Raw genomic sequence first — 136,961 nt, forward strand, 5'->3', positions numbered from 1 at the left:
AGCTGGAGCATGATCCCGGTTTTATGCAGGGCTGGTTTCGTGATGTCTTCATTTATAATTACAGTTTCTGCCCAGCGTCCCTTTGGTATTTTTGGTCCAACCTCAGACTGAAGGGAAAGTGCCACATTCCCTAACCCAGGAGACATGAGTAAGCGTGTTGACATGGATTCGGTGCAAGATTAGCGCTGCTTTGGCTTCGGATTATCTAGATCAGATGCTATCCTGTAATGCGATACTCATTCATCCAAATTCAAAACACTGTAATCTGGCAAAAACAAAATGCAGCCGAACACAGTGTTAAATGAGGAGCTAAGGCCAATATTGTTTTTTGCCATGGCACGGATGCTGCGCAGTTGCCAGGGAAGGGAACGGCAAGTGAAGAAGTGTACGTGAGTGAGTGCAGCACCAGGCTGTTGATGGTGCTTTCGGGGAAACTCTGCCTGTAAGCAGTACAGAAATGCCTGTAACATGCATTACGTGGGTGCTCATTGCTTCATGCTGTTAAATAAGTATCTTCTTTTGATGACAAATGTAAAAGAAGATAGAAAAAAAGCAGCAGAAATCTCTAGGTATAGACGCTGAGCCCCAGGAAAGTGAGAGGACATTTTGGGCTCCTCCAAAGGTTAGTAGTTGGTGAAACACCCATGCAAAGGGTCAAGCAAAGCTTCGCGGTCAACATTTGAAACTTGTCAGAGCACAGAAAGGATCCTGCATGTGTCTGTGTCTCTGGATCAGCTCTGTGATCTCTATCAGATTTGGCATTATCAGTTACATGACTCCTCATGTTTCCAACAAGTAGGTGTTTGCACAGTGGCTAAGAGCCTTCGTTTTCCATCCAAAACTATTCAGCAGTTTGCTCCAGAGGTCAAATGCTCAAACAGTTTGGTAATTCTACCATCATCATCTTCATTTGATTCCAGCGCAACCTGGTTATGACTTTTACTTGAAAGTGTGTTCAGGGCTACGTCAAACTCCTCTGAACTGTTTTGTTAAGCAAACTCCCGTATCTCTAGACTTTGCTTAACAATTGCAAAATGTTTAGCCAGTTAATATTTATCCTATTGTTACTAAAACTCACAATTCAGTGTGCCTTACTTCAGAGACCAGTATATATGTCAGTAGTAATTACAAGCTGTTCCTTGAGCTAGAGCCTCCCAAGCTAAATTAAAAGCAACTGTGGCTTGAGCTAAATGACTAAAGGACATGTTTTCAAAGGCAGCCAGTCCCTGAAAGATGCAGTTACAGATGCAGTTACGTTCAGTTCCTATCACCTATCCTTTTGGATGGGAACTTCATTCCTAATTTACTATGGGATCTTTGTGAGTCCCCAGGGATATCTACACAACTTAAAAAAAAAAAAAAAAAATTTAAAGTCCTGCTTGAAATCTCCCGGCTGATGACTGTTTCAGTCTAGCACCTTCTGTGGGTGACATGCAGAATGGCACAAACCGCATCCTGTCTGGAGACTGCACCACTTCATGAACAGCAAAACACCCAGAGGTGATCAAGGAGAAAAACAGTTGTAGAGCTGTTCCACCCGCTGTGGGTTTTGAGAATTTTTTAGTTAGGATCCCTGAGTTAGGATGTCTCAAAGGGACAAGATTTGGGTGAAGTTGTCTGGGAGACAGCGTGAGTAAGTCTGGGACATGGTACAAAGGAGGGAAAAGTGGTTTTAATCTGCCTTCCCTGGCTCTGGGTTGTAATGGTCTGTGTGCAAGAGCCGCAGCCGGTGTCTGCCTCCTTTCAACTCCTCGGCAGCCCCTTGTGCGCCACAAAGCGTCATGGCCACCTCCATTGTTTTCCAGACCATGTGCGGTGCCTGCGAGATGTTGGGAGACATCAAGAAACTCCTTTTTGCATTGGGCAGGTCTCCATCGGCCAGAGTCGCTCTCTCAAAATGCAGCACTGTGCTCTTGAGAGTGCTGCTAGGGGATGAAACGCGCCGGATTGCCAGTGTGGCTTCAGCATAAAATTGGCTGGAAGTCCTTGTCGCAAAGGTGTGATTCACAAGGACTTGTTTCCTAGTGTGGAAGGAGCGACTTTGGTCCGGTTTGGAGTATGCTGGCTGCCGGCAGGCTGGCTGGGAGAGGTGATTCAGCGCAGCCAGCCGCTGCCCGGGAAGCCGTACCCGACCACGCGGTTCCTGCGCCGAACAACTGGAAAAAATGACTTGCTTAATGGGATGCAGGCTCATGAGCTGAATCAGCCTCGGCAGGGCTTTTGTTTTTTCAACCGTTTCTTGTACTGAAAACTCCGCTCCGCGGCCATCTGTGAAGGCTGGCTGTGTACCAGTGGTGTCGAACCAGCGCTGATGACGGGCGTTAAGTGGGGAGGGCAAGCCCTGCCCCTGGGCAGCGAGGGGAGGTGGAGAGGGGCAGCTTAAACCCTGACCCTTTGCTCTGGGGCGGCTCAGCCGAGGCGAGATACAGCGTATAGCCTGGCCAGCACTGCACCTCCTCCAGCAAAGCACAAACCGTGCATTTTTGTGGCGAGCAGAGAGGCAGGGAGAGGGTGGCAGCTGTGTCAACCCACGCTGTGTGCTCGGTCTATTAAGGTTTTGTCTGTCAAACGCACGCGGGCTCTGGTGCCTCCAAACATTGTTTGCAGCCGCAGCCTTTGCTGCCCTTTGTTCGGCGCAGGCAACTGTGCTGGGGCTGTGCTTGCCGGGAGGGATTTCAGGACCCGGTGGCTTGCAAAGGGAAGTGCTTTTCAAACCTCCTCTTCCCCCACCATGTGGCAATGGACACAGGGAGAAACGGGGATACAATGAGGGAGCACCGCTTGCATTTGCCTCCCCGAGTTCCCAACTGCCTTTGCCTTGCCTAGATGCAGTGAAACTGTACATTCACATTACATCGTGGGGGACTGTGCAAGGGGACAGTCACTCTGCCTCAGATAAACAGCAGCAGATAAACGGTAAGACCCAGAAAAGTGATTCTCTGGCCATGTTCAGCAGAGGTGCGGGTACAGCTGAAATTCTGGGTCTGGGTTTTGCATGCTCTAGTTGAGGAAAGTCGTGGGTCACACTAGAGAAGAGCAGCAAAAATAGTAGTTGCAAGCAGTCAGCAATAGTAATAGCAGCCCTGCTCCCCCCTCCCCTATTCTGTATGGAACAACTGAAATAAGGGTTATCCAGCCTAAACTACAAAGAATTAAAGAGGGAGAGAACAGGGTTCAAGTGTGACGTCAGGGCCTGTGGTGGATTGCACAAGAAATGGGCCAAAGCTGCAGCAAGAAGGGTTGGCATGAGGCAGGAGGAGCCTGGGGCCAGGCTCCTGCCTTTGTGCTGCAGGGAATGCAATCTTCACTGTATGTGCAAAGTGTTGAGCTGCTTTACCTGAGAAATGGGTATAATGATGATTCCCCCCTTCCATTCATGTCTTTGTTGCACATGGGGGCCCTATGGGGAAGAGCACTATGCAAATGTCAGGTATGAAACCTGCGGGAGGAGGTCTGCAGCAGCAGAATTAATGGCTGGTTGCTTTTATCCCAGCAATCTGCTTGTTTCTGAACTATTCTAGTGCCGTAGAAGTGGAAGGGAGCTCAGCCAAGTATTGCACTTGAGCAGCAGCTTGTGTTTACGGTGCAAGGCTGTGGCTGGTGAGCATGTGTGCACCCGAGGAGCGCGCGTGTGTGTCCCCGAGCCGATGGCACTCCTCGCACACACAGCAGATGCTCCCTGCATGTACAGCCACACAAGCCTGGTGGCTGCATCCTGGAGAGCAAACGGAGAGCAGCCGGTGTTTTGTCTTGTGACTATATCAGTGTGGCTGCCGGCATTTTCAGGTCTGTTTTAAAGCATGGCAGAGGGTTGGTGCTATATACAAGAAGAATTGGATTTTGCTGTCAGCAGGCTCCTGCGCCGAGCTCCTTGGGGCCACGAGAATTTACGCAGCCAACATTGTCTCTTGTGTGAGTCTTGTGGATGGTAGAAATACAGCCAAAAGCAGGGATGTGGCTTGCCTTTCATCCCCCAGAGCCTCCTCAACCGCATGCACAGGCAGCTTTAGCAGCTCTTGAGAATCCATTGTGAGTCTCAAGATACTTGGTAGCTTAGCAAGGAGACAGCTGCTTGATGCACAATATTTCAGGGAAACCTAAGTATTTTTTTTAAAGGGAGATGAGGAAGACGGGACGTTTCGAGCTCCTGTGCTTGCAGAAAGAGTCTTGAAAATGTGAAGGGATAATAATCTCTTTTCCATGCTGAGCAATGGTTTTCAATTCAGATCTGTGCAAAGTTTCATACTGGTACTACGGCCTCTTGAAAAGCACCTAATTCAGAGCATTCCACTCCTAGGCATCGTGCAAGACTAATGAACAGCAAGGAAATTACTGCTAACAGAAGAGCCCTTCGTTAGGCTTGTCTGGCAAACTGAAGAAGGTGCTTTATGGGCCTTGTAGGCTGGCTGCAGGGGAGAGAAGTGTTATGGGAGAAGGAGGACGGTGCTGGGGAGAGGTCGGGAGGGACAGAACTGCCACTCTGGGTTCTCTTGAAATCGCCACCGGTTTAGACAACCAGCAGCATGCCTGCAGCAAGGTTTGTCTGTGTGGGGCTCAGCGCAGTCCCCACGAGGTGAGATGCTGCTCGCCTACGCGTTTGCTCTCTTTGTGTGTCCCTGGGTGCTGCGGGTTGGCTCCAGCTCCCAGAAAAGCCCCTAAAGTCCTTTGAAGGTGGCTGGATCGAATGCTTCTACCATTCTCTTCATGTGAGGATCTGAGCACCTCAGGTCTGAGTGAGCGCTGAGGTTTAAGCATTGTACCAGTGCCTCCAGTTCATACTTTTGTGGCATTTTATAAATAGCAGGAAATATGGTCGTTTTCAGCATACTTTTTCTAAAAGCCTGACTACTCACCCTGCGGCACAGCATCTTCTACATTTAAGGCCGTCTATAATTTCTAGCCTTGACAGCCTTGACCATGACCTGGCTGGAGCCAGACCTCTCTGAGCACTGCAGGGCATCTTGGAGGGATGCTTCAGCACAGATCTGCTTCTGCCTGGATCCGATGCATGGAGGAGCTGAAAGCTCTCTGTGCAGATCACTTATTGAAATGCAGACCTCATCCCAGTAAAGCTTCTGTCTGCCAGCGTCCCCTTTGACAAACCGATAATCCATGATAATAGAGAATTTTATCTCCATTCTTAAATGTCGTCAGGCATGATTATTAATGTCTTCCTGTTGCACAATAAACAACGCGGGGCCCTCAGTGTTTCTGAAAGCAGGAGGCATGCAAGTTACAGCTGCACTGTGGGTGAGCAGCGCATTTGCTGCTTCTGCAATCAGCCAACAAACCCCTCCAGACTGTTGCTGGAGGCAGCTTATCTCCTTACTCAACAGCAGGGCAGGCTCCCGGGGTGAAAAGCTGGGCCTGTTGAAATCAGTGGCAAAGTCCTGCTCGTTTTACTTGAGTCAGGATTTCTCGCTTGATCTCTCCGTTCCTGAGTGAGCAGGAGAAAAAGCTGTTTCTTTTCCGAGTGCCTTTTTCGGAGCGCAGACTGGGTAGATGTTCTGCTTTTGGTCGTGCAGAAGGTGTGCAAAGTGTTAGAGGTCCTGCAGTCCTGCCCTGCCCCGGGCGAGCTGTGCTTGGGAAGGCAGGAGCGGGGGGGACTGGGTCTGTCTGTGCCCCCCGCGCACGGCACATGGCTTGCCAACCTGATTTTTACCCTGTCAGGGTTGAAGCACACCTCAACAATATAGCCTGGCGAATTCTGGTTAGGGTATAAGCCTGGAATTTTTCTTTTTGGATCCTTTGGTAACTTGGTGTGACGCCCCCCTTGTCTGATTAGGCAAACTGTTCAGTGCTGCTAGAATAGAATTTGTAATTCTCTTCGCCAAGCATGAACTTCCCTACAGGCAGCCTCAGCTTGTTCGCAGGTATGCGTGTACAGTGCTACTCTTACGTGTAATGAAAGTACAAGGGCTTGTGCCACCTTCCTGGCGGCTGCAGCAGGCAGTGACCCAGCTGAGAGGTCTACAACAGAGTCTATGAGAAATCCCGTGCCTGCAACCCGACCGTATACCTGTTTAGGGTCAATTTTGAATCAGAAAAAAGCCCTGGAGCTTAGCAGTTCAAAGACGATTTCTGACCAAGTATAGTTTTAATTGGGAACAGAAACTTATATAACCCTCAACTCCATTGCTCGTAATGACGCACTAACGGCACGGGCATTGCCAGGCACCGTGGCAAGTACCTCGCTGCTTTCCAGAGAATCCTCTGACCCTCAAACTGTCCACCTCCAGCTTCTGCAAACAGAGCCCAGTCACCGGAGCCAGCTGCCCCAGAGGGCAAAGACCCCGTGACGTGCCTCGCCTCGCCGGCACTGCGGCACAATTGGCTTCTCTTTCCCAGCTCCTGAAACCTGCCTTGATTTGCTGTCTAAAGAGCAATTACACAAGCCTTTATCTCATCTGCTAGTTTTTGCCAAGGACCTCAACTGCACCTGGGGTTGGTTTTTTTTGTTGGGTTGTTGGTTTTTTTTTTTCACCTTTATCTTTGATAAAGAGAGACTTTGATGCGCCTGGCCCCTTGTTCTTAGGACACCACCTTGATCACCAAGCACTTTACAGATAATTCTGGTTGTGCTGTTTCACGGCATTTCCTCCTTCTCTCTCTCTTTTTGTGGTAAACGTTGGTAGAGCTCCACTGAAACACTGGCTGAACCTCTAGCCCAGCATGAGCTTGTTGCTTTTGGAGAAATCCTTCTGAGATGTCTTTTCTTGTGCTCCAGAAGTGCCCGTACCAAAACCCCAAGGAAGGTGGAGGAACACAGCTGTGAGTAACCCTGCTCGCAGTGATGTGGGGCTTGCTGATTGTGACCTGAGCGCTGCCCTGGTGCCTACACGCCTGTGCTGCACCTCTGCGGAGCTGACGTGCACTTGAGTCACCGTTAAACCCTGCTTCTGGCACAGCCTTTGTCAAACTTGATCAAATAAGGGAAAAACAGAGGTAGAGGACAGAGGCTGGCTTCTCTGCAGCTGGGCTCTAGGCTGCCACTGCAGACATCTTCTGACAGCCGTCTGCAGAGGGAGAATTTGGCAGCCCTGTTTACCAGCGCCACAGAGTGTGGTTCGCATTTCCTAACTTTTCATTTTCATACCATGAAAATAAGCAGCGCCCCTGTGGAAAGATGGCTCCGTTTGACAAGGTGGCAGGAGGGTTCCCAGCTCTCCTTCCCACGCTGTGAGGGCCTGCTCCATTCCCCCCTGCCCAGCTGCTGCCGAAGAGATCCCTCCATGCCAATGGAGCTGCACTCCAGTGCTAAGCCGGGCTGCCCATCCTCCCCTGCGCTCCCCCAGGAGCAGGAGCCGCTCCCGTTGTCCCAGAGGGGTGGTGGGGTGCAGGAGAGCCCCTCCAGCACCTTCAGACCTGCTGCAGCCAGAAAGCGCAGGGACAGGGCTGCTTGGCCAGCTCTGCCCTTGCCCCAGCGTGGCCCCTCCAGAGGGGCATGAGGAGACATGGCCCCCAGCCAGGCCTGGCGCTCCCTGTGCACAGCCATAGGCATCGCCCCATACCTTTGGGCACTCGCAGTCACCTAGTGAGCTTTCCCCAAGCCCTCTCCCCTTCTCAGGCGTGCCGACGATGCCAAGCTTCATGGTGCGGTCGACACGCTGGAGGGAAGGGATGCCATCCAGAGGGACCTGGACAGGCTTGAGAGGTGGGTCCGTGTCAACCTCGTGAAGTTCAGCCAGGCCAAGTGCAGGGTCCTGCACGTGGGTCGGGGCAATCCCAAACACAAATACAGGCTGGGCAGAGAATGGATGGAGAGCAGCCCTGAGGAGAGGGACCTGGGGGTGCTGGTGGACGAGAATCACGGAATCACGGAATCGTCAGAGTTGGAAGGGACCTCTAGAGATCATCTAGTCCAACTCCCCTGCTAGAGCAGGGTTGCCTAAAGCACATTACTCAGGACTGCATCCAGGCGGGTCTTGAAAGTCTTCAGAGAAGGGGACTCCACAACCTCCCTGGGCAGCCTGTTCCAGTGCTCTGTCACCCTCACCGTAAAGAAGTTTTTCCGTGTATTTGAACGGAACTTCCTATGTTCTAGCTTGTGCCCATTGCCCCTTGTCCTGTCACTGGGAACCATTGAAAAGAGCCTGGCTCTGTCGTCCTTAAACCCACCCTTTAGATACTTGTAAACATTAATCAGGTCCCCCCTCAACCTTCTCTTCTTCAGGCTAAAGAGTCCCAGCTCTTTCAGCCTTTCCTCATAAGGGAGGTGCTCCAGTCCCATAATCATCTTGGTTGCCCTACGCTGGACTCGCTCCAGTAGTTCCCTGTCCCTCTTGAACTGGGGAGCCCAAAACTGGACACAGTACTCCAGTTGCGGCCTCACCAGTGCAGAGTAGAGGGGGAGAATGACCTCCCTCGACCTACTGGCCACAGTCTTCCCTATGCAGCCCAGGATGCCATTGGCCTTCTTGGCGACAAGGGCACACTGCTGGCTCATGGATAATTTGCTGTCTACCAGGACCCCCAGGTCCTTCTCCTCAGAGTTGCTTCCCAGCATGTCCGCCCCTAACTTATACTGGTGTTTGGCATTCTTCCTCCCCAGGTGCAGGACCCTACACTTGCTTTTGTTGAACCTCATTAGGTTCTTCTCTGCCCAGCTCTCCAGCCTGTCCAGGTCACGCTGGATGGCAGCATGGCCCTCTGGAGTGTCGGCCACCCCTCCCAGCTTGGTATCATCAGCAAACTTGCTGAGGATACACTCTGTCCCCTCATCTAGGTCATTAATGAATATATTGAACAAAATTGGTCCAAGTATTGACCCCTGAGGGACACCACTGGTTACAGGCCTCCAACTGGACTCTGTGCCGCTGATCACAACCCTCTGAGTTCTGTCACTCAGCCAGCTCTCGATCCACCTCACTGTCACCTCATCAAGCCCATACTTCCTCAGCTTCCTAATGAGGATGTTATGAGAAGCTCAACATGAGCCAGCAATGTGCGCTCACAGCCCAGAAAGCCAACCCCATCCTGGGCTGCATCCCCGGCAGTGTGGCCAGCAGGGCGAGGGAGGGGATTCTGCCCCTCTGCTCCGCTCTGGGGAGACCCCACCTGCAGTGCTGCCTCCAGCTCTGGGGCCACCAACATGAGAAGGACATGGACCTGTTGCAGTGGGTCCAGAGGAGGCCACGGAGATGATCAGAGGGCTGGAGCCCCTCTGCTGTGAGGACAGGCTGAGAGAGTTGGGGTTGTTCAGCCTGGAGAAGAGAAGGCTCCGGGGAGACCTTAGAGCCCCTTCCAGTACCTAAAGGGGCTACAGGAAAGATGGGGAGGGTCTTTATCAGGGAGTGTAGCAATAGGATGATTGATAATGGTTTTAAACTGAAAGAGGGTAGATTTAGATTGGATATCAGGAAGAAATTCTTTCCTGTGAAGGTGGTGAGACACTGGCCCAGGTTGCCCAGAGAAGCTGTGGCTGCCCCATCCCTGGAGGTGTTCAAGGCCAGGCTGGATGGGGCTTGGAGCAGCCTGGTCTAGTTCCACCCCAGGGCAGGGGGGTTGGAACTAGATGATCTTTAAGGTCACTTCCAACCCAAACCATTCTATGATTCTATGATTCTCAAAGCACCCGTCTTGTCCCCAGACAGCTCCTGATGCCTCTGTGCTGTCAGGTTCATATTTTACCCAGTGCTGTTTACTTGCATGCCAACTCTGCTTATCATCTGGCTTACTGGCCTGGCTGCTTTTTGAGGTATAAAAATGTTCCATCTTGAAGTTTCATCATGCACTTTCCTGCACCTGAGGTACCACAGTCTTCCCCATCACTGAAAGCCACTGCTGCTTCAAGTATTGAAGGGTCTGTGCAGTTGCCTTCCAGATGTGGTTGCATGGAGGAACAGAAGCAACCATGAACATTCACACAGTGGGAGTGACAGAAATAAAGGATCAGGTTCTTTAGGCTCTCCTCTGGGCTTACAATAACAGCATGCAGACAACCTTGCAGAAAGCAGTCCTCACCTCGGGTTGTGGTTTGGGTCTCAGCCCAATGCTGTGCTTAGGTGCCTTGGTAGACTTTGGTGATGGGAAGGCAATACCTGGGATCCCAGGGTACACAGGGGAATAAGACCTGAAAACAAGCTCAGTTGAAGGCCTCACTTTGATACCTTTTTTTTCTTTTTTTTTCTTTTCTTAGCAAAACTGATACTGGAAGTTATGGGATACACCAGCTCTCAGTCACTTGTGGCTTGATGAGGTTCACGCAGACTCATCTGGTCTTTGGCTGCAAGTGAACCTTCTTTGTGCTCCCAGCAGTGGTTGCACCCCCCAGGTATTCCCAACAACGTGTGTCCACCAGGTAAGAAACCCAAATAATCATTAGATCATAGGAAAATCTTTGAGGTATTTCATTTTGGTGGGAAACATGGAGAAGTGCACTTGCCCCGTCCCTTCATCTTTCACGACGGCTGTGTTAAGCTACTGTCTGTCTGAAGGAGCAGGGCTGGACAGGGAAAGAGAGTTTATGTTGCTCCTTACTCAGCTGGAGGCATTGGCGTTGAGGAACCCTGGGCACACCTTCCCCCCCGAACCCGAACACACTGCCTTCATTCGTGCTGGTGCCCAGCTGCAGCAGAGCCCTGCCACTGGCCGCGTGGTGCCACCGTCCCCATGGTGCCACTGGCCTCGCAGCCACCAGCAGAAGCAGGAGCAGCAGCACCGAGACCCTGCCTTGCTTTCAGAGCTGGGATGTAAATCCAGCAGCTGCTCCAGTGCTAAGGCAATCGAACCCGTAACTCTGGGGCTGGATCCAATGCCAAGTGTCTGCTGGAGTGGTGCTAGGCACGGCATTAGCTGGAAGCAGGAGCTCCCTTTGCAGAGAAATGTGTGTATTCATGTGTATCTGTGGGCACTTGCATGCCCAAAACATCAAATCGGTTCGCTTATATTTGGATTACTACCTATTTTCATGCATTTAAACATTGCCAGCTGTGTTAACAATGGCTGCAGCACATCGACTGCTTCTGTTCTCTCCTAGACTTGTTATTTCTCCCACCGGTTGTTCTATCTATTTCATGAGAGTGCTGCAGTGCAGTTTCTTTCACACAAACACAAACACACACAGAGGTAGGAAACTGCAGCGCAGACTATATATTTTAAGCACTACTTAATTTGGACTGGCAGGATCCCGGGTTTGTTAGAGCAGGGAGAGACCTCATAGCTGGGATCAGCTAGCTACAGAGGCTGGGGCAGACTGAAAAAAAGAGTATATTATAATCTTTGGGAGATTTAAAAAACATATGCCTCCCCTCCAGTACTCCAGACTATTGAGCTTTATCAGTTTTACTGCAAACTACAAATGCTTTTTGTGTAATGACAGCTCTTTAATTAGAACTTGGAAGCAATAGCATCTGATGATGATAGCATGGTCCAGCATGTTCATATTCCTCAGTTTTATTTCCAGCTCTGCAACTAAAGTGTTGCGTGCCTCAAGGCAAGTGACTTCACCTTTCAGAGTCTTTACTTCCACAGATGGGATTAAAACCTCCACTTCTGTCCAGGAGATCCCTGGGCAGAACCTGCTCAAATGGCACAGTCTTGGGTAACTTTTCCACCCTGTGCATGTTTGGAACCCATGTATCAGCCCAGTGGATGAGGGCTTGGGATTTGCATTGTCCAGGTATACCCTGTGAGATACTCCAGGTTTGAACAATGGAAATTTTATAGGCTTCAATTAACTGGCTGGGCAAGAAACAACAGCTTCGCAGTAATGAGTCCTCACTTGCATGGAATGCCATTTAGTGTCTGATCTCTCCTTGCCAAAGAGAGTTATTAAAATCTGTCAATCCAGAGTGCATTTCTAGAGTGATGAAAAAGGGGAAAAACCCTCTCAGTTTGAAGCGATCCTCAGTTTTGTTAGTAGAAGGGTTTGTTTCCCAAGAGGGATATTATATACTAGCGATTATGGAAAAAATGAAGCAACACAGTTCAGAGAGAGACAGCATGGCTAATTCTGCTGTCTGCGATGTTCCCCCCCCTGCCCCGCAGTGGGGATACTGGTGTAGATGAAGAAAGATGACAGTGGTTGCTGTGATGCCTCTCTTTAAACCTTTATTTTTGCGATTGCCAGTTTGAACAACGGGAACAGAATATTTATCCTTACAGCCGAAGGCAGTGACGTGCTGTGCAGCTCCACACCAAGTCATTGCAGTCCCTCTCGTTAGGGATTTCAAAGGCAGGCAATGCAAGATTGTTTTTATGTAGCCCCAGTCACTAGATCAAACTGGGGCAAAGTCAGAAGGGAAGTATGCAAGGAAACGGAGGTCAGATCAGTACTGAGAAGTGGCAGAAAGGACAGTACATTAGTCTTACGTGGGCTTACAGGCAAGCGGTGGTGTAAATCACAACAAACAAGTTGCAATTTTTTTCTAGTCTTACTTAAAAATGTTCCCAAAATCCGTGAGTACAGCATCACAGAACGCCTGATATTTTGTAATGCCGCAAATGCTGACCTTAGAAGACACCAGAAATCTCACTGGGAGTTTCATCCCTTTGCAGTGGAAACATGAGGTCTTTAATAGTAAGAATGTTTCAATAACTTTCCGGGATTTTTTTCCACTTTGGCACAGCTGTTGCCTGACAGATTGCAAAAGAGAGGAATTCAGTAGTAACAGCTTGATCCTGCAGGATGCTAAAGCCTTTCTGCCCAGGGCCGCCTGTCCTCAGCCCCTACCCAGAGCGGCTCCACGTCTCACAGCATTACTCAGCTTTTTGCAACGTGGAGCCTTTCTTACCCGCTTGGCCTTGCCACCGACTTGTCTATTTTTATTTCTGTGGAAATGAGCCCAAACCGGTGCCATTCTCTGAAGGGACTCATTAGCCTTTCTGTCTAGGAAAGGGCTCGGTGTTGTCATAGGAAAGCTGCGGGGCGATGATATGCCTCGAAAATTTGTGCCTGAATTTTTCCCTCTCAGAAAAGCAGCATTTCGATGCTAGATTTAGTAACAACGGCAGCATAACTGAATTATTACGTTGTATTAAGGTTATGTAGAGGAAATGTCAAGGGAAATGGTTTCCTCCCCCCGTTTCTAAAACTAAGTATAGACTCCAAATGGGTGTTTATTCTGATAGAATTTAACAGTTTGGGAAGCGGTGGTTCTTTTAGTTGATTAAACAGAAAAAAAAATGGTATCCTTGCTTACGGCTGGCATGATCAACGTTAATTAAACCCCTCATTCAGACATAAAATACCGGCTATTGCATAAACAGTCCCTGGGCTTTACCCATACAGCGCTAATAGGGGCAATGGTGAAGTTCTTGCCAGCCTCAGCAGGCCAAAGGGGTTTCACGCTGTTCTGGCCCTTCCTGGTATTTGCTGCCTCACAGATCAGCGTATTGCAGAACCCGCTGTTGTTCCAAAGAAGGCAGAAAACATGTTTTCCCTCTTTTTGCCCTCGCCTTTCCTTGTCAGAACAAGGGAGAAAAGCAGGAGGCTTTTCATCCATGATACCTGGTTACTTTGAGGGCAACTTAGCTGGAGTGACCTGCTCGCTCGTTTTAATACGGCTGCGGTAGTCTGGGTAAGAGGAAGACATCCCCGCTTCCCACCAAGCACCCCCAGGCTCTGCCCTGTGCAAGGGGATGCTTTCCCCAGAAACAGCCCCAAACTGCTGCGTTGTGATGCAGCTGGGCATGGTGATTTTGCTCTTTAGCTGGTCCAGCACCCAGAAATCCCACCTCCTCCCGAGCACAGCGTGTCGATTGCTGCTTTGGCACTGATGCCGAATTCTCTGCTGCCGCAGCGCAGCCAAGGGGAGAGCAGAAAGCCAATGCCATCCCTAGTCTAGTTTTGGAATTTTACGCTATAAGGGCCCCCTAGAAGCTCCTATGCTGCAAGCAGAAAGGACGGCCAGACCATCATGGGTCAAGCGTCAAGTCCCTCAGCAAGGACACATGAACTGGTGGTGTTTGTGTTCCCAGTGTGTAATCAGCCAGGACACCTCCAGTCACCTGCGGCAGGGAGTTTAAGCTGATCAGGGTGGTACTTTTCAGCCGCTGGAATGGTAATTTTTTTTTTTTTTTTAATTGCTGCAACTTGATTGCATGCAATCATCTGCCCTTCAAGGAGAAAATGCAAGGAAGGGTGTTTGAACACTGAGGTCAACCTCTTCTAATTACTCCTCTAGGCCTACTTAGCAAACTTCCTATTTGACCAGTGTTGAAACTCAGAGGAGCATTTGTCCGAAGGGAGGCTGCTTTTGCTGTCCTTCACTAGCCTCTCGGTCATTAACTGCAGAAATTAATGTAGCGTTTCAGCTCATACATATATAAAAAATAGATAGGTAACACAACGTTGGATCACAGTCCACTGAAGTATATGTGTAACTAAGTGGGCCATATCCCACAGTGCTATCATTCCTGCAATGACTTTCAAGACATAAAGCTATGTATGTGACTTCAAATGTAAGCCTTGCTTTTGTTGGTTTGGTTTGTTCTTTTTTTCTTCATAAAAAGCTTTTCAGAACCGAACGGCAAGGCCTGGCTTTGCAACTGTTGGTCTGGTGGGATGCGGTGTTGCCCCGGTTGGGTGAGAACGGGGCTGGGAGCAGCCGGCCCCGGCTCGGGGGCTGCCGGGGACCTGTCATCCTCGCTGCCGGGCTCCCGCTGCCCCGGCACTCCTCTCCTGCCTCCCGCGAGCAGAGCTGCTTCCTTCCCTCCTCCCCACGCAGCGTGACCTTGCGTGTTTATTTGGAAAAGCCGACTGCAAAACTCCGTAGGGTTGTTCTCTGTTGTAAAGGGAAAAAATTAAAATCAAGTGAACAGTCAGTCACCTCTTTAGAAAAAAAAAAACCCAAAGCAAGTGATTTTGCTTTATGTAGCAGGGTGCACTGGCTTCTGCTTCTGCAAAGGAGAATGGGTACAGATTTTTCCACCATAAAAGTGACTTATGGCTTAAATTAGTCCCACAGGCCCCTAGGGCCAGGCCTACGTTAGAAGCTTATGATAATAAGGAAATGCTGATTAAAGAAAAGCTTTCTTTAATGCCATTTCTGTATCACTAAAACCCCATTGTAGGTGTATAATTAAATCAACATGATTTTTTTTTCCTGTTTAGATTATTTTACTTACTGAACTGGGAGATGCTCTGCCAGCAAAAATACTCTTACTAGGAAAGTTTGTCATTTTTGCTGCATTGAGACAATCTGGTGCTAGAGACAGGGCTGTTATGTCAAGGCTTTTTTTTAGTCTAGACTGTGTCTTCAGACCAGAGATTTAAGAGTATTTTGGATAGCAGGTAGTTACCAAACTGCCTTTAGAAGTCTGACTCCTGGGGACCAAAGCCCTTCCACTGTCAGCGTCACTTCTGACAAGGTGACCGCCTGTTTGTACCACCCAGCAGCGTCGGTCTCGCCAACGATAAATGAATTCTGTTAGAGATGAGATATGCCGTCTTTCCTACAGAAATGTCAACATCAAAAGCATGGGGGGAAAAAAAAAAGATATATTTCACTTACATGTACTGCTTAAATGAATAGCGTAACAGAGGTATCGAAGCAACTTCTGAGTGGAGAATCTGAGTACTCTTTTGATTCTGATTCAGTGAACTGTTTAAGCATGTGCTTATCTCTGTTATAGATCTGCCTGGTTAAAAAATAAGAGAGAACTGAAGTGTAGTAGCCAAATCTCCAATGCCCATTTAAGGCTTTTCTTCCCTCTGTGGTTTTCTTCTGTCTGTGGTTTTTAAGGCGGGGGGGGGGGGGGGAGATAAAAAAGGAGAGAGGAGATTCTGGCTGTTCTGGGAGCCCTGAACGGCACCCAAAAGGCGCAGAACTGCCTTTTATCCAGGGAGGAGAGCAGCAGATCCAACACACAGGAGAGAAGAGTTGTTCCCACATTCTCCTAGGCTTGCAATGGTGTTTATCAAGCCGCAGTCCCACTCAGGGAGCCGAGGGAGCTATTCCTGACATCGGGCATCCCATCCAAGTGCTATTGTGTCCTGCGTTTCTAGCATTGCTGAGTTTATAACAGATAAGGAGAATAGGCTGCTAAAAAGAGTAAGTGAAGTAGGCTTCCAGCTTGGATTACAACAGGGAGGGAAGGCACAAGGTCATGGCTAGAGCATGGGCAGACCGCAGGGTGCTCAACCCACAGAGTGGCCACAAAGCCGGGGCAGCAGAAAGCTCATCAAGCGCCCGTGCAAGCGTTGGGAAGGTCTGCGGTCCTTATTCCCAGTGGGCAGCAAACAGATGTGGTAATTAAGGCAAATAACCTCACCGTCACGTACAGGGAATTTACGTTCAGAAATGCTGACAGCTGAGGAGCGGGTTTGATGGTTCAAGCGATAGATAGGCAGAGCTGCTGGGCTGCCCCGAGCACAGTCTGCTGCTCGGACAAGCCGGGCTGGGCTCCGGACTTGCCCGTTCTCTCTCTGCCTTAGTCCTTCCCCCATGAGCCCCCAGCTGCTGTTCTCCTCACCGGCCTGAGACCCTGTGCCCTGCCTCCGAGAGAGATTTGAATTTTGAGCAAACCTGCACTAAGGTAGTTATTTTAGGTGGAGGTTCTGTAAAAGCTTTTTACTTTGAGTTTTGGGTGGAAACCTGCACTCAAAGGGAGGTTTGCATGCTGCAAAAGAACCAGGCAGGAAGCATTCACACAAAATTCTGAAAGTTAGTTTCAGATTTGTTCAGCCCCAGAACACCCTCTTTTCGGTTCCCAGGGCGCTGGAGCGTAAAGGTGTCTCTTGGCAAGAGCGGAGGCAGTGTGCATCCTTCTGCATCTCCCCCTTCTCCCTCTCCATCTAGGAGGTTTTATCTGAGGGGCTTCAGGCCAGCGTCTGCCTGGATCATTCCACCAGCAAGGGCACCCAAGCCTCGTCCGCTGTGCGTGGCAGTGAGACCCCGCAGCACGCACTGCTTGGTAATGGATTGACCTTCATCCCCTGCTGGGTGATGGGGGTGATGGGACCTGCTGCTCAGCCTCTGGAGCGGTGGTGGAGGAGACAGGCAGGGCAGAGTGGTGCTCATCCTACCTGGGGCTGCACATCTGAGGGCCAGGGGAATTGCATGGCTGGGTGCTTTGATGGCAGAAAGGGTAGGAGCCTGGGATTTCAGTCCCAAACTTCCCTTCTGATTGTGAGAGTTTTGAATGGTAAAGGTGGACAGGTGATGGGGCCAGGCTCTTTTCAGTGGTGCCCAGCGACAGGACAAGAGGTAACGGGCACAAACTTGAACATAGGAAGTTCTATCTAAATATGAGGAGGAACTTTTTTGAGGGTGGCAGAGCACTGGAACAGGCTGCCCAGAGAGGTCTTGGAGTCTCCATCTCTGGAGACATTCCAAACCCACCTGGACGCGTTCCTGTGCAACCTAGTCTAGGTGAACCTGCACTGGCAGGGGGTTGGACTAGATGATACTCAGACATCCCTTTCAACCACCACCATTCTGTGATTCTGTGACATCTGAGAAACGTGGGAACGGTCAACCTTCTTTAGCGGGAATGACAATATAGAGTGGTAGCACAGCCTGCGGCTGTCCTGCTGCTTATCTGTATTGTCCTGCAGACTTTTTGGCCCTTTTGGTTGTGTGTGTTGGATATAGTGGTTGAACCTTAGAGACTCTTGACCTCCTTCTCTTTGGCTGCGGGCCTGTTGCTGGTTCCCAGGTTACTTGACCTGCTGCGTGGGTAGTATCTGGGCTCCTGTCAAGCCTAGATTTTGAGAGGGCTGTATGTCACTGACCTCAGTCTTTATTTAAATGCTAATCCACTGGCAGGTCGCAAATGTAGTTCTCTTTTCCTTCCCTTCCCTTCCCTTCCCTTCCCTTCCCTTCCGGTCCTGTTGTCCTGCTTGGCTGCATGTTGGAGGATTTCCCCATGTCCTGTGAAGGATGAGGTTGTGGTTGTCCCCTTTATTTCATTACAAGTTCAGTATCATTTGGAAGTGCCTGGGATGAAGTTTATAAGCAAGGAAAGAAGGGACCCAAGTGCAGGTGATGGGCTCCCAGCCGTCTCTCCCTTCCCTGCCTTCCCAGCCCCAAGGGAGAACCAGTACTGGTCTCAAGACTCAGTGCGGCATCTGAATTCATGTAATAGCTCTCTTCTGTAACAGGTTAAACAAAGAGCCAACTACTAATACTACAAAATATTGGTGGAGCCTGTTTGATTTGAGATCCAAATGTGTGGCATGTTTCTAATTGTCATTGTGTGTGTCCATCCCTGAAGCCACCCCCTCTCCACACAAACAGAGCATCTAGAAGAAAGGAGCTCTGTGACTTCCCAAGCTGAGGACAGACACTGCTCCATTTGTCCTCCTCCAGCGTGCTCTCCATGCTGGAGCTGGAAGTCATTAGCTGGCTTGTTTCCATCTACTCTGGACTCTGATCTAAGCTTTATTATGGCAGAGTTTCCTCTGTGGATCTGCGCAGGGCTGGTTTTGCTGCTGCTCTGATGAAAGAATAGCTGTTTGCCTGCTTAAACACTACCTCTCTGCTTCCAATATGCCCTTGTGACCTCCTCAGAAGATATGCGCTTAATAAGGCAGGATTGTAGGTACTTACGGTCCCACCTGCACGGTAGGAAGGAAGCGTGTGCCTGTTTAAATGGGAAGCTGTCTGGGATACAGGAAATCTGCTCCGGAACAGGCAGCACTGGAAGGCCCTGGCAGTATATATGAGCCATATGTAACCTGGAGCATTATTAAGTATGTTTCTTGTCCCAAGGGACAAAAATGAGGAAATGAGCCCCATTCATCTTTGTGATCAGTGAGATTTTGCCTGAGCAAGTGGGGTAGGACTCAAGATGTTGACTAACCTTCTGGCAAAAGCAAGGATTAAAATGAAAAAGTGCAATGCTGCACCAACACTGCCTGTAGTGAATTCAGTAGATGGGGACAAAACGTTTTAAAAGTAGGACATCAAAAGCAAATCTGTGCCTAGGTGGTCCTGAAGAGATTTAATTGAGGGATATCTAAACTGTTTATCTTTTCACAGGGGTAAGGAGAGCCATGAATAAACCGGTGTGTGCTTTGATTGACAGTTAATGGCTGCATTCAGCTCTGTCCCTTATCTCACCATGAGAAATGGTTATTGAACAAAGCCCTATCCAGCCTGGGTGTATAAACGTATTAAACAGTTTCCATTTGAACTTGATACGCTGATCTAAAGTATTCTGTAAATATACAGGTACACACCGCTAGTGGTAGCATGTGGTTCAAAAAGGAAAAAATACCACATCATTCCGGCAATTATAATAATCACTGAGGGTAGCTACGGTTTCCCTGAGAATAGCAGCTATTTCATTTTACTGCAAGAACGTTTGTATAAAGGATTTTATGGCACTTTAAGCTGCCTGATCCTCACGCACAGTACAACCTCTGCTGAATTTTTCCCCGTCCTTTTCCTTTCCTCTTTCCCCTGTTCCTTCTCCCTGTAACAGTTGTTTTGTTCTAGAGTTAGAGTTCCTGAGAGGATTTGCTACCTTTTTTCACCAGCCTTAGGCACTGTTCATTTACAGGGTCAAAGCTACAGGGAGGATGTGGCAGGAATATGTCCACGTCTGGGGTGTTGTATTTGTTGTGGATGTTGTGCCTCTTGCCTCTGAGTATGCACATCCAAACCTCTTGGGTCAAGTCAGTAGGCAGCAGGGTGAATTCCTCCTTATGGATTTACCTCTCATGGTTGGGCATGTACAGCAGGCACTGACACCATCTCTTATGTGCAACCACCTGTCTTCACAGAACTTGTAGCACTGTGTAAGGATGGTCGTGTCCATGCTGCCCTGTTACAGCTTCCTCCCGGCTGTGACCTTAAGGCTAAACGTTTTACCGTCCAAGTTGCTGAGATGACTTTCTGGGCCAAGGAAGGGCTGTGAGGGAGGCTAAGCAGGTAAAGCAGGTAGAGCAGAGACCTGGGTTTCTCAAGCAATATCTCAGTCTGCTTTAGCACCTCTGTTGAAAGTATGAGAGCTGCCGGTGCTGAAGGCAAAATAATGAGACTTCAGCCACAAGCTCTGGAGGGAGATGCCGGCCACGAGAGTATCCCATAGATAGCTCCACTGACAACTCCTTCGTGCTGAGCCACCAAAGGGCTGGGGACTGGCCGGGTGGCCAGCACCCAGGAGGCAGAGCAGTCCACGCAGGGGGTAGTGCCGGTGCCAGGTGCCAAATCCATAGCTTTATCAGCCTTGGTGGTGGGCACTCCAGGCAGAGGTACTTGGCCTGGCAGTAACAGCTCTCATAAGTAGAGGTGCTAATTGGACGTCAAGAGAGCCGAGGGCCATATGGCTTTTCCTCTGGATTTCTTCTGCTGAGCCTTGCAGATTGGTACTGGACGCCTCTTAATAAGCATGCAAATGGGCAGCCCAAAACCCGAGTCTCATGTCCAGAAGCACGGGGACAGCTTAGGGCCCTTTGTTACCTTGTGCCCAGCAGACCTTGGCCAGGACACGGCATGTACTTTGTTCCCTGTGTCCCTCGGGAGCTGCAGAAGCTCCAAAGAGAAGCCAAGGCACAAGGGGGAGAGAGGGACTTGTCCGTGTTGGACTTGGCCAGCCCTGGTGAAAGTGTGGGGCCCTCCAGGGAGCTGTGGACTCTGAGCTGTGTGAGCTTGTTCCCGTAAATTGACCTAATCTCTCCTTGTCTCTCCCGGTTGCGCTGTGACTAGTGTGTGCAGCTTGCAGGCTGACTTCTGAGTAAGAGTGGGGTTTTTTGTTTGTTGGTTTTGGCTTTTTTCTTTCTCCTAGCGCAGCGCTGTCAAGTCTGGGCCAGCTAGCAGGGCTGTAACAGCCTTTCCGCAGGAGGCTGCGCGTGGTCTACTTGCACTGAAGGAAAAGGGGGTTTGGTTTTGGTTTGGTTTTTAATGAAAAGAAAAGTCTTTCCCTTTTTTTTCTGAATCAGTGCTCTTTGTGAGAACATTACGCTAGCTTATTTTTCCTTACCTAGCCCTTTCCACAAAACGCTCTCCTATACTTGTCTCTTTTAACAACTTCTCTTGCTCAAGTGAAGCATCCTAATTAGAAAATAGCTCTTGCCTGCTGGCGCAGGCTTGGCGAAGCCCTGCAGCCCTCCTGAGATGGACAGCTGTGCAGGGCAGTGCCACCAGGCGTAAAGCTCCTCTGGAGACGAGGCAGGAAGGGAGATCTGGTGCTCTGCTTGGTTTGTACCCCAAGAGCAGGGGCCTGAACAAGGCTGCCTTTTCTGGGCTTGATAGCAAGCGTGAATAGTGTGGCGTGGGCTTGTCAGCACAGCTAGGCTGCGTATTATGACAGGTGGAGGAGAGAGAATTGTGGGTGTGGAAAAGTGTGGGTGTAGAGAAACTACTCAGTGGATGGGTGAGGTTGGAAGGAGTGGATAGGGAAGAGCCAGAGGCATAGGTGTCAATTAGGATACCGGTGAGGTGGCTCCTGCCCATGTGCTGCGCTGGCATCATGCACGACCTTCTTCTGGGCAAACCCTCTCTGGTGGGGTTGTTGGACTGAGGAGGGGTCTCCCAGAGCATCTCACCCTCTGAAACCCTCAAGAATTTATCAGAAGGTCCTGGAGCTTCATGGAACAACCGCCTTGGTGTCTCCAGTGTCACAGCTCCTGCCCAGCAGCAACGGGTACAAATTTGTGCCCTGTCTTGCTTGCAGGCACAACTGAAGATGTAACGGCATTCAAGTCTGTGCCACCCATGTCACTCTGCCTCAGAGACCTCTAAGGTGACAGTGCTACCAACTGCTGGGCATGGCTGTGTCCAGGGAGCTCTGGCAGGGAACTGTGCTGTGTCACGGAGCGGGGTGGCCCCTGTGGTGCAATAGCCATCTGGTTCTGCAGTGGGCACCTGCCCGTGCTCTCCTTAGCAGTGTATTTCTCCTCTTCCTCCCCAGCCCTCGGAGCCACAGCTCTGCTGAATGTGCTGGAGCAGCAAGATCCCTAGGTGATGGCAGGCAGCACCTCTGCCAGGCTGTGGGGAGATGTGGGTATCAGGGACACCGAGCATCCTTGGATAAGGAACAGGTGGTCCTGGCATTGTCTGCCCCTTCTCATTGTATATTTTTTTTCATTCAAGGCCAGGCTTGATAAGGCTCTGAGCCATCTGATCTAGTTAGATGTCCCTGCTTACTGCAGGGGGTTGGAGTAGGTGACCTTTAAAGTTCCCTTCCAACCCAACACATTCTATGATTCTATGATTCTATATAGCGCCCGGTAGAGACAAGGAAGAAATGGAAGCTGCTTTTTCCCATCTGCTTCTTTAAATGTAGGTGCCGTGTAACTCAATCCCGAACCTCAAGGAGGTGTGCTGAAAATTCAGGAGTCCACAGCGAGGTCACTCATGGGTCACGAAGCAGCAAAACGCAGTCTCTGCCACCACGGGGCAGGGAAGGAGGTTAATGTTTCACGGTGTAGTTAGCCGAGCGGAGTAGCTCTGTCAGTGTTTCACTTGGTAGAAATTATTTATTGACAAGGAGGGTTTCCAGACTGTCCCAAGGAAAATTCTTTGGGAAACTGTTGGGATTTCTTCCAAGTTAAGAGGAGATATTTGGATCGTGAGTTGAAAACTGACCCAGGGATGCACACTCCCGTCAATCAGTTGCATTTAGGAAAGGAAAGATTAAAAAACTCTGAGGCAGAGCCAAGCACTTAAAAGGCAGAAGTCTTTGCATCAATTCCAGTGGTAAAATGCCAAGCCTTGTGATTTCCTGGACCAAGTGCAGAGAAATGAAAAATATGAATAGGCCAAATACCGAGATCCTCATTACAGAAAAGGGCCACTTGAGAGTACCTACGATCTGGCCTCTCATCAGGGAGATACGATAATTAAGGAAGCTCTCATTGCAGTCCTCGGCCGTAGCCTTGTGCTCAGCACCCTCAGCAGCCTTCTTTTTCCTCATCTGCCAGCTTTCGTTTTGCTTCCATTCCAATTAAAAAAAAACCAAAACAACAAAAAGAGAGACAAAACTACCTGCTCTATTTTTAATCCTATTTGTCTGTAGATAAACTGCATGTTAGATGATTCATAGATCTTTATCACTTCATAAAGTTTAGACTATAAAAAGCCTACCCCTCTTTTCTTGACTGATAAACAACTATGTAAGCCTTGCTGTTCTTACTCGAACTCTAAGTTAGACACAGCACTTCTGAGAGCATTTGCTAGTTCCTCAGGGGGGTCGTGTGGCCTTTGCAGAGGCAGAAGAGGGTTTGTCCGCTTGTGTGGCCTTCAGGAAGCATGACCGCCTGGTTTCATCCAGAATGACCAAGCTACAGAGCCCATCTGGTTAAGGACAAGTTGAGCATGGACACAAGCTGTGTCTGACCATGCCAGGGGCTGGGCCCAGCAGTCTGTATCGGATGGTCGTACCTTTAAACACTAGTGCTGATAATTGAATTAAAAGTTGCAGGTGATGAGGTTTGGGTTTTTTTGTGCCAGCATGACTCTTCGCACTGAGCCCTCTGTTGCTAGGGCAAGTGCAGCAGCCAGCCTTGCGGTGAACTCTTCTGTGTCTGTGAGTTGCTCTGTGACTGTGGTGGGCGTCTGATGCTTGGTTATGAGGGAGGAATGAACGGTGTGGTCCCCCCCGAGTCAGGAGTTAGGTTACTTCCCTTGAAATGAGACTCACCAACGGAGCTAACTGACACTGGCCAATCCTTGAATTTTGTACTCAGTCGCTCTCTAAGTGGCACATGTCTTCACGAAGGTGAATGAAGGTGAATTTCAGCACAAAAGTGCACCCAAGGGCATTTGAAAAATTAGTGGTCACCTCCTCGGGCTGGATTTCCTTATTAATGTTGTATTTTAGAAACAAAAAGAATTGAGTGGATTTGCTTGCCTTTTTTTTTTTTTTTTTTTTGACTAAGAGCATAGGCTGGAATGGTATGGCATTTGGGCAGATATTGGGCAAAGCCTGAAAAAGCCTTGACCTCAAAAGTACTTGTTAACAGAGGCTGGGGCCTCTTCTGAACCAAGACCATGGATTTGGATTAAACTAGCAACTTTATCACTGGGAGAAAAGCAAATCTGAGCCTGGGCTTCTGGGCCTCCTCAAACTTTGTACATTGATCTGGTTGCCACGAAGCCCAGCTGGAAATTGATGATTGCCCATAAAGACGGTATAAAAGCTGTTGCAGTGTGGTATTTTATGGAAGCTATTAAATCTGTCAGCTGACCAAATCCGTACCTGAAAATGTTTATCTTCTATCACACATTCACCTTCAATTAACAGTTCAGTGGTTGCAATGACTTTTTAACCTTTGTCCGCAGTTTTTCTTCTAATTTAAAATTATACATTAGCTTTTTCTCCTTCTTAATGTCTATTACTATGCTTCATGCCTTTGCTTTTTAAATTGCAGACTAAAAGGAGGAAGGGAAGAGTAATGAGACCTCTTGGGCTTGCTAAACTTTTCAGGCTACTGAAGATCAATGGGAAAAACTGGCGGCTGCTCTGCAGGTTATTTTAGCAATTGTACGTGAATGCTTTGAAATCTGGACAACGGCTTGCAGAAGGAGGATTTTGGTTCTGAAATAGTGTGTGTGTATATAGTGTGGAGGAGGATGTATAAGGAGGAAGGGAGTGAGTTTGACTTATCTTAAATCATGTTTGGTACTACTTGTATAGAGAGCAGCAGATATTTTGCATTCCAGTGGACCAGACCCAACCCCTTCACTTAGAAAGAGAGGTTTGCTGCTTTAGGGACTCTTCTGCTTATTCCAGCGTTTTTCCTCAACTCTTCTGTGGCCAGTGACACAACTCAGCATCCAAGGTGGTTGAAGACTGAGCCCTCCGATTGCTGAGATACTAGTGAGGGTGCAACTTCGTGAGTGCAAATAGTCTTCAACCTCACGGTAATCAGATGATCCTTGTTGGGGCTGGAGCTGTCACTAGAGGCTGACACAGAAGCTCAAGGAATTGGAGGATGGTTTCTGCCTCTGCATGTGACTGGGGACATGCGAGTCCCAGCTGGGAGCGCTAAGCAGGTAGGTGGCTAATTCCAGCCTCATGTATCTGTCCTGCCCATGAGGCAGCAGCGGTGGTGAAGCTGGAGGGAGTGCTCTGCCAGGGATTAAAGCCAGTGTGGCAGGTCTGTTCTTCCAGCACTCCCAAAATCCAAGGAGGACAAGCCCAACCTCTCCTGCGTTAGTGTAATTACTAAATCAAAGAGAGTATCTTCTTGCAGACCCTTGTCATCTACTCTTGTGAGCAGTCTAGATCAATACTCCCCATTCCTCCAGCGTGCCCAGGAGTCTGATTTTGCTTTATGTACAAATCTTTGTGGCAAGTTATGAAGACCAGATTTAAATGGTCACTCTACTGGGACACTGACAACAGACATAGAGAAGATCTGACAAGTGCTGTTCTCTGCAATGTATTAATAACACAAATCCTGTTGTACAGGATGCAGCAAATAAAACCTCCGTATCGGTCAGCTAAAAATAATATCAACATTAACTCAGGCTGTTTGCAAACTTGATCTTGAAGGATTAGGCTAATGAAATGAAAGAAGGGGGGGAGTGTCTTTGCTTGAATAGGAAAAAAAATAAAATTTCTGATGAAGAATTTGCCTTGGTGTGCTACGAACTGATGTTGCTGCATGAGTTTGGCATCTCTTAATGGCTGTATGTTGTGTACCTTGTATTTTCATGCCAAGTGCTAAGCTGAATGCTCCTCTGTGGATTTGTTCTGTTACAAACTATTTGGTATTTAGCCTCATGGCCATTTCTGGAGTTAGTGTCTGTATTTCTGGTTAAATGGTTGCTTATTACCTTTATAGAGTTATATAGCCAACAAGGCGATGCTCAGCCAGGGGTGTCATAGTAACCTTCTCTCTGCTAACAAGGAAGAGTTGAACAGAATTAAAAAGAAAAACCCAACCCCCCAAAAACTAGCATGTGAGAGGTGTGTTTATATTGAATTGTTGGATAAAGTTGTGCAATCCTATATGCAATCAAGCGTGGTCAGGCTGCCTCTCCTGCCAGGGATGCCACCCACATCTGTCTGGGTTATGCCTGCATCAGCTGTTTCCTCCAGCCCTCCACCTTGTGCTGAGCCTGCTGTTGCTGGGTGTTGCTGCGCTACCTCCTGAAGCTCCTCCAGGTTCCCTGGGGCTCAGGCTCTGCTCCTCGCAACACCTCCTCCTGCAGGGAGTAGCTCCTGCTCCTCCTCAGGTGCCCCAGGTCTCCCGAGCCTGCCCATGCCAGAGACCCCGATGGACCAAGATGATGGAACAAGCCTGGAGGTAAGTAAGCCCTGATTAAAGAAACGGTTTTTATCAACGAGTCTGTATAGAAATGGCAAAGTACAGCAGCAACTCAGCAATTCCTTGCAAGGAACTGCCAGGCGAGGATCCCGCAGGCTGCCCTTTGCAGGAAGCGTAGAATCGTGCTGGAAATATACTGAAATCCAAGAAACATCGCATACAGTCCTACAGCACTGGTTGCTGGATCAACTTATTCATTAGGTTATGGCTGCTACTGAGATTGGAAACAGAATTTAACTTTCAGTAGTAAACCAGGATAATTTCTAGACTTCTTCGGGGACCAGTTTGCCCACTTTTATTCATGAGGTAATAAAAACAAACCTTCCCACTCCATAGCTCCTAATGCTCTTTCTGTATTGGTGGCCTATTTTTCTGCTTAAGGACAGGGAGGGACTGTTGAGTCACACACAATCTCGTGCCCTCCTCCTCCTCTCATTTAAATATTAATATGATGAATTATTACTAGAGTAACAGCTGTGCACTACTCATATCACAGCAACATAACCTTCCCCTCCTCATCGGAGCACAGCTATTCCTGACTCGCATTTTCTGGTCGACCTTCTCACTTCTTCTGGATGACTTTTTAAAAATTACTTTGTTAGTTCTGGTGTGGTGTCATTAGGATAATTGTTTGTTCTGTTATTTCTGCTTAAATATTAATGATACTGAGGAAGTCAAAAGATAGCTTCAGTAATGGTAAGTTAAATGTCTGTGTGTATTCTCCTATGAGATCTGTTTGTTTAGATGGAAAGAAGTATAAAGGATAAAGATCAATCTTTCTAACTAACACTTAAGAAAATTTCTCCCTTTGAGAATTACCAAAATAATAATATATTGTCTTTTATATAAATAAAAGCATTACGTATTAGTCAGCTAGTGTCTCTAGATAATTCAGAGGAACAGCTAACATTGTACCTAAAAGTACTAATGCACTGCATCTCTGTAGATGAAGTATTAGAAGAGAGACTGCTAATAAAATCGTGAGACAATTCTGTATAGACTGCTGAAAATAAATATTTGGCATCGAACAAAGAAGGGGAGGGAATACAAAGGAAAGATAAAACACCAGGAGTTAGCTCAATAGGACTGGAAATACCAAGATATAAAGCATTCTCGGGCAGATTTGGAAATGTTAGTAGATACTAAGTTTTGTGGGTAAAGGTCCTCCTCTGCTGAGCACCTTTTGCATGGGTCTTGTGTTTGTGCATGTGGTTTACAAACCTTGAAAATGGCCCTCCTTGGAGTACTTTCATGCTGCAGAAGGGGTGGCTGGCTTTGTTGGTTTCTGGACCACTGTTGTGGAGAACTTAATGCCAGCAGGAGTGTGTAGAAATCAGGTTTGCTGGGTTTGCTCAATTGTTCATTGCTTCATTGGACGAAACTTAACTCACTGCTCTTGTTACTGAGGGAGAAAAAAATCTGAAGTGCTCTGAGGAAGATTTTAAAATGAAATATCTGTATTCGGATTTGAAATTTTTCATTTGAAATTTTATTTTGTAGTAAATCAGTGTTCTTAAAGTCAAACAAAATGCTTTCCATTTGAATAAAATATTGGCTTATTGCTTTGTTGGGTTGTTTTAAATAGCTCATAAATATAATGGGGAACCTGAAAAATTAATCCCAATTTATAAATGATGCCCTTCTTTTCCCACACCTGAAGAAATCGGTAGAAACTTTTTTCCCAATCAGCCTTACCAGTGATGAGGGAAAGGGAGGCAGGAGGCTTCCACTGCCTGAGAACTCTTCCGTTTTAAAACCAGTGTCTAACCCCATGCCTGGGTAGGGGTTGGGGAGAAGAAAGAGTGAAAGAGCAAAATGTGTTTCTAAGTCGTTGGCTGCTCTGATGTAATGCTGAAAGTAGCGCTGTTACTTCTTGAATCATTTTTCCACTCTGCTTTTTTTCTGAACAAGTGCTTAGTGGAAACAAAGAGCCCGATCCTGACTGTTTGCAATTCCCACTGTAGTCAGCAAGAGTAAACTCATGGATTGAGACATGCTTGGTATCACCTATATACATATATATATATGTGTTGGGGTTTTTTCCCCTCTGTGTTCTCTTCCTCCTAAAGCGTGTGGGAGTTGGAAATTATGTTTTTTCTCAATTTACCATTCACATCAGGGATTTTTTAATTCTCATGCAGGTTACTGTGTTGCAAATTATTTGGCAAAAAATGCTGCTTTTATAAAAAGCCTTGATAAACTTGTAGCATATCCCCCAGATACAATCTCATTTCAAACAGTCCCTTCAGATGGTTATCTGCAGTGATTGCAAATGAACCTTGTAGCAATCTCATAACAACTGTCCTCGTGGACGGAAGAGAAACCTGCTGTCAGAACTACAAATAATTTACGTAACCGAATTTAAAGCTCTAACAAAATGTTCCCTTGTTAAGAGGATTGTTATACTTAACGTGTGAGATGAAAATACTTTCTGAAGGTCAGGAATGCACAGAAGATAGATTAGATCTCTCGAAAAGACAAAAAATAGGGTTTTACCAGAAGTTTTTCCTCCGTCAGACATTCAACTTGGCATTCTCGGAAGCTTATATAAGCACAGCTTTATTCCTGCAAATGCTGTGTTTGCTCTGCAGAGGGAGAGGAGCCCCCGAGCTCCAGCTCTGCACATGGAAAAATATCACTGAAGGTAGACTGGGGACTCAGGCTATTTTTTGCCACCGCGGGCACTGTAAATAAAGGTTTGTTTTAAAGCACACAAGGGCAGATTTGGGGATGTATTTCCTCAACTCTGCCTGCTGCCAGCGTTATGCTGAAAGTCCCCGGGCAGTTTGTGTACCTGCTGCAGGTGAGACAGTCACCCCACAGCCGCGGGTGCCCAGGGGCCAGCGTGGGGACAGCCCTGTGGGAGGGGGTGGGCTTGCTGATGTGCTGCGGCATCAACCCAGGCAAGCAGGAGCGGTGGGACTGAGCTGTCCCTTTTTGAGGTCGTCTGCTCTTGACCATAGCTCGGTAAAGGTCCTGGGAACTGACCTGCCTGCCGCTGAATGCCCAGGGGGGTGGGACAGGCTCAGCTAAGGCTGGAGATGGGGGCTCCGAGAAGCGCGTCTAACCCAGGCAGGGCATCGGGGCACTGAGTCGTGCACTCCTGGTGTTCGGTGACCTGGTTGCTTATGCTCAGTTGGGAGCAAATGCTGTCTTCATACAACTGTCAAACAGAGCCACAAAACCTGAATTTGACATGTTGGAAAACAGCTTTCTGAGATCCAGCTTTTCATAATAGGATCTGGGGGGTGGGGAAGGTCTTGAAGTGCTTTTCACATAGGGTATTGTGGAAATAAAAAGAAATTGCAGCCTCTGTAACCATCAGAATGTCAGGCTAATGTTGCCTGCCATTGTTGCTCCCCATCCCCTGCGCAGTAACACATGCTTTCTGTCCGTCCCTCCAACCAGCCAGAAGCTGAGATTACAGAGAAGCTGACGATGGAGATTATTTAAACATTTATCTCTTCTCATCCTTCACTGTTGCGTTCCCCTGATTCCTGGGGTCTGTCCCTGTAACCCCAGGTCTCCTGCCTGCCTCGAGGCCGGCTGCCCGGCAGCCCCACTGACGGCAGCAGCAGTGAGGGCACAGACAGGCAGCGGAAGCAGCAGGGTCTGCGTGGTAGGAGAGGTTCTGTGTGACTGCGCACTGGAGCTAAATAATAGGAAGAAAGTTTGTCCTGGAGAGTGGGGTATTTTCTTACATCCACCTGCTTTCTGCTGCTGAGGGCCTTTTCCCAAAATACCTTTGCGAAGGAGAAGAGAAGCTTGAGTAGGGCCCTCCGCATCCCAGCGGCAAGTGCCCAGTGCCCCTGGGGGGGCTGCGCTGTGCCCCTCAGCAACCTCTCACCGACGCACAGGGAGGACACTGAAGGGGCCATATCCTTCTCAGAAACTCTCTGTCCACCTTTTTTTTCCTCCCTAATGTGTTCCTGTGTAGGAAGGCCCGTGTACCACCACTTTCCCCGACACAGATAGCAGCTTATGAGCCCCAGAGGTGTCGGGGAAGGCTGTCTGGAGAGGCACGGCAGCCCACAGTAGCTTTCTGGGTACCTTCTGCTGGGGGAGGAGAGGGTGTGAATGTGACTGTCCCTTTGCCCAGGCAGAGGAGCGGTGATGGAGAGAGGCTGCACCTGCAGGGAGTGGTGGCACAGCAAAGCAGGATGTGGCACTTGTAGCCCCTTGGTGGCTCGGGCAAGGCTGGGGAGCTCTCGTGTTGGGATTGCCTTGGTCTCACTGTTTGCCTCCATTTCGATAGACCATGACTTTGCTGACAGCTAGTTCTTTGGATGGAAACATTTTTGTGCCAGGTATATTTCCAAATCTGAACTTTGCTGGAACATTTAGCTCAAATATTTTGTCATTTTACAAGAACTGGGGTGGAGGAGATCATTGATTTTGCCCTGCTTAGAAACAGGCAAACAAAAAAAAAAGTTTTTAAAATGCCCTTGCCTGCTCCAGAAGAGGCATCCAGAATCTAAGATGCATGTTTTATCTTTGTGGAAAATCTCTTGATACCTATGAACTGGAGACCTCAGGTTTTGCAGCCTGGATAGATGTGGTAGCAGATAAATTCCCACGCAGTCTGTCAGTCCTGGGTGTGCTCCAGCCCAGTCAACTTCTGAACAGAAATTTTCCTGTGACTGCATCCACGGGCTGCTGCCAGCTGTGTTGGGTTTGGGCACAGTGATTGAATACAAGTGGACTATTCCTCCCATGCACTGCTTTTAGTGGCTCCCCTTGGCTCCAGTTAGGAAGCTGGAGGTAGCTACTCCACTCACATGTGGAAGAAACAAGGACCGAATAGGTGGGAAATTTCTAAGGAGTAGGCTGGGAGAGAAAGCTTGTAAAAATAAGATTTGAATTGGAAAGGAGGAAAGAAAATAGAACCTGTGAAGTGGGAGGACATTTGGAGAAACGGGATGAGCAGCTGAGGGGGAGCGGAGAGGCTGGTGTGGAGGGTGTGCAAACACAGCTGCGCAGGGGCTTCTGGTGCTGGGGAAAATTGGAACTGCCTGGACAAAGCCTAGAATAACTGGCAAGAACTGAGAATTCAGAGCTTCGGGGATCTGCATTTGGTGCAAGAAGTACCAATCACTTTGGAAAGTGGGTTGAAAAGTTGAACAGTGGAATAAACTACCAATCCCTCGCAAAAATCAGTTCTAGCAATCTTAAATTGTGTATTAAGGGCTACTGTGACCTTGATCTTTGTGACTCAGTTCATGAAAGTGGAAATGATAATATCCTGACATTCTTGCAGATTGTAGAAATTAATTTAATACGTATTTGCAGAGCCCTTAACCCCTGGTGGTTCTGTCCTCATTGTCCCCTCACCCAGTGAGTGTCCCCTCACTGGGACAATATGTGATGAATAACAAATAGGGCAGTTCACTGACTTTATTTTTTCTTGGTACCCAATTACTGGTAATCAGGTGAGCACTATCTGTCTTGTGCAACGAAGGAAGCAGAGCACTGAGCACTTGTGAGGAGAAAAGGGAGTATCTGCTCATGCAGTAAAGCTGTATCAGAGCAGATAGAGCTTGTTCTGATTACTGTGATTGTCATGTCACATGGAGTTCCCTTCAAAGGTCAGAGAAGTTTGCTAGCTGACATTAAGTCCCATATTCCCATGTTCTCCTGCTATCTGAAACATTAGAGCAATCAGGAAGATAAATCTTCTTGTAACTCTGTGTGAAAAGGTTCAAAAGTTTCCATTACTACCCTGCTGTTTCACTTGATTTCGGCAGTTACCGCAGGTTCTCGGTTGAAGTTTTCCTACTTGACAACAGCCTGTTCAAGCCTTGCCACTGATTTACCATCGCCTAGAAATGATTACATTTGTATTGTTTACTAACAAATATAATTGGACCTAGGATGATAAACACGGGGTACAGGGTAGTACTTTGATCGCAAACTGTACATGTAGTCCTTGAATCATTTTTACTACAAGTAAATGAGTTGCCTTAATTATTTAAACAGGGGTATTATCACAAACCATAATAATCTCACTTTACTGTGTACTTCTAGAAAGTATTTAGATAGCCCATGCAGCTGTGAAAATACCAGCTTGAGTGGTCTGTCAGGAAAAAATAAACACCTGACATCTCAAAACCTTTTCTGGATTGTGGGGACAACCACCACCTTGGTTTTGAGGAATATTGCGCTGTCTTGTGAAGTCTTTGTGACAGCATCTCTAACAGACAGGCTTGAGAGTGTTAAGTCCTCTTTGGAGCTGGCCATGGAGCAGGATGGTTTGGGCAGCGGCAAGGAGACTACTAGTCCAGCCCTGGTTGGACGGTTTGACTCTGAAAGCAAGGGCTGAGGCTCGTGTCCACCCTTGATTTCTGGGATATACCTCTTCCAAGAAAGTCTGTAGCTAGAGAGGCTGCCTGTCCTGGAAAAGTTAACACCAAGACAAAGCTGAGAGGTTTGTGAGCTGCATTCTTTCCCCTCTGGGCCACCATTTCAAGACCCAGACTACCAGGAAGAGTTTGCCCACTGCTGTCTGGTGGCTGAAGCCTGATTCTTCATTGCTTTGGGTGGCCAAATGAAATCTGCCACAGCACAGCCTGACCTTGTCACAAATCGTCTTCCACCGCTGTACACAAGCGAATGGATTTGTGCGCCTAACTTCTGTGATAATGGATGCAAGGGAACAGAAGGAGGTCTTTCAGCTGGTTTGTGGTGCCGTGAGCCACTGGGGACATCAGATTACAGATAGGAACCACGTGGCAGCTCTTGCTGTCATCCAGGGCAATGCTGGAATAGGTCATGGATTCTAATATCATGTTGGAGTCTGTTGAATTGCAGCAATCATGAGAACTACGCATTGCAATTAGAGCTGGTCCAAAGGTTGAAACTCCTCTTCTTTGAATCATCTTGATCGCTTTTGTTGTGGGAGTGTCCAGATTAAACAATAAGAAGAAACTTGAGATAATGGTTAGCAACTTTTTGTGTATACTAAAATAGGTTTATCAGGAATTGATTTTATTCTAACCGAGGCTTAAATAGTTCTCCAGTGTTTCATAACACACAAAGAATGAGGGAGGAATACCTTTCCCCTGTCACGAAATATAGCTTTAGGAGCATGTGGTACCTCTTAAGTTTTCATGTAACAGTTTCTGACTGAATGCAGTTGAAAACTGTTTAGAGATATGCCGGAGATAAGAGAATGCTGATGCACTAAAAAGCAGGAAGTTTCTCTACCTCTTTATCTTTCTTAATTCCAGCTCACTTGCAAAGTAAATCTTGCTATTCGGATCATTAAAGAACCTCTAGGCATAACTATACACTGAAATGTTTACCTATACGAGATAACTTTCTGGTTTTAGGACTGCTTCTCGGTGATCCCTCAGAACCGAGGTATCCTCTGGAGGCATTTCTGAGAAGCAGTGTGCGTCAGCCCTGTGCAAGAAGAGCGTGTCTCTGTGGAGGAGGCTATCCAGTGGTGCAGTAAGGAGGCACGTGAGGCACATTTCCTCGGAGGTCAAGAAGCAAAAAAAATATACAAGATCTCTTTTCAAGTGCAGAAAAGAATGAAGTCTGGGATTACAATTTTAGGGATTTTTATGCTTGTGGTCATTAAAGACAGTTGAATGTCATGCACTGGAGTTCTCACTAAGCTCTGCAAAGGCTGATGCCTTGTCCACCTTCACCTGTACCCTTCTCTCCTGCACACACGCAGTGTGTGAACACCCACTAACAAGTGGATTTGCTTTTATATCCTGTAATGTGTCCATGGACAGACAAATTCCATTTCTGTTTGCATAGCCTTTAACTGAGAAAGTTTGAGATGGCCCAGTTTCAGCACTGTCGTACCTCTAATAGAGGTAGTAAACCTTACGTATCCATAATAACAAAGATTCAGTCAGATTTAATGTCTTTAGTAAAAATAAAAATCAAGGTCTTCTTTAGACTAGCAGAAATTTAGATCATGGGTAAAATCACTTGCTCAGCACAAAAGCTCAAAAAATGTGTCATGTATTATTTATTCCTTTCATAGGTAGGAGCGCTTCTAGGCTCTTCTGTCTGTCATGGGAACAGATAGCTTACAAACGATGGGTAGAAACCATCCACTCCTGAAAGTAGGTATAGTTGTGAGAGGGATCAAACGTGCAATTCTCTGTTCAAGTAAAATCTCAGCAGAAGTCTCAGGCTAGCCTCCCTGCTGCTGGGTGTGTGGGAGGAAGCGGTGGGGGCGGTCATGGCGATGCCCCTCTGCAGAGGAGCGGTGTGCTTACATGCTCACGCACTTCTAGCACCCAGTGCAGAAAGCGGACGGGTCCGTGGCTGCTTCGAGGCCAGCTCTTTGAGCCCTGCATGAGACTTAACTGCAACGTGGGAACGTAGAGGACTTATATGCATCACTCGCTGGACTGAATGTCTCAAAAGCACATCCGCTGGGGAGGTACGCTATCTATTTCTCACTAATAGTTGTAGTCTTCCATGTAGAGCACGCTGTTCAGGCACCAGCGGTGTGAAAGTGTGGTAAGGAGTGGGCTGAGAGGTGCTTGCTGCTGTTTGGAAGAGGAGCCAACTCGGTAGCGGGGGGAGAAGCTTGAAGTCACTACGTTGCAGTTAAATCTGTTCAGAGTTTTGCCATGGACTTAAGAGAGCTGAGAGTTTGCCCCTGTTCCAAATAAAGCATTTATTTGGGGTTAAATTACTGTGCTTTATCTTCATGGAAGCTGATAGAAACAAAATGAGACAGTGAGTTGATGTGTATTACTATTGCAAAGAAGAACAGATAGTTCTTAGGATCAGATGAATAGACACAGATTAACCTCTAAGCAGCTATTATTGGAGCCCATTTAAAGCAGTTTGAGTTGGAAGAGCTTTTGCTGAAGCTGGTGGGAAATGCCAGAGTGAGAAGATGATCCCAGTGTTTGGCACCAGTCGGAGTCTGGAGAATCTCCAATATGTGTGTTGGCATTTATAGCGTGTTAGGAGGGGAAAGCTCCTACTCAAGAGTAAAAGACAAAGCAAGTTTAGACAATTCTGGTCAGTCTTTCCTCTTCAAAGGAAAATTTAATTTTCCTGGTTTTCATTGTAGTGTGGTTCCAAGCAAACAGACTTCTTGCTTGAGCTGTAAGAAGATAGAGATCTTGTGTTTCATAAGCCTGATACCCTCCGTAGTAAATGGTGCTTCTGTGCATTTTTTTTTCCCTGTGTAGTAGTCAATGGTGCAAGTCCCTCTTTCCTGAGCACTTCAGACAGTTGCCCTCTGTGGAGTGGCCTGAGATCTTGCATCATTTCCTGTCATCTGTCCAAAGCTATTTATAAAATGTCTGCTGATTCTGGCACACAGGCGAAACCCAGTTTTCATGAGAAAACAAATAGTTTGGAAATGTATTCCTTCCCAGCAAGCGTCTCAAAACTGTTGAGAAAACCTGAAACATCCTAGAAAATCGTTATGAAAGCTAAGATATAATGGGGTTGGGGAATATGGGGAATTGAATAGTCCCATATATATAGTGGAAATCTTTATAAATAGATGGTGCAACATGTACTGAGAAAAAGTTACAGTGTGTTAAGGGAGAGGAGGTCATTACAAAACTGATTCCTTAGCCAAATAAAAAGGTTGGGTTTTGACGTCTGAAGATATAAAAAAAGTGACTAAAAGTGACAAAAGATATAACAAAAGTTTGGGGGGGTTGGACGAGATGATCTCCAGAGGTCCCTTCCAACCCCTATCATGCTCTCATTCTGTGACTCCAGGTAACTTTTGCAATGCTGAATATTTGCCATATAATTCGATGGTAGATGTTCTATAAAAAGTTTATACTTTTCTGATATTTCTTAGGTTTTCCATCTCTCTAGCTTCAGGAGACTGCCTGAGGTAGGGGTCTGGCAGGGACAGTAGGATGCCCTAAGACAAGCAGCGTGCTTCCCACTCAATCTGCTCTTTATGATAAGCGCTATTTTGGGAATGCAGAAAAAGCCTGTTGGCCACAGAAGAAACGCCTCCCGAGCAACAGTACTCACATCGGCTTCCCACTGGCCTGCCTTGACCCTGCTGGCACCGTGCTTCTTGCCTCTTGATCGTTAGCCATCCAGCGTGCTGCTTGCTTGTGGAACAGCTGCACCCGTGAGCTTTGGGCACGCTGGAGACCACTGTGTGCAGGGCAAAGTGGATGGAGGATGGCCTCTGCCTGAGCAGTCGCAAAGATACAATTTCTTAATGCGTCTCACAGTCCAGCTTGTTTCATCCTGTTTTCGCAAACCACCATAAGTATCCCAGTGTCACAGGTGGCCTAGGCTGGGTTGGAGTCCACGTCCCACTCGTGAAGGCACAAATCTAAGTAGCAACAGAAGTCTGAGACTCTTCCACTATGAGCAATTAGTATTGCTTTCCCAACCCCCAAGTTTCTTGAGGCAGCAACGGATCGTCATCTTGATGGCTGACAAAGATTCACTCCTGGCCATGCACCAGTTCGTCTGGGGTTTATTGCAAAATAATACCTGAAAGTGTTTGAAATGTCTCAACTCACTGCACCTCCCTTCTCCCCTTGTAAGCTTGTAGATAACATTTGTTGCTATTTAATATGTAAAAGTTGCATAGCCCCAGGCTGCTAAAGCAGTGTATCAGCTGATGCCCATGTATTTGTATTGAGCTTTGCCCCCTGTAAATGTATTTCAAGAGGATTCTGGTGTTGGTGAAAATGTTAGCGAATGTTAGTCTGATTATTTTTTTCCTCTGTACATGACAAGCACTGCAGCACCAGCTCTATTTACAATTGCACAGCAGAGGCTTTATCTCTGTAATGCAATAGCAATCAAAATGCTGCATGTGGGAAGGTTTGCTGTTTTATAGGAATGAACACGAACAGTTCTACTGTTGCAGAACTATACATATTGCATAGTTCTGCAGTTAAATGCGATACTTCTACAAAAACGTATCATTGTTCTACATAAATCCATCATCAGGCCTTTATAACTTCTGCTCAAGAGCTGACATATTTTCCAGTAGGGATCCAAAACCAAATGCATTTTTTGCCGAGAGCACCCCACCCTGCTTCCAGGGCATTGCTCCACATGGGAGTACTCGAGGTGTTACAGATATTCAAATAACATCTATGCAGTAATGTGCTGCGTTACAGCTCTAGCAGCACCACAGCCGATGCAATAACTAGCACAGAGATGTCTTAGGCAATTGCTCTGGTGCCACTTCAGTGGGCAGTGGTGTTCTCCTCACTGCTTCACTGGAGATTTTGGAGGTGGGGATGGGAGCCGTGCCTTCCTGCAGGTCTGAACGGGGGAGAACAGTCACACACAGAATTCTCTTGTACCTGCAGTGCTGGGACAGAACCATTTGGTGCTTCTTGTTTCCGCTTCATCCTGTGCTTTGCCTTGTCACAACAGCCCTGTTCCTCTTTCTGTAGAATGTTTTTCAGCTGTAGATTCACCCCCTGACTGGATCTACAGCCTGGCTCCAGCACTCCTCCTGTGTCCCACGCCGGGAAGTTAGAAGCAACTCAGGTCACTCGGAGCACCACAGTGTGAAAATGTTGGTACTAGTCATCCTTTAAAAGGTGATTAAACCTACCACATACTGCCTTAATTGCCTACCTTGGTAAATTTTTCTACGTGTTTGCTGTTCTGTGCATGAGATAGCTACTTACAGCTACCTCTCTGCAAGGTTAACTAACGAGGAATTAATGAAAGGCTGAGAAATCTGGGAGAGCTCCGGCCCTACAAGTGAATTTCACATGCAGAGAGCTGACACTTTCAGTAATGATCCAGCTACAAGGCAAGATTTCTAAGCTTTCCTCTTCTCCCAGTATTGCCATGGCTTTGACAACTCCTGCCTTAGGCAGCTGCTCTGTCCCTGTGCTAAGTGTTGGTTAAGGAATTGCCTGACTTAATAAAAACGTGTGATATTAAGCAGGGAGCCTGCATGCAGCTAGCTGAAGTGTCCTAGATTGCTGATGATCTACCAAGGGGGAAGAATGACTTGTTCTGGTTTAAGTGTTTAATGACTTTTCTCTCCTGCAGACTCACAGAGTTTCCAAAGTATGTCACAGAATCCATTTATTTCTAACCTCAAAGTTGAACATTTTCTGTGACTTTCTGTTTCCACCTTCATTTGCCCTTTGTGCTTTGCTGCCTTTGGTTTGAATTGGTCTCTGTTAATGGTCTGTTCTTTTCCAGTCTTTCTATTGTTTCACACAGGGATGAAGATCTTAGGGTTTGCCTTTTTTCCTTTCTTCTAAGTCCCCTAATATTCTCATAGCTTCTCTCCTGAACAGAATGTAGACAGCACAAAGCTTGCTCTAGCAAAGTCTGTTCCACCAATTGAGTGAAATAAGGTGATAGCACGCTGTCCGTGCCCAAGTAGCTTTGGCTACCGCCAAATAGATTTTAACTAAAAAAGGATTTTGACATAAAAAATTGTTAAAAGCTTTTAAGAAGGCAACTTCTGTGTGGTTATCCGCTAATAATGCTGGTATGAAGTATTCTTTAAGATTTATTGGGAAAACTTCAAAGTCTGCAAACCCAGAGAGCATTCATTAGGAAAATGTGTTTGTGTTAAAAAGAACAAATAAAAAAAACCCTATGACCTGTATGGAAAGGTGTAGTCTGACCTTTTCCAGGAAAAAGAGGTGCCCAAGAAGTGAAGCTACCTGAGTGGTTGAGTTGTCAGTGAAACTCCAATTTATCTGGACTGTTTGTGCTGAACATCAGCACTATGAAACCGTAAGTTGGAAGAGCAAAGTGATTTGTAAAGGTTTTGCTTAACACCTGCAGAGAACTAGGTTAATTGGAGAAGGCAGCAGTTAAAGGAGACCCAAACAAACTATTAAAAACTCTTGGGAGCTGTACCAGGAAAACCAAATCGTACTTCAGGGCCCGGGTCACCCTGCAGAACACAGGTAACCAGGAACAGGCCAAGGAGGCACCGAAACTGAGTGTTTCTTGAGCCTCTCACCATCCCCTTTTAATAAGTGGGATTTTCTCTCTAAACTCCTCCCTATCCTCATGCAGAATGAATCCTAGACTTTGGCAAGAAGCATGGTCAGTCCTTAGAAATGTATCCTAGGATGTATTTCCCTTCCTCTGGAAGGACACGTAAGTCACGGCAGGAGCAGTCCAGCGGGTGCCCCAGGTACCATCTGCCATCAAAGTCTCCACCTGTGTGTCTTAGCAAATTCGGCTGCCCAGGACAGGCCAAGAACCAGGTATTGCTTTAGATACCTTAATCTTCACCGGGGGTGGAGGCTGCTTGATGTGAGGTACAGGCTTGAGTTCAGCCTCTTCTGAAAATACCTGGAATCATTACAGAGAGCTGCATAATACCAGAAAACAAAGATTTCCCCCAGAAAAGCCCAGCGAAGCGCTGAAACTGAGACAAAAGCCTGGAGCTGCCAAGTCACCTTGGGCAACCTTTTCAAACCGTCTCCAAATCTTTCTTCCCTTGCCAATCATAATGGGTGTGGACACTTAAAAATACTCCGTTCCCTTTTATGCCACAAGTAACAATTCACGCACAGGACTGAAATATTATGTTGGAATTTACTGTTTGATCTTTTTGAACTTGGATATAATAAATGAATCATTGTTTAGTTGTAATTATTTTTTGATTGCTGGGCCTTATGACCTTCGAAGTCCAGTTCTTTTCTTACCCTGCATTTTACTGACAGTTAATATCTGCAAATGTTTCAGAATGGGTTGGTATCATATAGCATATCATCTACATGCTATGTAACTGCATTTTTGTGGGGAATAGGAAGCAATTTGACACAGTCATTTATAGCCTAATCAATAGGATATAAAAATCTGAAATGAGATTAGCTATTTGCTGGATTACATAGCTATAAATTGCCACATGACACACAATTAAATTCTGAGCAACGCTCTCTCACATGCATTGTAATTCTATAAATAGTGAGGCTGAAGACAAGTAACATTCCTGGACCTTGCTCTTCCTTGTTGCATGATTTCCCTCTAGATTGAAAGATTTAATTCACTAGATCCTACCAGAGACTTAGGGGTTAGACCTATGCTCTTAGAATGGCTGAAAAAAAAATGGAGGAAAAAAAAAAAAGAAGGAAAAAAAAAAGAAAGTAGCTCTTGATTTATTAATTAGGAATCCAGAAAAATGGTGGTACATCTGGACTGTGTGAGATTTATGAGTAAGCATGTGCTACCCAGGCGAGGAAGCTTGCCACTTAACTGCAAGCCTCCTGTGTTTGCTAAATTACTTTTCAAACAGTCTGGGCCACTTGCAGAGCAAACTCCATGGATGGGCAACTTCTCCACCTGAGTAAAACGGTGATGTGGGGGTACTGGCAACTCGTCCCAGTGGACAAAGCATGGCCATGGGCTCTCCAGGTGCTGTCGCAAGGCTGTAATATGAAGTTTTTCTTATTGCAGTACCCTAGGATCAGCTTGCTTTTTTGTTTCTGGTAGTGAAAATACTTCGTATGGGTGGAAGAGTTCTTTAATTAACTAAATAGCTCTGGATTTAGACTCACAACCATTGCTGCTCCTGCCTTTTTTGAGTCCCAAATCTCTTCCTTTAATGCAAGTAAATACTCCTCTGTGGCTTGGCTCTGGTTGCCGTCCTAACATCACCTCTTCCAAATATGCACTCCTGCAATTTTTTTTTTTTTTATAGACTGTATTTAAATACAGGCCTTCTGGAGCAGCCAGCGCTGCCATCTTCCAATTCTGCTGTGCTGGAGGGGCAGAACAACTGCGACTTTTTTTCTGACTTTCGTCCACTGCTGGCAGCACAGTTAGCTGCCTATACATTAACAAATATTGTAATGCAAAAAGTCACTTTAGTTACTGACTTCCGTGTGTGTGTGCTATTAGTACAGTGCTGTATTATCAAATGCCCAGGTCACCTCTTCTGCCAGTGGGAGCAATGTCAGAGTTAGCAATGCATCTGACTAAATTTAAAACAATTAACGCTTGGCTTCATAATTGAAGGGCTTTTAAAAGCTATCTCAATAACTTTAGAGAAGCTGGGTAGGGAGCTCCTCAGATGTTGATGTATGACTTGTTTATTAAAAAAAATAGTTATGTGATTTAAAAGTGCAAGGGTCAATTGGATGTTTCTGTCCAGATGGCAGCAGAATGAGGCGTAGAGCCCTGTGCAACGTGAGTAACTTCTGTCCTAGTACTAACTATAAATAACCTCTGTTTAATCAGTAAAAATGAGTATTAATTGTTTTATCTTCCTATGAGTCATCCTGCACTGAAAAGGCACATGAGGGACCTAGGGGAAACAGCACCCTTTCTTGAGAGTTGCACCAAAACTGTTAGTGGAAGTGTAAAGCACTGCTGTTATCTATAGGCCCCGTGGTTTTGTGCCTCTCTCCCCTGACTAAGACTGCTGTATAAAAGTCTCACGGGGGAAAATTTAACCTTTTGGTTATTATGCTTTATTTTGTTGTATTAGTTGCGATTTTCAGGGAAAAGTAGACTTTGACTGTCTCTGCCTATGTCCGTTAAGGGAGATGGAATAGCAAGAGAAAAATCCTTTCTGGTGCCTACAGCAATGGCAGGTAGTTTGTAGAAGGTTGTGGGGAGAACATTCAGGTCCTCTGTGACACTAAGGCTGCACAACATCTAACCCAAAACGTCCCCTGTGGAGAAGGAAAGCCTCCCTCCGTCATCCCTGCCTGCTGCCTTCCAACCCTGTTTATGTTCTCTGCCATGAGGGACGTTTAAAGCCAGGATGGTTGAACCGGGCCCACACAACCGCTTGCCCCGGTTCGGACCCCTGCACGCTGACAGCCACAGCAGCGGTGCTTGCCTGGTGGCAACTGAGCCCGGGCCTCCTGTCCTGCTCCTCTTCTGCGCTTGCTCTGCCAGCTGTCACAGGGCTTGTCACCTGGGCACAGAGACATGGCCCGGCTCTCCTCCCCACATCCCCACAGCTGCAGAAAACCCACATTCCTGGTCCCTTTTCCACCTGCGGGGTTTCTTTCTGTGTGCCACGTTGTGGCCGAGGGAAATGCTGGAGAAACCGAGCCTTAGGCCTTGCTGAGTGAGGCACCGCCATGGCTCGCGTCATGAGTTTTTGAAATGTGGGTTTCAAAAGCAGAAGCCTGACTCGAGGGAAGATGTCAGGAGGTGGCAGAGGTTAAATAGAAGGAGGAGCAGCAAGTGTAATTGAAGTTTGAGCATTAATGCAGTGCTCGAGGGCCACGACCAGCACCTGTAGGCCTCGAGTTCGCGTTAACTTCGGTGGCAGGGTGCAGCCCCCCCAGCTCCACCCGGCCCACGCCTTGAAGGGTCTGACTTTGAGACTGCTCAACCCTTCCGGGAAACCGGGAGCCGCCGTGTCCCCTGTCCTCAGGCCAGCCGCCGAGGTGACCGCTGGGCGAGGGGGTCGCCCGTCCTGCCGCGGGCCCCCCCCGGCCTGCCCCTCTGAGGGAAGGGGGTCGGCTGCGCCTCCGCACTCCAGGGCGCGGGCAAGCCTTGGGGGCGGCCTTGGCCTCTCCTCACAGAGACCCGGACTGTGCCAGGCCGAGCGCGGCTCGGGTCCCCTCCTGCCGGTGGTGCCCGTCCGTCCCTCCCGCTCTCCTTCCCTGCCGGCCGCCCCGGGCCCCGCCCCGCGGGGGGCGGACCCACCGCCGGCACCGCCCCTCCCTGCCCTCCGCGCCGGGTTACATGGCGGCGGCTGCGGCAGCGGCGACTGCGGCGAGGCAGGCGGGCGCCGGGTGGGAGCCGGTGGTGGGGCCGCGGGGCCTGGCCGTGTGAGCAGCGCAGACCCCGATGAGCCTGGGAAGGCCCGTGAGTGTGGGGGGGCGGCCGGTGGTGGGTGAGGGAAGAGACGGGGGGTCTGTGGCCGCCGCAAGCGCGGGCCCGGCCCCGCCGCACAAAGGCGCTTTGTTCCCTCCCGCCGGACGGCGGCGGCGGCGCCCCCCGGCCCGGCCCTCTGCGGTCCGCTCCGCCGGGGCCCGGCCCCTCCGCACTGCGGCGGCCCTGGGGCTGAGGGGGGCGAGCGGGTGCTGAGAGAGGGCGGGCGGGGGCGGCTGCGAGGGGGGGCCGCTCCCAACGGCCGCGGCCCGGGCGGCGCCTCGCCGGGCCCCGCGGGTCCCCTCTGCCGCCGGAGCGGGGGGCGGCGGGCAGCTTCCGCGCCCTGAAGGGCGTTTGAAGGTAGGGCTCCTCCGCGCTGCGGCGGCCGGGGGCATGGCGGGGCTGGGACGCCGGTGTCCGTAGAGGGGTGTGCGGGGAAGGAGCGGGGCTGGCTCGCCCCGGAGGGGCGGGGGGAGGCAGGGTGTCCTTCACTGGGACGCTGCCGGAGTCTGAGGAAGTTTCGCTGCTGAATTGGGCGACGGTGGTGGGGGGCGGGCGCCGCTCACCGGCCCGGGGACAGGCACCGCTCGGTCCCGCGGGCAGGGGCGGCCGCGGGCTCCCCCTGCGCCTCGGGCGCCTTCCGTGGAAACGGCGACTTAATGCTGCTCGTGGGCAGCTCGGAGCTGCCGGTGGAAACGGCCTGAAGAGGGGCTGCTGGAGGTGAGGGGGAGCGGGTCCCCCGGGCTAGGCGGGCAGGGCGCACGCGCCTGGCTTCGGCGCGGTGAAATACCTCTTTTTCTCTGGCTAATTCGGTGCCGTTTTGGCTTGGCCTGACAATGGCCAAGGTAACTGTGCCCTGGAAAAAGAGTAGGTGGTTGAGGCGTTGTCATATGGCCCGTGCAAACCTTGGCAAAAGCACTGTTGCCAACAAGCTTGGTCTTTTATATATGTGTGTGTATGTACATAAAAACAACGTTGTGGTAGCATCATATGTTTATAACCCCGTTACAAATTCTGGAAAGCGGTGCCTTAAAATAAAGGTAGACTTTAAATTTGGTAATGTGTGCTGTAAAGCTAAGATGGGAATTTTCATTTTGACCTCTCGCTCGGGCTCAGCCCTTGGTTGTGCAGTTGTTGTCTTTAATTCACTCTTGACTAGTTAACTGTTCAGTGGAGCAGCAGACAGTAGCGGATCTGCCGAGCTGCAGGAGGCTGTGGGTAGCTGGTAGTAGGCTTCTTCAGTGGTGAGTCTTCACTGAATTATCCAAAGGGAGAACCGAACCGTTTTTGTTTATGGTACAGAAAAACGCAGTGGATTTTTGTGTGCTTTTACAGATCCTTCGGAAGATTTATAAACTAATAGTAACATTCACTGACTGCCAGCACAGAGTTCCCTAAACAGTGTGGGGAGCAAGTAGGAGGCTTTAGAAAAGCGGCAGTTTCGTGAGTTGGACGATGACTCACTCTGCCTACTGACTGCAACGTGGCTGATCTAAAAAAAATACTTCTGTGCCCCGTATTTTTATAGTCAAAGGGATAGTACTTAGCAGGTTGTATAATATGTCATTAGTCATTCTTGGTCTTTCTCTTGTGAGTAACGATTTGATCATTATGTGGTCTGCATAATCAAACTAACCGGTATCTTTCCGTCTTATTTGTGTTTCTGAAAAAGTAAATGTGTCATGCTTGACTGTGTTTCAGTGCACATCCTGTTTCCTGAAAACTGTGATAAATCCACGTGCAGAAGTTGAGCACGAACCGAAGGGGCTGCTTGCATAATGCATGAAGCTGGTGGTGTGTGGTGATGTCTGCCAGCAGTAGAATTATTTCAAAGATGACAGCCCTTCTGTGGGTCACTTCTGTTGCCCTCGCCCGAGAACTGATCTGTTTTAAAAGCATAGTTATAAACCACTTAAGAAACTAGTATCTTTGTGTTTCCCTCTTTAAACTTTGTGGGAGGAAGGAATAAAAGTACCACTTAAAAAAAAAAAAAAAACCAAACCACGGTAGTCTTGGAAAGGTGACAGTCAGCCTAAATGAAAACATCAGTGCCTGTGTGAATAGACTATTCAGCACAAATTGGGGTGATAAACACCCCTTTTTTTTATACTACAGTCCATCCTGTTTTTTAAGTGGTTAGAGCATGTTACACAACTGAAGAGGAATTTGTCATTTTTGTTTATTTAGTGTGGATTTTCAACACAGACCATTGGACTGATGGTTATGACTTTCACTGAAAATCTATAAACTTAACAGATGTTGGTGTCACTCTTTGTAAGTGTTAGTGTTTTCAAAAACCCATCTCATTATTTTCCAAAGTTAAAAACGACTATGAAATGCAAGGAAGAAAATTTGTTACTTTGAGCTCATTTTGGCTTGAGAAAAGCCTTGATTTCTTCTAGTTGATTACCCTTTAAGTAATTATTATCTTAGAGTGAAAGAAAGTTTGGGGTTAACTTCTTATTTCCCATCCCTCGATCTGCTTCTGGTCCACAGTACTGTTTGTCTTAAATGTCTGTTTGCTATTAACTTGCAGATGGGGAAAGGAGTTCAGCCACTGCCCTGGCTCAAGCGATGCTCCATGGGGGGTTGCAGCTCTGCTGGAGGGACTAGCTGATGGGCGATGGCAGCAATGGGGCTGGGCTAGGTGAGGGATCGAACTGGCATAGTGAGAGAAGTACGTCTTTAATGTGAAAGTAGTTAGTGCATGGGCTTAGTTTAGAAGCTTATTTCTTTGTTTAGACAAGGATATGGGAACCTGCTGCAGCATCGTCATCTGCTAGGTTTCTGAAGTAGAATTTTCAGGGGCAGTAAATGAAAGATCACTCTCAATTACTGAATCTTAATTTCATTTGCTTAAATAGTGAGGCATTTTTGCTAGGGCGATGTCTAATTGCCCTCACCATATTCATGTGGGATACTGTATCTGCTGAGTAGATAGGCTGCTTCCTGAGAACTAGGTCCTGCTTTGAATGAAAGCTGGCCACTCCTGCTTGTGGCTTTGGGATTAAGTTATTCGCTCATAGTTACATAGGAGGTTTGTGGCAGGATCAGGTCAAATTGAAGGCTGCAATGGGTTGCTTATGTTGTCACCATTTGTTTTCTTAGCTAAATCACTCTGGTTCTGAAAATCATTACATACCTTCTGAAAATGTTGCAATTAGTGGTCACCTAGTGGAAGGATGTCGTATAAACTGATTATTAAAAATGCGTCATTTCAGGGATACAGAATGAAATTTTTAGGACTCCTACTTCAGTAAGCAAGCGGGCCGTAACTCCCTTTCTCCTTGAGGCAGTAGTGTTGTTACTGCTCTCATGCTGTAGTGCTGGTGGTGCCTTCCTTTAGTTGGGGTGGTAAGGGGCAAGATCTGAGTTACTGCGGAGAGGTCGACAGGTCTTACTCCTTGCTGCTGGTGGGCATCTTCTCGAATCTGTTCGTGTGCTGTTTAATGGGACTGGCTGAAAGAGAAGTTCCAGATGTGTCACCCAGCTGGTGCAAACTGATTTGGTATGGCTACATATTGAAGACATCAGCAATGTGAAACAATAGGCCTAATCATGGGGAAGAACACAACTGGGTTTAGATGGTCCCAAGGATATAAAATACAGCTTATTGTAGGGTATTTGAACAGAGGCCTTGGACCTTGAGTTAACATGAAATTTAAAGTGTGAATATAAGCCACAAAACCAAATTTCCATCACTGTTTTTTTTGGGGGGTGGGGAATGAAAGGAAAATGGTCTGGGGTGACATAAACTTTTTTACAGGCAGCAGCTCAGAATGAGCGAGCCTGAAAGTGGTGCATGTGAATGATAAAATAATTTTAGGTTTGAAAAAAAAAAAAAAAAAGTTAAAAATCAAGAGGCTAGACTTCTGGTTTTTATAATTGTGAACAAAGAGTTGGATGGTCATTGATGCTATCCTAATTTATCCTAACCCTAGGATAAATTTTATATTTGTTTTTAAGTAAATTCATTGGGATTACAATAAGGGTCCTCATGGTGATGCCTGAATACGGATATAAATTCAAGATAGTTCTGGGAAAAGTAACAGTGTTACTGCATTATGTTTGTATGAAGGTTATAATAACCCTCGTAAAACACTGTCTAAAAGTAGGGCTCTTGGCAGTCCGTGAAGAAGGGAATCTCAAGGCAATAGTTATACGTGCTGAGGAAGGAAAGCTCTGAAGATTGCCCTTCTGGCAGGGTACTATACCACATCAGTGGAGGGCAGCTCAACGCTCTTCAGTTTAGAAGTGCTACGCTTGGTGATCTTTATTTAAAAAGAAAAACCCACAAAGGATAGTAGCACGTGTTTCCTTCTCCTTTCCCGTATTCATCACCTGGCTGTACAAATTCCTGGAGGGAGGTGGTGTGTGGCAGGGGGGCGAGCCGGGGCACTGGGGCTCTGTGTCCTGGTGGCTGTCAGGCTTGAGCCTAAGGAATGATAATATTTAAATGTGTTGAAACAGTCTTGTTTCTGTTTGCCAGTATGCTTTTCTTTGTATTTTTTTTTCTGCGTGCAATTCTGATTACTTTAGTGAATTGAGGCCCTTATTTAGAGTATGCTAATAATTTGTCAGCTGCTCTTGCTGCCCTGTTAAGAGTGGGGAGACTTGTTCTGCTTGGTCCTGGCTGTCCCACTGCAGTGCTAGCAGAGTTTTAAGGGAAAACACTCATACAATTAATGCTAAAGTGTTGGGATAGTTTGGAGAACTTTACATTTATTTAGAGAGGTAGGTGAAGAGCTGAAATGTGTTAATCTAAGAATTAAGAGATGACATTTAGTGGTTTGGTGTGACCTGTAGTTATTGGGGAAGAACATACAAGTAACTTGTAATGGAATTGCCCAAACCTTACCACACTGCGTAAGGTACACCCTCGACTCTTCTTTTGTGGCATCTTTGAGCTTTTAAAAGAAATGAGGATGTAGTGCAAAAATGCAACATGTGTTCTTTATGACTGCTTTCTGCTGCTGCAGACAGGGAAACTTACTGAGAAAATTACCACTTTTGTTTTCGTAAATAGTAGTTGCACTCATTAGACATTAATAAAAAATAAACAATGTCTGAAAGTGCCCATATGTTAGGGGAAATGGTTATAGAATATATCAATCACTGTGTAAAATGTACTTAGTTTTTCTTTGTAATCTGGGTTGGATAAGTGTTAAAGCAATTGATAAAGTCATAATGTTTTGTATAATATGTAGGAATGATTCCTGTAGTAGTGAATCTATAGAGGCAAAATTATGATTTGAGATGTTAGTAAACTTTATCCAAGATCACAAGGATTTAAGCTTTATAAGCGACATTGGACGTGTGCTGTATATTCTGCAAAGTCAGTAAATACCGGGAGTGCACAGCCCTTACTGTTTTTGTGTGAACGGTACCCAGTTATCTCTTATTATGGTGAAATACTTAAAGCCCTGGTTTTGTCTTTGAGTAAAAGAATTATTCCAAAATTTAGTGACTGAGGGGTAGGATATGATGGTTTCTGACTTGTCTCTTAACAGCTGCGTTGCAGAATTACCAACTCTTCTGTGATATTCCCTTCATTATTAAGATTCAGTAGGATTTTTCATTGTGTGCCTTTTATTCTCAATAGGTTATATATAAACTTCCACAATATACTTTCAGAAATGGTGGTTGGTGATAAAAGCATATGTCATTTCTAGGTAGTTTAGCTTTGTGATGGTTTCTTAATTTGTAACTGGACACTAAATTGTATATTTAGGACAACTTAAGGAGTTGGGGGAGGAGGAAGACTTCTGTACATGCTGGAATACTGATATATTTTTCTCTCCTTTTCAGGTTGTCACGGAGTAAAATGGATGGTAGCTTTGATTGTGATTGTGGTGAGCTGGAGCCACCTGATCATTAACAGAAGGCATCTTTTGTAAATCAAGAGCTGCCAGTTTCCCGTTTAACTAGACTGTAAACAAAGAAAGGAGAGAAAAAGGAGGAAGAAGGAAAACAAAATAGTGCTTACCAGCACCGTAGAATGACGCTGCTCAGGACCAGTCCAACACTGAATGTATCTGCACTGTGAGGAGGAGGATGTTAATAGAAGCCTATTATGTGCATATTTATTCACATTTTTGTTAAATGTTAACCAGTTTAGCACAGTAGAGCTGAGTGCATAGTATGTCATTTCATTCCGTTTGAGTTTCTTGTGAGTATTTTCTTTAATGTCTGCAGAAATGCTGCACCTTTCTTGAACTATGAATGCTGCAATCTTTCTATCTTATGCTCGGTTTGAGTTCTAGAGCTTACGGGCTCTAAATTCAAGGGGACACAACAGGCCTGGCTGGCTCATAATGAAATGAGAGTGTCAAGAATCCATCTTGCAGTCAAAGCCAAGTGTTTCTTCTCCCTTTCCGTAAGACCTTTCCTTCAGATACCAGTGGAAGTGTCTCCGCGTGTTTACAGAAGCTTAGTAGTTTGAGGAAAAAGAAACTTAAAGAATTTAAAAATGGCAGAAAAATTTGAAAGTCTCATGAACATTCATGGTTTTGATCTGGGCTCTCGGTATATGGACTTAAAACCACTGGGCTGTGGTGGAAATGGCTTAGTTTTTTCTGCTGTCGATAATGACTGTGACAAAAGAGTGGCTGTCAAGAAAATTGTCCTTACAGATCCCCAGAGTGTTAAACATGCTCTACGTGAGATCAAAATTATTAGAAGACTTGACCACGATAACATTGTCAAAGTATTTGAAATTCTTGGTCCTAGTGGAAGCCAGCTAACAGATGACGTGGGCTCCCTTACAGAATTGAACTGTGTTTACATTGTCCAGGAATACATGGAGACAGATCTGGCTAATCTGCTAGAGCAAGGCCCTTTACTGGAAGATCATGCCAGACTTTTCATGTACCAGCTGCTACGTGGGCTCAAGTATATTCACTCTGCAAATGTTCTGCATAGAGATCTCAAACCAGCTAATCTTTTCATTAATACTGAAGACTTGGTGCTGAAGATTGGCGACTTCGGTCTTGCACGAATCATGGATCCTCATTATTCCCACAAGGTATGTGAAAAGTGGGAATATTTAAGCGATACGCTGACAATCATGTATTCTTAAAATAGCATCTTTCTGCCTTTCGCAGAGGTAGATAGTCTGTGGAAGGCCTTGTTAGCAGGTGGGATATTGTGTTAGGGATCCTACAGTACAACTGGAATGCTTGCAAATAGAGTAAAACAGATCTCTGGATGACATGTTTGTCTCAAATAGGACTGCTGCAAGCATAAAATAATTACTTCTTTTTTCCCACTAGATGTGTTCAGAAAAGCAGATTTTTAACAATGAATACAGAACCTGAGATTAAGAGCAACATTTAGAGGCATAACTATAGAAGCCTTAGATAAGTTTGTACGTGGTGCACTTGTAGTGTGCAAGTGCGGCTACTTCCTGGCATTGATTTAGAGATACTGTCTTCCTGGTTTAGATCATGATTCACAAGAGTTCGTTATTATCTCTGTGCTTATTTGGCATCTGGGAAGAAGAAAGTTTTGCTGTAGTACCTCACTTGACTAATAAATATTGTTGCTGTTCACTTGTAAAGATATTGTTGTTCCATTTTAAAAGGTAGAAATGCTTGGTAGGGGGCACATGGTACTATCCCTAGAATCTTAGGACCAAAAAAATCTAGTAGTAGTACATTAAAAAACAAGAAACAAGTAATTAAAAAATCATATCTCTTAAAAATCTGAGTAAGCTTTTTTCTTTTTTTTTTTTTTAAAATTTCATTTAATTAGGGCCATCTTTCTGAAGGACTGGTTACTAAATGGTACAGATCGCCCCGTCTTTTGCTTTCTCCTAACAACTACACTAAAGCCATTGACATGTGGGCTGCAGGTTGCATCTTTGCCGAAATGCTGACTGGGAAAACCCTCTTTGCAGGTGAGTAGAATAAAAAAATGTGTGTGTATATTCCTAAAAGGAGTGGTAGTACTTAATTGTCTTCCTAAAGAAAGGTTGATTCTCATGGCTAATATCAAGTCATTGACTGTCAGGGTATGCGATTATATAAGTAAACTATAAACTCATGTACTTGTAAAGCAGAAGACGATTCAATTTTTGTTGCTCATGCTGGTCTGTATTTAGATAAATATCACAATTTAATTTAGTACACACATATATGGTAAATCTGTCTGTAATTAGGTTAAGCTAAATTTATTGGATACCTAAGAAGTGTTCTAAATACATCAATTCACTAGAATACATGTATCCAGGGAGTATTTGAGGATTATGAATGCCCCGAGTATCATTTTTATAAAGATTTGATTTATATTTTTTTAATGTAGTCAACCTTCTCAGTTCTTTATATTTTAAATTATGAAAGAGTAACCATTTTTTCCCCATTCCCAATTATTTTGCCACCTACAGGCTGAACTGACCTTTGTTTCAGTGATGTAGGGAGGACTCATAAGACTTAAAACTTAGTGTGGCATACCAAGGAAATGTGTAGCCTCAAAATGTTTCTGGTAAGATAGGAAGCAATGCTCTGATCTCACTCGGTGCATCTTCATTAGCTTTAGTTAGGATCGGGAGCAAATTTTTGAAGCAAATCTCGATGGCCATGCTGTACCACACTTCTGATTTAGCTCAGTGTGCAAACTAGAGTCTTTTTAGATAAAATGAAACTGCCATTTGCACTGTAGGAGATCACCCCATGTGCTCCACCTGCTGCTAGGCGTTCAGTCTGTGGGAGCAGATGAGCTAGTCTAGAGTAAACCCCTGAAATGCGTATTTTGTGTGCACCCTGGGGCCTCAGCAGCAGCTGTCTCATTCAAGCTCGCTCTTGGATTTGCTCCTGTTGGTCTGAATTACTGGGGTAATGCAGATAAAACCTCTAAGAACTGAGCTTGTATTTCAATGGTCACATTCTTTTAGATACATGCAGACTAAACGCACACCTCTGCAGCAATTCTTAGCTTTGTACGTCAGGGTAATGAAATTGAGAGCTGTTTCCCACTAAGGACTATTAATGGAGTACTGTCACCTTGAAATCATTATTTTATAGAAATCAACGATTAATATGCGGAGGGGCTTCTCTTAACTTGCAGTGAGTTGCTGACTCTGTGAGTTACTGACTGTTGGAGTAATATCCCCAGTGTATTAAATGCTCAGCTGAGGAGAGATTTATTGGGTTTCCATTGCATCAAGCACTTCTACTGGAAAATAGTGAAATAGTGGGAGAAAGTCTGCATTTCAGCACTCAGCATAGGATGGTTGCAACTGCTAGCATTGTGGCTTTTTTTTTTTTGAGTAGCATTGGTATTTGACAAAAGTTTTTAACGGTCTAATATCTGTGTAGTGAGTTAGATTTTATTTTTTTCAAACTCAGTAACCAAAATCCTAAATTTGTAGGCTCATTTATGTGCCCTAATTGCATTGCGTAGATACCTAGAAGAATATTTTCAGATGTGGATGTGTCCCTCTGATAAATTAGCACTGCGTAGTTTTCTGATGTAGAGTGGACTTCTTAAAGTCGTGCATTTGGAAGGGAAGATGGTTGGAGATATGACAGCTAGCCTGTCCTGAAACTCTGAATAAAATGCTTTTGCAGAGTTGTTTGGAGGGCTCGATTTGGTTAATTTGCAACTTCCTGTCTGCTTCTGAACCATCCCTTAGGAATCTTGCTGTCGGGAAAGCTGTTGGGAATGGGAAGGAAGAATGCAGAATTTTAGAATACCTGGGATGAGGGAGGGAAGGGAAGTTGAGGCAGAGGAAGTCAGTAGCTGTTCCAAGCAACTTCTGTAATTCTTTCTTCTAAATGAATATTTTAAAATGCTCATTTCAGTTATAGTGGAAAGAAAGATGATTAGTTTTTAGGATGGAAATAATAATACAGTAGAGTCTGTTTTCCAGCAAATTACAGACAGTAATTTGACAGTATAATATCTGATAGATTATATTAATCAATTTATAGTAGTCTGAAGTAGGCGGACAAACAGCTTTTTCAATCCGGCAAATAAGTTAACCTGAGGCAGCACTGGTTCTCTTGGGGAATGTAGGTCCCAGAATTTGCTGTAGTGACTTTGCCTCAGCTTTTCTTTAAGTCATCTGGCAGATGTGTGGTAGGACGTCCAGTGTAGACTGCCGTGCAAACTCCTGAATGATATGGTAGCGCAGAGATTACTAGGTGGTGCAATCTCTTTCTGGCCACATTTATTTTTGTATTTAATGTCACATGCATCAGTGTCACTGATGATTGCCTAGAGCTGCTTGGTGAAACACTGGCATGCAAATAATCCTATATATTTTCATCTGCTAGTTGAATCTCTAGGGTGCTAACATGCTTCTTGGAGCTGAACAATAAATTGAGGTAGACAAGCTGTATTTCTGGGTACTCCAGCTTTAACACTGGTACTGAATATAGATGCCGTTCATTATTCAAAGTTCACCTGCTGTATTGGCCCTTACAGTTCTTTACCCAGGGAAACTTCAGATAGTGCTAGAAGTGCACTTTAATTTCCATCATAATACAGTACTTTTTGGTTAGCTTGTTTTATTTGTTAAACAAGATTACACTGCTTAACTGGCAGGTGATTTTTGTCTTGCACCTGACAGTAATACTGGGTTTCAGAGTAGAATATTAATACAAATGGTTGTGGCCTGTAAGATCTCTTGCTGAGCTAAACCACTACTGTTTTTATTAATAACGGACATGTAATTCAAAGTGAGGTGAAATACTGAATGCATTAGGTGGATCAGTTGAAAGAGGCAGATTGCAGTATATAGTATATAACAAAAAGATACGAGTGTTGCTGTGGAGTACCTCATCCATGGTGAAAACATACTTGCAAAAGCTTAAAGTTAGGTCGGTTTATCTGTGTGTAGCACCTCTGTAATTCTTCATGTGCTACAGCATTTTTGAGAGCTCTTCAGATTTATTATCATTCAAATTTAGAACTTCAGCCTTTCCTCTGTTGTAGGAGATAATAGTCTTCTACTGAAAATAGCTGCTCAGAGCACAGAATTTTGACATGCCTTTCACATGCAGGGATCAGAAGTGTTTGGAGTTGAAATGGCAGCTTGTATTTTCTCTTGGTGCTTAGGTGCGCATGAACTTGAACAGATGCAGTTGATTCTAGAATCAATTCCTGTTGTACATGAGGAGGACCGTCAGGAGCTTCTCAATGTAATTCCAGTTTACATTAGAAATGATATGACTGAGCCACACAAACCTTTAACTCAGTTGCTTCCAGGCATCAGTCCTGAAGGTAAGTAATGCCGAAAAAAATACTTCCTGTATTTCAAATTCATAAAATAGTGAACAACTTTACAGTGCAGGTGTCTGATTGTTAAAAGCAAGTTTCAGTTAGAAGCATCTGTGTGTTCTCAGAAGAAGGATTGTCTTCTGATGTAATAAAAACCAATTTGCTTGATAGCTACTTGGTCATCCTAGGAGTAGAAATGTGAATCTCTGCTGGACCTGTCTGCACTGGGAGACTGATTGAATCACTCTATTTTGAGACACTGGCCTTCTAAACATAAGGGAACGTTGGAATGGAGTCAGTATAAAACAGCTGTCTTTCACATCTTTTTAAAAGAAAGTCCCCAAACCAAACTGACAGCGATGTTTCCTGATAACTGTTGGCGGATATGATCCGGCCATTTTGTCCCTTAGTATTTTTTCCTTAACTTAAAAGTTAAATTATTTTCGATCTTGGATTTGACCTCTACTCTTCTAGTTTTCCCATGGCTACATGATGCATATTTGGCAGTGTAGTGTCACAGCTGATACTTTACAGGTGGCTACTTTAAAGCAAATGCACACCTCTAGAGCAAAGCCCTGCACCTTAATCTTAAATTCTAGATGTCTGGAATGTAATTTTTATCCTGTTTAATGATAACTTTCTCCACAGCGCTGGACTTTCTGGAGCAAATTTTGACGTTTAGTCCCATGGATCGATTGACAGCAGAAGAAGCTTTGTCCCATCCTTATATGAGCATTTATTCCTTTCCAACGGATGAGCCTATTTCAAGTCATCCTTTTCACATTGAAGATGAGGTTGATGATATTCTGCTGATGGATGAAAGTCACAGCCATATTTATAATTGGGAAAGGTAAATTTATCACTTACCGTAGCATGTAACAACTGAATGGTTGTGTGCTTGAAGTAATGTTGCTTCCTGGGTGTTACTTCCTTTTCTGTTTGTTTCTCCTTCTTAAGTTGACCCGAGAATAAACTTTTCCCTTATAGGCAGTGCATTGTCATACAGTTTATAATTCATTAGACCAACTTGGTTATGCTGATGCATTCCTGAGATGCACTCAGGACTCTAAAATCTAAAGTTAATCTCTCCATTACTTTTTTCCCCCAAAATATTTCTCTAAAAAACGAACTTTAAATGAAGAAAAGTTGTTTTTAAAAATGATTGTTTTGTCCAATGCTTAGCCCATACAATAGTAAAGGGATTTACAGTAGTCCTTTAAAGTCAGTTAAACACACGTTAAGGAAGAGTTCTTTAAATGGAACGAGCTGTTGTACATAATTCTGGACTTAAATCTTTCAGATGTGTGTATGAGGATGACTTTTTGCCAGATTAAATTAAAAACCTGGAAGAGGTACCCAACTGGACTGAGGAAAAACTTTATCTGTGTTGAATTGTCATTGTTCTGTAAGGGAATTTCTAAGCTTAACTGTCTCTGTCTTGGGAGCTAGAAGACTTTTTTTAGCTTCTAACACTTAGGAAATTGTTTTGCAGATACCATGAAAGTCAGTTTTCAGACCATGACTGGCCTATTCATAATAACTATGAAGCTGATGAAGTTCAGCGTGATCCAAGGGCTCTTTCCGATGTTACTGATGAGGAAGAAGTGCAAGTAGATCCTCGCAAATATTTGGATGGAGATCGTGAAAAGTATCTGGAGGATCCTGCCTTTGACACCCACTTCTCTACTGAGCCTTGCTGGCAGTATTCAGATCACCACGAAAACAAGTATTGTGATCTGGAATGTAGTCACACTTGTAATTACAAAATGAGGTCATCTTCATACCTAGATAACTTAGTTTGGCGAGACAGTGAAGTTAACCATTACTATGAGCCCAAGCTTATTATAGATCTTTCGAACTGGAAGGAACAGAGCAAAGAAAAGTCTGATAAGAAAGGCAAGTCTAAATGTGAAAAGAATGGATTGGTGAAAGCTCAGATAGCACTTGAGGAAGCATCACAGCAACTTGTTGAAAAAGAAAGGGAGAAGAATCAAGGGTTTGACTTTGATTCATTTATAGCAGAGACCATTCAGCTTAGTTTACAACACGAGTCTACTGAAGTTGATAAATTAAATGACTTGAATAGCTCAGTGTCTCAAATAGAGTTGAAAGGATTAATATCGAAGTCGGTAAGCAGAGAGAAGCAGGAGAAAGGAATGGCTAATTTGGCACAGTTAGAAGCTCTGTACCAAACTTCTTGGGACAGTCAGTTTGTAAGCGGTGGGGAGGAGTGCTTCCTCATAGACCAGTTTTGTTGTGAAGTAAGGAAAGACGAACAAGTTGAAAAAGAAAATACTTACACCAGTTATTTGGACAAATTTTTTAGTAAGAAAGAAGATGCTGAAATGCTAGAACCTGAGCCAGTAGAAGAGGGGAAGCTTGGGGAGAAGGAAAGAGAAGAGAGCTTTCTCAGCAACAGTGGAGAACTCCTCTTCAACAAGCAGCTTGAGGCCATAGGTATTCCTCAGTTTCACAGCCCTGTTGGTTCACCACTGAAATCAATACAGGCCACGTTAACGCCTTCTGCTATGAAATCATCTCCCCAAATTCCCCACAAAACGTACAGCAGCATTCTGAAACATCTAAATTAAAACACTCAGCAGACATTTCTTTTATATTCATGAGATGTGTTTGTCTTTTTTTATTACTAGTGTAAGTAATTTTTTTACTTGAATCAGACGGTGTAATTTTGGTATGGATTTCATTAGTTTTCTGTTTACCATTGTTTTTACAATCCAGAATTACTTTCTATACATGAGTTACTTTTGTTTTTAAACTGGCATGTCGTTTGCACACAAAATTAAAGAATAGAGCAAAATAATGCAAAATGCAGGAGGTAACAAAAAAATGCACTAAACCAAGAAGAAAAACAAAAAACAAAAACCATTCTCTCAGAAAACAGTGTCCATGTTTTGCAGAAAAAGAACCTTGCCTTGAAATTTACACAGTGAGACTGTACATAATTGCATGAAAATATCTATTTTTCCCAAACATTTTTTTCATTCATGTGTATTTTAGAGTTTTTTCATACTGTACACATTTCTTAGACACATGATACCAGCAGCAACTGAAATGAATGCAGAATTTGGTACGCATGTGTTATCTACCTCAAGGTAACAGCAGTATGTGGCAAAACATTAACCACCCATAGTGCTTCTCATTATGCACTTCTATTTAGCCAGCATTATTGTAGTAGCTATTCTTATTGAAAATCATTCAATATTTATAAATGTTCTGGTATGCATTCTTTATAGTGAAGTGTTAATATGCAGCACTTTTATTTATTTTAGCAAATAAGTATATTTCTGTAATTATAGAAAGTCAACTTAATTTTTGAGTTACTTTTCAGATAAAAGTTTTTGTTTAGCACTATGGTTTTATTGCCTACATAGCTGGATATATATTAACATCGGCTTATTCTGAGGCTATCCAATACATTTTTTTTATTTTTATTTTTTAGTTTTCATTTCAAGTAAAGCACTCACTGTGTATAGGAATTTGTAATTGGAGGTGCTTGATCTCTACAAAAGAAATTAGGAATTGCTTTATTATCAAATGCTCCTAGAAGTCTTAATTGTGTTCATTTTTAAAAAATTTTGTAATGTTAGTTGTGTGCATGGAAATAATTAAGGTACAACATTACTGTAGGTTAAAGTTCTATATGGTGAGACATTTTGTTTTTACTGTATGTTTTTACTGAATGATTCCTGTCCCACTCCCACCCCCCCCCCCAAAAAGCAAGCATGAATAAAATTAGGTTAAATATAGCATGTAGCATCTCCGTCTTCTGAGAATTTGTTTTACCTTCTGATTTTTTGAAATATTGGATGTATCATTGGCTCCCCTGTTAAAAAACGAAAAACAAATAAAAACATGGCCAGCAAAAATGACTGTTGGGGGTGTGATTGATTTATTTATTTTTTGGATGCTTTGTACAATGAAAGATAAAGAGCTGCTAACGTAATGCAGCATCGTGAAGGCAGTCCCTAGTACAAGGTGCTCAAGGAAGCAGGAGGTCTTGTGGTCTGTCCTGGCTGCAGCGCCCTGGAAGGAAGCTCCAGAAGTTTACTGCTGTCCTGGCGCCTACGGCCTGCGTTGAAGAAAATCTCGTGTAAGGGTATGTCTAGGAAAGTATAAGTGTACGGTGGTGTCAATAGCCATTTCTGATGAAAATACAATTGACTGCCGGAGCGTAAGCGAGCATTACTGTTTTATCAATGTTTTAGGTGGAATAGCGTTAAAGTGGAAAAGCTGCACCTCTGTGTCTCTGGCAACCTGGAGTGAAGGTAATCGTGCAGGTCCCTCAGCCAAGGGCCTGTGTGGAGTGCTTTCTGAAGGAGATTTCAGGAGCAGGACCAGGTACCTCCTGTGGGATGTTTCAAAACGTGCAGATCAGGTCTCTTGCAGCAAGCCCTCAGAACAGGATGTATTTCTCTTCCACTTTCTCCTGTCGGAGCCATTCCTGAGGGAGCTAATTAGCCGTACAATAAAGCTACATCTTTTGGCGAACTCCTTCAACTTTTTCCATGACTGTGTCTTAGTTCCTCCAAATTTTTCCATCCCTCCTCCCGTGCTCCTCTGGCAGGTGGCACAGCTGCAACTCACTTAAAACACGGAGTTACCCCTTTAATGTGGCAAGAAATGGTCCCTTGGGGCAGTGGGACGCGGTTTACGTCCTTGGGGACGATATGTGAATGCTTACGTAGCCACGTCGTTTTGCGTGTGGGGCTGTAGGGATGGGGAAATGGCTGGTTGCCCCCTCTCCTAGGCGAGGGCCTGTTTGGAAGTGATGTGGTAGGTTGGTGTTCTTCTGAGACTGGATGGAAGCAGCGGGTGGGAAGTGCTTAGAAATTGGAAACAAAATTCAGCTTCGAAACACAGTGTGCAAATGAAGTCTGGGTTTCCCCCCAGCTTTAAGAACACCAGCCAGACTTGACAGTACTTAAGAGGCCTGTAATGGTAGAAAGGGAATGTTTTACACTCCAAAAGGATGGGGAGAACCAAGCGTTGAGCCTAAACCCAGGGCGGTGCTTCGCTGCCTTTGCCTTCTGTTAGTGCAATGGGAGCAGCACCGTACGGGCACTGCTGGCTGCTTGCTGCGAGCCCGGCTCCCCCACGCATCGCCACGGGGCACGGCAAGGCAGTCAGGCTTAGTAAGAAGTAATTCCCTATGTGGAGACAATTACAGAAAGTCAAAGTGCGTCATAAGGACTGTGCGAAGTGAAATCTACTGCTGCAAAGTGAAGATGCTCTGAGTGTGGGGTCGGGTTCTCCCTCGGCAAAGCGGAGTCCTGCGTTGGGAGAGCAGCCTGCAGAAAGCACAGGCTTTCTGGGGTGTTCCCAGCGGGTGGAAGGTGGTTTCTGTCACATGCTCATCGGCCATGTGCTTTAGCTGTGACCTAGCAACTGAATTGTCTTTAAAAACAAACTATGGGAGAGGCTTGAATTATAAGCCAGATCAAAGGACCACTGCTTCATGCCAAGGTGCTTGCCAAGTAAAATGGAACACCCTTATTGAACACAAAAGCGAAGAAGAAATGAGGATGTTAAACATCTTTTAAAATTACCTTTTCTTCTCTATGTGGCCTTTGGTTAAAAGGCAGGAATTTAAAGTATGTCTAACAAGAACTTCATCTGGAAGAGGTGATGCTTACCCTTACTGAACAGACCAGGACGGAGCGTGTTACGTGTGCTGTCATCACGTGAGATCCAGTAACTGTGAACCGGCACAATGCTGAGCAGTTCCTTCTGATCAGGAGCTCTCAGTCATGGTCACTTTAACTTTCTCGCAATAGTATTTATTTTTAATTAAATGAGAGTTACTATATATAATCTCAGCTATTGATGTAGGACTGCCCGCGCTGCTGCTCGTGGTACGATCACAGCAGGAGCGGCTCCTTAGCTAGTCCTTGCCTAGGGCACAGCTGGTCACCGGATTCTGCAAACTGGTGGGGAACGGGGGCAACCGGGCAGTCCCCGGGGCTGCATCTGCTCTGCTCGGCTCAGCGGGACAGCCCGGACCTGCAGCGACGAGTCCCTGCCTGCAGATAAATGTGTGTGCCTTGACTTTGTTTTCCTGTCACCTTGCTGTTGCTTTGCCTGCGCCGCAGAAGTCCTTAGAAGCGCCTGGTTCATGCACTTAAAGCCTTGCGAAGTTCTCACTTTGGTCCGGTTTATTGCCTGGGGGCGTTTGTTTACCAACAGGATTTTAATGCCTCTTCCTGGTGAGTTTTTCTTCCATATGAGACTAATACTGCTTTGGAGCTATTTTTTGTCTGTTGCCTTCTAAACTCTGCGGTAGTCGGAGGTGGCGAGTTTTTCCGAATGTGGACTTTCATCCCTTTCTTTACCTGCGTGTATACTACAAAATACAGAGCGTTGTACGTAGGGGCCTGAGGAATTCAGTGACACGCTGTGCTGCAGATTATTTCTGGGTATCAATAGAGGAGAGAAGCATCCTTGAAATAAATCTACTCTCACAAGTCTTCTTTATTTATACTCACGTCGCTTTTCTGTTGCTGAGATTTGGAAGTGCTTGTCAAGCCTTCAGTTGGGTTTTACACGTAATTAAACTGTCCTCGTTCTTCCAAAGATGCAATCCTGAGCAACAGCAGCCCTGAACCAATTTGTTCCTTATTCCTTGAATTTTTTCAGAGCTTACAAAATCCTGCAAATTCTTGTTTGCTGTTCTGACGCTGTTTGCGTCAGACTGGAGCTGAACAACCTGGGAAGTAACGCTGCGGGGTATTTAGTAACAAGCAAATAATCCAGATCGCTGGCACCCAGCACTCTCGGGCTTCCGTGCCAGGGTCTCTATATTTAAAATGGTTATCTGCTTACTCCTAGTGCTATTTGAGAACTCCTTAAAATATTGACTGTTGAAAAGTTCAATGGCTTCTTTTGGCTGAGAATTAGCATGGCTGATAAGGAGATTTGCATGCACCGGGGCCGTGTGCGGAGGAAGCTCTGCCCTGGTAGCCCATGTGGATGTGGTGGTAGTCAGGTACGGCTGCGCTTTGCAAATAGCTGTGTCAACAGCCGGCAGCGGTCATGTAACATCATTGCCTGTCCTCTGGAATCTGGCTACTGCATCCTGACTGCAGAGCAGCCCTTCTCTAGTGAGCTCCGATAATAAAATTCCTCTCGTAATCTATGTGCGGGGCTACTGCCGCCAAAATTACTTTTAACCTTTATGTCGCCCAGCCTGGATGTTATTTATGTGTGGTGTGAAATCCAAAGGTGTGCTTCTTGCAGTTGGGTGTGGGACAGGGAGCTTACGACTCGTCTGGCTTCAGAGCCGGGGATACCATTGCGTTTCACAGCTTGCTTGCCCTCCCCGGCTTTGGTTCCCTGTTGCTAAACTAAAGGGCTGGAGGGCTGCCGGGTGAGAGCACGGCTGCACGGCAAGGTGTGTGGGGAAGGACTTCTGCCTTAGTGGGGGCTTGGGCTAACCCACCCTTGCTGGTAATACAGTCGGCGTTTCTAGGGTCATTACTAACTTGGTGGACGATGGTTTGTTGGGGTTTTTTTCGGTTTTAATGTTTCTTTCCTAATCGGTAGAAGGCTGGTATATGTTGTCCCAGTTCGGTACAGTTCCGCATTGCTTGTGTCTTCACTTACACTTTCGAATTTTTTTCCACATTTTGTGTAACTTCTGGTTTAGGCTTATTATAGTCTATTAATCATTCGTGGTGGAGTACAGTCCCAGGCGTGTGGGTCACCTCCCGCTGGCCGCTCTCAGGACAGATGTGAGGCCTAACGAAACACAGGCTTCCCTTTAGATCTGAACGTTGCCACGTTCCTCAAGCCGTACCCCAAGGCAGGGGTACGTGCCTTGCGGCGTGGAAGCTTCTTTGCCACACTAATGCCACCGCGGCTGGTGCAAGGCAGGTATAAACCTATTCATTTCCCTGCGTCATCATCCCCACGGCATCTTCCCAAAAAGGTGTCTGCGCACCACAGGTGTAGCCAGGGTAGAGTTTCTGCTTTACAAGGTGGCTGATCCTTGGACACGCTTCTAGTTTGCGGCTCAGGCTTCAGCTATGGATGCTCCAAACCCAGACACTGGCAATACAGGGACATCTTCTCATTCTGGTTCCTGGGGATGCCGTCCATACCGGCTTAGAGCTTAAATCTTCAGTGCCAGAAGCTGTAGTGAAACAGCTCTTCCATTTCATGTCTGTCTTCAGTTCTATCATTTTTAATCATCTAAAGCCATAGACCTGAATAGCCGAATGACAGATTCATTGTGGCTTCTGTGTTTGTTTAGATATAGATTTAACCAGTACAGCTCTTGAAATAGCTGGATAACTAGCAGAGACATTTTTAAAGCCTATGATTAAGAAAGCAGATGGGTTTGGTTTTTATTTTGTGTTATGTCTGCCTCAGGTTTTTTCTGCTAATGCTACAGAGTCTCTTAGCAAATTTGATGTTGACACATACTGAAAGATTAAGTTACTTCTCCACACTAAATTAGCTTTTGAACACTTACACATGCTATTTCAACTGATTTTCCGTGATTCTTTATCTTCTTTTTACTTGCTTTGTGCAGAGAGACCCTCAACTGTTTGAATCTCAGTTTTGCGTCCCAGCGAGCCCCGTGAAGCGGCGAGGTGCCAGCCTGTACAGCGGCTGGAGTGCAGGGCGGACGGGAACGTCCCTTGGGTATTGCTGGCACTTACAGCTGTATTTCTCTTGACCTTGCTGACTGTATCGCCTAGAGTACAGCATCGATTTCCAGAGCGACAAGGTACGAAACCTCACCGTGACTGGCTTAGAGACCTGCACAGGGCGAGGAGATTCGTCATCCAGGACAGTGGAAATCCAAAAGTAAAGCAAACCCTGAAAGCCCGAGTGGAGCCGTGGCAAGCTGGGCAAGCCACTGAGCAGCTCCCGGTGTGCAGCTGCCAAAAATCCACCTCAGGCTGGGAAGAACATGGAAGAGTCTGGCTGTCCATCTTGAGCAACCTGGTCTAGTGGGAGGTGTCCCTGCCCAGGGCCGGGGGATGGAACCAGGTGATCTTTAAAGTCCCTTCCAACCTAAACCATTCTGTGGTTCTATGATTCTACATCCATACCTGTATGGCTCTTGGATAGTTCATCAGCGCCTTGCATCACTTCTTTTGTGCCGACAAAAGCATAATTATCATAGAATCATAGAATGGTTTGGGTTGGAAGGGACCTTAAAGATCATCTAGTCCCATCCCCCTGCCCTGGGCAGGGACACCTCCTATTCGACCAGGCTGCTCAAAGCCCCATCCAGCCTGGCCTTGAATTATGCCAGCAAGGAAGCGGGTTTTTTTGATTCTTCAGCCATCATGGAGCAAAATATGGAAGCACAGAGTTGCTTGAGTGATTTAGCAGCTGAGCGGACTCAAAATGACTCGATGTGAAGTGGGTGGTTGGCCGTGGTGTGGGTTTGGGGCCCGGGTAGCAGTGCTGGCAGCGGAGAGGAGCTGGGCACGACCAGGGGAGAGTCCAGCTCATCCTCCGAAATGCTGGTGCAGCCCGGGAGGAGATTTCCACCCCGCCTGCCAGGAATGACAGTCTGCGTTGGCATGGGCGGGAGGGAAAATATGATGGGGAACAGGGAGATTAAAATAACCCCAGTGAAAACAGGATGTTGGAAAGCTGGTGGGAGCGCAGGGCTGGCTGCAGAGCGCTGCCGGGAGCGGGGAGGCTGTTTGGGGGAAAACACCCAGTTCTCACATGTTTGTAGGCCCACACCAAACCCCCGAGGCAGAGGCAGCAGGGTTCTGCTGGCAGCAGATTTGTGTTCCCCAAAATATGACTGATTATGGCTATTTACACAAATGCGCTCATTCACCTTCTCTCAACACCTGCCTTCTCTCTTTTTCGTCGGATGAAGGTCGTAAACCATTCCCTACGACACATCAGCCTGGCATCATATTTATTTAACTGATACGACCTCACAGGTGCTGCCAAGCGGTGAAACGAAGCTCTATTTCACAGCTCGGCTGTCACCGGGGAGCCGTATTTCTCCCGTCTGGCCGCAGCCGGCTCTCCGAGCTGTGATCCACCGCTCCCTTCCGCCCCAACACAAAATAATAACCGAGCAGAGTTTTTCTCCCGCAAACTGACTCTGCCTTTCGGGAGCTGGCAGCAGCAATTCCCGGTGTGGATTTAGGGCAGGGAGGGGGGAGATGGTTCCCATCACCGGTTTGTGAACCATCGGAGGGTTTTGGTGCAGGTGGCCACGGGCTGCTGGCGGGTGCTCATCCCATCCCTCGCACAGCCATCACTGGGGCATTCCTGCTGCTTTGGCGGAGGGGAGGGCTTGGGTGCCAGAGGCTGGTTCCAGCCTGGGAGAACATGGTGGGCTCGGGAAAGGGCTTTGCACTGCCGAGTCCCAGTCTCCACGCTCAGAAGCAAGCGTGAACTCAGCCTTAATCCCGTAATTTATGAGTTGGTTGTGCCAACGCGCACTAAAATCTCTGAGGCTAAACCAAACTGCTTTATTCTTTAAGATAAAATAAAAATTGCTATTTTTCATGAGCCCAAGCTGCTGTCCACTTATTTACCTTCCATGGTCAAATTGAATCTGCTCTCTGCATTGCAAGCCGCTGGTGTTTGTCAATGTCATGCAGGATCAGACGGAGGCAAAACATGGCGAGGACCATGTCGCCAGGTTTAACCAGCTGGGCTGCTTAACACAGAGCAACTCTTCTCAGTCACCCAGTCACAGAGTCACAGAATCACAGAGTGGCAGGGGTTGGAAGGGACCCCTGGAGATCATCTAGTCCAACCCCCCTGCCAGAGCAGGGTCACCCAGATCAGGCTGCACAGGAACGCGTCCAGGTGGGTTTTGAATGTCTCCAGAGACGGAGACTCCACCACCTCTCTGGGCAGCCTGTGCCAGGGCTCTGACACCCTCACAGTAAAGAAGTTCCTCCTCATGTTTAGGTGGCACTTCCCATGCTCGAGTTTGTGCCCATGACCTCTTGTCCTGTCGCTGGGCACCACTGAAAAGAGCCTGGCCCCATCCTCCTGACACCCACCCTTTAAGTATTTATAAGTGTTGATAAGATCCCCCCTCAGTCATCTTTCTTCCAGACTGAAGAGACCCAAATCCCTCAGCCTTTCTTCCTAAGAGAGGTGTTCCAGTCCCCTGATCATCTTGGTAGCTCTCTGCTCTCCCCTCTCCAGCAGTTCCCTGTCCTTCTTGAACCAGGGAGCCCAGAACTGGACACGGTACTCCAGGTGCGGTCTCCTCCCAGTTGGGCATCTCAGCCAGACTGGCGTCCTTGCAGTGCTCCGCAGCAGCTCCCCGGGCTCTGCCCAGCACCCTTTCCCTGGTGTATCTGCAAGTTACTTTTCTCACCGGCACTGTGGATGATTTGGGTCCTCAGGATGACTAGTATTTCATACAGCCTCGGTTTCTGTTCCTCCATGTTCGAAAAATGAGACAGGTTTGCCTTCCAGGTCCATAAAATAGTTGAGATGCTATGCTCATCCATGAACTGTCACAGGTGTTCGCTGCATCACTTGACTTTTATGACAGGTGAGAAATAATAGAAGGTGATGGACTGCTTAAAGTTAAATAATTAGCTGGAGTTAGCGGCCTGCCCGCCCCAGGAGCCCAGGCAGCTCCCCAGAGCAGGGGGATGCCCAGCTCCTCTAACAATCAGCCCCAGTGCAATTGCTGTCCAAGCAGAAATGAAAAGATATATTTTTAAGCAGGTTTTGACATAAATTTTGGCATCTGCGGGCAGTGTCACAGGAGAGTTGGCTTCAAACCCATGGAGAGGGAGCTGGGGAGTCCCAAGCACATCAGCCGGGGGGGGGGGACACACCCCTGTGGCAGCCCAGAAAACAGTTTGAATTCATGTTAGTTTTAAATATTTGGCTCTAGAAATCTCTCCAGGCACCACTTTAATCCAATTTGCAGCGTCTGGCTCAAGTGAAGTATGAGAAGAATTCGCTTAAGCTATTTGAGCGGTGCAGTGCGTCGGTGGGGAGCTGGGGGCTGGGGGGCGGGCAGGGCAGCCGCCTGGCACCGAGCCCCCAGCCCCTGGCACGGTGGTGGCCCAGTAGCCAGGTGGGCTCAGGCAGCCCGGGGCTGGGGATGCGCCGGCCCCCCGGCACGGGCACCCCACAGCCAGGACAGAGTGGCAGCACGTGGGTGCCGTGGTCCTTCCCCACCTTCTTCAAATACTCAGGAAAAACCTATCAAAACCAAGCTGGAGACTTCACTGCTCACCCCCTTGAGTAATTCGGCAGCGGGGCATGGTGCCATCACGCTGCCATGCACCTCCCCAGCCCCATCGCCCAGCTGCAATCTCAGAAATTCGGGAATGAGAGCGTTTTCAACTAGTTTAATCCACTCTTGCTTCCTCGTGAAGGAAACCAAGTCTGAGAAGGCTTTGCAGCAGGCTGAGATGTTAATTGCTTTCCTCCCGTTCCCCTAAGAAAATATCTGTGTTGTCTTTTCCACTTTAGAGCAGGGAAAAGGGAAGACGGAGCGGTGAAGCCTTGGCCCGGCGGAGCAGGGTGCTGGCTGGGCTGGGACAGGCCAGGCTCCTGCGAGATGCTGGAGTTTGAGTCATCTCACAAGAAGCCCTAAGGTAAGGAGAAAAAAGTTATTTACAGCTATAGCCCTTACTGTGTCCCTGAAGTCTATGCAATGTCCTGGCCATTTATAGAAACTAACGAACCATGTCATTTGAATATGGAGCAGTCGCAGGGAGAATTGGAGCGGCCGGTGGAGACTAAAGGCAGCGTCTGGATGAGAAGGTGGCTGCTGCGGGAGGGCAAAGTTTGCCGGTGCCGGGGAGCGGTGCCATTTGGAGACAGGGCTGTGGCCTGGGGGAGGGGAGCGAGGATGCTGGGCTGCGATGGGGATGCCGGCTGGCCCCTCGGTTTCCTGCTCCCACCCTTCTCCTTGGCCAAGGAGTGACCCCTTGCTTTCAGAGACAACGTGAAGGGGGAAAAACGAGACACGAGGTTTGGTCCAGACCGAACAGAAGGGAGGAAAGATCAGGTGAGCTTGTTACTACTGAAGTCGTGCCGTTTGCCATGGTAGCATTCATGCCTTGGGCCGGCAGAGGGGTCTCAGGGACGGCATCATCACCGCAAGGTGGGAGCTTCCATGTCTCTGTTTTCGGAGTTTTCTCACACCAGGAAACTGAGTTTGGGCCAGCATCCAACTGCTGCTTGAGGACTTGTTGGCCCCGGCAGTGCCAGCGGTGCCCACCACAGCAGCCCTGCCTGCGTGGGGAGAGACTGCCTGCCCCCGCGAGCCGCGGTGTGACGCCGGGACAGAGCTGTAACCAACAGAGCCCGTGTGCACCCGAGGCCCAGCAGCGCAATGCCGCGCAGCCTTATCCCAGCCCTGCAGTAAAGCGGTTTGCTCTGGCACATGACAGGAAGGAAACCTCTTCACGGCCGCGGGAGGGCAGCGGGAGCTGGCCCTCGGGCCCACTTCTGCAGCCAAAGTGGTTCAGCTGCCTCCAGTGCAGTTGTACATGTGTTTTATGGCCATCTTACAGCCATCGTCACCATCTTTCCTGCCTTTCCCTCAGGGGAGGGCTCAGGGAATAATTAGTTCATTAGAAAATGTCGTTGTACGAATGCCAAGGTTAAGTCATAATATCTTGCTAAATAGTCTATTCCAGTTAATGCTTTTTTTTCCCGACTTCTGAGAGTGATGCTGCTGCCGCTCAGGTGATGTTGGCAGCGTTCCCGCCCACTGTGACAGCCGGGACGCGGGAATTTGGCCCGGCAGCGCTGGGCTGACGGCTCTGCTGGGTTGGCAATTACAAAGGAAAATTTCCGAACACGGAGGCAGCGCTGAGGGAGAGGAAAATTTCCCTGCAGCAAAGTATTCTGCTATTGTCAGGGCAGCGTGGAGCAAAAGCAAGAGGGATCTCAAGCCCAGCTTTTTGGCTGCACACGAAGGCTCTGATTAAAAAGGCAGCCTGGACACACCAGGCATTAACCCACCCCCTCCCCCTGCCCAAACCTTAAGCCAAAGGATTTAAAGAAGCTCTTATGTAACATGGTTTTAGCGTTTCCAGTAGAAATAGGTGTTCTAAATATAAATGATTTGCAGATAAAATAGGCTTATATAAAATGCTTTTACGTTTATATAACCCTATATTGGCGTCGCACCCGACGCCTCCATCAGCCCTCAGCCTGGCAGCGGGGGGAGCCTGCGTGGTGCTGGTGGGGCAGGGGCTGGGGGCTGCACTGGCACCTGCGGGCACAGGCCAGTCCTCCTCCTGTCCCCAGCCTGCCGGCCAACGCGCTTGGATTGCCACTTGTCCACGTCTAACTCCCTTCTTCCTCCCTGCCAGGGGATTCCCTTGGAGCAGCGATAGCCGGAGCCTCCCGCGGTGTTCCCATCAGTGTCAGCGCCCGAGGTGGTGGGGACACTCCCAGGTTCTACCAGCAGCACCATGGTGGTGATGATCGTCCAGGCTCAGCAGCTGGAGGCTGAGTCCCCATCCCTGGAGGTATTTAAAAGACACGTAGACGTGGTGCTGAGGGACATGGTTTAGAGGTATCTTGGCAGTGCTGGGTGAACGGTTGGACTTGATCATCTTAAAGGTCTCTTCCAACCTAAACGATTCTATTATTAACTATTCTGTGACTCTGTGGATGCTGCAGATAACTTCCCGTGGGGTCAACTGCTTCGGTCCTTTAGGCAAAGAAAGTTGTTTTGAACATTGAGAGCTGGAATTCCCCTCCAGCCCCATGTGCACGCAGGGATGTATCTGCATATTTGTGTGTCTATACATCTACATGTGTATGTATATATTTATATATACTTATGACATAGTAAAAGAGATGATTGCCTCCAGCTCAGGGTTTGCAGCACAGCCCCAGGCTGCGGGGTCTGCCCGAGCCGTGGCCACAAGCCCAGTCAGTAGCCAGGCGAAGCTTGCCATCACAGCGAGGACATCTGAATGCTTCAGGCTCTTAAACTCAGTACCACAGCTTCACCTTAAGAGCTTCAGGCTCTTAAGGCTCACCACAGTGTGTGCCATCAAAGGGGGAGCTCTCCTTTGCCATGCCTCTTCCCCATGGCCGGCTTCATCAAGATTGTGATTGATGAAAGCCCTTGTGCCTCTCAGTACTGCAGCAGGAGCCGTGGCAGCAGCCACTAATAAGGCTAGCCACAGTTAGCTGGAAAATAGCGTCTTCTGAGCAGAAAACAACGGTTGCTACGTTACAACCTTATGCACGGGAAGGATATTTAGTCAGATCTTGCACAACAGCCTTCAGCGCATCACACCAAACATTTGCTTTTAGGGGAAGGACTGATTACTAAGTATTTTTAGCACTGACATGTGCAGAACACATGCATAGAATTATACATATATATATATATAGAGAGAGAGAGATACGCATATATATGCATACCTTGTTTATAGACACACACATATTTTCATATATATGAGAAACAAGAATGCATTTTTCAGCTACTGTGTATTTTTACACCAGACCAATATGATTTATCTCTCTTTGCCATTAACATTTCCAGTCAAATAACACCTTATTTATGCCCATACTGGAGAAGCTCTTTTGACAACGTGGGAAGATGCTTTTTATTAGCCAGAACTGTCAGCAGCCTCTACTATTGCTGGTGGGACTGTCAGTTCTCCAAGTAACATGACTTCATTTTTAATCCAGGTCTGTTGGAAGACACTTGATCTGTCCCGCTTTTGTCACTCATGGAAGGCAAACTTGCCATAAAGAAATATTATGTGTGACCTTCAGAAGTGACTGTCACCCTCTCCGTCTCAGTCTATGCTCTGTTTTTCATAAAAGCCTGTTTCTGTGGTGTATTATGGGGGAAATAAGCCATTCATCTTTGTCTCTGCTGCCCTTGCTTCTGCTGGGCACGTGGAGAATGCTGGGTCAAGCAGCACTTGGGCATCTTCTAGAGCTGGACCTGCAGCGATCCATCAGCCACTTGCCTTTTGGAAATCAACAGTCATCTGTAGCACAAGTGCTTCTGACCCCTGAAAGTTATTAAATAAAGTCATGCACAGATAAAAGAAAAGAAAACAAAACAAAAAAACAGGCCTGCAAAGTGGTCACGGCGTGCTTTATGCCTCGCAGCACTGAGGCCACCACAGCAGCCCTGCCATGGGGGCAGTGGCTTCTGAAATTTAAATTAGTGGCTGTCACAAGTACATGGAAGGCTTTGGACACCTTAAATAGGAGGTGTCTACCTAAGGTAAGGTTGTGTGAAGAACAGCATAGCCGCATGAGCTTTAAAGCCCGCCTCACCAAGTCGTCCAGCCTGCTGCCAAGGGTTCCCTTGCCCCTTCTAGAGAGACGGGTCCCATCCCTCTCTAACAGGCCGTAGTCACCAAAGAATGTCCCATTGTCATAAAAGCCAAAACTCTTGAGACAGCACCAGCCATGTAACCAGGAGCGGATATGTGTTATCCGTCCCTTTTGTCTAACTGGTAAAACGGAGCAACAGATAACTTGCGCACCAATTTTTTTTCACTTGCACCCCCCAGGGCTTTATTGTCTTCCTTAATTCTACCCAGGTGCAAATTAGTGCCTGTTGAGCCAAGGTGCTGGGAATCACTTTCCCTAGGGAGGGGGGCCGAGGTTGAGCCTCACCACATATATATATATAGTGAGCCTCACTCACATAGATATGTGTATATATACATATTCTATACATGATTCTATGTACACACAGAATAGATTCTATATACACATACATATATACATATACATAGACACATTATGTATAGATATATTTTTATATACGCATGTATGTATATACAGACATTACAATGTATGTATACATATACATGTAGAACATGTCCATATACATATATGTGTATGCTACACACATATGATGTTTATATATACATATATATGTGTAATACATAATTTAAAGTTATATTACATATAACATAATGTTATATTTTATATATATGTATATATGATGTTATCTACTACACATGCAATATAACTTACTTGCTGTTGAGATGGCACGGCCCCTGAGGCGCCTCGGGGGTGTCCCTGGTGTGCCGCCCGCTCTGCAGCTGCGGGGTTCTGCCATGTTCCTCACTCCCTACCCTCATGGCCGCAGGGCTGCAGGACGTCGCTGGTGCCGCCGGCCGTGGGGCTGGCAGAACCCCCCGTTTCAGCAGCAGTGCCAGCACACTGCAGTGCCAAGGGTCACCGTCCCCTCACGCTGGGCTGCCGTGCCCAGGAGCCAGCGCTTCCCTGCACGAACAGCAAATCGAGTTTTTGTCCTGACCTGGCTTTGGTGTATTGTCTGGCATCTGGGGGCCGGGGGGGGAGGTGGGAACGGGGACAGGAGGTTTCTCTGTAGCGCTGAGCATACACAGGAGTACATTTATTTCTCCGATTGCAACTCTCTACCTTGGTTGCGCTGGGAATTTTTCAATACTAACGTAGAGGTATTATGTACAGGGGCTCCGGGGAGACCCTATTGTGGCCTTCCAGTGCTCTTTTCAGTGGCACCCAGCGATGGGACAAGGGGCAACGGGCACAGGCTGGAACACAGCAAATTCCGACTGAACAGGAGGAAAAACTTCTTTACTTTGAGGGTGGCAGAGCACTGGAACAGGCTGCCCTCTCTGGTGGTGGAGTCTCCTTCTCTGGAGGTATTAAAAACCCACCCTCCTGTGCAACCTGCTCCAGGTGACCCTGTTTGGCAGGGGGGCTGGACTAGGTGATCTCCAGAGATCCCCTCTGACCCCTGAAATTCTGTGATTCTGTGTAATCCCCCATCTTCCAGCCTTGCCTGCTTAGCGTCCAGCGTCCAGCAGTACATGTCTGCTCTCTCTTCCAGCGATGGCTGTCATTTTTCTCTGGGACTTTTAAAATCAGGTAAAAAAAGGCAGCCCGAAGTATTGTGTTTGCAAATCTGCAGCAAGCTCTTTTCCTACTGGGATTTGCACTAACAATTCATTAAGGAAACTAAATTTCAGTTACAGTGATTGGCCCACAAAATCTACATTTGCCTTCATACCATTTTGCTATATTTCTGAGAAGATGGTTAGTAACGTGCCACTTTTTTTTTTTCCAGTCAGTATGAAAGAATTACATACTAAGAAAGCTGCTTGGAAGAATTTTGCTTATTTTTCCTGGTTCGAAGATGGGTGAGAGGGCACTTCGCATGAAGATGTATGTATGACTATGAGCCACGCTCATTAAAACTTAAGCCAAGTCAAGCAGCAGCCCTTGGCAAGCCTCGGTCCTTCTGGCTCGGGCGTCTCGGTGGCTCTGCCAGAGGCTGTCGTTTGGCCACGGTGTGGGCACTTCTCCTCCTGTGCTCCTTCCCAGCCTTCTATTCCATACTCCCAACTTAAAAAAGGATAAAAAAGGATACCCGTTTGCTGCAGAAGGGCAGGCTGCTGGAGGGTGAGCAGGGGCTGGTTTGAGGGCTCCTGCAAACATCTCTCTTGCAAGCTCTACACTCATGGCTTGGCACTGGGGGGGCTGGACTAGATGATCTCCGAAAGTCCCTTCCAACCCCTACCATTCTGTGAAATCACCAGGTGTCCAGCATTTCTGTTACTTTGCCACAGAGATTACCCATCAGTCTCTCCACCTGCACCTGTTCACATGTGTATAGGTATATGGGTGTGTTTACATATATATTTAATGTTTATACACACACACACACACATGTGTATAAAGATATATACATATATCTATACAGATATATACATATATAGTACGTATATATATATACACACACATATATATGTATGTATATACATTTGTATACACATAAAAATTTTATATACATATATGTATGCATATTTAAAAATATATCTATCTATATCTATATTTACATCTATATCTATATAGCCTTTGCAGTGTTTGCAGCCAGGTAGGAAGCACAAAGCCCGTGACTAAACTCTGCGTTTAACGTCTAAAATTGCAGATGGAAAAAAAAAAAAAAAAAAACAAGTCATTTTTACCAGCAAAAATATTCAGGCGAGTATTTTCGCAGGCACAAATGGAGCAGCTGCTTGGTGGCCAGGTAGCAAGTGGCTGGGAGAGGACCACGTGTTGGTATGGAGGCTGCTGCTGAATTCACGCTCGTGGAAAGCTGACAGCAACGTTTCTGCGCTAGATAGACATCTCTGTCGGGAAGGCAGCTGAAAACAGAGCTGCCCCTGGTTAAGGCAGTAAATCCTATCTGTTTTTGCAAGAGGCATGACATGCATACTTCTGTTAAAGTAACAGCATCCAGCACCAGGAACAGCCACTGGAAATTTGGCAACATCTGGTTTTCCAGGCTGAAAACATGCCAGCCCACTCAGGCAGCATGGGACAGCTTCAGGAGATGAAAGACAGAAGACGAAATGGAGCTATGCCCTCACGCTTCGTATCTGGCAAGGTGGGAGGCTGGCCACCACGCTCCCCCGATGGCAGCCTGGCTGGCAGCCGGCCACGCTCCGTCCCCCCATCCCCAGCTCAGGGGCGAAGGATGCAGGAGGTGGTGCTGTGATTTGCAGACGAGACGGTCTCTTGCTCACCAAGCAGCACTGCTCACCCTCGACCAGCTCAGCCGGTGCTTCCATCAGCTCCCAGCAGAGCACCTGCGCTCCCAGTCTGCCGAGTAGCAGCAATTTAAGCGGCTGAAAAACAAGAACAGCAACAACCTCAGCTCGTGCTTGACTCTGGCTGTTTTGGTATTTTTTTTTTCCTGGACGATCAGACCCCTTCCTGACTTCCAGGAGCATCAACACCAGCAGGGCTTGAAGGGTTTGGCCCTTCACCAGTTTGCCCTGGGGCATCTGGGGCTGGAGCTCTACCCACGGCTGGAGCTGGCGTTACAGATGGGGCTGTGTTCATGGGCCTCCTTAACTGCGTGACCGTCACCTCCCATTCTCTGGGGCTTTACCTGAGGAATTATATTTAAATTAATCCTTTTGGCACCATCAGGTTCAGGACTTCCACCCTGAAGACTAATGAGTTGCATTAAGATTAGATAGATTTAGGCTAGATATTAGGAAGAAAGTCTTTACTGTGAGGGTGGTGAGGCAGTGGAACAGGTTTCCCGGAGAAGTTGTGGCTGCCCCATCCCTGGAGGTGTTCAAGGCCAGGCTGGATAAGGCCTTGAGCAGCCTGGTCTAGTGGGAGGTGTCCCTGCCCAGGGCAGGGGGTTGGAACCGGATGATCTTTAAGGTCCTTTCCAACCCAAACCATTCTATGATTCTATAATTAAAATTAAATCCCATCAAGGAGAATATGAGTCTTTGCTCCTCGGTGCTCATTCAGATCCTTCCGAAATCTCTCCCGCAGTGCCGTGGTTCTCACTGCGCAGGCCCAGGGGGCTCGTTGCCGCTGAGCAGCCCAATGGAGCTGGACCCACATTGAGCAAGAGTGAGGACCAGATGGCCAGAGGAGGCATCTTCCAACCTAAGTTTCCCTGTGGTTCTTATACTGAAATCCATCTCATGGAAAATAACAACCAACTGTAAAGAAAACTACCCACGATAGATGGGGCTCTGTCTTCTCTGGGTTCTTTTGTGTATAACATGGTTACAAACAGCACTTGCTTCTGTACCTGTCCTACCAGGAATAAAAGTGACAGAGAAAATGAGCAAAAGAGTAACTTTCTAGCAAAGTCTCTGGCATAAATGAAGACCTGACTTGCAGGGCTTTTGCTTGGACTCTCTCGTCTCTGTGGCTGAAGCCCCCGGGATCTGCAAGCACAGCCACGCTCACCACAGATGGCACGGCCAGAAGCACCCAAACCTCACCGTCACTTTTGAAACAGCAGCTGCGCGAAAAGCAAAAACAGCTTTAAAAAGGAATGAAGGCAGAAACCTACACGATGCCCAGGCATCGCACCGCTGAACCGAAACCCTCAAGTCTGTACCGGCCTCTTGAACTTTGGGAAGATTGTCTCTGGATTTGGGCACAGATTTGTGCCTGAACTTTGTGCCTCTCAGCCATCTCAAACACGCCGGTTAAACTCTGCAGTAATCTCTGATCTTTCAGGGTTAATGATCAGATGCAACTTTGAAGCCGCTGAACTTGTGAACCAGGATGTGTTGGGAAAGGCCGAGGCATGCAAAGATCAGCTGGTTCTCAGGCAGCCAGTGGTAGCCGACGTGATGGGGAGGGTTGGCGTTTGGTGGGGATTTTGCTAACAAGGGGTGATGCTGGGGCTCCTCACCCCCCGCGCCAGCCTCTGCGCTTCAAGGAGCTCAAGCAGCTTTTCCCCCCTTTGGTCTCTCTAGGCTTGCACAGCGCTGCAAAATTAGCACTAGGCATAAATCCACGGCTGCTGGGTTGTGCTACATAGGGCTGGGGCTTTTTCAGTTTGTTTCAGTTCGAATGAGATCAAAACCAGTCATTTATTACGATTTTTCACCAAGACAATGCTGCAGAACACAAACCGACCTAAACCATCACCTTGTGAACCATTTGTATGAATCTTTTAAAAGCCATACTTGAAAAGGAGACTGAGGGGAGACCTTCTCGCTCTCTACAACTACCTGAACGGAGGGTGTAGCCAGGTGGGGGTGGGTCTTTTCTCCCGAGTAAAAAGCGATAGGACATGAGGAAACAGCCTCACGTTGTGCCAAGGGAGGTTTAGATTGGATATTAGGAAAAATTTTTACACTGAAAGGGTTATCAAACATTGGAACAGTCTGTCCAGGGAAATGGTTGAGGCACCATCCCTGGAGGTACCTAAAAGCCATGTAGACATAGTGCTTAGAGATATGGTTTAGTGATGTATTTTGTCAGAGTTCGGTTGATGGTTGGACTAGATGATCTGAAAGGTCCCTTCCAGCCTGGGCAATTCTATGATTCTGTGAGTCTATCATGTCCATCCTGATACCTTCTCAAAAAATCCAGATTTCACCATGGAGAGACCTGAACAAGAAGGGTTTCTCAGCTCTCTAGAGTTGAGAAAACACTTGTATAAATCGAGATTGTTGTATTAAGCATCCGTATCTTCTTCCTGTCCTTTACAGTGCGTAGTGTCCTACTGCCAGTATGCAAGTGTAACTCTTTGGCCCGGCTTTCCTGGCCATTGATGGTCCCCTCCCAGAATGGCCCGAATGAAGGGCACATGTTCAGGGATGCCCCGGCACTTGTGCATCCCTTTCACAGCTCGGAAGCTGTGGAAATGCCGATTTTGGCCCTGGAATGCCGCGGGTCTCGTCCCAGGAGCTGCTGCTCCTCCCGGCTCCGGCTCCGGCTCCGGCTGCGGGGATTGTGAGAGCCAACAGTGACACCCCCCGGGCAAGGCAGGAACGGCCACCCTGCAGCACAGCCCTGCCCGCACAGAGCCACGCAGTACCTTGGGTTGGAATATTACAATTTTCAAATATTGGAATGTTACATTTTACAAAATTATATACATGTACATGCCCATGTAAATTGAATACATATATTCACTATATATACCGTATACATATAAACGTATGTATGTATGTGTGCATATATACACTTATATGTATACCTGTATGTGTGTATATGCGTGCATGGGGGAGCCTACAGGAAGGATGGGGAGGGACTCTTTATCAGGGAGTGTAAAGATAGGACACGGGGCAACGGTTTCAAGGTGGAAGAGGGTAGATTTAGATTGGATATCAGGAACAAATTCTTTCCCGTGAGGGTGGTGAGACACTGGCCCAGGTTGCCCAGAGAAGCTGTGGCTGCCCCATCCCTGGAGGTGTTCAAGGCCAGGCTGGATGGGGCTTGGAGCAGCCTGGTCTAGTGGGAGGTGTCCCTGCCCAGGGCAGGGGGTTGGAACTTAGATGAGCTTTAAGGTCCCTTCCAACCCGAACCATTCTGTGATTCTGTGATATGTATAGAGTTTATGTGTGTATATACACATATATTTACATGTGTATATCACATATATATGTGTGTATATCTATATAAATTATGTGCGTAAGTATATGCGAATGGTTTCTACACACAGCTCATGCTGTTTATCTCACCTCTTCAGGCCAGGCAGCCTGGGGAAGGTGTCTCCTGCTCTCCGGCAGCAGCGCACCCCTGCAGCCACCGCGGGGTGAGGGGGCCCGCAGCCGCCAGAGCCCCTGCGGGGGCGGCTGCGGGCCCGGGGGAGGGAGGGAGAGAGGAAGGGGAGGAGGGAGGCAGGGATGGAGGGAGGCAGGGACCGAGGAAGGCGGGGATGGAGGGAGGTGGGGACTGAGGGAGGGAGACAGGGATGGAGGGACGGAAGGAGGCAGGGATGGAGGGAGGCAGGGATGGAGGGATGGAGGGAGACAGGGACGGAGGGAGGCAGGGATGGAGGAATGGAGGGAGGCAGGAATGGAGGGATGGAGGGAGACAGGGACGGAGGGAGGCAGGGATGGAGAGGTGGGTGGTGGCCACAGCCCACAGGAAGCCATACATCTGTGGAGCCCGATCCCGAGGGATCCGGTTCACGCCCACGCCTGGGGAGCTCCGCCAGGAGCGGAGGTGTTCAAAGCCGTGTAAAGCAGACACTCAGCTGCTGTTTCGGCTGGCTGTGTAACGCCAAACAAAATACCGTCCTCATTTAGTTATTCTCTGGTGTCGCCGAGAAGTGAGCTGACATAGGTGACAGGTGGGAATGGAAATATGAGCCTCGACAATTAGCCCAGTGCTCATTTAGAAACGCTAATTGTGTCAGGGCAGTGCTGGTTTGCTCCTGCCCTGTGTGGTGTGTACCCGCAAGCCCAGTCAGGAGCCCCAGACACCCCAGCCACTGCAGACCCGGCAGCAGGGTGAAGCCTGGCTTTGCTGAGACCAACACCCCAGAAAGCCTCCTGTGGCTCGCACACCCGGGCGGGCTCCGTCCTGCAGGACAAAGCAAAAATGGCAGCCCCTCACGCCTGCACGGGTAGTGCCAAAGGCATCCAGGCAAAGCACTAGAGGCCTTCGGAAAATTAACTCCCTGCAAGTGGATGAGAAGAGCTTTGAACCAGCAAAAAGGAAAAGCTGCAAAACTAAGAATTTGAGAGGGGGTGGGACCACCACAGCCTCTGCCCAGCACCGCGACCTGGGCTGGAGCCAAGCTGGACATCCACCTGGAGGCCTCCTGCTACAGCAAGGCAAGCCTTTAAAGTTCAGTTTCCCTTCACCCATCATGATAAAACACCTACTTTTAACTACAAAGCTCAGCAGAACATCAAGACTAGCCACTAGCAATTGCATTTCCTACAGCCAGCCTCCAACAATATCAGGTTTCTGCCGTTATCTCTTGTCTGGAAAGTCCAAAGATTACCCTGTGAAGCGTCTCATCTATTTCAGAAACAGAAGATCCCTGTACCTGATGTAAAATACTTGTGTCACACAGTCAGCCTTTAGCCCTTCAAAAAAATTTCAGATCATCTGTGCAATATTGAACTTTAATGGAGTAAGGGGAGGGGATTTTTTTTTCCTTATGTTTTACTTTTGGCATTGCCAAAGCACTTTCATGTCCTGATTTTCAGAGTCACTTGATTACTGATGTAAGATGCACCATATGATCCCACCATATGATCCCACCGTATGACCTGGCCTTTGAAGGCGGGGAGCTGTGGCCCTCGTGGCTGTAACTTGGGGCTGCAGTTTGCTACAGCATCTTGCAAGAAGCCCTGACTTCTTGGGCATGTTACCTGGGCTTTCCTCTCCCCGGCCCTGACCTGCTGCCCAGCCTCCCGCAGAGCCCCCCCGGCAGCTCACCCAGGAGGGCTGCTGGCGCTGGAGGGGGCTAAGCTCCGCTCGGCTCATTTACAGCCAAAGATGCTTGATAAACTCCAGTGAAAGAAATCTGCAGTGCTCCCCAAGATTTTGCAGATGGCACCCTCCACCTCAGCCATACCATAACCCAGCAGCACACACCTGTAGTCTGTCATGGGTGGTAAGCCACGCGGTGCCTCCAGCTTGTGTCTCACACAGGTTAAATAGCCTCCGGGATTTGTATTAGAATCATAAAATCATATGGTTGGAGGGGACCTTTAAGATCATCGAGCCCAACCGTTAACTTAGCACTGCCAAAACCACCACTGAACCACATCCCTCAGCACCACGTCTACCTGTCTTTTAAATACGTCCAGGGGTGGTGATTCCACCACTTCCCATCCCAAGGCTTGACAACCCTTCCAGTGAAGAAATTTTCTCCCAATATCCAATCTAAACCTCCCCTGGCACAACTTGAGGCCATTTCCATTATTAATGATGAAACATATTATTTTAAACAGTGGCTTTGCTCCTGGAAATTGCCCGAAGCCTCCCAGACTGCCTGCCTGCTGGACCCGTGCATTCACCCGCACCCTCGTCCCATCATGGAGATGGGGGCTGGGACAGAAGGAGCTATCGGGGCAGAAGGAGCTATCGTGGCAGAGGGAGCTATCGGGGTGACACACAGGCACTGGCGGTGCCCACAGTGGGTGCCCTGCTCGTGTGGCCCCGGTGGGACAGGGTGACCCTGAGCAAGGTGCTGCTCGCCCTGTGGGACGGGGAGGGGAGAGGCTGCGATGGGCTTCTCTGCCAGCTCCAGCCGTGCCTCTGCTCAGCAGGGTTCGGTGGCAGCCCGGAGCCCCAGCTCAGGAGCAGCACAGGCTCCCCGACACCCCCAGCTTCACTGCTGCACGTTTGCATGGGGAAAGGCCACACCAGCCCTTGGAAAAAAAGTCAAGTCGTGGCCAGTAGCTAAGGCAGCAAGTAGCTTGGCTGCAGTGGTTGCTTTCGCAAGCCAAGGAGTCTGAAATGAAAAAAGAAAAAAAAAAAATCCCAAAGCAGCAAAGCGAAGCATCTCTGAGCCATAACCCTGTGCCCCGCAGAGCACTCATCAGACCGGACACGCCGGAGACGTTGTGCAGAGACACGCTGGTTTCACTCTGATCGGATGAGGATGAGGGTGGTTTTTTTTGCAATTTATGATAACAGCATTTTGCAAGCACGATGGAAATGTGTGGTAAACCCCAGGCGAACTGGGGCAGCCTGTGCACACAAACAGTGCAGCAGGGGGTTTCAGCAGAGTCAGGCTAAGGCTTTAACTCCACCATGCCTGTCCCCTGCGCTCCCGTGGCCCAAGGCAAGCACTGCCACCCGTGCCCAGCCACCAGCCGCCTCCCACAGCTGCCTTGCCTCTTCCGGGGCCCGTGCCTGGGTTTTGGCCACAGAGGTGACCCGTGCTGCGTCCACAGAGATGACCTGTGGTGTGGATGGCCGTGGTCCCGCGGGGGCACAGCTGTGGCTCTGCAGCAGGCAAAACCCCGCAGGCAGGCCAGGGGGGACACTGAGCCCCGGAGGGGCGCGGCAAGGCAAAGGGCACACTCGGTAGCCAGGGAAGAGCTTCGCTGCAGGTGAGCAAAACAGTAGAAAAAAAATCAATTTGCTTTGACAGAATGTCCTTACTGCCTGTGAACTGGCTTGTATTAATAAAATCCTTACAGCAGGGTAGAGAACTGCTCATTTCTCCTGTTAGTTTGCTTTGCTCAGAACCCAACATTTATGTATCCTTTGCATCCACTTTCTTGGCTTCTAAAATATACATTGTACCTGGACTAATTGAGGACATCCGCACTGGCACGGGGAGCGGCGTGTGTCCTGCCCTCACTCCAGCTGCTGAGGGACTCATCTGAAAGACAAGTAAGATGCCAGTATTTTGAAAGAGTATCACAGAATCATAGAATGTTTGGAGTTGGAAGGGACCCTCGAAGATCGTCTAGTTCCAACCCCCCTGCCCTGGGCAGGGACACCTCCCACTAGACCAGGTCACTCAAAGCCCCATCCAGCCTGGCCTTGAACACCTGCAGGGATGGGGCAGCCACAGCTTCTCTGGGCAACCTGGGCCTCACCAACCTCATCGTAAAAAATTAGTTCGTAATATCAAATCTAAACCTACCCTCTTTCAGTTTAAAACCATTGCCCCTTGCCCTGGGCAGGCCTTGGCCTTGGCACAGGTCTTGGCAAAAAGTCCCACTCCACCTTTCTTGTAAACCCCCTTTATATATTGAAAGACTGCAATAAGGTCTCCCTGGAGCCTTCTCTTCTGCGGGCTGAACAATAAACAGGATAATGACAGAGGCAAGTCACCCTGACCCGGAGCCCAGGCACAGGCTGATTAATTCAGTTCCCCTCCCTTAAATTGTTTTTTTCTGCTAATCGAGAAAGGCTGGCAGAAAACAGATCTGGTCACAGTAACTTGCTGTGGTGCTGATATGGGATGCTTAGACATTGGTACTTGTCTTACTTGACTTTATATTTTGACTGAGAACCAGAATAATGCACCAGGTAATACAGCGCGTAACAGCTGGGGCAAAACCCGGCCAACTCGTAGGTCTGAAAACAAATTCTAAGTCATGAACCAGCACCAAGTAGAAGCTTTGTCAGAGAAGAATTTTCTCCTTCCCCCTTCAAAAATTTCACATTTTTAATCCATGACCTGGATGAAGCCACCACAATTAATACCAAATCCAGGTCCCGGCTCCAGGGCTGGGCTCACTGGACGCGCAGTAGATGTTTTGCTATGGACAATACAAAAATCACAGCTGAAGCTAAGACAGAGTCAGGATGGGCTGTGACGGTCGGACCAGCCCTCTGGGGGGGCGTGGTGGACCCTCATGGAACTAACAGGGCTCATCCAATTTATGAACAAAGACCCCTGAGTGCGAACGCCCCCAGCAGGGCCCAGTATGAGTCCTGCTGGGATGGTGCGTCCATTCTGCCATTCTGGTGCCCACAACCCCGCCCCAGCAGACAGCTTCAGCGATGGGTTCAGCATAGGACCTGCTCCCCTGCTGGAGGTGAGACATGCAGCGTGGACAAAGCCACCTACAACCCACCAGGTCTGCTGTGGACCACCAGCCCTCGTGCAATCAATATCCCCACTTGCCAGCGAGCCCACACAGCCCTGACCGTGCGGGGGAACCCTTGTGCTGTGGAGGCAACATCACAAATAACACTCAACTGCTTCAAACGGACAACTACAGGTGGCACCGGCAGAAACAGACCCCAGCAAAGAGCTCCAGGGTCTGTAAAATCTTTTCTGTCAAGACCAGCTAAGACCAGTCAGGCACACAGACACTGAACTGAATTTTCAAGGAAATACTATGTTTGGGGGATCTTTTTTACAATTGCACATATTTTTCAAAGTCCATAGTGAGATTATTAGAGGCTCCTCTGGTGAGTGAGAAGCCACAAACCCCACAGAGCAAAAAGTACCTTGAAACCACCACTGAATCCACGAGAAAGCCTCTTGCCTGAAGGGTGTCCACAGGCCCACAACAAACACACCAAAAATACCCTTTGGTAGGAGACGGTGAAACCACCCTGGCCGAGGCAGCCGGGTGCCTGAGACATGGGCTGCTGTAGCCTCCTGCTCTCGTTCAGTATTTTTTCATAGTTAGCTAAATCACCTTTGATGCTCTCCTCCTCAAAACAGCTTCAGTTATCCAGAGGAACAAGGAGGCAAGAAAGCTCAGTCGCTACCTAAGCAAGACCTTGGCAGCTCTGGCTGTCCTCTCCTTCTCTTTGTGACAAAGAAGGGTGACCAAAGCTGCCCAAGAAACTTGTGCTATTCCCCAGTCTCAAGCCTCAGAAATAAATGCTCTTGGACTTCTTTTTTTTTTTTTTTTGTTTGGTTGTTATCGCCTTGAGGAATCTCTGGGACACTTTGGAGGCTTCAGATAAGATTATGGCCAATTACGAAGGAAAGAAAAAGAGTTCATCTCTCAGTATCTTTGGACAAACAATCTGAGGCAAACAAGGTTTAGCAACCTCCCTGGGCTTGCAGAGTCCAGAATCTCAGTAACTCATCCTGATGCTGTAAACCCGAAACGCAGCCCGGCCAGTTTTTCATCGTGGCAGTATCTTATCTGCTCCGACCCCTTGCTCCTGTTGGCCAAACCCACACAGCTCACCTTTTTATTGCAATCTGCCCATGAAAACGCTGCAGGGATGGTGTGTTTTCTTCACCTTTTGTCCTGCTTGTTGGAGCTGAGAGCGGCCCTCAGCTGCCTCGCACCCCGGCTGGGTCAGTGCTGGGTACACACGGGGGGGGCTTCGTGTCCCCAGCACACACCCTGTCGTCTCCTCTGTGACCCTGCATGTCTCCTCCGTGACCCTCATGCTTTACGACCCCCCGATACAGCTGTTCACCAGCAGGTTGGTGAATGGGTCCAGTTGTCCGTCCAAGAAGAAATATCTCCTACAGCGGAGCGGCTCTTCCCGGCATCCCCCTTTATTTGCAGTACTGTCGCTGCAGCCCACGCCGCACACCTGGCGCCACCGAGGCTCTGCTAGGCTGGAAGAAAAAAGAAAAGAAGGTAAAATTCCTGTGCCCACACAGCAAGATCTTTTTATAGCCAAGGGGATGCGGTTTTTTACTCTCTTCCTATTTTCCACTTAGGGAGTAAACAGGAAAACCAACCTGGCCTGGCGGCTAATTTGGGAGCACGCAGTGTCTCTCCGCATGCCTCCCAGTCATGCTTCCCGCCCTCTCCTGCCGTGGGCCAACACCCTGTGTCCCCAAAGCATCCCTTGGAGGGAGGCGACAGCCCTTGGCTGCTGCTGGATGGGGACAGAGACCGCGCCGGGACTGTCACCCGTAGCCAGGGTCAGGCACATGGGGCCAGTCAGCATCTGCGCTCGCCTCCTCGGCACGTTCGAAAGATCTCTATGGGGCCTGCTGCAGACGGAAAGGGAGCCGGTGCCTCCGAGCAAGCTGCTGATGGCCTTACATCTCCCTGCGTGTGGCTGAACGGGTTTGTGCACACTGGCATCCACACAGCCCAAACTCAACCTCTGCCTGTCGACCTTCACCTGCGCTCGTGTTTGTGCTCCCATACCACGGCTACCACAAAGAGGAACCCAGGCTCCCCCGGGAACTGGAGTTTGGCACCACCATACATCATCCTTTGTTGTCCCCCTTGGTCACGCAGCTGAGTGACGAGCTACTCACACACACACACACACGCACGCACACCCAGACACACACGCACGTGGGTACCCCTCAAACCCATCCACATGGAGCAAAGCTGAAGAAACCCCCACCGTGGTGGTGTTCCCCCCTCCCGCCTCGCTCCCCCTCCCCGGCAAATGTGCTGCATTTAACCCTGTGCTGCTGCCTGCGCCTCCACGCTCACCACCCGGGGGGGGTGGTGGATGCATGGCCCCAGGAGGGTGACCACCGAGCAATGGCTCTTACAGCAAAGCATCGCCTCCTCCATGACATCGCCCAAGGGAGAACACGCCTTTGCCTTTAGCCATCAGCAACTGCAAGAGAGAAAAGAAAGAAAAGCAGTAGAGCTGGCAACAAGTGGAACCCAAAGCGCAGCGAGATGTAGCAGGTCTCTGGCCCCTTCAGCGAGACAGCCAGTGTCAAAGCAGTGAGCAGAAGGAGCCTTGGTGGCAACACGATGACTTTAGTCATAGTCACAAGGCTAAAACAGCCAGGAGGGGGAAGTTTTCTCAAATAGCAGATAGGAAAGTTGCGTAACCACCACCCAGAGCCTTCAAACAGGGCCTGGTTTCCCCCTCCAAAATTAGCATGACTTCCCCATGCAGTTTCCAGATGCATCTGTGGCACAGAGCAAACCCATGGGGTGGGCTGGGATGGGGTGGGGGTAGAGCGCCCACCCCACGGCAATGGCTCAGCAGCCTCCAGGGAGCCACACATGCTCACGGGGGTGGAGAAGCATTTCAAAAACCATGGCCTGCAAGGCTAATCGCAGCACACAGCTTTGAAGCCCCTTTGTTGAGAGATCACAGGGTGGTGAGCAAAGGGCTGAAGCTGGGGGATGCGCTCTGCCACGACACCTCCCGACGGCAGCCGGGGCTGTGCCGTACCCTTCTGAAGGACTCTCCTCTTGGACAAGCAGGAAAGCTTCAAGAGGCTTTGTCAACAAACTACAGAAAGGGTTTAGGTCCAGTTCTTTCTATCCCCATTCCAAAACGGACAGCAAAAGCAAGAACTCCACTGTGGCTGTGCGTACAAAGGGGTTTGTGCCCGGTGCAAGGACACCCGTGAGAGCGGCGCCGGTACCCCTGAGCAGTGGGAGGCAGGATGGATGCTGGAGTTAAAAGGCCACCTCGGTCGGTGTTGCTCATTCCCAGGCACCGTTCGTGGGTGCATGAATCACCGGCCCTCCCTTTGAATCATTAATCACTGCAAAAATCAATAAAGGCCACATATGTTTTTCACATATCAGCCATTAGTCTGACCTTGTGTCTATCTCTGTAGAGGGTATGAAATAAAAGCATTTCAGATCAAAGCAATCAGCACTAAATTTACCCAGCACTAGCACCCGGTGGAGCCCGCTGATTTACAGCCGCTGAGCTCATACTGAGGTTGTTTCAGTTCCCGAGAGCCCTGGGCAGTTACAAAGCCCTCGTTGTCCTCCAGGGACACGAGCAGGCGGGAGGGGGCTGCTGCAAAAGGATGTTCTTTGGGATTTGTTTATTTCCCTAAAAACAGGGACTGGTTTCTCCTCCAGCAGCAAGTGTCTACACCGCACTCAGGGATGAGCAGATGCGTCTCCTCTCCCAGGCACCGACATGGGGTGGTGGCACCCAGAGCTGTGACCGTGTCCCCCTCCTGCAGCACCTCCCCCCGGCCGAGGTTCCGCCACTGTGGAACAAACACCTTGCACAGCAAAACCTCCTGGAGACGCACCATCACCAGGCAGGGAGACCAGAAGGACCCAGGCCATTCACCAGGGATGAGGCATGGACAACTCAGCCCTCTTGGACCGCAGGCCGAACCCCCTCTAGCCCATGCCCCAGCCACCAGAGCCACGCTGCCTACAGTTTTTCTGAATGTATTTATTTCTTTTGGGACTAAGATGCCGAGAGCCTCCAGGCAGCGCTGCCGACCAATTACCCATCACTATTGATCACTTCTGCATTCAGCTTTCCGGGTCAGGCCTGCTCTAATTTTGTTAGGGGCGGGCAAAGGGCCAGCGAACCGGGAAACCGCAGCACTCAGAGATGCCCCGGGGGTACGCAGACAGGTCAGCCAGGTCCAGAAAACCCAAACTCCTTCCAAATTCCCACCAGTCAGGGGCAGGTATGGTGCTCTCCTGCACGGATCACCGATAACTGCGCACCTACCCCCTCGTTCACCTGTCACAGTGCCCATAACGATCTCTGGCTAATGCTGCTGCAGAGGCCACTGAAATAATTGCCTACGGAAAGGGAACAGTTTGCTTTTTGGAACAAAAACCCCTGTTCTTTGCACTAAGTGGGGAGATGGGAGGGTGGGTTAGGACACTGCAAAGTAAAGCCCATGTAATGGCAGGAGACACACAATTTGGACAGTTTCAAAACTTCTCAAAACTTGAAATCAGTAATAATTCTGCTTACTAGAGACAGCGTTTTATTATGGATTGCTTTGGTTTTAATTTAAAATCATCTCCTGTTTACGCTTCCCCAGTTTTGAGTCTAGGGACCATATATCAGGTCCCAGCTACCCAAAGCCTCCCTCACGAGTGCCGTGGTCCTGGCAAAGACGTAGGGGCCTCACAAGACGGATTTCATCCACTTCTCACTGCCAGCCCATCATTTAGCCAGCCTCCCCAAAACATGGAATTCTACCTTCCTACCACAGTCAAAACGCCATTCACCGCGTTGAAGCCACCCCGCAGACGCCGTCCCTTCATCCCCTCCCTGTTAGCCGGGCTGTCTTTCCACTGTGCCCCTCCATCCCGCCTCCCCGCTTGACACCAGCGGGTGTTTTTACTGGCAATACCTCTGCGCTCAGCCCTCTCTCGGCACCGAAATAGCCGTGGCCAGGCTGCGGCTGGGCTCCCTGCTTTTGCAGGCGGCGCTTTCCTAACTCGCTTTGCCTCCCTCCAGCGTGACATCCACCTCTTTACGTTCCCCCTCGCAGTTACTCATTTCCAAGGGAGGTATGGCTGTTACGCCTCAGCCCGCGCTGACACGCAGTGTCACACAGACATGGCCCCTTTGGCCTTGCCCGGAGCATCCCCCCTTCCCCGGGGCCGTGTCGGGTCCCATCTGCTGTGCAAACCCCCCGCTCCCTTCCCGGACAGGCAGAGCCGGGAGCCCAGTTGGCTTTAGCCGGGAAGGTACGAGGCTTACACGCCTCCCTCCCAAAAGGCCACGGAGTTTCCGAACTCGCCGAGGACCTGGGGCTCAGCCTCCATGGACCGTCCGGCTCCGCACACACCGACAGCCCCGGGACGGAGAGCTCTGCAGCCGAGGCCATCAACCTCCTGAAATATTATGGGGCCTTTCAGTTTCGAAGGAAACCACAAGCGCCTTTCTGCTTTAACCTCTCCTCGCTGGCTCAGCTGTAGTTGCAGGCTCCCCGGTCCCCGCCTGTGGTGTGCAGGGACCCCCCCACTCCCCCGGCAAGGGGACCCACCAGTACATGGAGGCACGGCATGGCACCGCAGGACACCCCGGCGCACACTCGCTCAGCAGCGCCGGAGGCAAAGGACTGAGTAACCGGGGGGTGATGCCCAGCCGGTCACCCCACATCACCCCACACTGGGAGGACATCCCAGCCTTGGCTCTTCCTAGGTCATGGCCGTACTTTCCCAAACCCCATGGCTATGGGATGCCCCTGGGCGCATGCCTGCGCCCAGGGGCATCCCATAGCCATGGGGTTTGGGAAAGTACGGCCATGACCTGCTGCATTTTCCAGCTCTGTGTAACTGCTCCCAGCACCGAACAGACCGACAGACAGACAGACAGACGCAGAGCTGATCTCAGCCTGCCCTCCCCAGTATCACCCCGCTGTACACGCCAGGCAGGTTCGCCGCACCCGTGCAAACCGTGGGCAGCGACCTCCTCATTCAAATTGGGCAGTCGACAGCGCACACCTCTCCGCCTCGGAAAATAACCAGCCCTGCCCCATGGCTTTGCCTCGGTCGCTCTTCGGCGAGAGCTCCTCGCACGCCAAAGCCTGCAGCAGCCTGAACGCTCATTTCCCAACAGCCCCTCTGTCAGCACCATGATGGTTTTCTGGGTTGGTTTTTTTTTTTTTTTGGTGCTTGATAGGCATCACCTCACAGAAGTAAACACGCCCAAGCTGCACTAGCAAAATTCCCCCAAAGATTGTACGGGGGATTTTATTCGGGGGTGATTCTGGTTTAATGTTGCAGCTGGGCTTACTATAAACCTTTGGGCTAGAGCGCGTATCAAACAACTCCACCTGCCTCGCTGATTACATTGGGATATTGCTATTAAAAAAAAAAATAAAATAAAATTTACTTCAACATTTAAAATCAAACGTGAAGTTTAAAGTCGAAGGATGGCACAGGGCCAGCTCTGGGCAGCCGCCGGCGGGGTGGGGAGGACAGGCTCTCCCCGGCCCCGTGCCAGCGCAGGTCACCCTGGGACGGGCAGCCCCTGCCCGCCTCTGCCTGCACCGGGGTGCGCTCGTCCCGGAGGGGAGGATGCCCACAGGATCGCCCTGCCCACACCGATGCTCTCCATCACGGCACGCAACGGGCACTGGAGCCGGCGTCCTGCCCAGCGCCCAGAGCAACACCAACCAAAAGAGTCAAGAGGTTGGGCTTTCTTTTTTTCTTTTTTCCCCTTACGCTGCTTTTTGCTCTTTTCCTCCGCCTTTGAAAATTCCAGATGAGAAAAATAAATATTGGAAGGTTATCCTTTGTATCTCATGATCGGATCACAAGCTCGCATGTGACTCGGGAGGGAAAAACAAGTCTTTCCAGCAGATGTCAACGCAGCGAGCGAGCTCCGCTGACTGCTGTACCTTGATATCTGCTGCCAAAGTCAATTCTTGGTGCATCCTTGAGGTAAAGAACCTCATGATTCATCAGGATCTTACTCTAATTAAAGAAAAACTCAGATGACTTTCATTTTGGCTTTGCCTGTTTAGCAACTCTGAATGTACTGTGTATGTAAGGATAAATAGCAGCCCTCAGCCACTGTTTTGTAAACAGGCTCCAGCTCAGGAAGGGCAAGGGCAGGTTTGGAGCCACGCTGTAAGTCCTGCGCTCACGGGGACTGAGCAAAAACCTCCCTCTAAGCAAAGGGATTGATCAAACAGGAGCCCAGGTAGCCACCCTGCTGGCCAATAGCCCGCAAAATGGCTTATAATGTACTCTGAAGGCCAGGGTGGGCATTGGTGAGAGGGGCCATGCCACCCCAGCGGAGCATCTCTGCATAGGGGAGGGGGATGGCGGTAAGTAAGCCTGCTGCCTTCCCTCTTCCAGCGTGTCAGGGTTTGCCCCTTCCCAGAGGAATGGTGCCTGGGTTTGCCCGTGCCCTGGCACACGCTGGCACCTGAGCACCGGGGTCTGCCCGCTGCTGCTCCGTGAGCCGGGGGTACAGCATCCCGCTGCAGCAGCTCCGTGAGCCGGGGGTACAGCATCCCACCACAGTGGCTCCGTGAGCCGGGGATACCACATCCCACCGCAGTGGCTCCGTGAGCCGGGGATACCACATCCCACTGCAGCGGCTCTGTGACTGGGGGATACAGCATCCCACTGCGGCGGCTCCGTGAGCCAGGGATACCATGTCCCACTGCAGCAATCCCCGCCGCCGCTCCCGTCACATGATGGGTCAGCGGTTCATGGGAAGTCACAGGCTGAAAGCTTAAAAAAAAAAACCAAAAAAAACCCAAAAAAACAAAACACCAAGTTATTTCAGCCAGCTCCCTCCCCACAGGAAATAAAAATTGGAGCCGAGCTTTAGCAATTTGGGTTTGACCAGACTTATCTCGCCTGGGGCCCAGGGTGGGTTTGTCTCGCCTCGCTCCTCACCCAGCTCCCAGCTGTGAAATCCAGCAGGGAAAGGAGTCGGAGACGGGCAGAGAAGGGAGAAAACACCACGGCATGTGCCTGGGCTGGGGGGGGCAAAGGGGGCTTGCTGTAGCTCTCCCAGAGCCCCGCATCAGGATGACTCTACTCGGAGACAGAAAGTCTCTCCCAGACCTTCCCGTCCCCGCGAGGCCGATGGGAAAAAGCTGCACAGCAAATATTCCCACGGCCACTGCCCCCCCGCCCCGGCTCACCGACCCCGGCGCAGGGTGCACGGCGCGGCACGGAGAGGCTTTTGCCCTTCCTTTGCCCAGGCTCCATCGACAATCGGGCAGCTATTTTTAAACCAGCTTTTTCTTTTCCCCGGCAGAGGCGCTTGAATGGCTTTCCCCTCGCACACGGAAGCGCAGGGAGCACGGACGCCGTCCCTCATTGTGATGGGAAAGGTTATCGGGTACAAAACAAAAGTGAAATCATCTGCTGGCATTCCTGGGACCGAAATAGCCGCCTGCTCTCCAGCGCTGACGTTATCGCAGGGGAAGGAAGGCTCCGGATACAGGCAGCAGTCCCGCTCTGGGGCTCACGTACCGACCCTGCAGCGAGCCAGCACCCGGCCCCGCTGCGAGCGAGAGCGAAATGGGGTGTTCTTACCGTGAAAAATTAAAGATAACTTAGCGGGTGAGGTCCCAAAGTTGCCATCACGCCCGAGCAGCCACAGAGCCTCGCACAAGCGTCGCTTCAGCGACAGCCCAGCAGAATAGCTCGGCTCTCTCACGATAACGTGCGGCACTAGAGCCCTCCCGGGGACGGCCAGGGAGAGCTGTGGCAGATGGATGGTCCTAACAGGGGGGATCTGTGAGCTGCCGGAGCTGCCCCTGGTAGCCTGGGGGCTGTTCCTCTTGCACAAATAGATTACATCCAAGAAACGGCATCACCGCAAAGCCAGGTGCATCCATCAGGCCTGTCCTGACAGAGTTGTTTCTCAACTGAGATTTGTCACAAACCCGCTGAAAGCGGAGCTTGCCACAGCCCGCAGCAGCTCGGGAGGGCTCCGGCGCGGGGCTGAGCTGGCAGTGTGTCATGGTGCGACCGGAGCACAGCCCCTGGCCCCGTCCCCGCATTGCCTCCTGCCTTTTTACAGCCCCTGACACCGGGTTCTCTGCGAGAAATGCCAGGAAAGCACCCAGCTCCAGGGAATCCCCACTGCCGGCTGCTTCCCAGGGACCTCCCACGCCTCCTGCTATGGGCAACGCAAACACTGGGAAGTCCATGTTTCGATTTCTCTTCTCAGGGCAGGACCATGGAGGCGCAGAGCAGAGCCCAGGCTGGCCATCCTGGGGGGATCCCCATGGGAACCATTTCTAGTGGCACCCCAAAAAAAGGGTGGGATCACAGGGAGACTCCAACACCCCAGACCGGTTGCTGCTCGCAGTCCTGCTCGCCATCTGCAACTAAAGCAAAACCCTGGGAACGGGCTGCAGGGCCAGGCCAGGAGGGCTGTGGGGCGCTTTGCAGGTGGAGAAGGCAGCGACACCCAAGAGATCCCACAGAGCCTGGTGGAGAGGGAGCGGCTGGCAGCTGGCATGCCGGGGCTACAGCATCGGCCAGGACATGGGGAGAGCAGGATTTGGGGAACCCTTCAGCGGTGAGCAGCCCGGCAGAGGAGCTCACGTACCAGGCACCTGGGCTGAAGAGGAAAACCTCCTGCCAAGCACAGGGACTTCATTGCTTAAATACCTCCCTGGGGGACGACCGCCCAGGTGAGGGCTGAGTCGCTGCAGAGCTGAAGCTGAGAACTGAGGAACATGAAAACAAGGGGTAAATTTTACTTCCCCTGAACACCCAGTAAAACATTTACCAAAATCGTCCAAGGCATTTTCAAAATGAGCCAAGTGCTCCATTGCCTGCCAAACCCAGATTCTGTCCAGAGAAGATTTAAGATTCTTCTTCATTTGAATTGCAGTAATGAACTAATACTGCGAGTGCCTCCAGCTGCCAGCAGCTGGCTCGGACTTAATTGCACCCGGGAGCCCTCCCCGGGTGCTGTGGAGCCGCCCACGGGCACCGCCAATGTCGGGTCGTGCAAAACCACGCCGGTCGGGAAATGCCAGCCATGGCTGTCCGTATGGACTCCGGCGGGGACGGCAGAGCTGCCAGCGCGGGCTCCGGCGCGGCTTTCCTGGCTTTGTTGACGGGTACGGCTTTATCGCTGTTAAAACACCATTTGCTGCTGTGACTTTTTCCCCCCTTCTTAAATGTCAACTTGAAAAGAAAAATTTGGGAAAGGTCACTTACCAGAGAGACTGGAACAACTCCAGTCACTTGGACAAACACGTGTAGGGTCAGCTGCTGCGAGAGGGGATCTTAAACCAGTTATTTACCTGGTTGAACAAGCGTTGTGTTTCTGCAGGAGGGCGAGACTTTATGTACCTTGCAGGAGGCAATCAATCTCCTCACCACCCATCCATCAGCTGCCGGGATCGTTAACCCTTTGGGACACCCAGGTGGAGAAGATGCTTCACTCAGGGTGCCCAATTCCCTATTCCAAGGGGTCACGAGCACCCGTCGAAGCCCCAGGCTTACCCCGAGGATGCCGCTGGTCTGACGCTATGGAGAGCTGCTCCGCTGGACCCCTTCCCCGGGCACCCACTGGGGCTGTGCTGCTCCCCGGCATGGCACGGGGCTGGTCACACTTGGGTCTTCATTAACACTTGCCTGGAAGCCGCGTGCCAGAGACCCCGTTAGTGAGGAGCGGCATTATACATACACAGATGTGTGCAGGGCGCATCCAGAGCCAGGCACGCTGGGTCCTGTTCTTACCGGCAGTGTGAGCGGAGACTTGCTGCTCTCCTCGGCTTCCCACAGATGGAAGAAAAAGGATAAGAGGGACATCCCGTTGGTTAAAAGGCACCCGTTCAAAAGATTAGCAGAACAGGATGGGGTTTTCACTACCCCCAGCTAAGGCGGGGAACTGGGCACTGTGGCAGTGAAGTGAGCCGTGCTTTCACCTTTCGGCCTTCCCAAGGATGCTTCAGCATCCAGCAAACACCGTGCAAACCCTGGAAAAGGCCACCCAGAACAGAAACCCTTCTCACCACCTCTCACCACCCAGCCGCTGCCCGGCCACCTTCGGCGCCTGTTTGAGTGTGCCCAGTGCTCGCAGCCCTCCTGCCCCTGCAAGCCGGTGGCAGTTTGCCCCTTCATTTGCAGGTAGTCTTCAAAGCTGGTAATTGCCCCCACTGACAGCTGTAGACTGGGGCAGGAGATTGTGGGGAAGGTCTGGCAGCCCCAAGCACGCCCGCTCTCCTTTTCGGGGAGCCCGGGCGGCTTAGGTGGCGAGGGACCACAGGCAGCGGGTTTCCTGCAAGGTCCCACCAAACGCCGTGCCACGCGTTCCCAGCAGCTCCCACCGCTGCCCTCTGCCCGAGCGCTGCTCCTCTGACAGTGGAGCACCAGTAACTACGGCTCCTTCAGAAAAATTCCCAGCGAAGGAAGGCGCAGGTGGCAAGGGGCTGCTTTCACAGAGAGGTGAGTGTGGCGGCGAGGAACAGTCCCTACAGACACAGCCCCGTGATGGCCTTTAGCTCTACCTGCTGCCGCTGCGCTTGCTCTCGGTGGATATGTTTGTCTCTTACCTGGTGCGTTTCCACCCCAACGCTGAACTCCGCCTGCAGCCAAGGCATAATAAATAATAAACTTTTTTTCACATCTTCCCTGTCCCAGCCTTCATCCCCATGGCTTCTCAACAAGGGAAACTTCAGAATTTCATTAAAAAAAACCCCATTGATTTTGGCGCTTGTTTGTAGCCAGTGTGGTCATTTATGACTTGCACAGAGTGCTCTGTAGCACAGCAGTACCCAAACTAGCACACGGACCAGGGCAGTGCCAGACAAATCTGCTGCAAGATGGGCCCAAACACAAATACAGGCTGGGCAGAGAATGGATGGAGAGCAGCCCTGAGGAGAGGGACCTGGGGGTGCTGGTGGACGAGAATCACGGAATCACGGAATCGTCAGAGTTGGAAGGGACCTCTAGAGATCATCTGGTCCAACTCCCCTGCTAGAGCAGGGTTGCCTAAAGCACATTACTCAGGACTGCATCCAGGCGGGTCTTGAAAGTCTTCAGAGAAGGGGACTCCACAACCTCCCTGGGCAGCCTGTTCCAGTGCTCTGTCACCCTCACCGTAAAGAAGTTTTTCCGTGTATTTGAACGGAACTTCCTATGTTCTAGCTTGTGCCCATTGCCCCTTGTCCTGTCACTGGGAACCATTGAAAAGAGCCTGGCTCCGTCGTCCTTAAACCCACCCTTTAGGTACTTGTAAACATTAATCAGGTCCCCCCTCAACCTTCTCTTCTCCAGGCTAAAGAGTCCCAGCTCTTTCAGCCTTTCCTCATAAGGGAGGTGCTCCAGTCCCATAATCATCTTGGTTGCCCTACGCTGGACTCGCTCCAGTAGTTCCCTGTCCCTCTTGAACTGGGGAGCCCAAAACTGGACACAGTACTCCAGTTGTGGCCTCACCAGTGCAGAGTAGAGGGGGAGAATGACCTCCCTCGACCTACTGGCCACAGTCTTCCCTATGCAGCCCAGGATGCCATTGGCCTTCTTGGCGACAAGGGCACACTGCTGGCTCATGGATAATTTGCTGTCTACCAGGACCCCCAGGTCCTTCTCCTCAGAGTTGCTTCCCAGCATGTCCGCCCCTAACTTATACTGGTGTTTGGCATTCTTCCTCCCCAGGTGCAGGACCCTACACTTGCTTTTGTTGAACCTCATTAGGTTCTTCTCTGCCCAGCTCTCCAGCCTGTCCAGGTCACGCTGGATGGCAGCATGGCCCTCTGGAGTGTCAGCCACCCCTCCCAGCTTGGTATCATCAGCAAACTTGCTGAGGATACACTCTGTCCCCTCATCTAGGTCATTAATGAATATATTGAACAAAATTGGTCCAAGTATTGACCTCTGAGGGACACCACTGGTTACAGGCCTCCAACTGGACTCTGTGCCGCTGATCACAACCCTCTGAGTTCTGTCACTCAGCCAGCTCTCGATCCACCTCACTGTCACCTCATCAAGCCCATACTTCCTCAGCTTCCTAATGAGGATGTTATGAGAAGCTCAACATGAGCCAGCAATGTGCGCTCACAGCCCAGAAAGCCAACCCCATCCTGGGCTGCATCCCCGGCAGTGTGGCCAGCAGGGCGAGGGAGGGGATTCTGCCCCTCTGCTCCGCTCTGGGGAGACCCCACCTGCAGTGCTGCCTCCAGCTCTGGGGCCACTAACATGAGAAGGACATGGACCTGTTGCAGTGGGTCCAGAGGAGGCCACGAAGATGATCAGAGGGCTGGAGCCCCTCTGCTGTGAGGACAGGCTGAGAGAGTTGGGGGTGTTCAGCCTGGAGAAGAGAAGGCTCCGGGGAGACCTTAGAGCCCCTTCCAGTACCGAAAGGGGCTACAGGAAAGATGGGGAGGGTCTTTATCAGGGAGTGGAGCGATAGGATGAGGGGTAACAGTTTTAAGCTGAAAGAGGGTAGATTTAGCTTCGATATTAGGAAGAAATTCTTCACTCTGAGGGTGGTGAGACACCGTCCCAGGTTGCCCAGAGAAGCTGTGGCTGCCCCATCCCTGGAGGTGTTCAAGGCCAGGCTGGATGGGGCTTGGAGCAGCCTGGTCTAGTGGGAGGTGTCCCTGCCCAGGGCAGAGGGGGTTGGCACTAGATGATCATTAACGTCCCTTTCCAACCCGAACTTTTTTGTGATTCCATGATTCTGAAAACAGCACTGTCTGTGATCAACTTTAGCTCTGTTGACAGTTGCTGTGCTTACTCCTAAGCAAAAACAGAGCACACAGCCTTATCCGGGACAACTACTTGCCTGCAGGAACCCAAAGGCTCTCTGCTGACCCTGTAAGGAAGCCAGCGCCACACAGGGACTCCACATCAGCCCCATCCAAAACAACCAACGCTGCTCGAACCTAACAACTCACATTATGGTGGGCAGTGAACTGCTTTATGGCCTCCGGCAGCCCTGCGAAGGGTACCGCAGCGGTGCAAGGTCAAAGGCATAAGGTCTCTGCACAGCGGGAAACCACCGCCACGAGGCTTTCAGAAGTTAAGCTAGACAGAAGGGATTGTCAGCAGCAGGGAAAAGAGCAGCTGTTCATCCTGCCAGTAAAAACAAAAAAAAGGAGAAACCAGCTCACCACCACTTCCGATCGGATGTGACAGCTCTGTCTGAGGTCCTCAGCAAAGCCAGCCCGTGTCACAAGCGCAGCAGGAGACGTAGGAGCTCCCAAGCGAGGGGGAAGTGGAGAGCCCCGGCTCCAGGGGTGCTGGGGGGCAGCCGCCGAAAGCCACCCCCGCCACAGCCAGCACTACGCACCGGCTCGCACACGCCTCGGGACGGAGCTCAGGTCCTGGTTATGTTCGTGCCATGACCTCGTTAATGCTGGTGTCCCATCCTGGCATTCCTCCCCGAGCAGGGGGTGGGTTTCTCTAAGAAAACCAGAGAGCACTCGTTTCCGATCGCTGGGGAAATGAAGAGCCTCTGGCACTCTGTGCTGGCCAGGGGGGACGGCTGCAGGCAGCCTGTTCCCAAACACAGCAAAGCATTCCCATCAGGCCCCACGCGCCCCTGGAAATAATTCATTTTTTTGTGGAATTCAGTCACTTAAAAAAAAAAACAGCAAAAAAAAACCAAAAAACACAAAAAAACCCAACCAAACCCAAAACAAAAAAAAAAAAACAGAAAACCCCTTCCACAGGCTTGCAGCAATATTTTGTCTGTAAATAATCTAGAGAGCAAGGTCACATTCCCAAGGGAAAGTGGAGGAAGGGAGGGTGGGCAGGGGGGGAAGCAGCGTGCGGAGCAGGGGGGTGCAGCCTGGGGCCCTGGGCACGGCCGGGCGGGGGGACAGCGGAGAAAGGGGACCTGGAGGTAAGAGGGCAGGTGATTTCACCTTCCCTTCGCTGGCTGTGGCGGAGGGGGAGCCGCAGGCACTGAGGTCTTGGCAGAAGCCAGCACTGCCCTCTCGCAGGCTCTCGCACGTCTCTGCGCTCCGGTCCCTCGTCTGCCAAGATGGGGACAAGTGACACCAGAGCCTGCTGGCTGGCAAGGACGGCAGGAGCCGTTAGGTGGTGGGGACGGGCTGCCCCGCTCGCCAGGGAGCATCTCACACCTCTGCTGCATCACCGCCACGATGGGAATGCAGAGCGCTCCTGGGGAAGCAGAGGGTGTCCTGACCGGGCTCTCCCTACGGGCACGGCATGGGATGCGCTGATCCCAGCATCCCCCGCTGCTCGCTCAGCGCCAAAAGCCCGCGTTTCTCTGGGTTGGCGATGGAGCGGGCTCTCGGCAGCCCCAGTGCAGTGGCCGGGGCACGGCGCCCAGCTTGGCCCTGCCAAAGGGCAGCTCCTCCGGCAGAAAGGAGACGCAAACCTCCCCCGGCTCGGCAGTGCCAGGAGCTGCTGGAGTTCAAAGCTCTCCGCCGGCAGCAAGGGGAGCTGGGAAACCACCCACAGCCCTGGATCGAGTGTAGAGCAGATGGCAGAACAAACAGCGCTGGGATTTCTGTTTCACATAATCTTTTGCCCTACTCGCTCCCACGTTTAACCTTTTCCTCCTGCGGAACAGACCTTCTCTTGGAAAAAGTGACCAGAAACACTGGAAGGGTTTGGGAGCGGCAGGTGGTGCTCTGCTCCGAACATCACCAAGGACAACCCCCACAAGACCCCAGAGGATTTTCTTTTTTTTTTTCTTTTTCTTTTTTTTTTTTTTTTTTTAAGATCCAGGCTAGTTTTGTGCTATTTTGGACCCTTTTCAAAAGATTTTGAGAAAATCATTTTTCTTTGTGCTGTGTCCGTGAGCCTGCCTTGTGCCCTGTGCAGGAGGGGTGCCCACGGCGGGGCTGCCAGCAGGGCTACTGCAGGGACACGTTCTCCAGGGCATGGAAAGGTTAGGGGAAAAAAAGAAAGAAAAATGAGGAAAAAAAAAATCAAACCCTGCACATGTTTTGCTGACTTCTCACGTGCCTGAAAGCTCAGGGGGTTCTGTGGAGTTTTGGGATGGAAAAACCCTGTATGGCCTGGCTGACTCAGCAGGGCCGGGTGGCACCGGCAGCAGGTGGTGGCCGTGCCACAGCCCCACGGTCCCGGCACAGGGGACACTGTCCCTGCCCCGTGCAGGGCTGCGTGAGGAGACAGGACCCAGCCCAGGGAGGAACCCAGCCCTCCTCAGCAGAGCTGGCACCTCCCGGATCACCTCCCACATTCTGCTTGACAATCCCAGGATCACAGAATGGCAGGGGTTGGAAGGGACCTCTGGAGATCATCTAGTCCAACCCCCTGCCAGAGCAGGGTCACCCAGAGCAGGTTGCACAGGAACGCGTCCAGGTGGGTTTTGAATGTCTCCAGAGACAGAGACTCCAGCACCTCTCTGGGCAGCCTGTGCCAGGGCTCTGACACCCTCACAGTAAAGTTTTTCCTCATGTTCAGACGGAATTTCCTGTGTTCCAGTTTGTGCCCATGACCTCTTGTCCTGTCCCTGGGCACCACTGAAAAGATCCTGCCCCCATCCTCCTGACACCCACCCTTTAAGTATTTATAAGTGTTGATAAGATCCCCCCTCAGTCGTCTTTTTCCAGACTGAAGAGACCCAAATCCCTCAGCCTTTCTTCCTAAGAGAGGTGTTCCGGTCCCCTAATCATCTTGGTAGCTCTCTGCTGTCCCCTCTCCAGCAGTTCCCTGTCCTCTTGAACCGGGGAGCCCAGAACTGGACACGGTACTCCAGGTGCGGCCTCCCCAGGGCAGAGGAAAGGGGGAGGATGACCTCCCTCAACCTGCTGGCCACACTCAATGCCACCATCCAGCTTGGGTGGGACACGCTCGAGGAACCCACATCACTCACAGGCTCCCAGTATAACGAGGTGCAACATTTAAAGCACCCACTGCGCACGTACCAGGAAACAGGCGTTTGCCCTGCGTGTTGAGCACTGCCAGCTCTCGGCTGCCGCTGGCCTCGTCGCGACCGTTTTACAAGGTTATCTTCCACCCGATGGGTGGAATTCGTTCTTGCTCATGCATCGTAACCCTGAGAAAGCCACCGAAGCACCCTCCACCCAGGACAGCACGACACGGCCGCTCCTCGCCACAGCCCTGGGCTCGGCACCCGGGCGGCAGCACGGCCGCGCTGCCAGGGGCAGGACCACGCTGGGTGCACCCCAGCACGGCCACCCTTCCCATGGGCAGGCTGTTGGGACCGACAGGGGCTGGGGAGAGGCAGGAAAGCCCCAGGATGGTGAGGGCATGGGGCAGGGCAGGCAGGAGGGTGCCAGGGGTTCGGGTGCTTTGGTGCAGCTCCCGGAGAGACCGGAGCCACCACTGCCTGCCCTGCACCGACTCCTCACCGGAGCCATGCGGCCCTGCCTGCATTTCATGAGTTTCCAATGGGCTCATCGTACAGCTTCACAATTAACACTCAGAAATTAATTATAACAGCCTGGGATTCTTCTAAAGACACTAATAGCGACGAGGAAGAAGCCAACCAACCTGTTAGCTCAGCACTCCGCAGGCGGTGCTTTCTCTCTCGCCCTTCGACGAGGCCGAGCCCCGGCGCACTGCTGCTGTTCTGCGTGGCAAGTGAAAAGCGCCAGCACGAGCTCCTGGCTTCGACGTCGGGCTGCCCGTAGCACAGCTCCAGGCACCACGGCCTGGTCCTCCCCGGGGGGCAACGCAGCACCGACAGCTTCCCGGCGCCCAGCCTGAGCCAGGCCATCATTCCCCAGCCACCCTGCTGGATACAAGCTGCATTGAAAAAAAAACAAACAAACAAAACAAAAAAACCCCAAAACCACAAAAGAGGCCGTATCCAAAAGCTGTAAGTGGGTGTGGGGTCCCTGCTGTTACACACCATGTGCTGCGCTGTGCAGAGACAAACAAAAGAGCAGCTTGGGTCAAACACAGGAACTCCCTCACTTGAACTGTTGTCCCAGGTCAGAACCATTAAAGGGATTAAATCCAGAGCGTGCAAACCCCTCTGCGCTGCCAGCAGCATCTCTCTGCACACAGGCTTTTCTAATTCCCAGCGCTGCGGCCGCTCTCACAACCGGGCAATCGTGGGTTTCAGCAGCTCCAAAAGCTGGCGTGGTCCCCTGCTGAATTAAACCAGCCGTTTTTATAGGCTTAATTCTTAACTAACAGAAACGTGTTAATGCACGTTCAGCTCTGACACCAAATGGGTGAGCATCCAGAAATGATGAGATCGCCAATTTGTGAGTATCGGTTCCAGGCTGCAGCGCTGGAAACGTGTCACGGACATCACAGGTTGGGCAGAAACAAACGGCCTGTGTGAAAGGAGACCGATTTGAGGAGGAAAGCCAGGTCCTCTCTTCCTCCTCTCATTTGAATAAAACAAACAGACCAAGCCCAGGCAGTGAAAAAAATCCAACGAAACTATATTGTCAGTTGAGCACAGAGCTGACTTTCAGACTTCCTACGTTTGACTTCAAGTAAATCGAGATATTACTCTTTTTAACTCTGCTCCCATTTAAGAAGTTCAGTTTGTGACAGGGTAATTGTTAAAAAGTTTGAAGGTAACATTTTTAAGTGCTCCTCGTAACAGCAGCGTTCAGGAAGGAATCACACTGGCCCTTTTTAAACCCGCAAGCGAGTCGCTTCCCAGCTGCTCCCCCCGCACGGCATCTCCTCACTCGGCACCAGCCAGCTCCACGCTGCTACAGGAAGCGGCCAGAGAAACAGAAGCGAAACCCAGAAGTTTGTTTCCATTATCCAGGCTGAATGAACGCAAGAAGTGAAATCATACAAACAAATGCCACACGCTCCATCTTTTTTCTTCCTTCCAATGATTCTCTGGAGGTGGGGGGTTGGCTACCCAATTAGCAAGAGGGGTCTCCCGTCCTAGCGGGGCTTGGGTACCAGCCTGCGGGTCGGACCCCTGCTGCACCCCCCAGGATGGCAGCACGCCTGGGCAGAAAAGGACGCGGCACCAGCACCAATGCCTTCAGCCAGACGTGCCAGACCAGATTTTTTGCATACCACAGCAAAGCCGCTCACAAACTGCCGTGTAACACCGTTCTGCAACTCGCATTTTTTGAACTCTAACAGCGTCTCATTTTTTCCAAGTCAAAAAGAAACCCACTGGCTAGTTCAACGCTCTTCAGAAGCCTGATGAAGAGATTTCTCCTTCCTTTAACGAGAAGGCAGCTGGGCTCCCGCGACAGCACTGCAGCCCTTGCCCATGGCTACAGCGGATGCCCCCTCAGAAGGGAAGGGTGCAGGGAGCAGGTGCAGCACCAGCAGATAACGCCAACCTAATGAGGTTAGAGAGGAACTTAATGAAGTTCAACAAGGGCAAGCGTAGGGTCCTGCACCTAGGGAGGAATAACCCCCCCATGCACCAGTACAGGGCAGGGATTGACCTGCTGGAGAGCAGCTCTGCAGAGAGAAACCTGGGAGTCCTGGTGGACAACAGGATAAGCATGAGCCAGCAATGTGCCCTTGTGGCCAAGAAGGCCAGTGGTCTCCTGGGGTGCATTAAAAAAAGCGTGGCCAGCAGGTCAAGGGAGGTCCTCCTCCCCCTCTCCTCTGCCCTGGTGAGGCCACATCTGCAGTACTGCGTCCAGTTCTGGGCTCCCAGTTCAAGAAAGACAAGGAACTACTGTAGGGAGTCCAGCGGAGGGCTACAAAGATCATCAGGGGACCAGAGCATCTCTCTTGTGAGGGAAGGCTGAGACACCTGGGGCTGTTCAGCCTGGAGAAGAGAAGACTGAGAGGGGACCTCAGATGAGGATCAAGGATCAATGCTTATAAACATCTAAAGGGTGGATGCCAAAAGGATGGGCCAGACTCTTTTCAGTGGTGCCCAGCGATGGGATAAGGGGCAACAGGCACAAACTGTAACACAGGAAATGTCATCTCAACATGAGGAAAAACTTCTTTACTTTGAGGGTGGCAGAGCACTGGAACAGCCTGCCCAGAGAGGTGTGGAGTCTCCTTCTCTGGAGATATTCAAAACCTGCCTGGGTTCCTGTCCAACCTGCTCCAGGTGAACCTGCTTTGGCAGGGGGTTGGACTAGGTGATCTCCAGAGGTCCCTTCCAATCCCTGCCATTCCGTGATTCTGCAACGGCTCCAGTAAGACCCCTGTGAACACCACTGTAAGGTGGGAACGCCACTTCTCCACCACTCAGCCCTGCAAAGGTCTCCGAATGCAGAGAAGTCTCGGCAGTGGTATGAGCAGCTCAGCCAGCTCCCGCACGTCTCTCCCCTCCCCTCGAGCACAAGACCCTGCCCAGCACTCAGGCGCCTCAAAGCCACCCACGGTTGATGGCTTCTGCAGGCGCAGACACGTCGGGGCCCCAGCAGAACCTACAGCAATAACTGCCTGCTAATTGTTAGATAGGACAAGGCATCCACCACCTGCCCGGGAAGTACACCGACGCCAAAGATCTGAAAGCTGTCACGAGAATTAGACATGAAGCCTTGTGCTTAAACACCACCTACTCTCCTTCTGCATTTAAAGAAAGGAACAGCAGCGTCTTGCTTCCCTTTTCCGAGGCAGAAAAGAGGATCAGCAGCAGTTTTCAATTGAAATAGAGGACTTCATTGAGACAAACGGTCAGGCTGAAACTGAAAAAAAAAAGAAATAAAAAAGAGCCATGCAAATGTAAGTTAAACTGCCCTGAAATCAATGGTCTGGTCTTCCATCCTACATCTCCATGGTCCCCACAGCAGCAGAGTGGCTTGGGGAGCATGGCTCCGGCTGGGATGAGCAGGTTCCCCCCTGTGCCCAGCTCCAGTGGCCTGGGCTCTTGGGGGGCTGAGCGGAGCATCCTCGGGCATGGGCTGCCAGCAGAGACCGAAGCAGCCTGGCTCCAGGCGTCAGGAACCTACCGTCAGCATTGCTGCTACGCTGCTGAGCCGCACTGCAGTCTCCCAACTCAGCCTTACGGCTTCCCTGAATTCCCACCGGTTCTTCCAGCTCTTAGGAAATCTACCTCCAGCTTCTCCCAGGCTGGGGAAGAGTGGCAGGCACTCTCCAAGCTGCATCTTGTAAAGGGTCAGGTTCACGCCAAAGGCTGATGCGACTTGATTCAAGGATGTTTCCAGACCGTTTTCTTCTCTTTTCCAGAGCACGCTGTAAAAACCAGTATAACATCCTCTCTGCTGTCGCTTTAGTGGGGCCTGCCAGATCAGATTACACAGCAAATCAGGTTATACTGATATTTTATCTTTGTCCTGCTTGATATTGGAGAGACATTGAGATACACAGCAGGACGTTTCCATGCAACACTACCTCTGTTTAGAGCATTTCTTGCCCTGTTTTTTGCCATGCTTTTCAGCGCGCATCTCCCTGAGCATCCCACCTTTTGGAAACTACCTTCGCTCCCCAGCACCAGCCAGCTCACTCCCACCGTGGCCACCGTTTCAGGCACCCCAGAGCATCCAGCTGCCGCAGAAGCGGGCGCCGTCCTGGTGGGAACTGGAGAGAGGAACTGAGGAGGACGGTCCCGCACCCCGGGCTCTTAATCCTTTTGCCGAGAGGAGCCAAGAGGAGTTTAGAGAACTGGAAGTTGGAGAACAAGCAGACGTTTGTTCAGAGCGGGCGGTGCGAGGAGGGGGACCGCCAGCTCCTTCCTGCCTCCAGGGACTTACCGGTCCCTGAATGTCCCTTTTTGTCCTTCTCCCCACATCTGCAGCCGGTCGGCACAACGCTGCTCTGTCCGGTGTGGGGCCACAGCCCCCACCACATGCCACCCCCAGGGCCCAGTGGCCAGCAGAAGAAGCCGGGTGGCCACGGCCATGCCGAGCCGGCTGCCAGGCGGATCTTTCCCAAGGGGAAGTCTGCCACTCGCCGGGTGCTCTTCCCACGAAGGGACAAACCCTCTGGAAGGGCAGAGCAGCGGGGGCGACAGGTGGCCGGGGGGGATTGAACACCGGGCATCAGAGCCACCAGCGCCACAAAAACACCTGGCTCGGAGACGGGAGCATGAGACCGCTTTTTACAAGAGCTAAGCCCAACACCCTCCAAAAATTACAGCTGCTCAGTATTACTAATCTGAGAAGGGCTGAATTCTGTCACCTATTGCTCAGTCATTATCGTAATTCGTATCAGAAACTCCATTTTCAGTTAAAAAGCGTGCATGTATGAAAGAGAGAGGCAGCAGCAAGCCCTGGCAGAGAAGAAACAAGCTCTGTGGCTCTCTACCAGCGGGAGCAGCTCCTGGCGGAGCCTGTCTGTACCCAGCTACCGCAGCAAACTTTGGAAAGTTCTGGCCTACAAAACCACCGTGTTATTTCCAGTCACAGTGGTGGAGATGGGCCTTTTGGACTGGATTTTCCCCTTAGGCTGCCTTACCCCTGGTTCTGGCTGCAGGACTCCTCTGCGACAGAGACTGGTGTCACACTGCTCCGGGGACGCACAGCTCCTCGTTACAGGTCAAAGCACCGGGAAGGCGCATCCACCAAAACACTCCCTGGCCGAGTACCATCACCCATCCCATCAAATAAGCAGAAAGCTGTTTTGGTTTTTTTTAAAATAAAAATACTTAACATTTATTCACCTTTGAAGTCACCATAGTAAAATTGTACACGCTATGAGTAACCCAGGAACGTTATTAAAAGCTACCAGAAACATAAGGCAATTTGTACAACCATTGAAAGAAATACACAGCATGTTGAAAACAGAGTGAAACATTACTCAAACAAGACAACGCTTGATACGCACTAGAGTGACAAGAACCAGCATTATGTTTTAAACAAAAATAAAGATGTCATGGCTACAAGTATTATACAGTGATAAATACTTCAAAAATATATTAAGATATATGGAAATTCTCGCTTTCAAGGAAATCCAGAGAAATTCCAGCCCCCACTGGATTTCAATATACCAATTAAAGTTCAATATTTAAATTCCTTTCCTTTCAATAAGAACCAGTACTGCAGCCATTACCATCCTGTATCAATACTTATCTTCTTGTAGTGTCATGAAATCAGCCTTATGTTAGATTAAGCCCTGATGCCGCTCGCATCACGGGCGCTAATTGCTCTAAATCAACCAATGAGTTGCCTTTCAGTAACAAGTGCTGTGCACTGCGTTTGAGGCCATAAACCATGTTAAAATCACAGTCAATGTTCGCCCACTTTACAGTATTAATGGAAGGCGGGTTCGAAGACTTGCCTCCGTGTAAAGAGGACGAGAGGGTTTAGTAGCAAGTCCACCCTAACGTTTTCCTAGCATAACATCGAGCACTCAGAAGTTACAGTACATGAACCACGCTAAAGTTTAGGTTACACCTTCAAAAAAGAAAGTCCAGAGGATGTTTGGAGCCGACAGGTTTCGAACATGCACAAATGGTGGTGTAGTACACATTTGTTTGTGCGATTACTGGGTAGCGAGTGAAGCAGTTTATAGCCAAGGGTTCGGTGAGACAGTTTCCCGAGCCAGTTTAAAAATATAAACTTCTTCTTAGAGGGTCTGTTCTATAGAAAATAGAGCGAAATCTGGTAAATTGTCAGTTTTGAGAGTACTTTCCCATGGCAAGATCCATTCATCAGCCTACCGCACCACCAAGAGAAAAGCCAATCCTGCTATTCCAAACCCTGCCGCGGCCATGATCGCGTTGCTTATGGTACTGCTCTGGTCAGCCGGCTGGGAGCCGTGTGTGCCGAAGAAGCGACAGAAGCCCTCCTGGAAAAGCAAGAGAAAATGGGACATTTGAGTTGGTTGGCTTACAATCAACCGGATCTCTTTTAACCGGTCTTCGAGCACAGTTTGGTTCACACTGCCAGCACGGCGTTTGCCAGCTGCAGAAGTCTCCATTTTAACCACGAAAAGCCTAAGCCTGCTGCCTTGGGCACACAAAATTGCAGTGTGGGAGGCTTTGCACAAGGCGACTGAAAGCGGTAGCTGCAAGCGTTCGTATGCTTTGCTCAACAGACGATTGCAAACTTCCTACCGAGATGCTCGGCATGTCACTGCGTTACTTTCGCCCTTTTAGGCAAGTTTCTGACAGGAACTGCCAGCATTGTTCCCCCCCTCATTCAAGTCTGAGAAAGCATCTGAAACACAGGATATGGAAATTTCCACTTGAAAGACAGGAGCCCGAAGCCGGTCCCGTGTCGGTGGACGCGGGGCTGATTACACACTCCCTTGGAAGGGCCAAGTGGACACTGCGCAGGGCTGACCTATGACAGAGCAAAGCTGGCAGCTGCTCTCCCAGATCGTTATTTGTGATAATCAGAAGTGGCAGCAATACAACTCCAGATGGTCGTGTTTGAACTCTGCTCCGCAGATGTCTATGTAAACAAGTTATACTCTTTAATTTCTTCCGGAACTTTGTTCTTTACACTTTAATTTGTGCGAACAGGCAATGCGACTTTGCCGAGCGACAGTGTACGCCGCAGCCAAGCGCCACGCTGCGCTGAGCAGTCGGACGGACCAGTGACCACTGGAAAACCAAGTTCATTTTGGTCTCTGGAAAAGTCAACGAAACCAGTGGCTGCTTCCCCCCCCCCTTTTATTTTTAGTGCTTATTTGTACTGGCATCAACTATTCCACTGGGACTGAAAATAGGAAATGTGCAGTTCTGCGGGATAGCTGACATTTTGTGCAGAAAGGCAGGCAGAGCTGCACAGATGCCTTAAAAGCCGAGCTTTCAGCGTGCATCTCAGGGGGCAGGCAAGCAACAGCAGCCACAGCTTTACACCGTGACGTGCATTAATGCTGTTGCCACATGTCCTGCCTGGAGATAGAACAGAAACCAATTTTCTTTTCAGTAATTTGCCTTCCCAAGGCGCCGACCTGACCGGTTTTGGGGCAAGCCAGGGACCAGAGCAGCAGGTCCAGTGGATGGGTGGCTTCATCCACAGGCATATTTAAAGAGGCACGTCGGTGGCTTGCGTTTACACTTGGGAGAAGACCTGTGCCAGCCTGCTCTCCATAACCCAAAGCCCGTGGACTCAAAACCTTGTCCCTGACGAGCCACCACCACCAGTCACTCCCCCGGGGAAGACCTGAGCCAGTCAGTTCTCCGTAACCCAAAGCCCGTGGACCCAAAGCCTGGCCTCTGACAAGCCACCACTGTCACTCCCCTGGGGGAAGACTTGTGCCAGTCAGCTCTTCGCAAGCCCGTGGACCCAAAGCCTTGCCCCCGCCAAGCCACCACCATCACTCCTGTATTTTTAGGAGGCTGTGGCTTGGCAAAGCTGGCCACCGGCCCCTTCCGAGCGCTGGCCACAGCACAGGACCCCCACGGGCAGCCTAGAGACCCCCGCCATGATTTAGCCCAGGCGCTCCGCAGCCTCCCCCCGCGGAGCCCACCCCGCCGGGGCCGCGCCGGCCCATCACCGGCACCGTTCCCCGCCGATCCCCCCCCGACCCGGGGCGAAGACCCCCCCCTTCCCCCCGCACGCCGGTCCCCGCTCACCCATCCGCCGTGCGCCTCCAGCCACTCGCCCCGCTCCTCGGCCAGGTAGGCGGCCAGCGCGGCGGCCAGGCAGCGCGGCCCCTCGCCGCAGCCCCGCTCGGCCAGCGCGGCGGCCAGCGTGCCGGCGAACACCACCAGGGCCAGCAGCCGGCCCCAGTTGAGGCCGCCGTCGGCCTCCAGCTGCTCCGCCACCCGCCCCAGCAGCGCCGCCGCCTCCCGCGGCTCGGCCCGGGCCAGCGGCGCGCAGGAGCGGAAGAAGGGCCGCTCCCGCCGCTCCAGCTCGGCCGCCGCCCGCCTCAGCGCCGCCGCCGTGGGGCTGGCGGGCAGCGCCGAGCCGCCGCCGCGGTGCTGGAAGTAATCCTCCAGCAGCAGCGCCGTCTCCTCCTTCAGCGAGCCCGGCATGGCGGCGGCGGCCCCGCAGCAGCAGCAGCTGCCGCCGACTAAGAGGCGGGGGCGGCCCCTGCGCCCGGCCCGGCCCGGGGCGCCGGGCAGCGCTCCCCTCCTCCGGGGCGGGGCCCGGCGACGGGGGGAGGCGACCGCGGGGCGGGGGGCGGTCGCCACCGGAGCGGCACGGCCCGCGCCGGGGACGGGCGGGGAGCGCCGCTCCCCCGCGGGGTCCGCCCGCGCCCCGGGGGCTCCGGCCGCCGACAGCCGGGGGTTCCCGACGGCAGGGGAGCAAAGCGCCGAGCTGCCGGGCGCTGGCTGCAAAATACCTTTTTCATATGTTTTGGGTTTTTTTTTTTCAATTTACATCAGTGGCCCAAGCCTGGGTTCTGTGCATCCGAGATCCTTCAGGTTTTCTAGGGCTGTAGCATTGTGTACTCACCAAGCGAACGCAGAGTGGTGTTTGCTTTTTGATGAGCGTATCAGCGAAATTGAGGATGAGGACCGTTGTGGTGCAAAGGTCGGGCCCTTCGCTACTGCTGGTGTAAAATGAAATGGCTGAGAACACCACCAGCCAAGTGGTGTCATTTGCACAGGGCACAGCACCAGGGGGACATCTCGGCCTGACACCTCCCCTGCATCCCCTCACTCTGTTGAGACTCACCTGCGTCCAGCTCTGGGGCCCCCAACATCAGAAGGACATGGACCACTTGAGCAGTTCCAGAGGAGGCCATGAAGATGATCAGAGGCTGGAGCATCTCTGCTGGGAGGACAGGCTGAGAGAGTTGGGGGTATTCAACCTGGAAAAGGCTCCGGGGAGACCTTAGAGCCCCTTCCAGTACCTAAAGGGGCTACATGAAAGATGGGGACAAACCTTTTAGCAGGGCCTGTTGCAATAGGACAAGGGGTAACGGCTTTAAATTAACAGAGCATAGATTTAGACTAGGTAGAAGGAAGAAATTTTTTACGCTGAGGGTGGTGACACACTGGCCCAGGTTGCCCAGAGAGGTGTCAATGCCCCATCCCTGGAAACATTCAAGGCCGGGTTGGACGGGGCTCTGAGCAACCTGATCTAGTTGAAGTCCCTGCTCATGGCAGGGGGGTTGGACTAGATGGCCTTTAAACGTCCCAGCTGTGCCCTTTGAGCTGTGAGTACCATCAGCTGCTTAACAGGTCATCAAAACTCCCATAAAAACCACCCCAAGATTTATGGCAGGCCCAGCACAGGTACACTCAACTGGTGTTTCCTGCTGGGTGCCAGTTTGCTGGTGAGGTTCAGATGGTGGCCCAGTGCAAAGGGTGTCTGTGACTGCCCTGTCACCATGCAGCCCTGGGAGAGGTGCTGCCGGGACGGGGTCTCGCTCTCACCTCTCTTCGCACAATGGGCTCAAGGTGCCCAACGCGCCAGGACAGGACTCCTCCACCTAGCTTGAGTTACAGCTCTCTGTCTCCATTTCACAGTCCCATTAGAAAATCTAAAAATAGGTGGTTGGAATCAATCCTATTGCAATTTCTCAGATCACTATCAAGAATTGGCCTGATCTCTTCAAACCATTCCTAAGGCAAACTCTTAGTTTTACATCCCCATATTTGGCTTTTGTTTTGTTTTTAAGCGGGGAAATCTAGCCTGTGTTTATGTGCTAGAGCAGTAGCTGGAATGATATCTTTACTTCTCACCAGTGCTTTTACACACATGCTTTTTTAACTAGAGTTTTCCTTACGATTGTTAATCCCGGAGCAGGAATTTCCTATTGCATTCCTCACAGCAGGAGAGCAAGAGGGAGAGGCTGCTCTTTCTCTAGCAATATCCTTTTCCACCCTTCCTGTTTATATAGCATTTTTGTTTAACCGGACGAGGCTGTCTGACAGTGACTTTGCCCAAGCTATAGCTGCCTTGCTCTCCATACGTTTGACGGGGTGACAGCCCACTCCCTGCAGCCTTTTGGGACCGCTTTTCCTTCACCTCCTGGCTTGAGCTGAGGAGCGGGTCAGGGAGGTAGGGCCAGCACTGGGGCTCTGATGTGACACTGCTGCATCCCTGCTGCACCCAGAGCGGCACCGCTCTTCTCCAAGGCTGGGACACGCTGGGGAAAGGACAAGAAGCTGATTAAAACCTCTCCCTCTGACACACAAATAGCTCGACAGACCAAAGAGGGGGTTTCAAAACGCTGGGTTTTCCAAAGCCTCCCTGGCCAACCTTTAGCGAGTAAGAAAAACAATGGATACTCCAGTGCCCTGTTCCTCTATCTTCATTTATCTGATGGGAAGTTGAGGCCCATCCCAGTTTACAGCTTTCACCACTACCTCAGGAACAAAAAGGTGATTTCACACGCGCCGAGCCCATGCAGCCCGACTGACGAGTCCCCGGGCAGTGGCCCTGAAGAAGGACTTCTCCCTGCAAGAACAGAAGTGGAAGATGCGATGTCAGCCTCATTCTCACTGGAACTGGTGATGGTTTGGGCACTGGTGTCGCTCAGAACAAGCTGGCTCAGCGCTTTCCCCAGCCCCTCAGAGGAAAGGAAATGAAACAACGAGCCTAAGTGAAGGAGGTGCTTTTTTCAGTGTCTAAACTGAGGATTTCCACTGACCACCTTCGTGCTGACCACAAAACCTACATGGAAGCGGAGAGGACAGCTGACCCCAGCACAGTTCTCTACTGACAAGGCAGAAAACTGAACCCCTGCATCTCAAGGGGATCTGCAAATATGCTTCACCCACAGCGTGACAGCCCAAGCCTTCAACAGCGTTTTGGTGCCTGGCTTTCACTGGTGTCCCACTGCAACATGAGGAGAATCCTGCGCTCCCACAAAAACACATACTCTGCGTTTTCCAATGCATTCCTGGGTATGGTGATGAGGATCTGGAAAGAAAACATCCCATGTTAGCTGTGATCCTTCTGAGCAGGAAAACACAACCTGAATTCTGGCCTCCTCAATGCAGAAGGAGCTCAGATAGAGCCTCAGGTACTTCCGAGGACTGCTCGCCCTCAGTTGCTCTGGCTCACCTTGGGTATTTCCAGAAGATATTCCAGAACCGATTTTATGGTAGATCTGGATTTCACCCTAGATTTTTGCAGGACAAATGATCTAAGAAACCATATGGTGCAAAAAGTAAATGCCAAAAAGAAAACCCCAGAAAAAAAGCTACCATTAAAAGTACCTAACTCATGGGAAAAACGACTATATACATGTTCTCAATACGTAAAATACAATTTATTGTATTTAGGCCATTCATAAGTATCAACACAATGTAGTATGTTTGAAACAAACATCTTACCAATAAATACTATCTAAACATTAATATTAATCTTTTGATCAAACGTGTACAGTGTATTGACTCAGTATTGCACAGTGAGCTCTATATGACATTTCCATAGTGCATTCAGTTTGTCACAGGGAGAGGTTGCCACAAATATTGCAAAGCATCAGAGTTGACTTTTCTAAGTCAAAACAGCTGAACTACTTCAATTAGGGACTGAAGGCTGGTACAAATGTCAGCCTCCTAGATTAATGGGTTATGGATTCATGGAACCTAATGTTTTCATGAATGAGGAGACTCTGTTTCTAGTACAGTTTTTATAGAATTGTAAAAAAAAAAAACAAAACCCTTTCAAACACAATGAGGATATTATCATCAAACTTAGGCGAACAGCCAATCCCAGTGATACAGTGATCAGCTCACTCCAGTGAGCTTGTTTTCTCTTTTTTCAATCTGAATATAAATCGTATCTTTGATCTTTGCAGCAATGTATCTCACCACTTGCATTCCAAAGGCCAGACCCCACAAGCCCCCAGCTTTAACTCCAGCGCTTTGCTCCCTCCGTGCCTCTGCTCAGGTCAGACTCGGTGCCTGTCAGAGTGAGCAGACGTCACACACTCTAGTCTCAATAGTTTTCAACTTATAAATACAGATATAATTTCCCAACAGGCCTATAATTAACTGTATCTCAGCTTTATCTGGTCAAGTCATAATTCTACAGCATCAGCTTGGCATGGGGGTAGTCCTGCCAGTTTGTACTGCGTTACCGTGCTGACACAGAGGGCTGGGTGCTGCCCGCAACGTGGCCGGCTGTACCGCTTCCCTGAAACCCAGCGGCTCCTGGGTCAGACGGGCTTGCGGGCTCCGCTGAGCACAGTATCAAAAGCTGGCAGGACTGCGGCTCACAGCAGGTTTTCAACAGCTCGCTGTTGTTCATTCTCAAGTCCAACTACAACAGAGCTATGTCCACGCCCGTAAGGACCATACGATTTGGCTTGTAAGGTCTGACCCGCGTTTGCATGAACTTCTGCTGCTCTGAAACTGCAGGACCTTAAAACGGGCATATACCGCCTTAACATACATTTAAGCTACGTCGCCCTGCCGAAGTGGTGTGAACTGCTCAAAGTGCAAATAAGAATCATGACCATAGAATGACTGTGACTGACTTGGAAAAGATTCGACCATCAGTCCAACGGCGCTTAGTGCTTAGCGTGTAGTATCCCTTAGTGCTTAGCATGTAGTATTCCTTTAAGTAAAAGAAAATTCACTCACCAAGTGATACAATTAAAAATTTCTAAGAAACTACTGGTTAAGTATTACCTCATGATTATGTAAATCATGTTTATATCCCTCATCTTTGCAGTTTATCATTTTGTATATATTTAGATTCTTTATATTCAGGTAACAGAGATGAAATACTTACTTCTATTTAAAAAGACGGTAGGAAAAACCAGGGATTGAAAGGATTCATTTTTTGTACAAAAAATACATTTTTATGACAACAGCCGGTACCTTCACAGTAGGTCCTTTGCTCCTCCACTTACTACCAAGGTTCAGTCATCCATAATGCCATCATAAAGTATCAGAATTGTTTTTCTTTCCACTTTCTAACACCAAAATAATGCACTACAACGGAATGTTTCCAAAGTCTTATGCTACATCCTGATAAAATCAGGAATCTTTTTTTTCTTTTCTTTTTTTTTGTTTTTTTACTTTAAAAAGGAACTCAATTCATGCAAATGAATACATAATATGCACCGAAATACTCAATTCTATGATACAGGTGACTTCAGAGAAAAGTCCCTTTATAATCATCTAGACTAGTTCTAATAAAAGAAGATAGTTTCAAAACAGAACTAAAACCATTTCATTTTACTACATGTTGATGTTTGCTATGTGTTCAAGCAGATTACATTTTCTACCTAGCTGTGTTAATCTGTGGGCTGTGTCACTCTTCTGTAGTGTAGCAAATATTTGATTTTGAGGGGTGGCTTTTTTTATGCAGTTGTTGTAATCCAGAGCATCTGTCTTCCTTTGATTCTGCGTACAGGATCTCAGGTCAAGCCCAGATCTGCAGAGAGAGAGTTGAACAATCATTTATGACATTGACTATTCTATCAAAGGTTTAATTAAATTTTGGCAAGGCAGTCAGATTAGTGGTACAGTGTACCAGCAGCAATATTATTTAACCCCTAAGTTCAAAATTCCCTTAACAGTTTGGCTAGCACTTCGTAAGGACTTTTTTTTGTATTTGAATTTTCTGTTCGTGTTCTACACTGTGGTTTTATATCCTCGTTCATCCCTCTAGAGCCAATTTTCCTGTAACAACCCTTCCCTTTTGCCCCCTTTTTTTAAACAATCAAACAAACACGGAAAGAAGCACCCGAGGCAGGTACTCCCAGCACTTACTCGGAGAGTGTGGTCCCAGGAGCCCGAGCAGAACGCCGTCCCGTCGGGAGAGACCCGCAAGGTGCTGACACGATTTTCATGTCCAAACAGGATGGATACACGGGAGCCTTTCAGCACATCCCAGACATTTATGGTGTAATCATTATAGCCTGCAAACAGTAGGCGACCTGCAAAGAGAATGAGGTTTTGCAAAGTGAGGGTTTGAGGAGGGAACACGTCTTGACTGCAGGAAGGGCCTTCTGCGGGACGTTCCTCACCCAGTGAGCCACAACCCAGCTTTCCCGTGCCACCCTCTGCAGACAGCCAGCCCTGACCGCTGCAGCCCCCGTGCTAGCTGTGCTCCTGTCAGACACCCCTGCTCCACTAAACACTGAACCAATTAAAACGTATTAGTTAAAAACATAGTTCAAATTGAGTTAAATTATATAGAATCTGTTCAGTCATTAGAGATGGGAGATGACCCATCCGATCTAGTTAAAGATGTCCCTGCTTACTGCAGGGGGTTGGAGTAGGTGACCTTTAAAGGTCCTTTCCAACCCAACACATTCCATGATTCTATGACTCCAGATCACGACAGACTGAAGAGCACTTCATCAGCTAATGCAGGGTAAATAGTATTTTACTCAGACTTTATGCAAGAAGTCGAATACAAATTGTTGAATGATTAGTGGACAACTTTGTAAGTGATTCACTGTCCCCAACAGGACAAGCTGCTGTGCTTGTGACCATTACAGAGACCTTTGTCCCTCTGTCCCGAGCGCAGGGCAGTTCACCACCCTCTCATCCCCACGCAGGTGACTTGAGGAGCTTCGCATTTGTTCTGGGGCAGGAGAGAGAAGACTTGAGCTCATGTCTCCAGATCTGTAGTTAGAAAGGGTAACGTCTCTGTCTTCATGCTCCTCTAACATACTTTTCCTATCTATTAATCATTTATTATCCTTTTATAAACTATTTATGTAAGTGCGCTTAATAGTCTAGTTACATTTCATGTTTCCTTTGAAATGTTTTTAATCATTATTGTGAAATTCTAGCCCAGCTGTAGTTAATGGCAAAATATTTCCTGCCTTCAGCAGGGCCAGGAAAATACTTTTCATTGCTGCAACGAAGCAACAGCCAGCTAGGTTATTTAAAGAGTAATTATTTTTACAGAGGCAAAAAAAAGCTTCCATGCATTAAGTGTTTCTTTTGGTACTTAGTATTACTTTCGATAATTTTTAATACAAGTGCTTTATAAGATTAAACTGGCAAAATTTTACAGTTCCCCTCAAATCCCAACACTAGGATAACCTCCAAAGTCCAGGTCTCACCGCTGAGAGAGAAGTCCACACTGGATGCTCCAAAAATGATGCTCTCTTTGGAATAAATTGCGACTTCTCTGTCTGCACGAAGGTCATACAAACGACACTGGATTAAAACAAAACCAACACACGTGTCTCAGTAAAGGCTGGAGTCAACAGCTACTACCTTTCATTGAAATGGCTTCTTCTGCCATTTCTGCCTGCTGGAACTAGGACTCCTTTGGAGTCTAACAGGGATCTCAGCAACGCAAGGCTGTTTCATATAAATTGAGTGAAGAACTTGCCTTTCCAAACTGCTTCTCTAAGCCTCCAGCCTGTCCTGCTATAAAGACATGAGTGGTGGGCTTTGGACCATGGCTACCCACTGAAGGTCCCTCCACCCTCTTGCTTCCCCACTCTGGTTTCTTACATATTAGGGCACCCTGCTGCTGGGGAGGTGCATGGGGAGACAGTCTCTAAAGACAACAGTTTAGCCTCAGCTGGAGCCTGGGAGACAGAGGATTAATGCTCTGGTCATCTTTGAGAACACGGACCACAGGGCACGGTGCTCAGACAGTCCCTTGTCACAAGGAAGCCTAGATGGTAGTCCTTGCTCCGAGTAAGGCGGGACTGCAAACAGCCCCTTGCCCTTCTGCGAGGCCTCTCTGACTGAAAAGCCTACGTGAAAATAATTCAAGTGAAATAATACATTTTTATACAGATCTTTGGTTTTCATTTCTCATGGAAAATCCCCAATCACCTCTGCAACCTGCACTTCCTGTTTTTATCATTTGCCAGCGAACTTAGGCTTGTTTAACATGGAAATAATGTATAGACAGACCAGGCTTCATTGCCATGCAGAAAGGCAGTCTCTTAGCCCTGAAATCCAAATGCACTTCTGAAACTATTTGAACTGAAAACCTTCCTCAGTAAGTCAAGTTTAAGCAAACACTGGCAGGATGGGTTTGCTAATATTAAGACTTTACTCAAGAAAAATGGCTGGTATTCAAGCCTGCACATAAAGGATAGGCTGTTTCACTCGCAGGGCGGTGGGGAGCTGCCAGGTGTGTGAAGTCCAGGTCTCCCAGTGCTCCCCACTGATGAATAATCCCATCAGACTGTCCTGACAGGGAGTCGGGGTCACCGCAGGTGACAGCACTGCCATGTGAGCACGCTTTTATGGCTTCCCTCCAGACAGTCAGGATTATCTGCTCCTTGAAATCCCTAAGCATATAAATCAGGTCAAGGATACCAGCCAGTGTATCGGTCCCTAACGCTGAAAATACCAACCTCTTCGTTTAAAGAATGAAGTAAATGGAAACTGCCAAAAACCTCTGTCAAAAGTACAGAGATGGAATTTCCCATTCTCCTGCTTAAGTCAGGGGTGTCAGGAATAGTTAAGAGAGAAAAACCCCGTCAAATAAATTAGTAAGCACAGCAGCCTAGAGCCTGGGGTACTGGGCATAGAGTGCTCTCATTGGAGTTTAATGATGGACAATTTCTCCATCTCATTCCCTCAGCACCTCAGGTGCTCACAGTACCACATCTGAATGTGTGGAGAGGGACTGGGTTCACCACAGAACTAGAGGTATTAATTTATAATCACAGCTTTTAAGACCTAAAAGCAGCGTACACTCTCTCCAGAAGAGCCTTGGAAGGTCTCCACATCCAGTGAAGACAAAGGGAATGTTTCTATTGAATTTAGCTAGTATCGGAGCAGACCCAAAATATGCTCTGAGGGCAGAGGACTTTAGAAAGAGTCTTCACCCTCATGCAACTCAGCATGATGTTTGAATAAACAGGAGAAACAAGGTCCCAGGTGCCTCCTAAATGTCTGCTCTTGAGTTACACTTAACTGCCAGCTCAGTCCCTGCAGGGCTGTGGTACAGGCAGAGCCTGGTCCGCCACGGGGACTTACCAGCTGCAGTGAGAGCCACCAGCATCACCCAGGGGCCCAAAGGCACCAGGAGGTAAGTGGCATTTTGCATACAATGTGTTGACCAAGATTACCTGTCAATACATACTGTGCCCCTCCTAGCAGCTTGCTCAGAGATAAAGTAAGAGCTATTGTATCATCTAGGGTGTCCTGGATGCGGTGACTCACCGCAGTGAAGAGTGTTGGCACTGAGTCAGGGTGACAGGGAGGAGATGTACGTGGCCAAGGCCACCCTGGGGCCAGGGAGGCCAGCTGACCGGGGCTGCCCAGCTCCCCGCTCAGCCCACCGCTCCTCTGCTTGCCGGGACATGCACATTCATGTATGGGCTCCCTTCATGCCCCTGCGCTGGCTGCTCCTTTGGACACAAAGTGCAGCATTTCATCTGGTTCCTCCCATGTTGTCACCAACAACTATATGAACACAAATCTCTTCCAGTAAGGCAACTAATTTTGATCATGACACTTCAAAACATGGAAAGTCTGAAATGAATATTTGGACAGTACCTCATGTAGAAAAGTTTGCAGAGGTGACCTACAAAGTGTTTCTACATTTTCCCTATAGCATTATATATAGTATTTAATATATATTATATTATACCATTATTATTTCTGCAATTTTGGTATCACAGTCCCAGTTTAGTCACTTAAAGTCCTCTGTGGATGTGACCTAGTCTTTCTGGAAAATCTGACTTGGGAAGTAACAGAACTTCCCTAAATTAAGTTGCTGAATTAACATACCGTGGCATCGTCTGAACCAGAGGCAAAGGCATCTCCACTTGGGTAATATCTGTGCATAAGTAAAAAAAGACCAGAACACATTACATTACTTGGATGAGGTCAGACTTCAAAAATAGAACCAGCGCATTGCTCAACATCGCAAGTGTGTCCTCTCCCAGAAACATACTGACCTGACACTGTTGATATCTGAATCATGGGTCTCAAATGACTGGATGCACTGACCAGACCGCATATCCCAAACCATGGCTTTCTTGTCACATCCCTAATAAGACAAAAAAATTCACTGTGGAAATGGTGACATTCACCCCTCACGTGCTTCGTACACATCATCAAGCCCAGCTACATTCCAAGGTTCTGAACATTGCAGCTCTGAGGGGATTTAACAGCAAAGCAGCCGCAGAACTGGCTGCTCTGGTACCCCCACACCTGCTGCAGTTGCAGTTAGGGCTGGAGCCTCGGCAGTGCTGCAGACCAGCACGGTGGGGTGCAGACGGGCCGGGGGTGTTTGGGTAGGCGGTCCCGTACTCACCGGCACGCACAGCCCTGCTCTGCCTCTACTGCCACCGTACCGGTGTCTGCAGTACCACCATGCCACAGTGCTGCATAACTGACTCACTCCCTTACCGCCTAACAGGCTCAATATAAAAAATTAATAACCAGCATTTAAAGTTTTATAACTAATTCTTTTCATACACTGAAATAGAAAATGAAATAAGTGCATCTGGAGGGTCTCTCGCCCAGCCTCCCACCAGAGTTAACCCCTGCACCCATGCGCTCAATGGCATGGTTGGCATGAGAAAAGAAGCACAACAGCACTTCCTCTCATTGCCAAGCTCTAACCTGCCCTTCCGAGCTGTGCTTTGAAAAGCTCGTTGAAGACTGCGAGGTGCTCAGCACCCCGAATGCTCTGGGCAAGGGGCTCAGCCCATGTGGGCTGCATCACCCTTGGGGCAGGAATCATCTCATAGCTGCAGGGCCATGCCTTCAGCTGCAATGTCTCGCTGCTGTCACAATCGCGGTGATAGGAAAAAGAACACAGACTTTTCTTGTAGGAGTGATGGGAGATTTGAATAAATACACCCCTGCTGAGAGGCAGGCCATAGGCAGGCTCCGCTCTGGGGGGCTCAGCCTCTCTAAGGCTGCGTGGGAAGCAGAGGGCAGGCCAGGCGGATGCTGCTTCTGCCGAGCTAGCGTGTCCTGCCCAGCAGATCATGCCACACATGTTATTTATTTTCACGCAAATATGATTGCTAATTAAATTAAACAGTCTTTTCACAATTCACATCTTTCTCTCTCTTTTTTTTTTTAAATTCTCTTGTTAAGATGAAATCCCTTCTTCTTTTTTTACTAACGATGTCATTATTTAAAAGAGGTAATATTTCTTTGTTCTGACTTGTGGTTTCTGCACAGGGGAAGCCAAGCAGGATCAAGAACATTTTGGACTCAGCATATTTCCCTCTCAAGCCCCGCCACAGCCCAAGCCCAGCCCTTCGTATTGCTTCCATGTGCACTGCTCTTACTGACCTCTCTGGGAGTCTGGGGGCAAGACCAATCTGACAAGCTGGTGCTTTGACTCCTAAGGTTTTGAAGGAGAAACCAGCAACCACCTGCAGAGAGATGGGCCCCCTGAGGGCTATCCCACTCGCCCCAAGGAGCAGCGCTCAGAAGGCACAGAGCACAGCAGCCTGGGATGCAGCCCTGAGCTCAGCCAGGAGGGTTGGGATGTTCAGTGAAGCTGTGAAATGTAACAGCACCCAGTCTACACGCTGATGTATTGGCATTGCTTATTCCAGCTCGAGGTTACTGTTTTACACAGGCACAATACACAGGGAGTCTCTCTGTGCCACCATACCTTCAGGTTGCATTGTTTTGGCTATACCTGCATTGACACGGTATCAGACAGATCTTCACTGAAGTGGTATTTTGCATGTGATGAATTAAGCGAGTCCCTGTAAGCATGGACATGCCCAAGCTGCTATATTGACACAAGTATGACATATTCTCCTAGCAGTACCATAGCTGCTTGCGATTCTTTGCCCTATAATAAGCTGAGCTGTTCCCAGGGAGAACGAATCTATCCTTTCTGGGAAGCAAGCTCGGTGACAGGAAAGCCCGGGAGGAGTAATGCACTCGGATGGAATTAGCTTTCAGTCACGCTTTGGAGCAGCTGTGCAGGCAAACTGGGCCAGTGTGCTGGGCTCTGCTCCTGGTGGGCCAGCCAAACTTGACAATAAAGCCGTAACTGAGGAGGTCCAGGTTTATTGTGTAGAGATGGGACCATGACTCCGAGCACAAGTGGAATCTCCTAATCCATGGTCACCACCCTTTGGCACAAGGGCCATTTACATCAGCAAGCACAAGACCAGCCCTGAGCCAGCACTGGTGGGGCTCCAAAACCAGGTACCTTCTGCAAAGTTATGGTAGCAACCTGCTCCAGTAAGAGAGGTCTTCTCTCAGCTCCTGCCAGCTCCCACCTGCACACTCAATTTTGGATGTGGGAAAGACCAGGGCCATCTCAAAAAGGAGCTGAGCCCCATCCCACACACCTTTATGCCTTGCCTGCCTCACTGCCAGGCTGTGTGCCAATGGCTCAGCTGCCTGGGAACGGTGATCCCTCAAGCAGCAGGACAATATTTGGAAGATGCCCTGGGTACTCCCAGCAAGGTTTGTATGTTCCTCTGGGCCAGGACAGGGAGCGGGCAGCGTTCGACTGACGAAGGGGCTTTAAATGCCTCTGGTACCACTGGAAGGCACAGGGGACACAGCAACAGCTGAAGATGTGGCCACACCTCATCTCCCTGCTCCAACTTGTAGGAGAGTTTAGCCAGCGCCCAAGCTACCCCTTAGCTTCTCGGGAGCGGTTGAGGGACTTAGAGGCACGCACGTTATTTGCAGCCCCACTTCGATGCCCAGAGCAGGCCCCTGGCACACCCCGTCTGGCTCCAGAGAGCTGGGCAGGAGACATGAGCCAAATGTGGGAAGTCATCTGCTGTGACAAGCTCCTATCCACAGGGGCTCACACCTCCGCTGCGGTACGAACCCGCTGCTCTAACTCTGAGCCTTTCCCTTCCCGGGAGAGGCGTTGTTTTGATCTCGGGCTGGATTGCTTTGGTGTGGGGTGGAATTTGCTAAGTAAGCAGAACTGCAGTCAGGCTGGCTGGGTGGGTTTGACCCCACAGTCAGAGGTTTAATTTGCTCCAGCTTGGAAAATGTGCTTGCAATGAGTGGATTGCACTAAGGCTTCCAACACATACTCCAGCACTCTCTCAATATGATCACGAGTCTCCTGCTTTGCTGCCTTTTCCCTTCCACATTCATTAATTTTATATTATGGTAGGAATCTCCTGCTTACCCCAGAGACAAATGTATTTCCCGTTTCAGAAGGGGCCAGGTCCAGGCACAGGACATCAGCTCCATGGCCATGGAAACTCTGTAGAAGCTGCCCGCTCTCAACATCCCACAGAGCACAAGTTCCGTCTCCACTTGCTGTCAGGATCTACAGGATGTGGCAAGAAGAGTCATGATAGAAAAATCAGCAGATGATCTTCAAGTTCACCGAGATACAACTGACATCCTATACGTACACCAAGGACAGCTTTGATTTAATGAAATATTATGCAATAAATCAAAGCCATAAAACCAATGTGAATCTATGCATAGTTTATGTTTTCCACTTTTAAGGAAAGACATTAGACTGGAAAGGAGAGCTGTATTGACACAGCTATACCTACACCGTGTTTCAATAACGGTCGGGTTTGTGCAGTGGGGTTTGGAGACCTGATGGCAATAAGGGTCTGACGGCATTTCCATATATTCCAAAAAGAAGGCAGAGTCAGACTGGTATTCCTGTCTGCCCCTCTATTTAACCCTATCCATATTTAGGCTGCTGGAATTCAACCCGGGTAAAGAGAAAAACTGTTGGAGTTAAGTATACCTGTTTAACTTTCTAAATTTTTTTCTGCTTGAAATAGCCAGGTTACACCCAATTAATTGGGCTTAAGACATGGATTTTCTGAAAGGGGAGTAAGCCTGTCTAGACAGTTGTTTGGTAAGTCCATCACCTCTCACTTGTCCAAAACCACTTGTGTGTGAAAGGGCTTGAACATACACTGACTGAACATAGCTCACGGCTTCCCTCATCTGCTACCGTGCTTGTAGAAAGCACATGTGATCAGGGCTTGTTATTGTGGCTAAATCCTGATGCTGCTCAATTGTTCAAAATTTCCCCTTGGCACCCGAAGCTGTTATGCAGTCACAAATTCTGTAGGTTGCAAGAGTCCCTGTGCACCGGCATGGAAGGGGGCAAGGGTGAATTCGGGAGGGCTCAGTCTTGCACACAGGGTTTTCTCAAGGCCAGTGAGAAAACTCAAGGGATCACAGTGGGTAGTTAGAAGTTAAAAAGAATATACTCTTCAAGAAGAAAATGATCACACAATCATGAAACCATTCACAGAGTTGCATAAAGGTTAAACACTGAACATGTTTGACAGATGCTCCAAAAACTCCTCCCATAAACAGAGGTCTGCAAAGCTGCAGAACAGACTGTTCCAAAGCCTCCAGCAGAGAGACACTAATACTCTGAGATGATAATAGCAGAAAAAAGTCCTGACTTGTCTTTCTGGCCAGCTTTTGAGCTTAGATCAATGAACGTCTCTGTTCTGTGGAATATTTGTACTTGGCTGAGGAATGAGGACTTTCAGCTCTGAGGATTTGCTCTTGTAATAACGTGTAAGAAAGATATGAAGGGAACAGGAGAAGCTAAAAGTGTAAGGGAAGGGTCTATTGGCAACCCAGAGCTCCAGCTAATGCATAAAGAGAAATCATAGAATCACTTAGGCTGTAAGGGACCTTTCAGGTCATCTAGTCCAACCATCAACCTAACTCTGACAAAACCCATCACTAAATCGTATCTCTAAGCGCTCCGTCTACCTGTCTTTTAAATACCTCACAAATGTTATGGACTCAGCCTCAGAGTACTGCTATCGAAAACCAAACCAAACCAAACCAACTCCAAAAATCCCAGACCAGAAGGGAATTAACAATCTTTGCTATCGGACTCTGGCTCACTGCACGAGGCTGGATGGATGGGGATCCTCGCCTGGCGCCTGGTGGCAAGAGACAGCACTTGCATGGGGCAGGGGACAGCAGGGACACAGCCCCTGCTGCCAGGGGCACACACACCGGGGCCACCCTCACCTTTGCCTCTTCCACCATGGCCACGGGCCTCATCCTGCTTCTCAGCCCTGCCGCACTATGGCTGCCTGCCCTATGCACAACACTTGAGATCCCAATTAACTGTTGCTATTAATACACAGGGAGCGTTGTCACGTGGGGAGCATTATCACACCAAGGAGTGGCAGATACCTAATTTAGGAAGCGAAGCTCCCCGGCTCTCTGCATACTGAGGCGGGGGAGGCTCTCTCTGGCAAGACTGATGTGGGGCACCGAGAAGGAGGTGCGTAGGTCGCCCAGCCCTGCAGCTCAGCGCTTGGCTTGGCCCAGGGTGGGAACGTGACGAGGAGCAAGGATGGGACCCCCTCTTTCTGCACCCACACAGCCTGAGAGTGGCTTTAATCAACGATGAACCACCCCCACATCTCCTCTTTTTCCATGGCGCTGCCAGATGCCCATAGGCACACCAACTCCTAAACTCCCACCCCGTCTTTCATTCCTCTGAGGGAAAACCAAGCTGTATTTTAAGCGAGCGGCCAAGGCAGAGCAGCAGCATCCACAGCACCGTGCAGTGGGTGCTGTGGGGGCACCAGGCTGGGGGACACCTCCGCCACGCACCCAGGCTGCTCCAGGACAGGTGCCACATCCCTCGGTGAGGCCAGCTGGGAGAGCAGAGCTGCTCCGCACATGGCTGGGAAAGCTCCTGCGCAGTGTACTTCTTGCTCCATGCACCCTCAGTTACTGAGTAATTTTAATTCTGAAGCCATTATGTAAAAAGAAGAAGATAAGAAATCTGGGATTCTCCCCTACGTAACAGTGTCCTAACAGAAGCCTGACCAACCCACTTGCTTCTATTTGTTTCAATAACATGTAGTGCTACAAATGATCACTTATAAGCCTATCATCACAAGAAAATTTCTTTTTAAAGTCTCCAGAAAAATCTCTGAATCACTGAACATAAAGCATCTAAATCCACCGTGGTATTATTTAACAATAGTAATACATCACCTTCAATATTAATGCAGTTTGCTGTATTTAATATGGAGAAAAAAAACCCAACTTTCCTTTCTTTTTTTATTACGAAAAATAAATAACTATTTTTCCTTTCATAGGATTTAATCACAATGCATATAGGTATGGAAAAGAAAAGAGAGTACTGGTTTTCTCTCATCAAAAACATGCCCCTTAATTTAGACTGCTCTAATTACGCCGGACTCCTGCACAGTAAGGTCAGGGCTGAGCAAGCCTGAGCTCCGGGTACCTCCACCACTTGTTTCCATGGCAATGGACTTAAATTAGCACCTCAGAGTCATTACAGAAACCATAGAGCGACAAACAACAACATATTCTTGGGCATCTCATGTCCTGAAATAGAAGCAATGAGAGCTGATATTTCCTTCAGAAGAGCTCCAAATATCTGGACAAGGTATTGCCTTTCCAGCAGCTCTGCTGACACGGCGAGCAATGAAAATGCTCCCTTCTGCCACTTATTTTGCTGCAGAGCTTCAATCGAATTAAAAAAAACAGAGAGGACAAGGGGATTACCCTGGCTCCTTTCATCATCTTTCGTGTTCCTGGAGAAAGAGATCTTTGAGATATTCGCTACAGAGGAAGGCTGGCCTGGTCTCAGAAGATCTGCATTTAGTTCCTGGCTTTGCCATCGTCTCCCACTGTGCTCCAAGCCCCCGGCTGCGAGATGGGGATAGCGTCACTCCTTTCCCTCGAGGGAACACACCATTGCATTTACAGACAACAGGGCTGGCCCTGTGGGGCCATCCTCAGGCTCAAATATCTCACTTGGGACAAACGAAAAATATTAAGAACGAAAGCAAAAGCAAAGTTGGCTGAACATCCGGGACAAAGCAGGCAAACAACACAGTCTCCGTTGGCTGGCAACCTGGTCTTAGCCAAACTGGGTTTTAAACTACTTGTATTAGTTTGAGCTCCTAAAAGCACAAGCCAGCAGAGACGCTGTGAGCAGAGGACACACAGGTACCAGCGAGCTCCCTCTGCAGAAGCGACAGGCCTTTGCAAGGTGCAGGCAGGACAGCCTGGCCACGGGCTGTGACATGCATTTCCTTACAGCAGCTTTTGCAGCACCTCCATTGCCCCCAGCGAGGGTTTTCCAGCAGCCCCGGCGTGGGGCAGGACATGGCCCTGGGCGCCCCAGGTGCAAGGAAGGTTACTGGCACGGCGTACGAGTGCAGCTCATGTTAGGTGTCGCTGGAGGGTGAGCAGCGGGTAGGGAATGCATTTACCTGCATGTCTGAGTTAGTGAAGCTGCAGGCAGACAAGTAGTTTGTGTGCATTGCAACCGATTTCTTCTTTGCAGCCATATTTTCATTTTTGTCAAATGTCAGAGGGTACACAGAACACTTGTTGTCCAGGCCACTAAAGAGAGTAATAATAGCAATAACAGAGAGGAGAACTGGTTAAAACTGCAATGACAAAAGGCGAGTGGTGATAAGAAGGAAACCACCTGTCGGTGCTGCGCTGCCAACCCTTACAAGTACCGACTTCCCTGTATTGTGCTGCCCGGGATCTCCCCGTACAGGGAAGCCCCAGCTGCCTCACCAGCCTGGCTACTTTACAGAACTTGAACAGCTGCGCCTCAGTATTTTTTACCCTCATCGAGTTTATAAATGGCACTGAATGAAACCTCACGAAAGTATAAACTGGGAGGTGACATAGCAGTCACCTCAGGGTTAATGTTTCACATACAGTCAAGCTGCCACATTTCTGTTGACATCTGTCATTGAGAGGATCAGTATTTAAGCATCATTATTTATCTACCTTAATAAATTTGACCCAACTCCTATGGAAGAGACGGTATAGCAAGCAGTGGGTATGAAGACAGGGCTTTTAGAAGAGTTTGGAAAAAAGGCAACACTGACTTCTGTAGCTGGCGTGTCGCTCCTGAACACCAGTTGCACCAGTTAAGCTGTGTCTTTTCTAAAGGTCTGATTTGTGTCTGGCCCTTTTCTAGAGCCGTAGGAGGTCAGCCCTGTCCTGGTCCCTGGGATCCCGGCACACCACCAGGTGCTGGTCCTGTGTCTTATATTACATGCACGGCACTTACCCGACAGCACAACAGAACTACAGAATTAGGTAGTGCAATGCGTATATGCCCTTCCTGTCTCTCTTACAAGTGTGAAGACAGAGCTTTCTTGTCATTCGTTGAGTTTTAGTCAAAAACATACAGTTTCCGGATCCCCCCTCCACACACATTTCTGGAGTCTGCCTGTCTGTCTCAGTCTGCTGCTTTCTAGACTTGCAAGCTGCACAGTAAAGTCTCCCTTTGTTCCTTTCTCTCACCCCAAGCTTGTTTTTTCTGTCTGATCCACCCAGTCCTTTTTTAAAAGATGTTTTGCCAACATCTCATCTCTTTATTTATCTATATGCATAAACTCCATTTTTTCAAACCTGAGCCCTCAGAAAACTTGGAGAAGATTATCAAGGATGGGGTTACTTCTCCCCACCCCACTTGGCAAGTGCTATTCATTTGCTGGTGATCATTAATGACTAACCTTCTGTACATCATAGGAGAAAGAGTGCAAAGTAAGAACAGGGTTAAAACCACTCTCCCTTAGAAGATATATCCAACACACACAACTAAACTGGAACAGGGAACTTGCATGCATGTAGAATTCCTAACCCGTGATATAAACGCTGAAAGAGGATTATTTTCCATGCTTACACAACAAATGTTATTCCACTGAAGTCAGTGGAGATAATGCATACAAGCCATTATGGGAACAGAATCAGAGGCACTGAATGCAGTCCTTCTACCCGCAATTAAGGCATGCAAACTTCTAGCTGTCAGCATCTGAAGGCACCAGGTCACCACAACAAACGAAGCTTCTCTGTGTAAGCAGCTTTGGAAACTGGGAACTTACCCACAAGCAATGGCACATCCAGATGGGGCATACGCACACGCCATCACCCAGGTACACGGCATCGTCACTGCATGTTCCTGAAACACAGCATCTCTTTAAATGGGGATGTCACTGTTTCTCTAATCGGTGTAAGGAAAACAGTGTAGAGTAGTAAGTTCAGTATTTCTGTGGGACATCCTTAGGGTCAGTGAAAGATATAGGTGTTTCCCCCAGCCATAACTCAAAATCTATAACTCAAAGGGCTGGGACAACCCTTACTGCAGAACACAGCAGAGCAGCAGGAGAATGGCTAGCCCCTCCCTGACACTTCCCACCTTATTCATGAGCCCCAAACAGATCATACAGCATGTTTTATTTGGGTTACTCGGTGCTGTAAAACGTCCCCACTGCTGCCCGTGTAAAAGTGAGTTACAAACAAGGTATTTTTTCCCAGCTGTGTGAAGCAGGGTGCTGCGAGGCAGCCCTGGCAGGGCTTGGAGGAGCAGCGGCACCATTTCACAGTGAATACCACAGCTGAAGGATCCCGGGTGATCACATAGGGCACCCAGTACGGGGGTTACCCAGGGAGGGCCTCTGTTTTGCTGTCTGGGTTTTGTCCCCAGCAGGGAGCCCTCTCTGTCAGCGAAGATGCTGGATCCTGCTGGAGACCACAATAAACGCCAGTGCCCTGATGGGGACTTTGCTCAGAGACATGTCAAGGGAGATGGTTTACTCTGGGCCCCTTGGTTTGAGGTGCTGGTGGAGGTCTACATGTCATCCCATCATCCCGCTGCCTCTTGTGACACCTGTGAGCCCTTCAGCCCTCCATCTTATCCCACCGTCATTTGCCCTGTGCACAGAAATATGACTTTTGTGGAAGTTTCACTTACCTTGTTGGTAGTGAAGGAATCCCACACGATCACCTTCCCATCCTGAATGAAAGCACACAGAGAGAGAAACTGAGGCCTTCCAGAGACATGGCTGTCAGTCTGCTTCCCAGATTTGGGGAAAACTCTGCTGCTCATTTCCATCCCCCCAGTCTGCTATGTCATGACATTTTTGTCTCCGTTTTAACAACAGCACAATGGTCACAACGAAGCACTAAGGAGAGGCTCCTCAGTAGTGTGTTATGTCTTTTACCAGAAGAAAAGCATATCTCCTCCTCACCGAGATGACCGATGTCATCTCAGAAGATGGAATTATTTATTTATTTATTTCCCTTCCCTTTTAGTGGGTTTATGAGAACTCTTGTCACTTGCAGCACACGCCATGGACAGGACCACCTCCTCAGGAAACTGCCACTAGTGAGCCCTCACTTGCCTCCTTTCAGCCACAATGTGTTTCTCCCAGCCTGTAATCACCACCTGCAAAAGGGTCACCTCTCCCAGGTCGTATCTGTCAGTGGCTCAGTACAGAACCTTGCAAATACAAGAGGTGACCTGTGCTACAAATCACTCGCCAAGCTGGCGGCACTCACGGGCACTATTTATGGACATTGCACTGTTTATTCATCTTCACTTTCCTGTCTTTTCCTGGTTTTCCCTTTACTGCTCACTACGCTTACTCAACCTTCAACTATCCATTGATACAATCTGCTAAATAGGCATTGTAAGAACCCTCCACAGAAAGCAACACAATCACTTTGTGTACGCCAGCTACACTCATGCCAGCTACTTTGCCTTATGCACATAATGCCCTGTATCGTGAAAGCAAAATGTTTATTTCTGAGCAACAATTATTGCTGTACCTGGACTCATTGCAGTTCTTAAAATAGAGTAAAAAATGCATTACAACTTGCCCGTTCAGCTTTCTGATCTACACACTGGCATTTTAACCACTTTAAAAAATGTGACATTAATTATTTAAAACTATTCTCTTTGCTGAGATTACCATGAATGGTAAAAACTCACAGTAACTGAAGGTGGCTTGCAATGCAGATTGCCTATTTTTATCCCTCAAGTGAGACCCCTGACAGATTTCATATAGGTCAATGAACAGCTGTGAGACGCAACAAGCTCACTTGCTGCCATACTGGGCTCAGGACAAACCAGGGGATCTAGAAAGTAATTATCTCATTACCTCCTCCAACTCATGAGACTGGTCTTGAGCAGGTGTTAGGACTGTTTCTCAAAATGCCCAAGTAAATACAGTAATTTTGGCAGGATGTTTGAGGCTTTCAAGGTCACGTCAATCATACAGACTACAGAAAAAATTTCTGTGCACAGAAATCTCTAGAAGAATCAACATTTCTTCCCTTTTCCTGATTATTTTCTCCGAACACATAAACTGAAATCATTACTAAATGTTTTATCTGTAAAGAACAAGGAAATAAAAGTGGCCTCAGATGAATTCTATTTTCTACTGTAGTAGGGAATATGGGAAAAATCTGTATGACTGGACAAGAAATGTTTAGGGTATTATCCATAACAGGTGTAGCGATGATCAGAAGCTTGGATTTATGCTCTCTGAACAAATACATTGCCAGTGAACTGCTCTACGGGCATCTTTAAAACATTTACACTATACACAGTTATCATCTGCAAAGAGTGGCACGTAGCACAGCCAAAAGATTTGTACAGTGCCCAACAGTAGCTTTGAAAAATGTCTGCCCAGCAGCATACCTGGGAAGAGCTCACAATTCTTCTCTTGTCTTTGCACCAGTCCATACAGAGAACTTTATTTCCGTGGCCCTTCAGGGTCCTCCTGGTCTTCATCACAAACTGGCCCAGCGCCTCCACACGCTCTGCCACCTGATGAACTGCAAACAGCTGATGGTTAGAGAGCCCTGCACCAAAGCCCAGGCAAATCTCTATGTTTATGTGTAACGACACTTGGAGAAATTAATCTATGAAGTTTGAGTCTATGGTGCAAGCCAACAAACTCTGCTTCAGAGCTGGCAGGTGGTAAAACCAAGGTGGGTGGCATATGAACATATTCACCAGATAAAGAAAAGGATGAGTTCACTCAGGGCTTGAGCTCCATGGCTGTAGCAGATAAAGCTCTTGCAGATCATCGCACCCAAGTGTAACTGGAAAACAGATTACCCCCTTGCCCCCTCTTCTTGGGAAATCCTCAATCTGACTGAGGCTTGAAGACTCCAGCCTAACACATGCCTCAAGGTACTCAGCGGAAGTGAAGACTACTACTGGGTCTTGGAGGAAAAATCATACAAAAGAAGTGGGTAAGCATCAAACCTCTGAGGTTTCAATGGCAAAACACCTGTGCTGGATGTGAGACTCCCAGACACAGTCAGCTCTCGGCACCGCAGCGGTGGTGCAGTGTGATACAGGTACTAGCCACTGGTGCTGGAGACTGCTGTGCTGTACCATCCCTTCTGGTGGCCAGGGGAGCACTGAGGGCCAGGACACAGCTCTGAGTAAGCAGGGAAGCTTGGCGTTTCCTCTAAGAGTGCACTACCCAACTTCTCAACAGTGTCCACGGACGTGGAGGACTTCACAGGTGGGTCAGCTTTTTCTTTTATGAGAAAGAGAAACAGAGGGGGCAGGCGAGCAACTTTCCTGAGTAGCATCCTCTGGTGGAGAAGTCAGTTCTTTCATACCTCATTTAATAGCAGTACATTCAGCTGATATTGTTAAAAACCCAACAAACTTACATTTCCAATTGTGCAAACTCACTTTGACAGAAAATTCATCCCACTGCAGCTGACACAACTAAAAGGTGTCTCATGTAACCCTGATGTCTCATGCTGGGGTCATCTGCACATGTCTGGGAGAAAGCGTCATCTGAGGAAACCTATTTGCTCTGCTCCAGCATTGTTCATCCAGCCTGGAGCTGAGCAGGGCCATGATGTGTCTTGGCACCCTGTGGCAGCTCTGACACGCTTCACACGCAGCATCAGGGAGGGTGGGAGTTGCTTCAAGTCTCACAGCAGAATAGGGGTCCTGGGGCAGGAGAATCTGGCACCAGAATTAAAAATGACTCTGTCTAGAGAAGAGCTAGTAGGATCCAGTGCTTCCCTGTGTTGTATGTTTGTCCGTGTTGAAATCTGAGATGATCCAGCTGCTGTTAGCTAAGGGGGCAATGCCTGACTCAAACCTTTTGAAATAACTGCAGAATCTCACATGCTTTAATGAGCTGGTGGAAGAAATCTTAAGCTTTTCAATGCCATGCTGGAGGCTGAGCTCCACGTCCCACATGGCAGTGATTGCTCTGGAGCTGCATTGCTGCTTCACCCTTTGTCGCTTTTCCAGAGCTGCAAGAAAGCTCATGGGCTTGGAAGGTCTGTCACAGCCAGAGAGCAGGCATCCTTAACTTTGAGATCATTCCCTGGCACAGGGTCAGGGGAGCAATCTCTGCCTAAGGCAGAGACTAATTTCTAGTGGATTAGCTTTTCAAGAGTTGTCTTTCAAAACCACCAGCCCCACAGGCTGTGCCAGAATAATGTTCTCACCCGAAATCTCTGCTCGACCAGTCTCACCCAGCCAGGAGACAAGTGCTGTCCACCATTCCTGACAATTTGTCCATACCATCTCTAACAGGAGGTCAGAAGTGAGTTTCTGAGAGAGTACTATATCAAACCACTGAGCAAAAGAGACGTTTTCCCCTACTTTTGCCCATGGAAATCTGCCAAATGATCCAATCAAATGACATGAAAACACGGGACAGGAGGTTATTATGGCAGCTGGAAAGATGCTTGTGTCCAGAACATATCTGAAAAAACAAACGTTTCACAGACAATGGGCAAAGCGTTTCCATTATGTCAATGCAGCCGAGACTCTGTGGAACTGCCTGGTTTAGCCCTCCTGATTCTCTGAGGACGCTTATCTCCGACCACAGCCATAATAATCCCGCACCCGCCTAGCACAGGTTTTAGAGTCAGATAATTATTTTGAAGCATTCTCCGATACTGTTTCAAGATAGTTGAAAATTATGCAGTGAGGCAAGTAGATCAGCTAAAGCCAATAAAGAGCTTGAGTTTCACAAAGGTCCAGATAGAACAGGCTATTTTCCTAAAACATAGCATTTGGCCTGAACGGGAGGTGTGGACTTGATGCAGATACTATTGAGTCTTTGATCTTTTCTGTGCTGGAAGTCAGTTGGTCCTAATGGTCTCTTCTGGCCTTAAAAATGTATGGATTGCATGAACAGAACAAACTGTTTTATCTACACCTAAAATTTTAAGCCATTGAATCGAATCCTTAAAATTGTAAGTTTGCAAATCAAATGCACGTTTGGTATTTCCTTTTTCTATCCACATTTTTGAGAGCTGCTGTTCAAAACCAGTTGAACAAATAAGGGCAATCCTAGTTCAGCCAGCTGTTTGTTTTGGGAACCATAGAGGGAAAGTCATGGTCAGAGGAAAAAAATGCAAAAGATACAATTTTAGATTACGAAAGAAAAAAAACCCCAAACCCCAAAAACAGAATAGAGGCTTTATTCTGGAACTTACAACCTCTGCAGAAACAGTTCTTGGGGATAATTTAAGTACAAAAAAGCTCTGATACAGAATCGATTAAATAAAATATGAGGGCACATAGTCCTAGAGAAGCATAAGACTTTTGTCTTAGAAATCATGTCATGGCTGTGTAAACACAGCATTCTAATGTATGTTTACAGATTTGACGTATGACAAAGACATAAGTATCCCATGACTAACAATGACACGCACAGTTATAGTGTCTGCAATCACAGGTAAAACGCTTTGTAAGCAAAAATGGATTTAAGCCTATGCTTAAGAGGTCTGTGAAACAGAAGCCCCACTACTTCTGATACAGAAATTATACTGTAGTAATACAATGATCTATGGTAATATTTCTGTAACGAGGCTATCTCCATTTGTTTAATGATTCCTATTAATGGGACACTCGTATAACATATGATTGCCTAATTTAGACAAGAAAATGCTCTATTTACTCCAGAAAAAATTCTTTTAGCCCTCCCCCACCTTAAATTTAAGAATGTTTGCCAGTGTCTTAGTCTTACAAAACACTAAGCTAAATCACTGGATACAGGCTCAGATTCCTTTTCAACATTTAAGCCATCAAAACAGATGAAACAGAAGTTTTAATGACCCAGTATTATTTCTAATAAAGCAAGCGATATGATTTCAGGGGTATACAATAATTTACATGTTTTTTCTCAAAAAAAACCCCCAACCTACATTATATTATATCATTGTAATTGTAAAAACGAAATAAAAATAAAAGTATTTTTATATCTCAGGACAGGATTAACACCTATTTGAGAAGCTTCATAAAAAATAAGGTTAGCTTATTTTTTCCTGGGGGGGGGGGGGGCGTGGGGAGAGGGCAAGGTTGAAATCTGTTCATGTCAATTCTGTTACATTGACGACAGATCTTGAAACTGCAGCTGATAATGGTCAGTTACGCATTGACAGCTCGAGCATTGACGCACGCCGCACCTCTGAATCAGCACTGGGTCCCTGAAAGTTGTTTCCTTGGGTAAAGGAGCTGTTTTGGGAAACAACGTTCTTTTTTTAAGCCCTTCTACCTTGTGTGAAACCCTGGCCTCATTAAAGCAAATTCCCGTCAACTTCCGCAAGGCTGGGTTTAATCTTTGTTTCTGCCACTAAGATGTGCACTAAAACGAAGCAAATCAACCTCAGAATCCACTGAGGGGGGGATATTTCACCCTCCTTTCCCATCCCAGCCTCCACCAAAGGCAGGGCGCAAAGCCTTGAGCCCAGCCCGAGCCGGGCCAGAAGCACCCGCGGCCGGGGGCGATGCGGGGCCTCGGGGCAGTGCGGTTGCCGGGGGCTGCGGGGCCCCGGGGGGATGCGGGGCGCGGGCCGCCGGGCCCTGCCGGCACTGCGGGGCCGCGGCCGCCGCGGGAGGCCGGGCCGCCCGCCCTCCCCATCCGCTTCCCGTCCCCCCCGGGCGCGGAGCCGCCGCGCATTGTCCGAGCGGCGCGGCCCATGGCGGAGCAGGGCATCCCCACCGTCCCGACGCCAGGGGCGGGCGCGGGGGCGGCTCTCCCCGCGGGGTGCCTGCCCTTCCCGCGGGGTGCCTGCCCTCCCCGGCCTCCAGCTGCGCAGCGCCCGTGTCGGGGCGGCGGCAGCCCGTGCTCCCGTCCCCCCGGCCCCACTCACGCTCCACGTCGTGCAGCTTGGCCCGCTCCTCCTCCAGCTTGCCCTTCAGGCTCTCGGCCTCATTTTTCAGCGATGCCAAGGTCTCGTTCTCCTGCAGCCCCTCGGTTGCCATCTTTGCAAAGGAAGCGGGGAGAGAGAGGAGATGAGAGCGGCTAGGAGGAGGAGTTTGCTCGCCTGGCTCCCGGGGATGCTGCCGAGGCTCCTGCTGCCGCAGCAACGGCGCCGGAGCCGGCCCGGGCTCCCTCCCCTCCTGCGCTGACGTCCAGGGCCGGGCTGGATGCTCCTCCGGCACCTGACCGGGCTCCCTGCGGAAAAACACCCCCGAGAGCCGCCCGTGCGAGGCAGCACGGCAGGCTCAGCATCCCCGCCGGCCCCCGGGCCGGCAGCTGCCGCCAGCCTCACCCCCTGCCCTCCTCCTGCCCGCAGGCTCCCGCCAGCAGGTACATCCCAAGCCATTTTCACAGCCCAAAGGCTTCATTTCCCCAGAAATAAGACGCAAAAGGGGTGTTTCTGCATTGTACCCAAACTTCTTTGTACCAGAAGTTGCACACCCTGTGGGGGAAGAAGAAAAAAAAAGCCATCGGTCACCCCAGTACGATTTTAAAATATCGGACTGGGAAGACAGATCCTGTCCAGGCTTAGGACATCCCAGCTCAGCTCCATCATTCCCTTCTCCCCCTGTGTGACTAGGAGACTCGGTCACTCAGAAGGTCTCTGGCCCAGCTCCTGTGCCAGCAGGACAGATGCAGGGCTGTGAACCATTCTATGCCTTGAATTCCTCATTTTTAAATTTTGTGTTATGAGGGTTTTTTTTCCCTTTTCTTTTTCCCCTCAAACAAGCCTCCTTTTTCTCCTGCACACATATAAGCCCATTAGTGTCTGTGCCCTTCCCAGCCCTTGGAAAGGGACCAGTTCCCAAAACCCCAAAGGGAACAAAGAACCCTCCACTTTGGTGTTGGTATGAGCCCGGGGCACAGCTCCACGGCTCTGCAGGCCCTGCTCGGGGGCACATGCTGTGTGCTGCTGACGTTTCCAGAGAAAATGCTGTGACACATGGCCTTGTGGCTTTTTGTTCCCTGGAAGGGGAGTTCCTTGAAAACGTCCTCTTCTTATTACAGTAATTGTCCTTGATCTACCCGGAGTAATTTTGCTCATATTGACTCCCATTGTCTCCCTTTAGCCAGAAAATAGACCATCCAACGGCCATTGTTCAACCTGGAGATGTGCCAAGATTGGAAAGGGAGATAAGAAAATAGGCGTTTGCAGCTGTTGTTTAGACTCAGGGCACATCCTGGACACAGCGTGGGTCTTGGAGAAAAGGTAAGTCCTTTCCCACACTGGGCTTAGCAGCAGTGTCACCGTCTGTCCAGGATGCCCGGGCGGAGCTGTGGAGCTCTTCACTGTCACCCTGGAGGCTGGATTCAGGCCCTGGTCTGGCCAAGTGCTCAAGGATTCTCTTAGTCAACGGGTCTGCAGGCAGGAGCTGGGTTATGTCCCTGGAGCGTCAAGAACAGTGGATGAATTTCCAGTCTTCTCATTGTCCACAGAAACTGGTGTGACCCAACCCCACGAGCCTGATGGCCATGCAGGCAACCCTAAACTTGATACTTTGAACCCTGAACTGAAACAGTTACACTCAGTATCACAAAAGTAGGCAGTATAATCTATGGGGTCCACGTACTGCTGGAAATGGGAACATCCTTCAATGCCGCTCAGGGTAAAGAGCACATTGGAAATCCTTCCAGCACACAGACAGTGCGAAGAAAATCAAAATTCAGTATTTTTAAAGTGATACCAAAAGAACAAAAAAAGCATCTTTTAGCAGGAAAGTGACAGGAAGCTTCTAGTGTGTTATCTTCATGTCTGAAAAATTAGACCTACTTATATTAAACTCAGTGATGCAGTTGTGTCCTGGGGCAGTGGCAGGGGAAGATTTTGAAAAAGAAACTTCATTTTTGAAGGATTTTAATCTATTACAAATGCCCTATTTCTGACACCTGAGAAGTGTGAAGGGGCCCAGAAGTTAAATCCAACAAAAACACAGGAAATTTCTTTGCCTTCATAGGAACCCATCAAGCTCCAAGGAATTCAGCTTAGATAACGCCTGTATGTCAGGCAGTCGGCACAGTTCTGACAGTGAAAAACCCAGGCTTTCTTGCCTTACCGATATGAACGGTCTCACTGCCTTGGGGAATGGGATTAAAAAGTCTGCAGAGAACAGCAGCAGGGAAGGTGAGAGTTTTTGGGAATCATACGTGTTCAGACAGATACATGACCCTAGTCCTGAGATGACAAGGATAAGGAGAGCCATAAAGTGAAAGAGAAGCCTCTACCGAATAGAGTGAGCTCTAGAAGTGCATGATACATAGTGTGTATTTCATTAGTTTAAGTAAAAAGAAGTATTTAGCTCATCTGACCAAGCTGCTTAACTATCCATGTAAGCACAGGTTAGAGTAAGGCCATTTGGGAGCTTCAAATAAAATGAACCAGGGTTGAATTAATTTAGAGGATAACAAAGTACTAAGTCAACTAAAAAAGAAAATCGTTACAATTTAGTAAACAATCAAGGCTTTTTGTTTCTCCCTTTTCATAAAATCTAACCATACTGAAGGCAATGTACTTTTAACAATGTACTAGGAATTGCTTTAAAACAAAATCCTAAATAGTAAATAGTTTGTTAACACAGTATTAGAATTCACTATGCCGAAGGCATGTTTATTCTGAAATGGCAGTTGAATCATCAGCAGCGGATAAAGTCTATGTCCTCTTAGTCTGGTCTCTGCTTTCAAAGCACATCAGCACAGACAAAAGGCTGGGAAGACACCCTGCACAGGAGGTATGGTATGCAGAATATATGGGAAAGCAGTAACAAGTAACTGAACTCCATAATGTTGTGATCCATTAATTGTGCAGTAATGACTGGCACATAACAGTATTTGTTGCTGTGCTGTGGCTTCATACTGACCACCAGCATTCCCTAGAAAGCTGACCGCTTCCAAACTGGCTGCTATGTCCTCAACAGCTGTGAGCTTCCAAGTTGCCCAAAACAAGGACAGCTTCTTATAAATAGACAGGTTTTTTTCTCCGACTCTTCCCAATGCAGCAAAGGCAAGCTGACCCCTGGCGTCATATATTTTGAGGCTATTTTGAGGTAACCACTCTGAAAGTAGTCAGCTTTCTACAGAGCATTATTCTGTGGAGCTGCTACAGAAACACTAATCACCAACAATTGTGGCAAACCCGGTCATTACTGCAATCATAAACCTACCTTCCACACACGGCAAATACACCAGATTGTGGTGATGGGGATGCATGGAAGGAAGTTGGTACTTTGCGTTTATAAGGACAGTGGGAAAAATGGAGCGTCTAACAGCGTGTCACAAATTGTTGCCTATCTCAAAAGTTAGGTCTTTAAAATAAGTTTTCACTCTCACTAATTCATCAGCTGATCTCTTTTTAAATTGTAATTTAAAGCTAATTTACTAGTACTTCTGTGGGGAGACTAAACCAGCAAACACTGATTGAGTTTCTACTAATTAGCACCAATCTCCAAAGCAGGCAAAACCCCAGAGGGAAAAAATTGTTTTGTCTAAAAGGCAAC

At 48.8% G+C, this 136,961-nt stretch overlaps 3 protein-coding genes and 1 long non-coding RNA gene across 8 annotated transcripts; 1 reads left to right on the forward strand and 3 right to left on the reverse strand.

Moving 5' to 3' along the window:
- The first annotated feature begins 25,918 nt into the window (after positions 1 to 25,918).
- MAPK6 (mitogen-activated protein kinase 6) lies at positions 25,919 to 58,026 on the forward strand. Of its 5 annotated transcripts, XM_054213917.1 has the most exons (7): positions 26,304 to 26,863; positions 37,546 to 37,695; positions 48,725 to 49,940; positions 50,669 to 50,813; positions 53,975 to 54,139; positions 54,785 to 54,986; positions 55,629 to 58,026. In XM_054213917.1, exons 3-7 carry the CDS (start codon positions 49,386 to 49,388, stop codon positions 56,725 to 56,727), a joined length of 2,166 nt encoding a protein of 721 aa, XP_054069892.1. In that variant the 5' UTR covers positions 26,304 to 26,863; positions 37,546 to 37,695; positions 48,725 to 49,385; the 3' UTR covers positions 56,728 to 58,026. The 5 variants fall into 5 exon arrangements, with proteins under 5 accessions (XP_054069891.1, XP_054069892.1, XP_054069890.1 ...); XM_054213916.1 differs by lacking the exons at positions 26,304 to 26,863; positions 37,546 to 37,695 and adding an exon at positions 25,919 to 26,146; XM_054213915.1 differs by lacking the exon at positions 37,546 to 37,695.
- A 14,981-nt stretch (positions 58,027 to 73,007) lies between these two features.
- Positions 73,008 to 87,447, reverse strand: LOC128914642 (uncharacterized). The gene is made up of 4 exons (XR_008468369.1): positions 84,261 to 87,447; positions 82,975 to 83,357; positions 80,612 to 80,690; positions 73,008 to 73,749 (listed from the first exon to the last, which is right to left on the reverse strand). It is a non-coding gene; the product is annotated as an uncharacterized LOC128914642 (long non-coding RNA).
- A 16,888-nt stretch (positions 87,448 to 104,335) lies between these two features.
- BCL2L10 (BCL2 like 10) lies at positions 104,336 to 107,726 on the reverse strand. The gene is made up of 2 exons (XM_054215354.1): positions 107,243 to 107,726; positions 104,336 to 105,504 (listed from the first exon to the last, which is right to left on the reverse strand). The coding sequence occupies exons 1-2, from the start codon at positions 107,642 to 107,644 to the stop codon at positions 105,373 to 105,375; spliced, it is 534 nt and encodes a 177-aa protein (XP_054071329.1). The 5' UTR covers positions 107,645 to 107,726; the 3' UTR covers positions 104,336 to 105,372.
- A 3,098-nt stretch (positions 107,727 to 110,824) lies between these two features.
- GNB5 (G protein subunit beta 5) lies at positions 110,825 to 133,617 on the reverse strand. Its single transcript, XM_054215271.1, has 11 exons — positions 133,361 to 133,617; positions 128,913 to 129,049; positions 127,182 to 127,223; positions 126,313 to 126,389; positions 124,675 to 124,807; positions 120,597 to 120,740; positions 117,415 to 117,506; positions 117,245 to 117,293; positions 114,601 to 114,697; positions 113,294 to 113,460; positions 110,825 to 112,955 (listed from the first exon to the last, which is right to left on the reverse strand). Exons 1-11 carry the CDS (start codon positions 133,470 to 133,472, stop codon positions 112,944 to 112,946), a joined length of 1,062 nt encoding a protein of 353 aa, XP_054071246.1. The 5' UTR covers positions 133,473 to 133,617; the 3' UTR covers positions 110,825 to 112,943.
- Between the last annotated feature and the right edge of the window lie 3,344 nt (positions 133,618 to 136,961).

This window comes from Rissa tridactyla, chromosome 9, assembly GCF_028500815.1.
Source record: "Rissa tridactyla isolate bRisTri1 chromosome 9, bRisTri1.patW.cur.20221130, whole genome shotgun sequence".
Taxonomy (NCBI): Eukaryota; Metazoa; Chordata; class Aves; order Charadriiformes; family Laridae; genus Rissa; species Rissa tridactyla.

What these genes read in the sequence shown, in the direction of transcription:
- MAPK6 (XM_054213916.1), top strand. Translation starts at nt 49,386, where the DNA reads ATGGCAGAAAAATTTGAAAGTCTCATGAACATTCATGGTTTTGATCTG. An exon ending in TGGGAAAACCCTCTTTGCAG is followed by an intron (nt 50,814 to 53,974) that starts GTGAGTAGAATA and finishes CTTGGTGCTTAG; the next exon opens with GTGCGCATGAACTTGAACAG. An exon ending in CATATTTATAATTGGGAAAG is followed by an intron (nt 54,987 to 55,628) that starts GTAAATTTATCA and finishes ATTGTTTTGCAG; the next exon opens with ATACCATGAAAGTCAGTTTT.
- BCL2L10 (XM_054215354.1), bottom strand. Translation starts at nt 107,644, where the DNA reads ATGCCGGGCTCGCTGAAGGAGGAGACGGCGCTGCTGCTGGAGGATTAC. An exon ending in TGGAGGCGCACGGCGGATGG is followed by an intron (nt 105,505 to 107,242) that starts GTGAGCGGGGAC and finishes TTGCTTTTCCAG; the next exon opens with GAGGGCTTCTGTCGCTTCTT.
- GNB5 (XM_054215271.1), bottom strand. Translation starts at nt 133,472, where the DNA reads ATGGCAACCGAGGGGCTGCAGGAGAACGAGACCTTGGCATCGCTGAAA. An exon ending in ATTCCTTCACTACCAACAAG is followed by an intron (nt 126,390 to 127,181) that starts GTAAGTGAAACT and finishes GCTGTGTTTCAG; the next exon opens with GAACATGCAGTGACGATGCC. An exon ending in GAAATACATTTGTCTCTGGG is followed by an intron (nt 117,507 to 120,596) that starts GTAAGCAGGAGA and finishes TTGTCTTATTAG; the next exon opens with GGATGTGACAAGAAAGCCAT.